Consider the following 144,179-nt stretch of genomic DNA (forward strand, 5'->3'; position numbering starts at 1 on the left):
TCTCTTCATGCCATGGTTTGGCCAATAAATGATCATAGTTACTTTTGACCCATGGGTATACTCTCTGACCTTTCACTAGGCTCTCTTTGCAGCAGATATAAATAGAAAATCAGGAATACTCTTGCCAAAGGCAGAGCAAAATTTTGAATCGCTATCATTTATCAATAGAGTGTCAATATTGAATTGGGGCAGTAGCAACACTTCCCAGGAAGGCTGCTGCATCCTTATTTGAACAGTACCAACCCTACTTAGCAGTGCTACCAATATTTCAATGGAACAGTTCAAGCATTTCTCAACTTGGCTCCCATGTTTACATGTGGCAATACCTGCACATCCTAGTATGGCTACCATCTTTTGATTATTATTGTTTCATTTAATTGTGCCACGGCTTGAAATTCAAACCATTCACAATATACAAATCTTAAAGAACAGTAAAAACCAATAGACAATAGACATGATAGACAAAATCCAAGAAGATAAAAAAAAGAGTTCCATATTTGATATCTGCATTACATCGTGTTAATTCAATATCTTCCAATTAAATTCATCCAGAAGTAAAAACATTTACTTAGGACAGGATAGAATAGGTAAGCATAACATTGTATCATAATAATAAAAATGGTAATTAAAATATGGTGACGATAGTGTATCTCATATGTAGCATTTCATACCCACAGTATTTTGAGATATACAAAGTACAAGCAATAAACTGTGCTCAGCCCAACCTACTGACGCTCAAAAGTACTAATAAAGTAGCAAAGGAAATAGCTTCATACCAGATGATCATATGTGGCATTCATAAAGGTCATTAGTGCCTCCCATACGTAAAACCCATACCATCTACAAGATAACCTTTACTAATCAATTTGTGGTACATTTAAAAAGTAGCATGGTTAGATAACAGATGGAAAAATAAAGATTAGAAACCTAAAAAGTCCAAGTATCCAAGGTACTTTTATTCCCCCTAATAGCCTGTGCCAAAATTCCATCGCAGTGATAGCTCTTATATCTTCTAAGAATTTGCCCAAATAAAGATTTCTGGGGGCTACAAGGCCACTACATTCCACTGCAAAATGTTCTAACATTTCCACTTGGGAAGAAACCTTGCAAAATCTGCAGGACCTGTTGTACCATTCATGATTAGATCGAATTCCCAAACTGTCATTAGTGGGAAAGAGGTTACACCAGGCTGTAAGAAATTGATGCCTCCAATAAGGGTTGGGGAATTTTTTTTCAGATATTTTTGGTCTGGTGTTATAGGGCTTCTCAGCAATAACTACATAAGAAAATTGTTTGCACCTTTGGCTGTATTTTATTTTTTTTTTCCAATATGCGTTTCAAAATGTGCCTTTAAGGGCAGAGGGGGCAGATGGCAACTTATCAACAGATGCATATACTGAGTTCAGGATGGAATAACAGGAATCCATCCAAGCATTAAGAAGCAGATCTTTCCTATTTTCACGTAGTGTTTTCAAAGGATCAAATAGTGAACTTCCATGGGCAAGAATGATTTTCTTTAAAAATGTAAGGATCTTCAAATAACTGATGTAGGCACTCCTACTGGCAAACATAAAAGTATTTTTCAAAAAAGAACCTCAATACAGGATTATTAAATGGTAGTATGGGATAATAAAATATCTACTCCGTAAGTTAATGAGGGGACCACTTCCGATTTAAACAATTTTAATACCGTTAGAAAAGATAACTACCAAAATATAGAGTTGATCTAAGTGGATTGAGAGTCCAACATCACCACTTTCTGCTTTAAAAAGGTAAGTATAGTCATCCTGTTATCACCTCCAAACATTTGGAACCCTATATAGACAAATGTAGACACAACCTCCAGATCAGAATAATTTAATTTCCACTTAAAATTGATCTTGATTCTTTTTTTGGGTGATCGCATGACCAGCACCTTAGTTTCCATGTTAAGCGTTAAATCATTTTCTTTTACATGTAACTCCAGAACATTAAGTTGCCTCTGGAGCCCAGCGGGTTTCTGACCTATGATCACAAGATTGTCTGCATACGCTAGCCAATTCATGTGGGAAGCTCCCAATTTAGGGTGGAATGATCTAGACCCTCCCAATATTAGATATAAATAAATTAAAAAGAATAGGGGCCAGCACAGAGCCTTGTTTTAGGCCACAATCAGTAGGTATGGAAGAAGGTAAAAGGTCCTCACTATTTAGTCTGACCTGGATAGATGTTTTTGCATGTAAAGATCTTAACATATCAGCAAGATAAGGAGGGCATCCTGTTTTAGAAATTTATACCAAAGTAGGGAGTGGTGAACACTATTGAACACTGTGAAAAAATCTACAAACTCTACGAAAAATGCTATAAATATCGTCCTGCTGCTAAAAATGGCGTTATCTTAAAACGTACAGTAGAAAACTATTCAGGGAGGTTTCTATAACTTTCATCATGCCAGAATGATGAGTGTTGAATATCCTACTTTCATCAGCCCATTTAGAAAGCTATCATAGTACAAGAGAGGCAAAGATGTTACTATGGACGTCGAGAAGACTGATAGGTTGATAATTCAGGGGGTTTGACCTATCACCCTTTTTATATATAGGAACAACAAAAGACGTTTTTCAAGATGTTGGCAAAATGCGAGTAACCAATATACGTTTAAAAACTGATGGATGGCCCTTCAAGGTGACGCTCAAGAGGCCATCCAGTCCGGGGGGATGAGAGATTTTACTCGTAATAATGATATTATAAATGACTTATGTATTATAACTGCCTAGGAAGGGAAACATCTAAACAGACATTCAAAAGCATTTTAAAACATGGCCAGTTTTATAGTGTTTTAAAGAAAGTGAAAGAAAACAAATGTTGCAAGTCTTGTACATTTTCCAGGCTTCTGATTTTCTCACATCATTCGCACTATGCGTGTTGCTATACATTTTCTAACTCTATTGGTTACAACTAATCACGTGTCTAAGTCAGTTTAGCAAAGGTATGACTCATTAGTATTTAGCTAATTTCCATTTATATTCATTTTCGTTGGTTAGCTCTCTTTTAAACATGTATCAGCTAAACACAAATTGCAGTTGGTTGCTTCACAAGAAGTATGAATGGAGTGAATTATTATGTATACTTTGACCAACCATTTTGTGAGATGTGACAGTGTGACATTAGTATTTTAACATACCATCCTTCCTTACTGACCTAAGCGGTTTGGGACCATCATACCGTTCCCATTATTCGTGAACTATTGGTCTCTGATACACTTTGCAACTCGTCGTTGGAAATATGGCTGGTCTGCCTTCTGTTTCTCATGTGATCATCTATCCTATCTGTGATCTCTCAAACTGGGTTTTAGTTGTTTGTGAACTTCATTCTATCATAATGACAAAGATATGTGTATGAATTTACATGCTCATGTGTATCTATATGATGCGTGACTTCATGAAGGTGTAGTGTTGCTATTTCTATTATATACTTATGGTGAGAGTTATGTATGAGCTGCTGGGCATCATATCAAGTATACCTGCTTCGTGTATTCAGGCTTTCTGCACTTCTTCCTTAATGATGGAGCCTTATTGGTGTGTTTTGTCCTACAGTGGGCAGTGTTGCACCTTGTTAATTTAGCCTCAATGAACCCACTAATTATTGCTTGGCTTCCTCAGGCTTTTGACCTTCATTGTGTTACTTTTTGTCATACTGCTCAGGAACACGATTTGTTATATATCCTTTGAATATCTCCCTAGGAAATCAACTTGACCACTGTATTTTGACCAATCACCATCTAGTGTTATGACCTTCTAGTACTGGGGCCTGCTTTCTTGGTGTTTCTCTTCCTATGACCTCACTACAGCACCTTGAGCTTGGGAACTGGTTTGCCTCCCTTGGTTTTAGCCAATCACGGTGCAGCATTTAGCTGGGCGCCCTGGAAAGTTACAACTGAGATATGCATGCTTCCTTGTTTTCATCCTTATGTGATGGTTAACAGGATTTTAAGGACTAAATGTACTATGTGGTCATCTTACTGTGAGAGGCTGCTGTCATTTAGTATAACTTAATACACTTATAGTTCCCTAATCAATGTTAAGGGCATGTGTACTCACTATAATATGAGATTATGCTTAGATATCAGGTGAATACACTATGGTTCACTTGAGTATGGCTACTCATGTTTTCAGGCTTTCATGAGAATATCCTTATTGGGTGTCTGTATGCTTGTGACTATGGGCTTCTATACTGTTTGCTCAGGGTTACAGGGACTTTTGCAGCTTGTATTTCTGTTCACTGGAAGGATTCGGCTTAGTCCCATACATATTCAGACTCTTATGACTTTTTCCTGTTTCACTGGAAAGAGAAGGTTGTGTGCTACACTTATTCACACACTACTGAATAATTATTGCTTCACTGGGACGAGTAGGCTCTGTACCATACTTTTAACATATTTCAGAATAGTTACTGTTTCACTCAGATGACTACGCTGAACCTGTCCCTTCCTCCTGTGTTCCTCTCCCGCTACCCTTTTACATATAGGCTACCATCACCGATTGGTTGGTCGGAACTGAATTATCCGTCTGTTTCAGAGCTTCCGGGCCTCTGTTCATCTCTAATGTGGCTCGGTATTGCCACTGTTGGAGCAGTCTCTGTGCCATTCACGGACCGCACAGTCCACCTTCCCCAAATCACACCACTGCTCTTCTGCTACTGCTTTTCTCAGGTTTGGCTTCCTTGATGCAGTCCTCTGTGTCTTCTTTCTCCAAGGCTGATCTCCCGATGCAGGATCTTCATTTTCGTGCTTGCGTCAGGCATGTCACAAGTTTGAACTTCCTGAGTCTCTCTCCATGATTCTTCAACTCCCCCTCATTTTATTACGCTACTCTGAGGCTTCCCCAGTAAGTAGCTGTAGTCCTTTCTTATTTATTTATTTATTCACATTTGTTGAGCACGCAGCAGCCCGGAGCTATTGTGGCGCTGGTTACAGACATTATATTAGTTACAGTTAACACTGACATTTGTATATTTTTGTTTTCAGTGCCGGCAGAAGGGGAGAAAGCGAAAGTAGTGGGTTAGGAGAAAAGAGTGTTTTTTAGTTTTTTTCGGAAGGCAAGTAGGGAGTTTTCGGCTCTGATGTCCACAGGTAATGAGTTCCATATCTTGGTGGCTATGCAGGGGAAGCCTAACCCTCCATCTCTGGCTTTGTTAATGTGGGGGGTGTATTTGGGTGGCGTAGCGAGTCCTGACTGGTCGTGTAGAGGCGGATTTAGTTATGGTCTCAGATAGATATGATGGTGCTATGAGAGAGAGACATTTGTGGGTGAAGGTGAGGATTTTGAATGTGATGCACTCTTTTACTGGGAGCCAGTGAGCTGCCTTTCTGGCATGGGTAATGTGGTCCCTTTTTGGGATGCTAGGTAATGCTCTTAGTGCATTGTTCTGTGTGATTTGGAGTTGGTTAATGTTTTCTGCAGACGTACCTGCTAAGAGGGCATTACAATAGTCCAGTTTGGCACCGATGGTACTTTGGCTATAGAAAGACAATTGGGTTTGGGAAGGTACGGCTTTATTGCATTTAAAAGTTTGGTGGTATGTGCTGAGGCAGATGAGATGGTGCTGACCTACTTTGTCATGGATAGAGTGGAGTCTATGCACTCCTAGAGTCTTCACAGAGGTGGACACCGGTATGATGGTTTTGTCTATGGTGAAGTTGGAGTACAGTTTGTCAAGTTTGCTAGGGTCGTTTTTTGACCTATTATGATGATTTCGGTCTTCTCCTGGGTGGTGGAATAGATTGTGTGGAGTGCTTCAACATCTGTGTGGTATTACCCAGAGTGGTAGGAGTACCTGGGTATCGTCAGCGTAGTTAGTATACACGATACCCGTGGCATCAAGCTTGTCAAAGAGAGGCTTCATAGACAAGTTTTATAGAGTGGGAGCCGTGCAGGAACCTTGTGGGACTCCACAGTGGATGGTAGTGGGGGCAGCATTGGCTATGTTAGAGAAGACATTCATGGCCCTACCCTCCAGGAAGGAGGTGACCCAAAGTGCTGCTTCTTTGGAGAGGTTAGCTGATTCAGTGAGGTGTGAAGTGAGAGCCTTGTGGTCCACCAGATTGAAAACAGCCAAGAGGTCTAAGAGTAATAAGAGGGCTGGCTTTCCTTTATCCATAATTTGGGTGATCTGGTTTTTTAGGTCTACTAGGGCAGTTTCAGCACCGTGCCCTTTGAGGAAACCAGATTGTCTAGTCCCAAGGATGGAATGGGCTTCAAGGAATTGTTGGATTTGGCAGTGGGCAGCTTTATCCAAGATCTTGAGGAGGAAAGGCATGATGGTTATCGGGCGGTAGTTGTTGGGTTGGGTGGGGTCTACAGTGGGCTTTTTTCAGAAGGGGACGTACCCACACGTCTTTGAGGATGGCGGGGATAATGCCGGTTCTGAAGGAGGCATTATCGAAGGCTGTCAGTAGAGGAGCAAGGCTGTCGGCACAGTCCTTGATGAGCTTCGGGGGACATATGTCCCTTTTACACATTGAGGGTTTTAGGTTTTTAAGGATGTTGGTGACTTCAAGTTCAGTGATGTCTCTAAAAGAGAAAAGTGGTTTAGTGGGTGAAGGAGTGGAGTGTGACTGATTGTCCCCTGTATGACGAGGTAGTGCATTGTGATGGTCCTCAATTTTCTTTTGTAGGAGATCAATTTTATTAAGCATGGCCACTTGAATGCTGGCACACCAGGCTTCATCTTTGATGATCTCATCTGGGGGTTAGAGGGTAGGTAAGTTCCTTAAATTTCCTTGGATTGTGAGTTTGCATTAGAGATTCGAGTGTTGAAAGCGTTATCTTTGGCATTGGTGATGGTATCTTTATATTGGTGGAAGATTAGGTTAAGGTAGCACTTGGTATTATCGCTAGGGTTGGATTGTCCGTTTTTTAATGCCTCCCTCTGCAGGAGAGCATGGATTGTAGTTCATCCGTGAACCAGGAGTTTGAGTGCAAGGTCTTTTTTCTTTTTTCTTTTCTAGTGGCGCTATGGCGTTGATAGCATTGGAGAGAGTATCTTTGTAGATGTCCGCTAGAGTGTGGGGATCATTCGAGAAGGGGTGAGCTAGTGCTGGGGTGAGCTAGTGCTGGTGTTATAAGGTAAGGGCGTAGATTGTCTGCAGTGAGTTTATTGGGGCTTCCCACTTGTGAAGGGGGTGCGGGTGAGAACTTTTTAGAAGTAGAGGTGCTGGGCAGGGTGAATTCAAGACATGTGTGGGGGTGGAGATTTTTTGAGAGAATCCTAGATCATTAAGTTCTTTGGCGAGGGTGGTGGCAGCTTTGTCCTTGGGATCGTTAAGTCCTAGGTTCAGGTCTCCAAGAAGTATAGACTTGGTAGAACCTTTTATATTGGTGCTAAGTAGGTGGGAGAGGTGTCCCTGGATGTCTGATGGGAGGCCTGGGGGACGATATAGCGTGTGTATGTTGATGGTGCTATTAGAGGACAGTGTCAGCTTTACAGAGAGCATGTCAGAGTTGCTCAGCCATGGGTGGCTGATGGATCTGATGGAGAGCGTTTCTTTGAAAATGAGAGCTACTCCTCCTAGGTGAGCTGTTCTGTCTTGTCTGAGAATGGTCTAGCCTGCTGTGAGTGCAAGGGCGATGGCAGGGCCGGATGCCTCATGCAGTCATGTTTCAGTGATGGCTGGTAGGTCAATGTTGTGATTGGTTAGAAGATCATGTATTTCTAGGGCATTGGCGGTGAGTGATCTAACGTTAAGGAGGGCACATTTAATGCGTGATGGAGGTATGTTTGTAGATTTGGTGGTAGTGTGGATGCTGGGTGTGTAGGGAATGGTGGGTGGCTTAGCAAAGCGGTGTGATTGGAGGGTGCTGGGTTGGTGATTCTGTGTGAGAGGGTGTTCGAGATGCGAGATGTATTTGTGTGTGAAGCAGGAGCCTAAGTAGAGATTTCGAGAGGTAGTGGATGAAGTAAGGCAAGTATGTTGTTGTGGATGAGTTTGTGCTCTAAGTCTGGTGCGTCTGCTAGTAGTAGCAGTGGGGCTCTGCATTAGATATGCGCTGGTTGACTGTGAAAAGAGGAGCTTTTGAGTGGTGGTGTGGGTGGGCAGAATGGTATATTGGGGTGGATTGTAGCTGGTATAGTGCTGTGATTCTGTGCTAGCGGAGATGGAAAGTGTTTAAGTATGATCCAGTATAGTGAGAGAGAGTGTGAAGGCCAACACTATGGTAGTGGTGGGATAGTAGCGGCTAAGGAACTTGTAAAAGACCTTGCTAGTGGTTGCGGGCTGCATGGTGTGTGCGAGGTCTAGTGGGAGGTGACTGTGCGCATAGGGTACACTGGTAGTGAGTGATATGCTGGTTAGGGGTGTATGTGGGCAGTAAGGGTTGTTGGCACATTGTGGTGTGTCGGCAGTTGGGGAGGAAGGTGGTATGGCACAATAAGGTATATGCTCAAATAGTTACATTGCAAGACCCTGTCCTCGGTATATAGCAGTCTTGTTGTCGCACTCACAAACCTTATGACTCCTTTGAACTTCCTTGTCGCAGTGTCAGGCAAGTTGATATCTTCACTGTTCCCTTACCTTCTTAACAGATGTTACAATAACAGACAGTGTTTGGTTCAAGATGGTTTTCCTGAAGCCCTGATGATATGTCGGACTCATATGACAGGGAGTTCCTTGACGGCAACGGAGTCCTTGTCCCCAAGTGGGGAGTCTCTCTCTGTGAGGTCCTGCTTACTGCCACCACCAGGGGAATATTACATAGCAGGCTCACCTCCCTATCTTCACAATGAAGGGCTCCCTTCTGGGTAGAAGTGACGAGATCCTGTGGTTTGCCAAACCTCATGATGACCCATGCACATGTGCCAAAGCCTGTAAATCTCTCAAATCTAAGAAATGAAATCTGAACAAAACTGCGCCGCAGACCCAATCCCTTATGCCGACAATAAATAGCATTTAGTTTAGAACACCAGCATACACTAGACAAATGCTTTCAAAAGCCTATGTGCGCAATAATTAAATCATGACAATTACACAAAACAAACAAAGCCATTTAGTTACTCAAACCTCATTATGTAAGACAAATTTGTTTTTGTACCTCGGTGCCATTGCATAATTAAATAATTGAGAGCTTCAAAGTAAATCCTGCAGTACATTTGGACCAGAGTAATCACTGGAGCTTTAACGTAACACCATGATTTAATAACATAGCAGGGTTCCTTTGGCTCGTAGCCTGCTGGTGCCACCATTACTCAGACAAACCTTATGAACCCAGTAGAGGTGGACTATATACATGGCTTCAGGGTGCCCAGTATGGCTTATCATAAATCACACTTGATTCTGCGTCCGCCTTGCGTGTCGACCATTTCTTACATATGTCAAAGCAGCCTCCTTTTTTCCCTGTTATAAGTCATAAAATGAACAAGAGGGTTAAAAGCAAAATCTGATTTATATTCATTTTCCATTAGGAAATGTAATTGGTAAGCAGAACTATACAGGTTTGCCTTTGTCAACAAACTCTTTAGACAACATTAATAATATTGGGTGAGTTGATTTAATTCTCCAATACTATGAGTACTGGAAGGGGGTTGTGGGGGTAGATAAGGGAGTGCATAAGTACAGTATTCTGTACAGATAGATGAATGATCGATACAAGGAAGGGGTGGATGAGTAGATTGACAGATTTGGAGATACAAAGAGTGTGGTTAGAAATCTGTACTTATCTGCATATTTACAGGCAGACAGACAGACAGACGGAGAGCTAGACCTATGAACAGGTGGAAACACAAATGGACACAGTGGGAAAACAGATCACCAAACAGTAGAGAAAATGGGATACCAGTCAATGTGTCATCAACTTTGTAACTGTAACAAATCTACACACAGTAGAGAACGTATGATGCCAGTCAATGAGTCATCAACCTTGTGACTGTAACAGAAATCCATAAACAGTAGAGAACATGGGATGCCAGTCAGTGAGCCAACTTTGTAACTGTAACAGATCAACAAACAGTAGAGAAAATGGGATGCCAGTCTGTGTGTCATCGACCTTGTAACTGTAACAGATTGATGGACAGTAGAGAACATGGGATGCCAGCCAGTGAGTCATCAACTTTGTAACTGTAACAAATCTACACACAGTAGAGCACGTGGGATGCCAGTCAATGAGTCATCAACCTTGTGACTGTAACAGAAATCCATAAACAGTAGAGAACATGGGGTGCCAGGTGAGCCATCAACTTTGTGACTGTAACAGATCTACAAACAGTAAAGAAAATGGGATGCCAGTCAGTGAATCATCAACTTTGTAACTGTAACAGATCAACAAACAGTAGAGAAAATGGGATGCCAGTCTGTGTGTCATTGACCTTGTAACTGTAACAGATTGATGAACAGTAGAGAACATGAGATGTCAGTCAGTGAGTCATCAACTTTGTAACTGTACCAGATCAACAAACAGTAGAGAAATGGGATGCCATTCAGTGAGTCATCAACCTTGTAACTGTAACAGATCTACAAACAGTAGAGAACATGGGATGCCAGTCAGTGAGTGATCAACTTTGTAACTGTAACAGATCCACAAACAGAAGAGAAAATGAGATGCCCGTCAGTGAGTCATCAACTTTGTAACTGTAACAGATTGACAAACAGTAGAGAACATGGGATGCCATTCAGTGAGTCATCAGCCTTGTAACTATAACAGGTCGACAAACAGTAGACAAAATGGGATGCCAGTCAGTGAGTCATCATCCTTGTAAATGTAACAGATTGACACAAGGTAGAGAACATGGGGTGCCAGTCTGTGAGCCATGAAACTTGAAACTAACAGATCGACGAACAGTAGACAAAATTAGATGCCATTCAGTGAGTCATCAACCTTGTAACTGTAACAGATCTATAAACAGTTGAGAAAATGTGATAGCAGTCAGTGTGTCATCAAACTTGTAACTGTAACTACAGTGAGAGTTTAGCTGCATCGCCCAGGCAGTGCCAGATCACTTTCGTTCTACCCCCAAGTTATAAAACAGTCTGACAATAGTGCCACCCAGCTTCTTGTATGCCCACACTTCTTTAGAAAAAAGCATTTTCAGGCTTCTCAAGTTAAGCACACAAATATTAGGCATGAGTGTGAACCAATATGTGTTTCGCACCAAACTTGTGCTTTTTCAAGGCTATAGTCATTCATGTGTTCCTATTGATCAGGACAGCCTATTGGTGATGACAATCACTCTGCATCCATTTGACCACAGAGAGGTTAACAGTCTCCTTCCAATAGAACATCACTTGAAGACATATTGAAGCACATCTCTCCCTGACCCCTTGTTGGACAGCCTGCGGTCATTTTGAAATGTTATAAGCACATGCGGGATATCCAGAAGACTATTTGGGCATCGACTGATTGTATCTGAAACTATGGGTCAATACATTTGGCAATATGATGGAGATTGATGACTCACAATTGGAGACTTTTTCCAGTCAATACTGACCCAATCCAGGGATGGGCTTTTTCATCCAGTGAATCCTAAAACATCTTTAAAATAGCCACAATGAATAAGTATAAGAAACATGTACAAAAAATATAGTTCAGTGAAAATGATTTGCTTATTTTCTGAGGCATTCAGAAAACCTAATTGTATTTTTCTGTTCATTGACTCTACGGTCACCGCTCCAACTCCAGATGGGCCTCAAAAAACCTAAAGTGATCGTATTAAGTGTGCCGCAAGTCGACAAGAGTCCAGTAAGATAAATAGCGACCTCTATCCTCCACAAAGTACCTTTAAAGTTTCGTAAACCCCACCACCTTTGCCGCTGCCCATTATTTTTGTCACATGCAAAAGTAGTGTACATTCAATATGCACAGTGCAGCACCCAGGAAGTCATTGCATCCCAACCTGACTTAACAGCAAGATGCATTGCTTTTAGCAGCCATTGCATCGCCACTCAAACTGAAAACATTGGGCAAGCATTTTTTTTTAAATTCCAAATAGTGGTGCAACAGTAAATTGTGTGTTTTTGGGGGGTGGGGTTAATAGCTAGAGTGGTTTATTTGTTTTTTTGTCTTTTTTTTGGAGATCATTGCAGATTTGTCAATCATATATTTTTATCAATCCGGCAGCAGTTGTGGAAAGAGAAGAAGGACAAAGTGTCCACAATGGAGGAAGTAGCAGAGCTGGAGAGGATTTTGTTCCTCCACATTCGGGTGTAGGGGTTGCGCCACACCAATGCTGTGCCTGAATGCTCGTGTCCCTGTTTAAGACTTGTGGCAGGGAAGAGACACTGAAGACGGCGTGCCATTTTTTCCAGTGTTGGCCTGTCAGAGGGTTGCCATTGTTTCAGAAGCATAACATCCTCGTTTCTTTCAAAATGACAATCAAAGCACTTTCCAAATTTAAATTGGTGGATGTAGATTGTTGAACTGGAGTGATATATCTTTAATCCAGATTTGCCAACAACACATTCGGGTGAAAAATGTGCTTTGCATTTCATGAATGAAAAATTGGTATATGCACATTGAAAATAATTAAAACAAATTGCCAATCTGCTTCCTTCTTTGGTTGTGATGCGGTCGCCATTCTCTTCAGTTCTGTATGAGAGGAAGGCCTTTCACTGCTGTGCTCGATTGGTTTTACTTAAAGATTCAATAGTTGTTTCCGAACTATGAATAACACACATCAGAATTATTAAGGAAGATATGGGCAGGTATTCCGGTGTTTGCGTTACTCATTTTTTACTAACTTTATATGTCGAGTGGTGCAATTTCGGGAGTAATAAACAACGCATTTATACTGTGCTTGTATATTTCACACCACGGTCTAAGAGATGTGGTTTTGATGGGTTTTTTTAGGTGTCAATGCTCTCCTGCTGTTTCAGAGAGGAGCTCACCATCCTGGATGCCGATGATACAGCCAATGGAAAGAGGCCCCTTTCGTCATTGGTACATACCTGAGCCTGAGTTCTTTTTGGTTTTGTCACATTTGGCGGTGCTTTATCACCACCATGTGGCCAAAACAATGCTACATAGAGGAGAGTAATGGGAAAGTGTGTGAAGAAGCATCAAAGATTGTAATTTTGTTTTGCAATTGTCTATGTATCTTGTTATTGTTTAAATTTTTGAAAATAAAAATGTAAAAAAAAAAAATATATATTGTAATTTTGTTGTGTCCTTCGGCTCACCCTTCTTTCTTCTGCCTGAATATCTCAGAGCAGGCACGAATAAACAAAAGAAAACTGCAGTGCCTTGTAATGTATGGAGTCTGAGTCACAGGTTCGAGTCCTAGTCCCTCATCCTAGTCTTCGTTCTTAGTCCCTCATTCTAGTACCACATCCCAGTTCCTCATACCCTACTCATGGTTTCTCATCCTAGTTCGAGTCCCTGTCTCGCACCCTAGTCCTAGTTTAACAATGAGAACACGGTGGGATACTTCAGGACTATAGGCAAACAGATTGTACCTCTCTGTTGTCTTTCATCATCGGTGAAATTAGATATATTAATTTTAGTTTTTCATTGAAGGTGTATCCCACCAATCCCTATCTGTGATATAATTGGCACAAAAAGTGGTCAGTCTTAGAAAAGCAGGGCACTAGACTTCCTTTCCATTTTTTCATTCACTTTTGGCCTCTCTGATAGTTTTTCAAAATATTGTTCAAGCTTGGCTGTTCTGGGTTGTAAAATTCTGCTGCTTAATTTTGATAATATATCACATTTTCTCTACATTTGCACAGGAGTAACACTTGTACATCACACACGGATTGTCATAACAGTGGTTTGTTGTAAGATGTACGATGTATTGTATTGTACTTGTCACTGATGTAGCGCCTTTCACCATTATAATAGTCTTAACGTGCTGTTAGTTGGAATGCCCTCGGAGGACTGAAGTTCAGTGTGCTGGAGGTCAAGGAATACAATTAGGATGTGTGTGTGAATTTGGCCAAAAAGGCCTAGTAGGGCTGCCCAGTCTCCGGTAAGAACAATCCATGAGGTCAGGCATGTGTGTGGTCCGGCCTGCTACAAAAGCTGCCGACGGCACCAGGCGCTGAGAGGTCGGGGTCTTTGCGAAAGCAGCCGGCACCACCTGGTGCTGAGTGTTTCTAAGTTCGGATTGGGAATTAGAAGTTTTAGGGAGGAGTTTCAGAATGATAGTCAGGTTTTGGGGACTTTTTTGAAGGAAAGGTAGTTTTCGGTGCGGCGGATATGCAAAGTAAGAGTGTTCCAGATGGTGGGGGCAAGGATGGAGAAAGCTGAGCCACCAACTCTGGTGGAGTGGTGATGAGGAATAGCCAGGAGGAGAGCTGAGCCCAATATGAGGTTTCTGGGGGGTGAGGGTGCTAGTGGATGATTTTGTTATGAAGGAACTCAGGTCCTGTGTTATGGAGGACTTGGTGTGTCAAGCACATGTCTTTGAAAGTTGCTCTTAGGGTAAGTGGGAGCCAGTGCAATATTCTGAGTGTGGGCATGACGTGTTCTCTGGGCGGCAGGGCAAGGAGCAGTCTGAGTGCTGCATTTTGGATTTGTTAAGGTTTTCTGAGCTGCCGTTCCAGGATGCTTAGATAAAGGCAGTGGGCATAGTCGGGAGAGGATGATGGACAGTACTGCGGACACCCTTTTGGGAGAGCAAAGTGGAGTGGCAGGTTCTGGATACAGAGTTTATGTGTTTGGAGAGAGATAGGTATGTATCCATGGTGCATCCAAGATTTGTAACGGAGGTGGAGGTGGCAGGTGGGGGTACAAGGGCAATTGGCCATGGTGGAGATTGGGGGATAAGAGCAGTTTTGCTGCATATTGGGATTCCGGATTTGACGGGTTGAGGTAAGCAGTAAGGTCGGGGAGTGGGGAGGCAAGAGTCTTGGGGATTTTGAAAATGATCTGGGTGTCGTCTGCGTATTTGTAGCAGGTACGGTTGTGTGAGCGCATGAGAGCTGGCAGTTGGCTTAGGTAGAGGTTGAAGAGGAGAGATGTAAGGGTGGTTCTTTGTGGCATCCCTTTTATGATGGGCCAAGGAGAAAGGCGGGAGGAGAATGATTTTCAAGCCTTTGGAAATGAAGGAGGTGATCCAATTAAGGGCAGCGGCTTTGATGCCTAGGGTAGGGAGCCTGTTCCTCAATATTGAGTGGTTGATGTTATTCAAGGCTGCTAATAGATCCAGGAGGATGACAGTAGCACACCCTTCAGAATCAGCAGTTCTATTGAGGTCTTCCCAGATAGAGACCAGTGAGGATTCGGTTCAACAGAGCAGTCAGAAACCTCAATTGGGCAGGGCTGAGGAATGAATGGGCTTCTGTGAAGAGGCCATGTTGCTCATGTCAGCTCACTCCCTGCGCTGCTCTCCACCCGCCTTCTCTCCCCAAGTCAGCAGCATGCTTGGAAAACATGCCTGGCCCCCTACCTACCTCGCATTATAAGTACCCAATAAATAAATGCAACCTCAGTGACTTCTGCTGAATTCCACTGCAGCGCTGCACATATGTGACCAACCCAACCCAGTGGCTTAAGGTATCTAGAAATGTAATAGTCAATTACCGGCAATTTATCGATTTTTCAAATTGGAAAAATAGGATTTTCACCTTGGAGTTCTCAATATGCTAACCTTGCTACGTGCACTGGTGCTGTTCTATAAAACAGCATATGGCATAATGCATCCATTAGCTAGCCAAGGCCAGCCCATTGTTTCAAAGCACTGGGGCAACCTTCCTACATTACTCATGATGTTATTAGCCATGATTTATATTAGCTGAAGAGGGATAGTTGGAAAGTGCTAAGTGGGAAGTCGCCAAGCACTTGTACATAATGAAGTGCTCATGCTTTTCTAGCAGGGCTGGGAAGGGATGTGTAGATGGAGAAATTAGAAAGGTAAAGAACCTATACAGGGCCCACTTAATAGATTTATTTTTAGCATATGTTTGCCGGAAACAACAAACCTCTATAGGAATAGTCAATTAAACGATAACGTTAGACATAATAGAAAGTGCTCCACGGTTTAGATTGGATTTGTAAAAACCATTATGGTGCACAAGCCATCTATGTATTAATGTTATGAAATTGGGATTTATGCAGCTCATAGCTGCCATTTACCGTTACACTGTGTTTTGGTGCAGCCGATTTGGCGTGGACAGTCCCGGCACGGCGCATTCACGCACACGCTCAGTAGGGTGGGACTCAATGGGAGCTGCGCTGAAGGCACCACGTCCAAACAGACGGTGCCAAATCGGCTGTTCTGGAATGTCTGGCTTCGGCCATTTGAAGCTGTCCAGGAGCTCTGGTGCACCTGAAAGAGAGGAGGATGGGTTAGGTTAGTGGGTGAGGGTGGGGCTGGGCTCGGGGGAGGCAATGCATGATAGCTTTGCTGCTGTGTTGATGTGTGCAGGTCAGAAGGACCCGGATTCTGTGTGCAGGGCTGTTTCTACGTGGTATGCGTGAAGGGCATAGAGGCATTTGTGTCCAGATGGAACCCTTATCTGGCCTCGGGTGCATTAGTCGGGGTAGTGGTATGTACATTGGTCTTAGGAGTCGAGAGTTTTGCTGTATGATGTTTGTTGGGAAGGATTTTAAACTGTTTTTCAGGATTGACGTAGTTGCTCTGCGTACAGTGTGTTTGGCCATGAAGAGAAAGACTTTGAATGTGGGCAGACGATTCCTAGCATGGGGCAAACAATCTAGGGTGTTAAGGAAGAAAATACAGTGTTAAATGTTAAATGTTATAGGTATTTGTATTGCGCACCGTCACCAACGGAGTTGGTCCCCAGGCGCTCTGGCGGATCTGCAAGAGAGAAGGTGGGATGGGTTAGTAGGTGAAGCGGGAGGAGGATAGTGAGAGGAGTGGTGTTCTGTTGGCAGCTTCAACTCGGTATACACCGGGTGATGAGCTTTGGTGCGAGTATCGGATCGATATAACAGTTCTCGTGTGCTGTTGGTGTGGCTTATGTTTTTTGCTGTGTTGTGAAGTGCGTGCAGGTTGTTGTGCGAGAGATGGTTGTGTGAGATTTATGAGTGAGATAAGTCTGCAGAAATGCTGAGTTTTTTGTTAGTGGGTTATATGAAGTTTAATATGCTAACATTCAGAACTCTGTCCGAGTGAGGCGCTCGCTAATCCTCCCAATCTCATCAGGATGGGCGAACGGGCTATGCCTGGCATGGTTTTAGGTTTGTGGGAGGCGTTCCCTGTGCTGTTCTAACGTGCTCTGTAAGTATTCTGATGGAGTGAGTGTTGTGGGTTGACTTTTAGTTGGTGCGATGCGCTCGCCGTTCTATTCTAGCGCGCTCTGTAGGTGTTCTAATTGTGATGGATTGGTTAATGTGGGTTGGGTGTCTATTCTCCTGCTTGGGTGTTTGAGCAGGTGTTGTGGTCTCCTTTTACATACTTTCTGTTCAAATCTGTCTACCTGGGGTTCGGATATGGTACGGCCGCGAGGCTGTGGATGAGTCATTTAAGGGCTTTCGTCTCGGTCTGAGTAAGTGATCAGTCTATAGTAACCACCTGTTGTGACTATTTCCCATAATATCTTATGGTCTGTCGTAGGGTCCATTCTTTGGGTTCTGTGTATGTCCATTTTGGGAGTGACCGAGGTTGGTGTTTTATTCATCATTGTTTAATGGGGTAGGCAATCTTATGTTCCGCTGTTGTAGTTACGCTGTGAAGAGCCATGATTTGAGGAGTTTCCTGAATGCTAGATGGTTTGTTGTGTTCAGTAAATTCTTAGGTAGGTCATTCCAGGTTTTCAGTGCCTGGTGAGAGAAAGAGGATCCTCCAAGTTTTCTTCTGTTATAGGGTTTTGGTTCCAGGAGGATGTCGGTGCTTGATCTCAGTATTCTTGTCGGTTGATCTAGGCGTTGTTTATCGCTTAGGAATTCTGCACCTTTTTTGTGTATTGCTCTGTGCGTGATGCACATGGATTTGAACTTTATTCGCTGTTTTAAAGGCAGCCAGTCCAGTATTTTTAGGGTGGGTGTGATGTGTTCTCTTCTGGGTAGCTTGAGGAGGAGTCTGGCTGCCGCGTTTTGTATGCGTTGTAGTTTTCTAGAAGTCGATTCGGGCATGCCCAGGTATAGGCTATTGTCGTAATCTACTCTGGTCATGATCAGAGCGATGATGGTAAGTGTTTTGTTGGCAAACGACAGGAACGGAAGGATCCTTTTTGCCGCTCGCAGGAGGAAGAAACATTTCTTGAGTAGAGCGTTTACTTGGGGCTCTAGAGTGAGGGTGTTATCCATCAGGACCCCTAGGTTTTTTACAATTGATGATGGTGCTGGTGTGGTGCCGAGCTCTCTTGGCCAGGGCATGTAGCTGATGTCTCCTGCCTTTTTTGAAACAATTATCTCTGTTTTGCCTGGGTTGATTTTGAGGTGGTTGAGGTTCATCCAGTTGAATATATCACAAAGGCAATTCTCTAGTGTGGTGTTTTCTTCTTGGGTGTCTTGTATGTGGAAGATTATTTGAGTATCATCGGTGTAGTTGTAGCATGTGAGGCCATGTTTTTTTATGAGTTTGATTAATAGGTACATGTAGATGTTGAATAGAAGCGGGGAGAAAGATGATCCTTGTGGTTATGCACGTGGAATATCTAGGTTTGAACTTAAAAGGTTTCATCCATACGGTTTCGGTTCTGTTTGTTAGGAAGGATTTGATCCATAGTAGGATGGTGTCTGTTATTCCTAGTCCTTCTAATCTCTTCATAAGGATGCTGTGGTTGACAGTGTCGAAAGCTGTGGATAGATCAAGGAGAATCACAGCGGTACTGTTGTCTGAGTCTGCATTTGGTTTTTGGTCGTCCCATATTGAGAGGAGAGCCGATTCTGTTCCTCTCATTGGTCTGAAACCAACTTGTGCCTGGTCTAGTAGGCAGTGTTCTTCTATGAATTCTTGGGTTATTTTGTAGATGTACGTTTCTAGCAATTTGGCTATGTAAGGTATGTTGGAAATGGGTCTGTAGTTGGATAGGTCCTCTATGTTTCCTGTTGTGTCTTTAAGTAGCGGCTTGATGTAAGCCAATTTGTAGGCCTGTGGTACTTTACCTGTTGAGATTGAGAGGTTGAGAAGTATCCTGTGGTATTCCATAGGGGTCCTTTGTTTGAGAATTGTTTTGTATATGTCGGGGGCAGGGCTCTTCAGGAGAGCCTGATTTGTTGCTTTGGTTTACCAGTTTGACAAAAGTCTCCACTGATATTTCTGGGAAGCTACGTAGCTTGTTTCGATGTTCCTCATGGGTGTTGGTGGGGTTTGAGGTGTGATTGCCTGGTCTGTTTTGTATAGTGTGTTGGATGGAAGTTATTTTGTTTTTAAAGTGGTCTCCTAGGTCATCGCATAGTTTCATCGATGGACTTGGCGTGTTGTTGCAACCCGATGGGTTTTTTATTTTGTTTATGATTTTGAAGAGTTCTTTTTGGGTGTTCGGTGCTTTGAAGATTCAGTTGTCGTAGTGTTTCCTCTTCACTTTTTGTATTTCCTTTTTATATGAGCGGATCTGTTGCAGGAATTTCAATTTGTTAGCAGTGGTGTTGTTGGTCCTCCATTCAGATTCTAGTTTTCGGTTTTCTCTTTTCATGGCGCTGAGTAGTGGGGTGAACCATTTTGCTGTGGTTTTCTTACATGATGGGGTGAAGGGCTTTTCTTTGGCGATGTCATCTAGGGTTGTTGCGATCCATGTGTGGAGCAGGGCAACTTTTTTGTCTAGGTCAGCTTCTTCCATGGTTGTCGCTTGTGGTTTTCTGAGTTACAGGAACTTGGATAGGTTGGAGTTTTTTATGGTTCTCAAATTTCTTTTCATCATGATCAGTATTTTTTCTTGTTGCTTCTTTGTTGGAGCGGCCGTTGTGATTATGAATGGAATGATGAGGTGGTCGTTCCAGAGTATTTGAATTGGGGGTGCTCTGGTGATGAGATCCTTGTTGGCGAAGATTGCATCAAGTGTGTGCCCTGCTGAGTGCGTTACTCCTTTGACTAATTGTTGTAGGTTCATGGCTGCTAGTTGGGGGGGGTAAGGATTTTTGTGTGGTTGTGGTTTCTTCGTCGAACCAGATGTTGAAATCTCCGAGGATGATCAGATGGTTGTACTTGATGGCTCGGATGGTGATTGCTTCCATGAAGGTGTCTATGACAGTCGCATCGTAGGTTGGCGGTCTGTAAATCAGTATGAATTTCAGGTTTGTTTTGGGGTTTACTGATAGCCGTATTATTAATGATTCGCATTTATCAATGTTTAGTGGATCTTCCATATTGATGGCCAGTTGCTCCTAGTGGATGATCGCTACCACCCCCCCTTTGGATTTCCTGTTTGTTTGGATGCATTTGAAGTTTGCAGGTAGGCAGTTGTTGAGGGTGATCTTGTAGTTTTTGTCCAGCCATGTTTCAGTTACAAATAGGATGTCTATGCTTCCTTCTGATAGGAGGTCGTATATTTCGGTTGAATCTTTGGACATTGATCTTGCGTTTATTAAGTTACAGTGGATTCTCCGGGTGTGATTTTGTTTTGTGGTTATTTGTTGTTCAAGTTTGTAGTTGTCTGGTCGTGGTATTTCTGTATTGATGTTGGTAGGATGAAGAAGGGCGACAGCTGCTTCTTCATTGAAGCGGTCCAATAGGTTGATACCAGGGCTGATCAATCGTGGTGCTTCTGCTGTGATGATGCTTGGTTGAAGATCAGCGATGGCTTCTTCTTCATTGAGTCCGATTGTTAGGTTGAAGGTAGCATTGTTGGTTGTCGGGGCTTTGTCGTGTTGTATGGGATGTTGTGGAAATCGATGGTGCCCCTCTGTTCTTGAGATGTAAGGGGTAATGGGGTTGGAGTCATCCCATTCTCTTGTTGAGTGCTCCCGTCTTTTTTCTGGGTGTTTCGGGAAATTCTTTGCATGTCTTGAGGTTTCCGTGTTGAGGTATTGGTGTTCCATGGTTGTCGGAAGGTAAGGTATGAGATATAAGGATTTTTCTGTTACATGGTTTGTTCCGGTTATGGCCGCGTTAGGCGTGTTTCCTGCCAATGAGGCTGCTTCTTCTCGGTTCTGTGGGTGTTGTGTGTTCGCGTCCCTTGTTGCACGATCTTGCTCTCTTTCTCAGCGTCCTTTCTGGGTCGGGCCATTTTTCAGTTCAAGGTGCAGATGTAGTAGGGTAGTTGGTCCTCTATGTTGTGTTGTGCAGGCGCAGTAATCTTGTTTTTTCCTTCTCTGGATATGCTAGGGTGCTCTCTGTCTCAGTCTGTCATTTCTGTCAGTGGGTATGGTGTGTTTCATAAGGGTGCACTGTCGGGGAGGGTTATGAGTGTTAAATGATCTGGTGGTATAGGACCTAAATTAAGTTAGGTAGTGATGCATTTCCTAAGGGTGCACTGTCGGGGAGGGTTAGTGATGGGTTTTGGGGATTTATAGAGTACCAAACTAAACACAGTGGCCCTCATTACGACCCTGGCGGAGAACCATGGTGCAATTTGCACCATGGTCCATGGCGCTAAGCTGCCAACTCCGCCATGGTGGTTGGCGGACTTACCGCCCCATTCCGACCTTGGCGGGGCGGTAAGTCCCCAATCCCCATTTACCCTTCCCCATTCCCATTTTTGCCCCATAGGGTATAATGGGAGTGGGGAAGGCGTTAATTACGCCACCGTAAATTACGGTGGCGTAATTAACAACAAGTCCAGTAGCGCCATGGATTTTTCCGCCTGCAAAAAGCAGGCGTAAAAATCACCATGGCGCTACGGGAACTCGTAGTCAGGCGGAAAGGTACGCCATGCTTTACGCCGGCCTAAACCCCTTTCCGCCAGGGTCGTAATGAGGGCCAGTTAGATAGGGCCATGTATAGTGGGAGAAAGTCCTACGCCTAGGAAGGCGTTAGAGTACTGGATCAAACGCAGCTAGATTTGAGGGTCAGCGGAAAAGTAGAGCACAACACCAGGCACAGCTAGACTTGAGGGTCCTGCACAGTGGGAGAGAATCCCACGCCCAATAGAGCAATAAGGTATCAGACCTAACACAGCTAGATTTGAGGGACAGTTGAAACATTACTGTATGATACCCAACTCAGCTAGATTTGAGGGTCAGCTGAAACAGTGGAGCACGATACTGAGCACAGATGGACTTGAGAGTCCTGCACCGTGGGAGAGAGGCCCACGCCTAGGAGAGCAACAGGGTATCAAACTAATCAACTATGTTTGAGGGTCAGTTGAAACGGTACTGTATGATACCAAACACAGCTAGATCTGGGAGTCCTAGGTCAGTTGAAGCTGTGGAGCACGATACCAAACACAGCTAGATCTGGGAGCCATGTACAGTGGCCGTCTCTCTGAACGCAGTTCACTGCGGTGGGTTATCCATGTAGGTTTAGGGAGGACATGTACTGGTTGAGGAGTGAGTTTGTGGGGCGCAGTTAGGACTTACTCCCTTAATCCGATCCGGACACAGAAGTCCTGCTAGATTTGAGAGGCAGGCCTCCCAATGCAATCTGAGTATCACACAATTCAATCTGGACATACAACCCAACTAGATTTGAGAGATCTGTATAGTGGGAGAGAGGCTTATCAATGCAATCTGAATATCATAAAAGGCAATTTGGAGACAGAACCCCTGCTAAATTTGAGAGACCTGTCTATTTGGAGAGAGGCCTATCAATGCAATCTGAATATCATACAATGCAATTTGGAGACAGAACCCCTGCTAAATTTGAGAGAACCTGTATAGTGGGAGAGAGGCCTATTGATGCATTCTAGATATCACTTAATGCAATCTGGACATAGAAGCCTTGCTAGGTTTGAGAGACAGGCCTATCAATGCAATCCAAATGTCATGCAATGCAATCCCGGACATAAAACCCAATTAGATTTGAGAGACCTGTGTAGTTGGAGAGAGACCCATCAATGCAATCTAATTTTCACACAATGCAATTTGAGAGACGCAGAATAATTAAACTACCATGGACAAACCCATGTCCCAGTAAGTCACTGCGGCCACCATTGAGGTCCGGTTTAATCTATCAGTGTAAGGTTGTGGTGGGACTGAAGGGTAGAATATGGACATCTTGGGTTTCTAAATTCAGGAACTGTGTGAAGTGCAGTCATTTGCTAGTTTTCCTCTTCAATCCGTGAGAGAATTATGGGAAAAGCTCCTAGGCCCTATCTAGAGGGACATTGGATCATTCAGTGCAATCCATTTGGAAGGGAGATTCTTTGGTTTAGGTTTGTTGGATGGAGCAAGGGCTTTTCTCAATGGTTGTCGCTGGATAGACCTGTGCCTGGGGTAACATGTGCCAGAATGTTAGCGAAGGAACCCTTAGGGTGTACTGTTGCAAGCACGCTGATCCATGCGTCACAGGCAGGCTTCAGCCGATGGAGATGCACAGTCCATTAGCGTTTGGTCCCTACAGCAAGGTCTCAAAAACTGCTGAGGCTCTAAAAACCTACTCACTGTGCACTGCTGCATGATTGGGTGCAGTGCAGCATCCGATTGAGTAACTCAAGATCTACTCTGGGGGAACTCTGGGGGAACTATGAAACAATATTGCTACATAAATAACAGATTTCTATTCAAAAGAATATAAATGACACACTCATATGCATAACATGGAAGCTGCTGGTGATCTTGGAGTTATAAATTCACTTGGCCTGCAATCTCGGGTCTCTATGGTCAGGGAACGAGTCATTGGCCCTCATTACGATACTGGCGCTAAACCATGGCGCTATTAGCACCATGGTTGGTGCCGGTATCGTAACAAGTCCGCCAATGTTCAATGGGGAATCACCACCCCATTCCAAGGTTGGCGGGGCGGTAATTCCCCATTGAACATTGGCCCTTCCCCATTCCCATTTTTGCCCCATAGGGCTCAGTGGGAATGGGGAATGCGCTAATTGCGGTACCGCACTTAGCACCAAGGTCCCTTTGGGGGTCCCTACTTTAACGGCTGGTCTAGACCAGCTGTTCAGGTCCGGTCCTGCAAAGGGCAAAGGGACCTCGTAGTAAGGCGCTAATGGGTTAACGGCCCCGCAGCCTTTTACGGCGCCGTTAACCACTTAGTGCCAGGGTCGTAATGATGCCCATTGATTGGAAGTATCATTGAAGGGCTGTATCTAATTTCATGTGTTTGCCTAGACCGAATCCCCTGAAAATGTCAGAAAACAATGAGGGTATGGAATAATTGTTCGAATTTCGCTGTTCTAAAATTCCGTACAGCTGAAAATGTCGAACAATTATACTATACTATCCCTTTATAGCAAACAGGGGAAGCAAGGTTGCGGGGGTGTCCCCCGCTCCCTTGTTCGCTGTAATGGGATCGGGGGTTGTCCCCCGCTTTCAGTACATTGAAAGCGGGCGGGGAGAAAAATAAAGATATCCCCCAAAAAAACAAAAACAAAAACAGACCCTGCGGCACCAGCTCCCTTCACGTGGCTGGGAGCTGGTGCCGCAGGCAGCCAAGGGACGTTAGCACTCAACGAAGTGTGCCGCCAAAAGGTAAGTAGAGGGTGGAGCGGGTAAGGCGATGCAGGGAGACTCATGCGTAATTATACTGCGCCGCGCATTTCGAATGTGACATTTTTCAATTCGTAATTTCGCTGCAGTGTAATCACGTACATCCGCCTGGACAACCACGTGCGTCCATTTCTTAACGGACATGCTCCAATCAAAGCTTTTTAGCAGTTTTACCTTTGGGTCCCTGCATGAACTTTCACACGGCTTCATCATACCTTGCGCCACCTCTGTGGAAGGTCCTGGTGGCAGATCTGACATGTCCACATTGAAGAATACCACATGTGGTCAGAGTCATTCTTCTGCATTTAAGCCAACCACTGACGCCCGCCCTTTCCCATTCAGCAAAGTCCCCGATTGTGAATGTCACCTGATGAGAATGCAGGGGGGGGGCGGTGTCTAAGCAGGAGTTAGGGGTGATCGCCACCCTCATTAATCCCAATAAAAGGAAAGTGGCAGGAACCTACAGCAGAAACGAATGCGATCGAGCCGAGATATGGGGGCGCAGGCTGAAGATAAATGGGAAGCAGTGTCCTGCCAATAGCCGAAGACACGGAAGTGAGATAGGCAATAGCTGTGATGACCGCGCTAATAGATGACTAATGTGTGTCACTGGAGACAAATGTAGAAAAATGGGCCTGGCGGCAAAGCATGGGAAGGGAAAGGGGGCGGCAGTGAGCCCGCTAGACACAGACTGTGGCAAATAATTAGGGGAGGAGGTAGGGTCTCCAGTCTGAGCAGCAGCTAGTGTGTGTACAATAGGAAAGACCTGGCCAGGGGAGGGTGAAACAGAGGGAGTGATCGTATCCAGCTGGGGTATGTGTGTTAGCATTTGAATGGTGGTGTGTGCGCCGTTCACACATTTTTGGATATGTATTGCCATCTAGGTCAATGTCACCTATTTGTTTGTTTATTTATTTATTTATTTATTTATGTATTTATTTATTTTTTATTTATGTATTTCATTTAAATAGAATCCAGCCCTGCAGGCATCGCCTAGGCCACATCCCACCTCACTCCTGTTAATCTCTATGGGCCTCATTACGAACCAGGCGTTAACCATGGCGCTATTAGCACCATGGTTGACGCCGGTATTTTACCGATTGCGCCATGGTGGATGGCGGAATTACCGCCCCATTCCAAGGTTTTGCCCCCATAGGGCTCAATGGGAATGAGGAAGGCGGTAATTACGGTACCGCAAATTGCGGTACCGTAATTACCTCGAAAGTCCCTTTGTGGGTTCCTTCCTTAATGGCTGGTAAAACCAGCCGTTAAGGTAGGGACCCGCAAAGGGACCTCGTAATTAGGCGGTAAGGGGTTAACGGCGCTGCCACCTTTTACGGCGCCGTTAACCCCTTACCGCCTGGGTCGTAATGAGGTCCTATGTATTGAAGGGATGTTTTTACATCTGGTAAAAACTCTCACCCTGAGAAGCACAGACATGGATAAACATTCCTTCACCCTAACAGGGGAGGAAGAAAAATATACAAGCACTTAGAAAAAGCAATAATGCTGGCCACTAAGGACTTAAGGATGCTTCTTATGGCAGAAACAGTAAAGAAATATGGATATAGATCAAAAGGAAGACTGGTGGAGATTTCTGATAGCAGGAGAGCGAGTTTCAGTTACCTTGGCTTTTGTCAAACTGATAAGTGCAATTTTTAAGATGCTGGAACTTCAGCAAGCTGATTTATAGACCACGAGGATGATTCTTAAAAAACAGCGGAACTTGCTATGGACTCGAGGCTGTATACGTAAAATGAACTTGATTTTACAAGACTGGATTAATTGGCTTAAAGTTTATCTACTGTATAACCATAACATTGCCAACAAATAAATAAATAAATAAAACAATGCTGGCTTGTATGTAGGCATTAGAGAGGCATATGCCAGTCCACCCACTGGTTGTCAGCTGTTGCCTTCATATGCTGACATCAGTGGTAAGGAACTGTGAAGGTGGGAGGTGAAAAGATGGTGTCACAGCTATGGCGCATCTCTTTCCATTATGTAACGGCACAATCTGCCCTGTCCACGCCTCCGCAGCCCACAGCTGTGCCATTCCTTTAGCCATGCACGACTTCGCATGTGGGAGGATACATATACATTTGACTGCTTGGTGGAACTCAATTCCAGTATGGACTCGAAATGCCCTCACAATTCGCAAATCTCTCAAAACGTGGCATTTTAAACAGCACCTGGCTATTGACTAATCCCAAAGGACACACAGAGAGCAACTCACCAGCCCTGCTCTACTGTTAAAAGATGCCAGCCCGAACACCGGCTACCCACACCTCGTGCGGTGCCAGCTTCTCTGGAGCTAGGCCCAAAGATGCCAGCCCGAACACCGGCTACCCACACCTCGTGCGGTGCTCTGCTTCTCTGGAGCTAGGCCCAAAGATGCCAGCCCGAACACCGGCTACCCAGACCTCGTGCAGCGCTCTGCTTCTCGGGAGCTAGGCCCAAAGATGCCAGCCCAAAGATACCAGCCTGAACACCGGCTACCCACACCTTGTGCGGCGCTCTGCTTCTCTGGAGCTAGGCCCAAAGACGCCAGCCCAAACACCGGCTACCCACACCTCGTGCAGCGCTCTGCTTCTCTGGAGCTAGACCCAAAGATGCCAGCCCAAACACTGGCTGCCCACACCTTGCGCAGCGCTCTGATTCTCTGGAGCTAGGCCCATAGATGGCAGCCCAAACCCCGGCTACCCACACCTCGTGCAGCACTCTGCTTCTCTGGAACTGGGCCCAAAGATGCCAGCCCAAACACTGGCTACCCACACCTCGCACAGCGCTCTGCTTCTCTGGAGCTAGGCCCATAGATGCCAGCCCAAACACCAGCTACCCACACCTGGTACAGCGCTCTGCTTCTCTGGAGCTAGGCCCAAAGATGCCAACCCAAACACTAGCTACCCACACCTCGTGCAGTGCTCTGCTTCTCTGGAGCTAGGCCCAAAGATGACAGCCCAAACACCGGCTGCCCACACCTCATACAGTGCTCTGCTTCTGTCAAGCTAGGCCCAAAGATGCCAGCCCAAACACTGGCTACCCACACCTTGTACAGCGCTCTGCTTTTCTGGAGCTAGGCCCAAAGATGCCAGCCCAAACACCGGCTACCCACACCTCGTGCAGCGCTCTGCTTCTCTGGGCCTAGGCCTATAGATGCCAAACACCGGCTACCAACACCTCGTGCAGCACTCTGCTTCTCTCGAGCTAGGCCCAAAGATGCCAGCCCAAACACCGGCTACCCACACCTCGTGCGGCGCTATGCTTCTCTGGAGCTAGGCCCAAAGATGCCAGCCCAAACGCCGGCTACCCACACCTCGTGCAGCGCTCTGCTTCTCTGGAACTAGGCCCAAAGATGTCAGCCCAAACGCCGGGTACCCACACCTCATACAGCGCTCTGCTTCATTGGAGCTAGGCCCAAAGAAGCCAGCACAAACACCAGCTACCCACACCTGGTATGTTCTATCTCCTGGACCCTACACCATGTGCATAAGGATGGTTGCCAATTTCTGGCTGTGCAACTGATCAGCCACAACAAATGATGACTGTTTCAAGAGCACATAATGCAGCTCTACTGTCTGACTGCACTGATACCAGGTGTAGTATGATATAACCATTGTTTCTAGAACATTAACATCCTTACATTCCTGAAGTTGAAACATCGCAGATGGACGACTGAATTATGTTGCAATATTTGTGTCATCAGTGCACACCGACTTCAGGCGAGTTCATGGCAGCCCTTGAAACACCATCTCCTATTCCGAGATCATTTCCCCAAATGCATTAACTTCAGATCCTCAGAATGTGACATTGTTGATTTCGTATTATGCAAAATGATGTATCACACTAAAGCCAGTGCAGGGAGGAGGGAACCAGAAGACGGGCCTTCTCTGTCTATGCCCCGAGAGACTGGAACCTCCTCCCCATCAACAGCGGAATCTCCCCTTCTCTTCTGCATTTCAGGAAGGAGCCAAGACCTTCCTCTTCAGAAATGACGCCTCCTTGGCATGATAAGAGTACGGGAGGAAAAGAGACCCCTGACCGGCCCTTAGAATCAGAGCTCGCCCTTGAGTACCTTTAAGACAAGATAGATGCACCTTGAGGTGGAAGTGGTGAAGGATTCCTTGCTCCGACACCAATCAATAAGGACAACTCAATGGTTTGGCAAAGGGGAATCCGTTTAATGACAAGTACAAAAAATGGGGAAACATTGGAAATCACCAGTGGTGCGATCGCCCGTCTCGCTTCAACTCCCAACAATCTTAATTCAAACACTAACAGTTATACCCTAAATTAGTCATCATTGAAGTGTAACATTCATAAATTTGTCATGCAATTCTATTGGTTGGAAAAGGTTACTTATGTATAGGTGCTATATCTGTATATGGTAACGGAGTGTAAGGATTGGTTAACTCTTATCAGGAGGGTGTCTACGCCCTTTCCTCTAACATTACTCATGTAGACGTCACTAAAAGTACGACGTCCCATTGGTTCTACTATCTCTAGGACCCTAGGTTATTTGGTCAATTGTGATTGGTTCGGCTTCACCCCCAAGCATAAATCTCTACTTTAATTAGCAGCATGCAGAATGGTCAATCAGGTGCAGGATGCCCCAAGATTCACCAGCCTCCCTTCCATCAATCAGTACTCGAATGGCTGTGTATCAATTAGTTGGCTGTGGTCGGCCTCGAAAATGTATCTTCTCGCCAGGAAAGTTATGGTATATTCTGTTTTGGGTGACATCAGATGTTGGTGCCTCTTCGTGCTTGGCTGGTCACATGTTAGCACACCGTGAATCTGCTTCTTCTTCCTTCTATTTGTGCATTTATTTCTCCTTTTGGTCTGCCACCTGCCTGGGCCTCTTTATCTCGACCTTCATGGGGCAGGCTGCTCTGCTCCTAAGTTTCGATTCTCCAGAGCTGCTATCCGCCTCCCTTTCTTGGTTTGACCTCGATTTCCCAGGCGTGAGCTGCTCTTGTTGAGTTTCGATTTCGCCGTCTCTTCTGGTTTAGCTGGAATATGAATCCTGTCCTGTATGACCCTTGTAACCTGGGTTAATTCTGCTTTTTGTATAAAGTGGACTCACACTTATATAGTGTGCTTTGTTGAGGTAGATATACATATATACGTGGCGCTTGCTGCTCTATTCTTCTACTAAGCATAGCAAGCCTTGCTGTTTTCTTAGCTTCTCGCGTTAAAAGCATATGTACAGGTGTTAGCTGGTTGAATATCTTCATCCTGCTTACGGTTTAAGTTTCTTTATATTTCAACATCGTCTCTCCTTCTAAGTTCCTGATGTCCTTATTCATGACGTTTTGTCTCTGTGTGCCATTCATTGATTGTCGTTTCTTTCATTTGTGAGTCTGTCTGGACCTTCATGACGTCACCATACGTCTTCAATTAAGGCCTTTTGAGTTTCCTCTGGAACAGTATTTAAGCAATCTTCATTTCATGTAATTTGCTGGTAGGGCTGCCTTAATGGATACCTTATTGTCCATGGTTGCTGGGTTATTGGCATTTCAATTGGTGTTGCTCTTCTGATGGCAGCTCTCTGTTGGTTTATTTGTTCATCATACATCACATATCTTGGTGTGAACGTTCCTGGTACTTCAAAATGGGTGGCTGGAGTGCAGGCCATATTTGGGACCTCCTCTACATAAGCATTCTCGGCATTGCCACACCCTCTCTCTATAGGCTCCCGTAGTAGGTGCTTGTTCCACAGCATCCTGACCATTGCACTTTTTGGCAGGTGGGAATGTTGTGGGTGGGGTATTTGGGAGGGGCGACAAGCGTATGGTATTATCCCTATATCTATGATGTGTTCCTCTCGATCGATTGGATAGTTTTGGTGCACTGTGCTCTGATTGGTCTGTACATTGCCTGTACTTGATGACGCTTGAGATGTACCAATTCATGCCTAAAATGGCTACCTCTAGATTGGTTTCAATAAAAAGATTAAAAACAAAAACAAAATGACTCCTCCTTAACACAGAAGTCCACATCCCCTCTACTTCCTAAATAACTGTATGGGGCTATCCGTTCACCCCTGTTTCATCTTCTTATTGCTTGTAGATCCCTTGCTGGAAAATTACCCGCACTGCCCCTCCCCCAAGTACTAATTCCAATGAACACACATTCCAATGCACAGACCCCAACTCACAGTACTCTGCTACTGTCAAAAGATGCCAGCCCAAATGCTGGCTACCCGCACTCTGTACAGCGCTCCGCTGCTCTCGAACTTTGAACAATAAAATAAATGCGATTGAATATCTTCCCGTACATACGCCAGCTCGATAGGCCACGGTATAGCAATCCGAAAGGCAGGGAGAGATATTAGTGTTGTGTTGAGTCAGGAGGACTAGAGTAATGGAATTACCACAGCATATCATCCTCCCTCCTCATCCCAACACTAACTAAATGAGGACATAGAAAGTGGTATCAGACATCGGCCCATACCATTGACAGCTGTACAGATACCACACACTGCCCCCCCTCCACCCTCCCTTGGTGGGTAGAGCTTTACACAAAGAGACCACAACAAGTAGCATATTCAGACAGGCCCACTGTGATTCAGGACAAACACAAGCCGTGACACAGTACATGATATGATATGATATGATATGATATGATAGGTTATTTATAACGCGCTTCATACCCAAAGGTTTCTAAGCGCGGACCCGGGGATCGAACCTGTGTTGCTCCGTGTCGTCTTGCTTCCAGTACAAGCACATTGCCCCTGAGCTATCCTCCCATGAACCCATCACACAATGGTGAAGTTGTCCATGACCCTGGAAGTAGACGGAAACCACTGAGTAACAACTGCTATATTCAACACTGGAATCCAGTAGCAAAGAGGACCAGGATTCTACCAAAAAACAGTAACATATACAGCGCTGATCACAAACACCAACTTCAAGAGGTCCCAAGCAAATGCAGCACCAGAGTGAACTTTGGAGCAAAACTGACCTTTGCCAGGGAACAGCTTGAAGGATTCCTCCAGCAACTGCAACAGCAGAACAGGTAAGGACCAGGCACGCCAGACCATGGTGACTAGATCCAGGTGGCAGCAAAGGATTATGTAGCTTGGCCACCACTGCAAGCTCCACAGGAGGTAGAACATGTATGTTGGAGTCCACACTGTAGAGCGACAGCCATGTGCCTGGCAAGTGACTCAGCCCATGAGCACTCAGGACTGTTGTAAGAACCACCTCACTCCTTTACATGAATGAGTATACACTGAGCAATCACTGCTGCCCAACCCTAGAGAAGGGACCACCAAGCATACACCAGAGGACCGGTCAACATTATTCTGTATACCATAGAAATACCCATAAGTGTAAGAGGTACTTGAACCACAATCCAGGAATGTTTGCCAATGAACAAGGAATGAACTGTTGCCCAAATGGGAGGCCTTAGTGTTTTCCTATCACCACCGTAAGGGGTGAAGAAAAACAGATACACAACGTGAAAGAATACATCTTGCCAATCACTTTCGATGGCAAGGCCAGACCCATGACTTGAAGGTAGGTCATGGATATTTCCATGAACATGAAAGAGAATCCTTGGACCAGAAGTCTTTCTAGCCGGCTAGAAAGAGGAGACAAATACAGGGACTGTTTAAACCGCAGACTACAAGAGGAGTACCCAGGCCTGGCTGCTCAATGTACGGTGTACTATGTTTATTTATTTACTTATTTTTTTAGGCATCAAGGCGCTAGTTAAAGGCCAACGAAATGAGGTGGTGAAGGTTAGAGTTAGACAGAGGGTACTCTAGGTAAATAGCCATGTTCTCAGGTGTTTTCTGAAAGCCCGAAACGATTGTTCGGAGCGGAGGGTGAGATGCATGGAATTCCGTAGATTGGAGGCAATGACTGGGAAGTTGGCACCACCGGCGCTGGCGCATCAAAATCTAGGATTGATTAGTCGGTGAGCATAGGCCGATCATGTTGGTCTTGCTGAATGGGCTTTTTCAAATTTAGGTAAGGCAAGGCAGTGTCAGTGAGGCATCGGTGGGTGATGGATAGGGTTTTGAAGGTGATGCGTTCACGAATGGGGAGCCAATGAGTATGAATATGAATATGCTGCCAAATGACCCGGACTGACCAGAAGTTACCCAGTAATCTCCTCGATTAAATGAGACAACTAGTACACATTGTATCCTCTGCAACACTAGAAGGCAATGAAGAATCGCAAGCGAGAAAGAAAGTAAAGAATCAGAAACTCTCTAGAAACTTAAACAGAAGGAACATAGAAGAATCCTTGTGCTAGACGCAATCCCCCTATTCACCCATAGGGCAAAGGACCATAGAGCAGCACGAGGCCCTTACCACTTCCCTAGTTGCAAGGGACTGGGAATGGGGATAGTGACATTAAGTCCAACAAGAGAATAAGCATGCAGCATTGAATCATGCAGGACAAGGCCAGATAAATAACTGAAGCCATGGGGTGCTCTATCCATGCCCAACTGCAGCAAGGTGCCACCATGTTTCAAACGGGACCTTCTCCTCTAGGTCTCTCAAAGGCTAGTTTGGATCTGCCATGACATCCCAGCACCTGAGGTTCATTATCCAGCACCAAAGACAACCACCATGGGTGCTCCCACAGCTGAACTCACTGTTCAGTGCATTGATTCAACCTCTACTTGGGATTTGACCACCACACCTGTGTTTCGGAAGGCCTTTCCCTGTAATTAGGGCCTTGTGTCTAGTAGGCGGAACTTTGCTGAAGCGGTTCAGAATGAATCCGCAGCAATTTTGATTGTGACCCGTCAGTAAGGCTCTGGAGGATTGTGGAAACAGACTGAGGAAGTAGTGATAACTAGTAAGACAATTGCAAATCTGAAAACACATAGAGGGTATCCCAAAGAAGAAGGAGGCCCCGGGGGCAGTCTACAAGATTACACCTAACTGGGCTAGGCATGCACCGCAGGGCCTTGCTGTCCCACAATGTCAGGTCTATGAATATCAGAAACAAAACCTGACATGCTACGCCTGTTGGATTTGCTATCCTGTAGCTCTTCATGAAACCATATCTTACTGGACACTTTGGGCCATTATGCAGAACTCTGGAGACATGCACCAGTAGGCATAGAGTCACATGTCATAATTTATGTGGTTTCCTTAAGCCTACCTCACCCATCTCTCAACCTTCAAACGCGAACAGGTCTTAGTTCCCTAATAGAGGAGGGATCACATCAGTGAAGCGACATAACCATGTGAGGCATGTGTAAAGAGTACAGCTATCTGTTTGTTTTATTTATGTATGTATTTATTTATTTTACTGTTCATTATATAACACGCTTAATACCAGCAAGTGGTCTCTAAGCACGGGATCGGGATTCAAACCATTGTTGCGCCGCGTTGTTTTGCTTCCAAGACAAAAACACGTTGCTCCAATATCACAGGCGTCCCAAGACGCGATGAGATGTAGAGGTGAAGCCAGCATCTTCAAGGTGTCCACAGAAGCACCAGTCACTCCACATGTATGGGAAACGCAGATCTCCATCATGTACAGTTTCAGAAGAGCCGCCATGTTGAATCAGTACAGGCACAGGTGTGATTAGTCTTTAGGTATTGATCACTAGTGTGGCACATCTATCTTGAGATATACTGTCAATCCTGCTGCTCCTGTGAACTCACCATGAAGGTGCCTGATATAATTCCATCCAAGTGTCTCCAGGGTTGTTTGCTTACATTGTACTGCCTGCATTCCTGCTGTGTTCATCCTTTACTTCTAGGTTCCTTTGGTGATTGTTCTGTTCCTTGTTGTTTTTCTTTCTCGATGGCTGTTTTGCTTCTGCCCCTTATTGTTTTTGTTTCTCCAGGGTTGTTTGCTTTCCTTCTAGGTTTGTTGGTGATTGTTCTGTTCCTTGTTGTTTTTGATTCTCTGGGTTTCTTTTGGTTACATTGTTCTTCCTGCATTCCTGTGTGTTCATTCCTTACTTCTAGGTTGCAACATGCCTTGCTTCCCTTTGGAGGTCCATGCTGAAATCAGCTTGTGGAACTAGATATTCCTCACAGAAAGGACTTTAATGCAAAAGCACTGTCCCTTTCTGTGCACTCTCCTGTGGGGGAGGGTGGGTGGTCTGCAATAGTGTCACCTTCCCACTATGATTTATACAATGGCCCATGATCTGAAACAGCACGGCTTTTAGACTGCACACTGGATAGGACCACAACTGCACCTCCTTACCCCGCAGTGCGCTCCACGTTCCACTGCCCAAGTTCGGAACAGCGCAATCAACCAGGGTGCATGGAGAGATGATGGCGCAACTCAGTGGTCGAAGTGTACGAAAAGAAGTAGTGGAACTATGTTCCCTGCTGGCCTGTCCCCACTCACCTCATCACTACACCCCCAAACAAACACACTTGCTGTTTAAGGGAGTGTTCAGTGCAGTGCACTGAAGTGCAGGTTTCAACTTCTTCCTACACTTTTATTTTAAAACAAAACTATTCCGGAACAATTTATTTTTAAAATAAAAATATAGGAACAGTGGAACAGTAAAACCTTTTTTTTATTTTTTAATGTAGACATGCACCGCTCCCAACTGCCCCGCCCACTTCCACCACTGGCGCTACTCACTGGAACCCTCAGCGGCACTGCTCCGGTTCATCCCGCCTGCCGGCGCCGGCAACAGTCCTGCATCAGCATCAGTAACACTGTGTCACCAGAGACAGAAAAAACCAGGAAGTTACTTGGCAGAGGTGATGCTTTATGCCATGGGGATGGTAAGGGGCCGAGGTAAAAATAAAAAAAAATGTGTCTAGCTGCACAGGGAATGTCTGTTTCTCAGAGGCAAGGAAGCCACGTTTGATGATAATGATTTATGTTTTATATAGTGCTTTCACCAAAGTACCGTACATAGCACATACAATTATCACCCAACCGAAGATGGTACTCGTTTATCAACCTCGGAAGGTTGAAAGGCTGAGTTATCCTTGCTGGGATACAAACCTGTGACCTGCAGATCACACACATATCACACCAGCCAGCACTCAACCTGCTGAGCTATGCTACAAGCTTAGTACTGTGGCGAGCACTCAACCTGCTGAGCTATCTCACCAGCTAAGTTAGTACTGTGATGAGGAGGTAGGACGAAAGGTAATGTTGGCAGTATTATCTATGCAACCCCATGTGTTCATTCTGTATGACTACAATGGATTGCAATTGGAAACTCAAAATGGTGGTTAACTATTGAGTTCACATGATGCTAAATCATGTGGAGCATTACCGTAAGACATTGGTACTGCATGCGGTGATGGCAATTCAGTTCGGCCACACTACCAGGGGCAATACCGCCAAACTTGTAACGAGGCTCAGGGTTGAAAAAATCAGCATGTGAATGAATGGGCATTAAAACCAAAACATTTTTCCCTTCTCATTTAAAATTGGTAATGCCACAAATCTTAGGGGGAAAAACAAACACAAATGTACCCCCTTCTTTTGCCTTTATGTGTTGATGATTAAGGAAGCATGTGGCAGCTGGCTCCACGTATTGGCGTGCAGTTGTTATACATTTGTTTACCTTGTTTTCATCAACATGTCTTTTTGATAGCATATTTTTGTTATTGCAGAAACCTAACACCATTAAAATTGATGACTACTAATGTATTTTTTCGTATTTTCTGAAACAGACACACAGAAAGTGGTTTAACACCTTATCATTCTCAGAACTCACTCAATTTTCGGAAAATGAGTCCACAGGATTTCGTGGGAGCTCCCTTGTTTAAGACTGTCCTTCTGTCTCATTTCTTTGCCATCAGATCTGGATCTTCCTGTTTGCCGCCTTGCACCCAATGGCCTGAACGACACGATTGCAGTAGAATGACATGGAATGGTTTGCCATGGCATTTGGTCACAGTCCTGCAAGAGCTTGAAATCCATCGGGTCCAATGTCACACTGCCTATGGAGCTACACATACTTGTTAAAACATCTGAGAACATCGAACAGATAACGGATGTCGCTCTGTGCATCGCCCTCAGCAACAACACATCTGCTTCATCCGTTTGCTTCTGCATTGGACACGGTAAGTCCCAAAAGGCCCCTGTTTCCCTTATTTGCCGCAATATTTGCTGCTCCTCAATTTTTTCGAAGCGGTGGCTTGTATTGCCCGCTTCACGGTTTAATTGGTTTTATCGCTACAGCCTTATCACTAATGTCTTGCGGACACTGCGCGACCTAATCTGTCATAGTCTCTCCCAGGATGAACAGCACAAACACTGCATTGCGCTCTTCGCTAAGCTACCCTTGGCGCTTCATCAAGATGATGGAAGCTGTCACCTTAGGCGAACTGACTGTCCTCAAGCTCAGTGCTGGCGGATGGAAACAATCAACTAACATCGCCAAAGAGTTCTCTAATTCCTTATTTCAACAAATCCACTGCTGCAGTGTTGCGCAGGTGGTGAGAGGCACTAAAAGCTGTACATTTTCTAATGTGCACTGAGAGGTTCTCTTTGTGAAAGGACTTGGGGGCAAGGACGTCATTTCACCAAAATGCCAGGGGTAGCGGAAGTGACATCACACGACGCTTGACACCCGATGAAATCACAGGAAGTGATGTAATTTGACCCCGCCCTGAGTGACATCACCGGAAATGATGGCATGCGACCTTCAGATTTTGTAGATGCACCCCGTGTTTCCAGTGCTCTCATTTCAGCCAGATATAACAACCGAGGTACAGAGGGAGGCATTTTTTTCCCACAATTGCACATTTAGGGAATGGCATTTTCCAGATTCGACGTGGGGTCGATATGTAAAACATACATAATGCTGTATTTCTAACAGGGTAACCGAAATCCGTAACGTAGGCTATAGCTAGTGTATGAAAACATCTAGAGATCAAAGTACGTGTTATCGGAGGCGTTGCTGTGTTAAACAAGCCAAAAAAGCACTGACCTGGGGAGGCGTGCGCTGCCGTTTAACCAGGAGAAAAACGCTGCACAAACAAGTTCTGAAAATTAAATCATTGACCAGGATTTAGTATCAACAAAATACCCTGGTTATAAATGTATATATGATTCAGCTACCACTACGATAGAAGAAACCTATTAGACTGCTCTGCGTGCACAGAGGGGAGTGCACCTGATAATGTTATCTTTGCTGCAGTACAATACCTGGGAAAGGTTATTTCAATATACCCAAGAACCCCCCCCCCCACCATAGATCTTATTATATAAGCATAATACTGGGTGCTAGAGGACTTTAAAAAAACACCATTTAATGTAATATTGTTGCTGCACACATACATTCATAGCACCACACAGTTATTTCAAATTAGAAACACCCACAAGTTGCTTCTCACCCGGGGATTCCCTGACAGACTTCAAGGCGCTTTGCACACTGCCCCTTTGTCAGACCCAGTGGTGCCCAATGCGTAGCACAAAATTGGCGAGCTGCCCTACAAGCCATGCTGTGGGCCCCCCTAAACCACCATAACAAAGAACAGGGCATGCCACACCCCGGGCTGCTCCGGACAACCAGGTGTGCACAATGTACATGATGATTATGCTGCTGCAGGGGCATGCACTACTGCAAGTGAAAGAAGTCATTATGTTTTTCAATCAAAGCTTAACTCTTTAACGCAACATAGAGAGAAGAGGGCATTACCTGGTCCACATATATACCAGCCACCAGTGGGGGCTGGTGAGTTGTTTTTTTGGAGGGTGTAAATATTTGCCACAAGTATGTGATTGTGACTGAGCAAAACTAACGAAAATGGGTTGGAGGGAGGGGGCAGGGGGATTCCTCTGCCTCTCCAGAGTAAATGTTCAGAATAATGGGTTAAAATGGTGCATTACACAGCACACTTTCTGGGAAATATTTGGGTAAAAGCCAACATTGTGGGTAAAAGGCCAACAATTGGTTTTGTAGGGTGTATGGTCAATCATGAAAAAAAATACAATAGATGCAAGTCACCAAAAGTGCACAGGGTATTTCCCAGTGCATTATTATGCCGGTCCCTGCAATATGAGCCAGTATAAAAAACATGTGTATGCTGGCTGTGCCCATACATTTCCATGCTGGCTCCACCAACATATGCTAGTATTGCCATATACGACCTTACCTATGGATGTTTTTCTGTAGTATCATTACTGGCACTGGACACAGAACTATATGCCAGTACTCCTATGTAAGTACATACTCCTGTTGATTTGGCCATTTAAAGTGACATGTCACAATAGGAAAACCTGTCCAAACTGTGTAAGTCAGTCTAGACCCATAATAAAACTAAACTCGTTTGATTCATCCTAGATGCTCAGTTAATAAAAACTCATGCTACAGTGAAAAATATACAGGCCGCTACACCAATACATCAGTCTAGCGAGATAACACTACCTATTATGCTTGTCTTATTAAAGATGCTGAGTAATAAATGTCATGCCACAGCAAGAAATGGCTAGACTGACTGCACCAAAATGTCAGTCTAGCCGGGGAATGGCACACATTAACTTGCCTTTGCCTCAAAATACCAGTAAAACTTGCAACGTCAATAAAGGATGTGGCAAAAATGCTCCAGGGCCCCCAGACTCCCAGAGCCTTACACACACATGCATCCCCTTTCACCCACCGGTCACTCACCCATACATCTCCTCTTGCACTTGCTCACACTGAATTCACCACACAGGAACACACCCACCCACCCAAAACACTCAAAAACACACATCACATCACATCACTTCTCATTCACCCACCATTCACATACATACATGTGACACAAACTTCCCACATGCAGACCACAAATCATAAAACAAACAAAACGCCTTCTTACCTTTTTCTTGCAGCTTCAGTGCGTCCTTCCAGGCCCCCTCAGCTCCTCCGTGCTGCTCACAAACAGGAACCAGGAAGCTGCCAGAGCTTCCTGGTTCCTGTATGTGAGCTGCAAGGAATCCGAGGGAGAAGGGGTGGAGCTGAACATGGCATGTGAAATGTGTCACTTGTCACGGTCAGCTCGAACCCCTACTGAGTGCCTCCCTGGACCAGCCTTCAACCTGATGGGTGAGAATTGGGCCGGGGACCCACCAGACCTGGCGTGGTGGGTCCCCCCTGTGCTGGGGGATGGTCCGCTACACCAGGAGCACCCGTTTTATTGGGGGCAAATCATCTGTTTAAATTACATTTTTAAGTTAGGGCCGCAAGGTAGTCCCTGGGGTTGCAACTGTGGCCCCCAGGGATCGCAGTTGTGACCCCTGGTAACCCCAAAATGACGTCCCTGCTTGGGGGAGTGGCCAGTGTGACACTCTCTCCTGCCACTCTTCCAACACAAGAGTGGCACACTGGTGTATGTCAAAATTTTCCAGAGCATGAGACCATCTTTGGTATCTTTTTGGCCTGTCATATCACCAAACAAAATGTCCACAGAAACAACAGGGCCTATGTTGCACATTAATCTCCTGTGCACTCACAATATTTCCTGTGCATTGCAGGAACATCAGTCTGGCCAGTCTCTTGCAATCCTAGTGAACGTAGCCAAATTAATTGGATTGTCTTCTCATAATTTTTCCCCTGCAAGTTATGCAGAAGACTGAAAGGAATTCAGGTCCACATTTTACAGTTGCCCTAATTGTTGGGGTGTCCCTAGTGAGGATGAGAAGAGCATAAATAGCGTTTTATGTGGGAAGGAACCCACTAAGATAGGTCTGCAATAAACTTTTAGCTCACTGTTCCTTACCAGAGAAAGACTGTCCATTTGCATATCAGCCTGGTCCCAGCGCAGAGACAGTCCAGCACCGATTATACTAGACAATTTGCTTCCGAACACGAGCATCATCTGCTTTTGGCAAATCAAGTTTTACAGTTTTTCAACATAATTGTTGCTCAACTATCCGTATCGGAAGTCCCTTTGATCAAGGTTGACATGTGAAACCTATAATACAATGATAATTTGTTCACCCGCGCCTCCAAGATTCTGCCTGTGTTTCATTTTGGGGCCTTTTCACATTCCTTGCATTTTTGGTTTTCAATGTTTTTCAAGCCAATGGGAAATCTGAAGGAACACATCCCCCCAACCATGTGCAAATTACACTGGCTCTCCATCCACGCTTGTGTAGAGAAGCAGATGTACGTGTCATCCACAGAGCCCCCCCCTCCCCTGCGTCATACTGAATGAACAGCAAGAAAGCACTGTGCATGACATCAGGCATCATCCCAATACTGCATCGAAGATAGGAGAGATGTTATGCGCACAGACAACCGTATCGAATGTCCCCTCGAACAGCAGTGGTAGAAAGAAGTCTGCAGACACCAATGAAAATAGAAGAGCTGTAAGTGAAATCTGATAGGTTTAAAGTGATGTCATAAAGAGAAGAGACTAAGACGCACTGAAACGTTATACGAACACTTAAAGAATGAAGATGCGACTAAATTGACAAAGTGAGCACATATATGCGAATAAAAAGAATTTATATACACTAAGAACATAAGTAATAAGAGATGTAGTAGACGTATATAGGCAGAAACGCAGGGTAGATGAGACATATTGAAGCTTGCTGAAGTAGGAAATATAACGCGAATAAAGCAGCCATGTTGAGAAGATGGACTTTGGCATTGTGTGATAGTAAACGAGAAACCTTGAGGAGAAAAATCAAAGCTGCTAGGCTGGCAGGCACTGGAATACAGAATCATGCAGAACAAAGGATTGTCGTTTGGCTCATGATCAAGGATGCCACAGCTCGAAGCAACTACAAGGCACGAAAGGAGTCGAAGAGGATAAGCCATGTATGGAGGACACATTTCTCTTAGATTAACAAACAAGTGAGCATTTGTGAGTGCCAAGTATTGTACAATAAAAGATGCAGAAAGCACATGAAAGACGGATCAATCAAGTCTCCAGAGGCCAAGAGGAGTAATAGCACCCAGCATAATTGAATCGGATCTGCGTGATTTTTCTGTCGCGGAAAAGTCAGCGACGGAAAAGCTTGCATGAGAAATGTGCGAACCTTGAAAGGTTCGCACATTTCCCATGCGAACACGTATTGAAACCCCAACGTACCCACACCCCCACCCACACCCACAACGCACCCACCAAACACCCGCACCCACACCCTTAACACACCCTCACCCACACCTCCAACATACCCAAACCCTACTTACCTTTTCAGACGCTGTGTTCCTGCGGCGCCAGTTCCCTTTCACTTCCGTGATTGGGAACCGGTGCTGCGGGCTCCTTTTTTTTCAGGAGCTGCAGGGCTTTCCCCCACAACCCCCGCTCACTATACTCTAAAGTATAGTGAGCGGGGTGTTGCGGGGGACACCCCGCTGTCCCTGTTTTATTTTTATTTATTTTTTTCGGTGTTGCCCCGCAACACCCCGCTCACTATACCAAACAGTATAGTGAGCGGGGTGTTGCGGGGGACACACCCGCCCCCCCCCGCCAGTCTTTTCTTTTTTTTTATACTTACCTGAAATGCTACCACCAAAGGTTTGAACTATTGGTGTTCGAACTTTGGTGGTAGCATTTTTCGGGTTTTTTGTACGGTCGGACCATCGGGAATGCAGGGCAGCCACATGAAGGGGATTCTCGTTCCAGGACCACAGGTTTAACATGTCCAAAAAATAGTTAAAATAAGGCAACTGTACTGTGATGTTAAACTCTACTGCACACTTTTTGCCTTTATAAAAATAGCATTTCTTAAACTGCAGCACCACTTTTCTAGTTTAATGAAAGTTTAAGAAAATGTTCTTTAAGTGGCAGTCTTTCAAGAACTGCTCCCAATGCCACTGAAGCACATGTTTCCCCACAATGAGCGAGTTTAGCAGCTGTTGCTGCTGGAAAGCATGACATCTCCCCTCCAACACTTCCACCCACTTCAGAATGGTGGTGCTGGAAGATTGTTGCATTTCCACACTCTTTTAATCATGAGCTCAGAATTGGGCCCTCAAAGGATACATAGTTGGCAGCTATGCTCTTGCATGGCTTACCATGTTTGTACCACATCACAAACTCCATTTGGCACTGCCATTCATTGCCTTTACATTTAAGGATCCCTTGTAAGGGGACCCACAGTGGAGTCCTAAAAACCGTCTTAGTGTTTATTTTAACAGCTGACACCATGTTGTGAAGGGAGGATGGGATTCCTCAGGTGTACCCTCAAGGTTTAGCTTGAGGCAAAGCGAAGGACTATAAACTGGGAAAGGGCAATTCTACAATACAATACTGATGGCTTGGCTTTGGCGATCTAAATGTCTATCAACAATTTGCACAGAAAACAAGCCCATTTTTTTCTTTAATGAAAGTACAAAAAATATGAAAATAACATACACTTTAAAGAAACATGTTTATGATTGCTGATTGGGTGCACATGAGTGTACATAAGCAATCAACATAAAGCAGAGCTATACTTTTGCACAGTGCTTTGCAATACTTGATAGTAGTAAGCAAGTAAAAGTCGACTAGGTGGTGGAGGGGGAAGAGCAAACATGGACTGGGGACATAACATTCTCACCATTCAGTTAATCCAGTATTTGAAGTTATATACAATTCATACAATGTGGGCAGATTTACTTATTTTTTCATTGATTGACCACGGAAGGCGAGGACATCATACAATATATATAATAAAAGGCCAGATATCGGTTTGTCCGATGCAGTCATGCACAGTAGAGGCTGCCCGCTTCGCCTGTTGTCTCCGCTTGAGGAAGCTGTTGCCTTAGGAATAACATAATAACACTCTGAAAATGTCTCTCCTCTTGCACAGTCGGACAATAAGGGGGCGTGGTGAGGGGACGCCCTTGCAATGTAAGAATTTACCACTTTAGAAGAGATAGGTTTTGAGCACCCAGAGGAAAGGAAGATACTCCTCATTGACTCACAAAGAACGAGGAAGCCCATTCCATAAAGTAGGATCAAGTACTGAGAAAGAGCGACCACCTAGCCATGCTGGCTGATACCTCGGTACTCTGAGGAGCGCAAGTGAAGATGAACAAAGACACCACACCTAGTGGGATTGTAGTGCTCTACCTTACTTTTGAAATAACTAGCACCACATCATGAAGAGCCGAATGAGTAACACAAAGAGTCTTGAACTCAACTCGGGCCTTCACCGGTAACCAGTGAAGTTGGCGCAGTAGCCTGTCAGAAGGGGTCAGTCTACGGGCCTTCAAGGACAGCCTGGCTGCTGAATTTTGAAGTACTTGCAGTCACTGAATCTGATGTTTTGGCTGTCCTAGATAGACCCCATTGAAATAGTCCAGCAATCCCATTATCGCTGAAGTGACTATATTGGTCCGGCTGTCAAGTGGGAGCAGCAGTGAAATCTTTCTCTAGACTTTAAGTTTGCCAAAAACCAGCATTACAGACCAATGAAATCTGGGCTTCACCAGTGCCATTAGACAGAAGCCTCACCCCTAAACCTTTCAAAGACGTACTAGGATTCGGGCAGGGTCCGAGAGAGACAGGCCAAAACTGACAGCTTCAAGAACTAATAGATGACTGCGTGCCACACACCAGCACTTTTTTTTTTCAACATTAAGTTTGAGACAATAGGCAGAGATCCACCTGCCTATAGTAGAGAGACCATTGTTTTATTTAGCAGGCTGCTCAGTCATAGGGGAGTCCAGCCGAAACACCAATTGTGTGTCATCGGCGTAGGTGTAAAATAGGACTCCCGACTCTGAAATAAGGTCTTCCAATGGGCCTAGGTACACGTTAAACAAAAGGGGGAGGGAGCTGACCCTTGAAGGACACCACAAGGAAGAGTTGAGGGGGCAGAGCGACAAGCCTGAAAAGAAACAGTTTGTGTGCGCTCTGCAAGAAATTACTTTTTTTTATTTTTCATTTGTAGGAGCACACTTAGCCCACAGGCATCTTGGCACTAGTTACAGTAAGGCAGAGAAAGACAGTGAGGAAAAGTGGGGGAAGGAGTAGGGACAGAGAGCAAAATGTCAGTTGAAGCAATGAGTTTTGAGCTTTTTTCTGAAGATGTGATGTGATGGTTCACTTCGCAGATGAATGGGTAGCTTGTCCAAAAGGGTAGAGGCCCATAATGGGAAGCTTGCACCCCCTGCCCCCTTGATGGATGAACTGGTGGATGACGAATCAGTGTTTGTAGGCGGATCTCAGGGGTCTCGTCGTTGAATGTCTTTTGAGCTTGTTTGAGAGATAGGCTGGGGCGTTGTTGCAGAGGCAACGGTGTGTGAAGGAAAGGACTTCGAAGTTGATAGGGTCCTTTACAAGTAGCCAGCGGGCAGTGTTACTCGCTTCAGTGATGTGGTCGCTTTTCCCAATGCCAAGTGATGCATGAAGTGCATTGCTTTGGATTTTGTGAAGTTGGCTCAGGTTTTTGCTGGATGTTCTACAGAGCAGTGCTACTTCTAATCGGTCTTCTTTGGAGAGGAAGGGTCAGCTGGTGGTGATCAGTTTGGTGTCGTATGTCAATGTGGAGGCAATATGGTTGATGCGGCGGGTCATGGTGAGGGAGGCATCCAGATGGACTCAGAGGGTCTTTACTGTGGTGGCGACTGGAATAATGTGGCCATCAATGCTGAATGCTTCATACTCCTTGGGAAGTTTAGCTAAACGTGAGTGGGGGCATGAGGAGTAGCTCTGTCTTATCATTATTCAGACAGATGCTGTGTGTGGCAATCCATGTTTGAATGGATTTCGTAAATAGAGATTATTCTGCGCGAGTCTTGATTGTGATTGCTTGTGACAAGGATCTGCGTGTCATCCACGTAATTTGTGTATGATATGCCAGACGCATCCAGGTGGTTCAAAAGGGCCTTTGTATATATGTTGTATAGTGTTGGGGAGATGCAGGAGCTTTGTGGTACACCGCCAGGGGAGGGGGTGGGGTGTGCCAAGGCTTTGCTGGCAAAGACACAAGAGGTTCTTTCAGCTAGCAATGAGGCAATACAGTTTCCTGCATCATTGGAGAAATGGGCTGCTGATGTGAGGTGGGATCAGAGTGTCTGGTAGTCCACCAAATCAAATGAAATGGAAAGATCTAGGAGTAGGAGAATGGAGAAGTTACCCTGGTCATTGGCATCATCTAGCTGGTTCTTGAGATCCAGCAAGGTGGTCTTGGTTCCATGCTTAGGGCGGAAACCGGATTGACAAGTGCCCAGGATATATGGCATTCTAGGAATTCCTGTATTGGAGCCTCTGTAATCCCCAAATGAGCCAACAGAATGCCACGATCCACTGTATCAATGGCCACTGTGAGGTCAAATAGAATAAACACTCCAACCCCTCCACGGTCCTGGAGAATGGATCCATTGTACACACTGCCTGCCATGCTTGCAAATGCATTGTGTATAGTTACAATTAAATGCTGTCCGACATGCTCTCATGTCAGGAAGCCTTTAATTGTAACTGTGAACACTGCTTAACATGGGCGCATCATAGGCAGCGTTTACAAGTAAGCATTTAATTGTAATTGTGCAAGTGGCCTGGATTGTCTGTATGCCAGGTAGCGTTTACTCTCTTTGGAGGGCAAAAGGTGGCATACGACTATGGCTGATTGGAAACATACCCGGTGCCTGCCGTCAAAATACAAATTTATAAAAAGTGAGCTCCTTTGTGTTTTAGTTGTTGTTTGGGATTTTTTTAGGGAAAGAAGCGAGGAGAGAGGTTAGCAGGGCAGAGGGAGAGAGAAAGAGGAAGAGAAAGGGAAAATCTTGACGAGTTTCCAGAACTTAAAAATGTCCGGTTCAAGACAGAGAGAGGCAGCGAGGCTGTTCCAGAGGGAGGCAACTGCAGAGGATAAGTATCTACCCCCAAATCTCTGTTTGGAAAAAAACGTCTCACCCCCAGAGAGTTGGAGGAGGCTGAGCAGAGGGCTCTAGAATCAGAGTATTTGGGAAGAGAGCATTGTAGTGCCTGCTTTTCCACACCCAGTCTTACCAAATAGTACCCCAAAAATTAAACTTCATGTTCAGTGGACTAACACATTTCAGTATGTAAACGCTAGGTTAATTGGCTTTGTCAATGCTTGCTACTATCAACTGCAGGTGGTGTGCCTGCCAATATCATGCAGGTTTACCTATTGATTCTGAAATAATAATGACAATTAAGTATGCAAACTCATCAGCCACACATTTTGCACATTTTGATGATAATAAGGATGTAAAAGTACTATGGGTGGCCATGTCTGATGATAATTCATAATTTCCACCAGATTCAACATCATTAGAAGAGGACTATGATGAAAGTTGATGAGAACAGCACATCTAGTATCTGTGTTTTTAAAACTAAAGAATCTCCTGACTTAGTGGGGTTTCAAAAAGTAAAATTAATTGGCCACTTGAGGTTAAGAATTTGCCATTTTATTTTGGCCAAATTGGCAACACTTGATAATATTAAAGTGGAGACCTCCCCTTCATCTTTTCAAAACCTACTGTAAACTTGGTCGTAATCAATTTCAAATGTTATGCTTGGTCTTTATTAGAAGCCAAAAGCATTGGTTTACAAATGGTGTTAAATATTCTGGGTGAATATGGAAAGGGTATTAGAATAATAGTATATGATATGACATTGAACGTAATGAGCCTCATTCCGAGTGTGGTGGTCTGGAAATAAGGGTGCTGGTCGCACCGTACCAGAACCCTTTCCGAACCGCCACACTCCAACTCGGCCTTCCTGGGCCGTTGCGCCCGACAGGTCTCCAAGACAAGGTGAGTCCTTCTGTACTTGGAAGTAAGGGAGCTTGGTCTTCACTACAAAGGATCTTTGTACTATAGTGAGCAGGAGCCTGGGTCCTGTGCACCTAGTATGGCAGCCTCTGTCCAGGAGCGTTCACCCCCGCTGATCCCTGGAGATGGTTAGGGAACAGACCTTTCCTCAGAGGATCAGATGAATTCTTATTGCTTAATACCAGACTCTTTAAGTAGAGGCTTCTCCCAATTATTCCTTGACATAGCGTAAAGAGGACGTAGCGAACAGAAAGTGGATCATTGCCTTAATTGAAAACCCACAAGTGCAACGAAAATCTCACAAATCAGGTCCTTTCCTACTCGCCACTGCCTCTGCTAAAAACAAGCTGCCAACACGAAATATTTTATGAAAAGGGCTCTGATCATGGTTTTAAATCCTATCAGAGAACAAGTCATGACCCAAACAGTATTTAAGTTCCAGGCATTGGAAAAGTCTTGTGTGTTGAAGAGGGATGGGGAAGCCTACACCATCCTCCCCCTCCTACTAAATTAATGACGCAGAAGAAGGCCAGGAAATACAGCAATCACCCATTCTATTTCGGACCGATTCCCAGTGGGCCAATGATTGACAAATATGTTGAGAGATTCCCTGAGCGGTACAAATTTCCCCCAGTGTTGATGAGGAGCCCCATGTCATAACCAAAGACACCTCAATTGACAGTCTCACTTAAAGCACCAAGAAGCCATGTTGTTGACGTTGTTAGGGACACCACGACATAGCTGCATTAGACAAGAAGCACATGTGCCATCTGCCCTTCGGGACACAAACATGCACTCGAATATATGAAGAACCCGAGCATACTGTTCTATAGGTAGAGGACAGACACATACACATACTGTCATTGCTTTTCATTATTTTCGTCACTAGCCAAATGCAGCAACGCAGAAACAGTAGGAAGCAAGAGATCCTGAGCACAGCTTGCAGATGCTTACATGCGAATAACCCTTTGGAACTGCAGGGGCAACTATGGGATCTGACAGAACCAAGTGTGACTAACCTATGGAGAATGTAGTTGTAGAAACAACATTATAAGGGTTTAGGAAAATTACAGCAGGACACAGGCCTCTCAGCAAGAGCTGAGCTGAGCTGAATTCAGTCTGGACAGAGAGCAAGACATGTGAGACAGGATCCACAGCCAAGGCCACAAGATACGGATGACATTCCACTCCCTAGACGACAAAGGCACCAGCTGCAAAAAATACGAATATTTGCTCATAATTCAGAGCTGCACAGCTCAGATTCGTTGTCTCCGAACACGGGACACGGCCGAAGCAGAAAATGGACAGCAACCAGCACTGGGAAAGAGAGCCAAACTCAGGATACCCGACAGAAGACTGCAACAAATATGCTACAATATGAAACAAGTGTTGCACCGAGCAAAGGAGCACACTCATAGACTAAGGTGGTACACACAAGTTACAATGCAGACACATAGTCATTCTCATTACATTGAAGAGGTACACCGAGAGCTGAGAATGTTTGCAGATGCAATGGGATGGGGATGTCAGCTCTAGCCACCCACAGTTTAGTATCCTAGGTGCGGGTAGACACGAGTAAGAACCAATGGTAAGTCCACCACACTGCAACATTGTTATAGATAGTGACTTGGCGATGGACCAGGCCAGCCGCTTGGCATGCGAGAATAACATTTATAGTGTCCACTATAGGTGGTAAAGTACTCAGTACCCAATTAGAAGGGCCCAAGGTGTGATGTGGTGCTGATGCCACACTAGGGTAAAACCGGCCTGTGAGCCGAGAATGAACGAGACGTGCATGGCTTTCTCCTGTTCCTGCGCTGATCTCTGTGTTTTTTTTTGTAATAAACCACTGTTCGAAGTTGCTGTTGACTGAGTCCTCTGTTTATCCTTGGGAGGGTGGTGGGCCTTCCAAGAGTCTGCAGACTTCCAGTGTCCCTCTGGTATTCCTGGGAGTTCTTCCCAACAAGTTGGTAGCAGATGTGATGGTTGTCTGCACCAGCCCGGCACCGGGTCGTCTCCTTCGCTGCCGAACCTGAGAGGCTCCAGGATCCTTGCACATTAAGAGAAGATGGGAAAATGCATGCCTGTGTAAAGGTTGTCAGGAGCCCCTTGTGAATAATCCTGCCCGAAGTCAGCGAGTTGTCCAGGCAGACCAAGACGGGGAGGTGAGCGCCTTGAGGAGGAGCTGGCAGCCAAGCAGCGCCAGAAAACAATGGAGTGTAAGTATTGACCCAGTCTACCGGCAACTGTGGACATGAGGGAGGGTATTGAGTATTGTGGGGTATTATCTAGTATCGTCAAGTATTGTCAAAGTAGTGTCTAGTATTGCCAAAGTGAGTAGTGACAGGAGCGAAGGTAGAAGTCCCTTTTTTATGTTTAGGGTACATTCCATTTAAGAGGTAAAAGGTTCTGGTGAATAACCTAGACTATTGAATCGAGGACACGGATGACAGAAGATAGGGATATATTGGTATTCCTGTGGGTTGGGCGTTTTAGCTCGGGTCATAGATGGCGGTATCCCCATAAGGGTTAGCAATGGAGCTGGCCTAGATTGCGGAAGGTGAGTCTACTGGCTAAGTCTCCTGGAGTTAGATGTTTCGCATGCTAGGTGACGCAGCGGGTGCAGTTCGATCACAAGAGAATATTGGTAAACTCTGCCTGGAGTGCAGGAAGACAGCTGTGGAGTTTGTGTGGGTTGGGAGTAACAGGCTATTGCAGTGTGCGTGCAGTGTTTCATATTCCTTTATTACTCTGTTAGCTTGGTGACGTCACCCTTAGGTTTGCAGATAGGACACAGAGCGCTTGAGACGGTGAGGAGGTAGCATTGGAAACTTGGAATTGGCAGACTCGGTGAATCAGCGGCAGTGTGTGGCAGGCGGATGCACATGATTGTGGGTGTGCCTTAGGAGGCAACAAGTGTGAAGGAGGGGCAGTGCACAGAGCATGCCTGTCAAGTTGCGGAGCTTGAGAGGCTCGTAGAAATTGAAAAGTATTGTTATTATATTATGCCTTTCTCCCTTAACAGTGGACTGTCAGAATCCTCGACTTTAGGTCAGGTAAAGGTATTGAAAGATGTATCAGGGCAAGTGCAGGGGGGTCATGCCCCTTCAGAACGTGTGTAAAGAATTACCCCCTTACAGAGAAATATAACATAGAGTGGTCCAAAGGTACAGAGGGGAAGTTAACTAAACCATGGCCCCTTGTGGAAGTTTCTCCAAAGATGTGCAGCAATCACTTCTGACAAATATACGGGGCGCCTATAAGGGAAAGAAACTGACCAAATGCATGGCTATATTTGAGCTATGGCACATGTTTCAGGAGGGTGTGGGGGATGCCACGAGGTGTCAGTGCATGCTAAACTAGCAGGAGGTGAAGGACCCAGGGACCCATCCCTATGCACCTCTGCCTGCCCCTCCGAGGGTGTCATCCGATGATACAGACAATGACCAGGGAATGTACCCAATGCGGGAACTTAGGGCAGCAGAGGGGTACTCAAATCCCACATATACACTGCCAACATATACGAAGGAAGAGATCCTGAAAGGTGTAGGGCAGCCAGCTGTTGACACAGAGGCAAGCAGTGAGGCACAGCAATGCACGAAGGAAGGGCTCGATGGCATAACCGCAAACGAATGGATAGCACCACAGGTACTCTTGAAACTTCAAGGGAAGACAAACGGAGAGGCAGAAGGGGTGAAAGAGGTGATAGAAGGGCTGAAGAGGCGCATCGAGGTAACAGATTGGGCAGAAATAATGGACGAGGAAGATAGGAGGGAGAAGGATAGGAAGGTGAGATTAGAGCGCGAGGACAGGCAGAGAAGGAGAGAAGAGAAGTAGAACAGGTAGGACAGGGAAGGGAGAAGGGAGGAAGAGAGGGAACGCATGGACAGGGAATGGTAAGAAAGGATCGAGAGAGATCTCAAGGAACAGAAAAGAGCGGAAAGAGAGATGAGGGAGAAAGGGGAGAAAGGGAGAGGGAGCTGAGAAGGCAGAAAGATGGAGAGAGATAGCAGAGCAAGAAAAACGCGAGCTAGCTGAGAGGGAACAGAGGGAGTTACAGTTGGACAGACTGGCAAGGGAACAAGCCTGCAGGGAGGAGGACGAGGGAGCAATACGGGTGGTAAAGACACAAGTATCACTAGATAGGGAAAAGATAGACCTGAGGAGGACAGGCGGACAGAGCCTGACAGCACCAACTCTCATCACTGGAGAGCAACTGAGGGAGGAGGAGCAGGCCTGGGGGTCTGTGCGGGAGGTAGTAGGTATGACTTGAGAGACATCGATCTCAGCATGAAGCCCAGCACAGACTTGACATTGTGGGGACTGAATTTTGCAGACGATTTTTGTAGCGACATGGACATGGGATCTGGTAAATGAGGACACGTACAGTGGGGATGAGAGGGGGGAGCAGTTTCAGTCCCAGTCAGTGTGGGCTGGACAGAAGAACAAGGTTTCATGGGAGTTTAGGATGCATACACAGGGGGAAGGGGTGACCTGCTTGGACGAGCAGGTACAGCAGGTGAGTGACTTTTGCACCTCACACAGGACCTGTATCAACAGACTAAGGGATCTCCCAGGATGAAGGGGAGAGGAGACAGCTATAGCCTGTTCAAGCGGACGATTAACTAGAGTATATGACAACCATAGGAGAGTGCCCATATTAGAGCCAATAGATGTATGCACAGGCATTGAGAGCGAGAAGGGTGACCGCCAAGTGAGACTGACCAGGAGGACACACAAGGAGTAGGCAGCATTCACACTGATGCCCTTATTAGAGAGAGGAGGGGTGCAACCTCAGTATGTGCCATGGAAACACACAGACAAGGAGAATAAGAAGTGTCGGTTACCATTGTTGAGTGCAGGAGCAGGGAAGTAGATTTATGAGATGGAGAAAATAACAGCTGGCCATAGGCTAGCAGTGGGTGACGTAAAGGGACTATTAGTATCAATCTTAGGAGACACAGCTGATGATGTATGGAAGAGGATGGTGTTCCCAGGGGTGACGACACAAAACACCCCATGATGGAGCACCATTTGCAAACTGCAGCGTGGCAGTATGGCAAGCATATAGGACACAATACCCAGACATATCAGACATTGGGGCCATTACAGCACGCAAAATGAGGGAAGATGAAGACCATGTGCAGTATATTCAGGAGATTCAAGAGCTTTGGCACGTCGAAACTCGAGAGCCTTGGGATAAGACAGTAGCAATATTCTATCATATACTAGTACAAGGGTTACCAGAAGCAGTGCAGAAGAGTTTAGGAAGTTAGTAGGGATGGAAGATAAAGGGTGGCCAGAGATACAGCTCACGATAGTTCACCATTATAGGTTGTGGCAGGAGAAGGTTAAGAAAAAGGAAGAGGACAGGAAGGCAGATGAAGCGAAGCTATTACAGAAAAAACAATCGAAGTATGCGATCAAAGGGGCGTTCATAACCAGCCCCACCACACAAGCGCAGCAGCAATAGCCACAACCATAGCAGTTCCCACCGCCCATCTGAGGAAGGTGTACATGGTGTGGGGTGGGCCACAACAGGGGTTCCAAGGAAGGGGAGGCCAGCAGAGAGGACATGGCTTCGGGCCACAGATGAATAACAATCAAGAGGGGTTTCCAGGGGGGTTCCGGCGATATGGGCAAAAGATGCAGCAGAACCCAGGTACTTTCTGGGGGGTTTCCAAGGGCAATGGAGGGAGCCACCACAGTGTTGGACCTGTGGGCAGATAGGACATATCTCAAGGGTATGTCAGTACAGGGGATGTAACAATTGGGGAGGGCAGGGCCAACAGCCATATCAAGGGGATCAGGATGATTATTATGCACAGGACCATCAACAGCAAGGACAGATGCAATGCATGTACCAACAAGTGCCACAAGCACAGACGAAAGCACCACAAACACAAATGCAGGTACCACAGATGTCAGCACGGGTACTGCAGTATTTACAAGCACCACAAATTCGAGGTAACACACAGCAATTAGCACAGATACAGAATGATGATGCACCAGTACACGTGGACACAGTGGTGACAGTACCTATCAAACAACTTGGGGGAGTTACCATGGTAGGGAATAACCCCTTTATAGGACACTGATTGCCCATGTACCCTCAATAGGACAGCCCACAGACAAACTTGATGTGTCCCATCCTGTCGATCACACCCAACCTCGAATAGTGGTGGCGATAGGTGACAAACCGTTTCCTTTCTTGTTGACACAGGGGCGACAAGGTCATGCATTAGGGAAGGAGCATTTACATTGTCAGGCGAGGCCATGAACACTCAAGGATTCTCTGGGGCTCGGGAAGTGGTTCCTTTTACAGACAATATCTCGCTTTCTATAGGAGATTACAATCTATTACTGTCTTTACTTTACTCTCGACAGACACCTGTTAACATACAGGGGTGAGAAATTATGAGCAGACTAAACATAACCATCTAATTCACAGTCAAGGGCATAGTGTGGTCAACACCAGGAATACACATGCTAAATGTAAAACAGATTGTTCAAGCATATTGCGGATGCGCGGTACAGAGGGGGGTGACAGTGGACCCACAGATGTTCCCATCTGGAACAGATATTGGCATTAGTTCCAAACGAGTACTTATTCAGGCCAGAAAAGGAACAATAGTTTCCATAGAAATAGAGGTAGTGGTGGCAAGAGAGGATTGGTTTGCAGTACACGGGATGGATGACACAAGGTGGGAATGGAGAGAAATAGTCACAGTTGCAGAGGGGTGCAGGCTGACCACGGTGACAGATGATTAATTATTTAAGGAGGAGAGGCAGGAACTAGAGATGGTGTTCGAGATGAGTGTAACGTACTGGTTACAGATACATTACAGCGAAGTGCCACAGAGAATGGCAATAGCACTGCCCTCATTCTGGGAGGAGGACATGGCCAAGGTACCCAGCAGTTTATGGACAACAAGTCCTTATGATGTGGGTTGCATAAAGAACATAGGGGTATTGAAGATCTGAAGCCAGGAGTGATTTTGCCAAGGGTGAAACAGTACCCCCTAACAAAGGAAGCAGATGAAGGCATTTATGAGACAATCACAGCACTTATTAAGATAGGCATCCTGGTACCATCAGAATCCCCATGTAACACATCAGTGTACCCTGTGCACAAGGCAAATGGGGGTTGTGGCTTTTTTCCAGGATTTAAGGCCTCTTAACCATATTGTAGAAGCAGAGTATCCTTTAGTTGCAAATCCAGTGACAATTTTGTGCAGCATTCTGGCAGAAGCTGGATGTTTCACGGTCGTTGACTTGAAGAACGCGTTCTTCTCAATACCACTGCACCCAGACTCACAAGACCTGACCAGATGTATGTATAGAAACCAGAAGTTGAAACATACTTGTCTCCCACAGGGGTACTGCAAGTCACCATCTATCTTTAACAGAGTGATACCTATGGACCTGAGCAACATACAGAGGGAAAGCACAGTTTTACAGTATGTAGACGACAGCTTGATTTGCAGTGAGACAGAAGATCAGTGTAGTAAGGACTCAGTGCACATGCTGACTATGCTAGCTGACAAGGGGTACAAGGTGGACAAGGCCAAGTTACAGTACTGTCAGAAGGAGGTGCTATACATTGGAAAGACGATATCCCACAATGGCTGAGAAATTACCCCACAGAGAGCAGAGACAATATGCAAAACACCTAAGCACACGACAGTGAAGGAAATGCAACAGTTCTTGGGGTTATGCAACTATTGCAGGGTATGGGTCTTTGATTACAGCACATATGCAAGGCCACTATTGTGCGCTCTGAAGGAAGCACAGAAGGGAAACAAGACACTGTTGTGGATCACTGAGATGACTGACGCATTCAAGGAACTGAAGGAAACAAAATGCACATCCCCAGTGTTAGGGATCCCAGACTACAAAAGGGAATTCTTCTTGTTCTCACACACTGATGGTACAGTGATGAAGGGAGTACTGACACAAAGAACAAGCATGGGCCATAAACCAATAGCTTACTTCAATTTCAATGTATTAATATACTTACAGCTTATATGCTTGTATACACAATATAAAAACAATGTTAAAATATATATAATACATACATAAGATACATAAAAATACATAATTATACACATAAAACATAAAACATGAACAGTAAAATTTCAAATCCAATTCCATAGAGTTATACCATGGCCAATGAGCCCGTTTGATTCAGATATTAATTAGAGAAACAATTCCTTCATGAGTGCAACTATCTAAACACATTTCAGGTCAAATTTGACCATAAAATAGATACAATTCTGATCGTTCCCATCCATGAACATTTGCCATAAAAGTGTTAGTTCCCAACCATTAAAACAGTTTTAATAAGATTTCAATATTTGATCTTTAATATGAATCAGACTTTCACATCTTGTCAATATGTGCTATAATCATTCAATTGTTTTTTCACTGCACAACCTGCAATTCCGCTCATTACGTTTTAAGCCTTTTCTCTCACCTACTGCCTCCAATACCTTACTTTTATTGAATTTTAGAAGAATGTACTGTCTTATCACCCATGACTCAGGAATGGCTGTGATGTAGTTTGGACTTACTCAATAGTTGTACCATGTCAGTGTCTCGATCAAATTATCTGGTTTTCATTTTAAACCAATATTGTATCTGCTTTGTGTTGATCGCAGACATAACTATATCGCAACCACCATTCCATTTGTTAAAGTCAGTAAATATCTTTCCCCACACACCAACCCGAGTATAAGTTTCTAGGCTCAGAAAGGCCTTGATGTAATCCACCATTATTGTTCTGTTGTTCAATGTCATATTAAATCAACTGAGCACATAAAGGGTCTATTAACAAAAATGGATAGAATACATGTTAATTCATACTCAAGATAAAATAATTCCACAGTTACAGATTGCGGCATGCGGAACAGCCTTCGTAGCCTTTCATTTTAGTCTCCCATCTACTAAGAGTCCTAAATAAGTATGGGAATTGACACGCTCAAGTTTCTTCTCATCCAGAGACCAGCTCATATTCACCAGTTTTTTAGTTTCTGGTGAATATCATTATTTTACACTTTTCGATGTTATCTCCAAGGCCGTTCTGTTTAGCAAAATCACCCAGGCCATCAATTAAACATTGTAGGCCCTTTGGTGTGAAGTCCTGTAGCAAAAAATCATCTGCATAACACAACCATATTCATTCTGTGCCACTTTAACAGGACATAACATACCTTGGTTGAAGAACATCGTGAGGTCAGCCAACTACAGATTAAAAAATGTGGCAGTGACAATACATCCCTGCTTAACCCCTCTGCCAGTAGGAATAGATACAGAAAGTTGGCCAATAGCATTAAGACGTACTTTCACACTTGTCTCAGAATGTAATAACATTAATATCCTCAGGAGACTCCGAGGGATTTTCCATGCCTGTAATTTGTGCCAAAGGTTGCTTCTTACGACAGTATCAAAGGAGGTGCTAAAATCTATGAAAGCACTGCATACTTTGTTTTTCTACATAGCCAGGCATACTCAACTAAGGATACTGGTGTGAGTATGTTATGAGATGTTCTGGATTTTGCTCTAAAGCCAGTTTGATACTTGCTTAAGATGTCGTTTTCATTTATCCAAGCATTTTAGTCGGCTAGGAGTATCCGTGCAAAAACTTTTGCAGGAATATCCAGCATGGGCAAAAATCGGTAATTTCGGGGATCTCTACGCTGGCCCTTCTTGAATACAGGCAGAATTTGGCCCTCCCTCCATGTTGCCGGGGGTGTGCCAGTCTTCCCAATTTCCATGTAGAGCAGCCACAAAGCTTCTGCCCATATTGCAGCTGACATTTTCAAAAGGCCTTTGTTTATCCCATCAGGGCCACATGCTTGTGAGCTATTTCATTTTTCAATTATTTCTCTTATGTCTGAGCGGGTTGCTTTGCATATCCTAGGTGTGCCAGGGATTTCTCTTCCTGTTTTGTTTTCATCACCAACACCCAGAGTGTTCATTATATATTTAACCCATACTTCTTCGGGACACAGTTTATCGGCAGCTTGCTCTTTTTGCTTGATCTTATTTTTTGCCATGTGGCTACCGTGTTGTTGTGTTGTTGGTTGTTGCTAAATGGGCAAAGGTTAACCATCGCTCATTTTCACAACTTTTTTTATGTTGTCGCTGCCATCGTCTATTTAGCATTTTAGCTTTTTTGACTTTATTGTTTACACTAGCTGCATCATGACTCCATATAGTGGAGGCTAGTAAGGTGGCAATGGTAGTACGTAGCTGATTTTTTGTCTGATTAATCTTGGGATCAAAATCATTCTATTTGATCAGTAATATATTTTTGCGTTCCTGTGATGATTTGTAGTCTCGAGTGGAGGCCACTAAGTTATTCATCTGTTCTATCATTGACACAAACGCCTCACTTATCTTTTTTACATCATTTCCTTCATCTTGACAGAGTTCAACAAACAACTTTTCCCTTAGCTAGATTCGCAGGATGCCATTTAATACGGTTACCGGCATTATCCGGAAATATGTCACCAGACTTAGCATAGGTTTTCTCATTAGTTGTTTTGAATAAAGTCTTAAACAGCACGCACAGATGTAGGTCGTCACTCTCGTCGCACGCCACTATCCGCATGTCCAACACCCATTGCAATCCGATGGCATTTGCAAACACGTAGTCAAGGGTAGAAGCACTCTTCCCGCTAACTCGCGTAAATGCTCTTTGCTCATTGCGCGGACAGAGCCCATTCAGATGAGTCAGTTCATGTGTAGCAATCATATTGATCCATGGACTTGTACTTCTCTTTTGTTTACCTTGTGTATCAGGACTCGATCGAGAGTATGCTTGCATTTCCACCTATGGTAAAACAATGTTTGCGTTAAAATCTCCCATAACATATAATGGGAATTTATTTTGATATTTTGCCTTTACATTTCCTACAGCCGGCATGTTAATTTTTGAGGCAACTCTAGACGGGGGATCATACACATCTTTGATAGTGAAAGTCAAACCTGGTCTTGATATTCTCCCGACCAGCACGGAAGGAGAATCACAAGGGATTTTTACTACAGACCAGGGTGGACTAACTGTAATCAGCAGGCCACCTTTAGGGTGGCTGAGTCGGCCTTTTGGTGCTGCTTTTTGAACTGTTACTCTTCCTTCTAACAGCAAATTCTCTACTAACCAGGTTTCAACAATAATACTAAATAGTTCCATATTGGACCATAGACCATTTACACCAAATAAATGTGCAAACTCTTGAGTATTCAACGAATACAATATGTCGATGTCATTGACGCAGTTGAGACAGATGTGATTTAAAAGCTAAGGTAGTAATTGCCACTATTTCTTCACTGTTTTCTGCATTTCTTTGGGAACTACAGACACAAGCTTCAATTAAACATTTCATATCATGTGAGGTGCACTATTTTTTGTTAATGGACTGTGAGTTGATTTTCCTATTAGTTTCCTGGTTGGGGGTGGCTACAATGGGCCATATTACGGCTGTTATATTATCGTTATTTCTCCCATTATCAGGTACTTTATTTCCAATTCTGTTATTAACATTTATAGTTGTTTTGGACATTCTGATTTTTTTGGGATAAATGTCCACTATGCTACTTGTGAATCCCAGATGAAATAATTCGGTCTCATATTTTAAGGTGTATTCCAATGTAGCAACAGATTTGAACCAGATGTTGGCGATGTTTGTGTTACTATGTTTCATGTGATCTACAATTCTAATATCATCAGATCATATTACACACAGTCCAATAATAGAGTGGAATATTTGTAGGACTGCCGCTGTATTTAATGGCAGGAAATTTACATCTGCGGAAATTGGTTTTAGTTACAGGGCTTTTTTGGTGGCCACTATATTGGAAACAGAGACAGTTGTGGGCTTGTTTTTGGACCAACGGTCAGTCAATTTTGTTTGCCCTGTTGTAAATATAGGGACGTTTTGGTTAAGCTGTGGAGTGCTCTTAGTGAGTTAGAGCGGGCAGGATACTGAATCATTTAATATTCCAACACTTGCCGGAAGAGAGTCCGGAATTAAAGGTACATTACAAGATATTCTAGGTACCTGTTTGTCTCTCAACGGTGCTACTGCCATTCCCTGTACATTGCCCGTTTTGTGTGTGTGTTTATGTCATTGGACACAGATTCAAGCGGAACTATTATATTCCATGGTACATTCTTCATATTTATGCTACAGGCATTATTTTAAATGTTTGCCCGTCGTGCGTTCATGAAGGCCTGTGAACAGTTTTATTTTCTATTAGATACATTTTTTAAGATATTAGGTAATTTAGCTGTCGTAGAGCTTCTAGATGGTAGACTTGGGTCTATCTGTAAGAGTTTATCGGCCTGAAATTAAAAATTTGTGCTCATTACATTGCCAATAATATCATTCTTGGTACTCTGATCACGCATATTTTTCTGGATTTTATAAATGCATTTGTGGAGCAGCACAGACTAGATGTCTAATTTGTTTTCAAGTTTGCTGCAGATATTCACAAGCTTTGTTTGTAGGCATTCAAATGCAAGAAACATTTTGTTTGAAGACATAGTAGATTTACTGCTTTCTGATAGCACAGAAGCTGATATATCTTCACTAGATTTTATTGTCATGGATTCAAGACGAGTACAATGTACGGGAGGCAACTCAGAGTCTTCTTCAGGCCACCCTTTATCACGGGTCAGAGAGCACTCAAGTGGTACATTAGAGGGATTTCAAAAAAGGTATCTGGGTCGATCAACATCACACACAGTGTTGATGCAGTGTCAATAGCTCACTACAGTGGACAGTTGGTCCCAGTGATAAGAACATATTATCCGTGCAAACAAGCCTTGGCAGACACCACATTTGTGGTGGAAAGATCAGCAACAGTAACAATGGGCTGCACCACCACTCTTTACGTGGAGCACACCTTCTTGCGATACTGCAGAAGCCAAAGAGCACACTGACCACACAGAGAGCATCAGGGTGCGAGGTGATACTATTGAATGTAGGATTGAAGATAGTGAGATGCAAGACTGTAAACCAGCAACATTTTTGGCTGATGTCCGACAAGTAGAAGACTACACTGAAAACATAGAAATGTTCAATGAGACACACAAGGTAGAGGAGGATGCTTTTGAGGGGGAGGCATGCTCTACATTGACGGTTCTTCGACAATTGATCAAACTGATGGGGTCAGACATACTGGAACTACAGTGTTAAGAGTGAAGGAGAACGGGACAAGTGAGTTGGTCGCAAGTGCGGGACTACATTTATTATTCAGCCCAAGCAGCAGACCTAGTGGCTCTTATACTTGCGATAGCAAACAGGGTAGAGAGAGAAGTGACAATCTATTCTGACTCTGCCTACATGATGTCAACAGTACACTCAAGACTGTCATGATGGCTCAGGAGAGTGTTCAGGAGAGCAGGCGGGACCCCAGTGCAACATGCACTATTATTGGACAGAATGATCGAGGTGCTTGCTTATCCAAAAAAGGTAGCAATAGTGAAGTGCCAAGCCCACACAAAAGGAGAAGACCCTATCTCAAGAGGAAATGAAACAGCAGATTTTTAGGCAAAATGCACAGCATATTTTGGGGAATTGTGGGAACTGAGAGAGAGACAAAATGCACAAGGAGGAGCGAGAACCATGGTACTAAAGGAGGATTACAATATATTACCAGGCATACAGATTATGGAGCTGCAGGTAGCTGCGCCCAAGGAGGAGAAAGAGCTATGGGTGAGGAGAGGGTACTCAATGTCTCCATCCGACGCCTTATGGTGACAAAACAACACAGGAAAAGTGGTCATGCCACTAGAATTATAAGAAAGCACAATTGCACTATCCGACACACACAGGAAAGGAGGTCATTGCGACAAGAATTGAAGAAACGTGGTTCTGTCCCAATTTAAATTAACATGTGGGAGAATTTGTAAGTAATTGCTTTTATTGCCAACAGTTTATTGCAGGGCACACTTTGAGAGTTGTGAGAGGAGCCATACTAAAACTAGTAGGCCTGTTTCTGCATTATCACGTGGATTGTGTGGATATGATCCAAGTCTACCAAGGATACCGCTACATGATAGTGGTTGTCTGCCTGTTCTCATGGTGGGTCAAGGCAGATCCCTGTTTACATGCTGACGCCCTTAAAGCGGCCAAGTTCTTCTTTTAGGGATGTTTTCCCAAGATGGGGCGTGTCAAGGTCCTATGGTCTGACATTGGCCCACACTTCACAAACTATATGTTTCAGCACAGCACAACCCTGCTTGCCATTCAGCATAAGTTTGCCTGAGTGTACCACCCGCATGCAAATGGAATGTGTGAATATCTGAATGGACTCCTGAAGGAGTGCATAGCCAAGACACAGCAAAGCATCAAGAAATACTGGTTGAACTGTTAGCCCCTTGCAATGTTTGCACTGCGCAATAAGCCTTGGTCCGACCACCATTTAACATCCCATGAGGTGGTGCAGGACGGTGTATTCATCTTCCCGTGGATCCTCCCACAAGGGCACTGAAAGGCTGTGAGAATATAGATGTGTTAGGACATCATTTCTCTGGTGGCTACTGCTTTATTTATCTCTCGCCAGATATAGCGAATACAGGGGGGGCCCAGAAGACGGCGAAGAGACAGACTGCAAGAACATAAAACATGACTGTGAACTGAAAAACATTGTGAAAGTGGATAACATCATTCTCTTACATAATTCCATAAGGAGCTGGATCATGCCCCGGTTTACTGGCCCTCATGTGGTTGAATAGGTGGCGCTGTCAAGTTAGTAGGGAAGGCAGTATGGAACCACCTGTAAGACGTCAAGCCCTACAAAGCAGTGGCCTCACCTGGAAACAGAGTCTCCATGACAGACAGGGCCAGCGTTCAGCACCTAGAAAAGCTACAAGTGTGTTTGGAACTTACACGACTAGGGAGACAAGGACACCCGATGGTCACACGCTCCAAAGCAGCAGAAGTGGTGACTGGAACACTTGTAGAAATCGATTAAGGATACACTGTCTGTTTGTTATTTTTCCTTTCTGCACACACAGGGCCTATGTGAAAGCTGTGGGGATTGTACTATTTATCATCACCCATGTTACCTTCCACCCATCACCCAGACACTTTCTCTAGCCAGTTTGTCCGCACTATAAGGAGACCCAACTGATTCAGAGCGCGATCCCTCGGAGTATATTATCTCGTCTTCATAGAGTACTTGGCCCAAACATACCCATAACTTGAGTACAGTGAACCCCCAGTACTGGTCACGTTAAGAGACCCACCAGTAAGAAAGATGTGTGAGGCGGTGTTTGCCTTTGCAATTAGTGATTATTTGCTCCACAGGGCTTAAGTTCATTGACAGTACTAACACAGTATGCACTCCTTTGCGCATATCAGGTAGGCAACCATATCTTCAAACGGCAAGGATCAAGCAGCGTAAGTGGACATGAGGGAAACAATAAAGAACATTATCATTAGGTTGTGTCTATTACTTCCCAGTGGATTGATGGGATTCGTATTATGGCAATTATATGGTGTTGTTAGCACTACCGCTGTACCTTCTACTAACATTCCCCCGACCCAAGCAGGTGGAACAACCATGTCAGGTGGATGAGAAATCACTGCTGATAAGTAGAGATAAGGTCAGTGTTGAAACATACATGAAGGGAGTTGACATGTATCTCCCCGACACTGCTCGAGTGTCTAACAACATGTGGTACAAACACATGACAAAATTAGGTAAGGGAACCTCCAGAAGAGCTGTTATTTCTGCTCTTTAATCCCCTACACAATGAGTGCCTCCAGATTGTTCATAGCAACTGAAATACCCACAGCAAGAGCACAATGACTGATGTATCTTGCGATGGTACAAACACAAGGAAGATTTCAAGGGAAGTTGAGATGGATGTCCAAAGGAACATTCCAATACGAAGATAACTACATAAAGACATTAGACATGATTAACAATTATTGGCAACTAAATGAAAGGCTACAGTACATAACTAACTGAACAGAGAAGGGAGAAACAAAGACTATCTCCTTGAAGGAACTGCTTTGTCCCTGGACGAGAGTAAGGGAGACAGGAGGAGAGCCAGGATGTTGGGAAAGGCCACAGATACTAGTGTTTGGCCAAGTCTACACAAATGATGGATGGCAAGATGGTAAGGTGGGACGCAAAGCACTGACGCTAGCCCAGTCATCAGTGAACAAAGTATAGGAAGAAAAAGACAAGTCCCTGAACGAATGGGAGGTGAGTGCAAAGTTACTGACATGGGTGGAAAATGAAGCGGGCCCAATGCCGATAATCCCTCTGAAGACACCAGCCCTGTGCTATCAGAACAATGGTGGAGTTGAAGTCGGTGAGAACATTGGGTGCAAAACCATTGAACAACTCGCAGCTATGACGACGGGAACAGTAGTGATGATGGACCACTATTGGGATTGCGGATCAAAAGCATATAAGAAACTATCACCTGACTGGGGAGGAGTGTTCTTGTTGGTGCACATCAACATGCCTTCGTTGGCCATGCCTAGAAAGGATGTGAAGCTCGATGACTTCCTAAACATGGACAATAACAAACAGATGAAGAGATCAATTAAGGTGACACCTTCTGCCAAGACAGAGAGGGTAGAGGAGCAAGCGGGATTGAGCAGAGTGAAGAGAGGATGGAATTACTTCCCAGGAGCATCAGAGAAGGCACTAGATGAGGTTCCAGCAGAATACAGGCTGTTCAGCAGGACACAAATGTTCTTTGCATCGATAATACCCTCTGTGCAGATGTACACCAGTGCACTGTGAATGGGTTCAACGCGATAAATGAAGAGCTCAGAGCAATAAGGTTGGTGGCGCTCCAGAATATGTATGTTCTGAATCTCCTCACGGCTATGGAAGGTTTGCACAAAAATAGGGAGTTCCTGTTGCACATTCATACCTGCCAATGACAAAGACAATGGGACCCTATTAGACACAGTGGCACAACTGGCACAGATGCATGCTAAGATTCAAGATGAAGCACGAGCAACAGGGAAAGACAAGAGCTGGATAGCGTACATGTGATCATGGATGCCGTCGTGGCTGGCAGACTGACTGAAGGTGATAACGGGAGCTCTTGTGTTGGCAGCGGCATCCATGTGTGAGATCAATATCTGCATGGCCAAATGCAAGAAAATAGCAGAAGGGGCTATCAGAATGCAGATCCTGATGGATGGTAACATAAGAGGAGCAAAAGACAAGATTGTTGCAGAAAGGGATAAGCTCACAGAGAAAATTGAACAATATCAACTATTCCCAACTGAATCCATGAAGCTGGGCAATCTGCGCGAGCCAAAGTACTATGGAGGGATGTGGGTTTGGTGTAACCCCGAAGGAGTGTGCTGTTATATGCACTGGTCATTTGACGACCACGCCAACTACTATGGGCAGCTCAGAGGAATAACGAAGATATGACAGCCCAGAGCCAAAGGACTGTAATATAAGGATGTGGTTGACAGGTCGACCACATGGGGGACTGAAGAGGGATAGGGAAGCCTACCTCCTCCTCCCACTCTTACACAATTCATGACATGGAAGAACGCAAGGAAATACCACAATCACCCATTCTATTTTGGACCGATTTCCAGTGGGCCAATGATTGACAAGTATGTCAAGAGATACCCTCTCAGCCAGCTGTATGCCCTCAATCAGCCCTACAGACAAGGTGCAGTATGAATGTACCCCAGCGTGGATGAGAAACCACAAGCCATAACCAAAGACACCTCAATTGACAGTGTTGATTAAAGCACCAAGAAGCCATGTTGCTGTCGTCGTTAGAGACCCCATGACATAGCTGCCTTAGACATGAAGCACACGTGCCATCTGCACTTTGGTACACAAACATGCACTTGAATAGATAAAGAACACAAGCAATCAGTTCTATAGGTAGAGGAAAGACACATACATATACTATTATTGCTTTTTATTATTTTCGTCACTGGCCAAATGCAGCAATGCAAAAACCACCAGAAGCAAGACATCCTGCGCAAAGCTTGCAGATGATTACATGCAAATAACCCTAAGGAACTGCAGGGGCACCTATGGGACCTGACAGAACTAAGTGTAACTAACATATGGAGAATGTAGTTTAACATGGACACTGTGAAACTGCATTATAAGGGTTCAGGTAAATTACAGCAGGCCACAGGCCTCTCAACAAGAGCCGAGCTGAGCTTAATTTAGGCTGGACAGAGAGCAAGACGTGTGAGACAGGACCCGCAGCCAAGGCAAGATGATGCAGATGACATTCCACTCCGTAGACGACAAAGCAACCAGCAGCTGTAAATACAAATAATTCCTCTTAAAGCTCAAATTCATGGTCTCCAAACACGTGACCCTGCCGAAGCAGACAATGGACAGCGACCAGTGCTGGGAAACAGAGCCGATCTCAGGCTACCAGACAGAAGACTGCAACAAATATGCTACAATATGAGACAAGTGTTGCACCGAGCAAAAGAGCACTCTCATAGACTAAAGTGGTACTCACAAGTTACAATGCAGACACATAGGGCCTCATTACAAGTCCGTGGTAACGGAGCTGGAAAATCTGGCAGGTTGGCACCGGACTTGGAATGAATTACCAGCTCCGGAATTGCCAGAATTATTGGGGCATTACAGCCCCAGTGGTCCGGTAATTCCGGAGCCGGCATTCCGTTACTCCCCATTTTTGTGGAGTCCCATAGGACTCCACGGGAATGGGGGCCGTGGAAACACCGGCACCATGCGGTAATGGTGCCAGTGTTTCCATGTTCATCTGCGGCCGGTGGCGTTACGCCTGCCAGGTCAGACCTGGTGGGTGTAACACCACCGGCCGCAGAACTCATAGTTAGCCGGTCTGGAAATGGTGCTGGTACGGTTTTACGGGCACCATTAAATCCGGAACGGCTAACTTGTAATGAGGCCCGTCATTCTCATTACCTTGAAGAGGTATACTGAGAGCTAAGAATCTTTGCAGACACAATGCAATAGGGACATCAGCTCTAGCCAACCAAAGTTTAGCATCCTAGGGGTGGGTAGCAATGGGTAAGAACCAGTGGTAAGTCCACAACACTGTAACATTGTTATAGATAGTGACTTGGGGTGGACTAGGCCAGCCACCTGACATGCTAGGGCCAGTAGAATAACATTTGTGGTGTTCACTATAGGTGGTACGTTGCTGAGTACCCAATTAGAAGGGCCCAAGGTGTGACGTGGTGCTGAGGCCACCCTAGAGTAAAAGTAGCCTGTGAGCCGAGAACAAACGAGACGTGCATGGATTTCTCCTGTTCCTGTGCGGATACCTGTGGGTTTTTAGTAATAAATCGTAGTGGGAACTTGCCGTTGACTGAGTCCTCCATTTATCCTGGAGAGGGTGTTGGGCCTTCGAAGAGTCTACAGACTTCCAGTGTCCCTCTGGTATACCTGGGAGTTCTTCCCAACAATGTTCATGTTTTATTCTCCATGCTATCTCAATACTTTAACTTCAGCTCTCTTATATCTATTTCTGTTATAAGAACAGGATGATCCCACAAAAGACCCGGACCTAAATCAACTGGGCCTGTCCAAGCCATTCTAAACCAGTTAAGATCTTCATATCCTGGTTGGCCACAAAGCTTTGAAAGGTGAACTCTGAAAATTATAGGACTGGGACAAGCACAGGCCCTAAAACACAGCATCATGTTTTAACATCCTCTCTTCATTTAAAGGTCTACCGCCCAGTTATCTGTGTGGTGAGGTCATGGAAGTGGCATAGGGAATACTCATTAAAGATTTCAAAAGCTTGTTCTCAGCTTGTTGGAGAGCTAGACACTCAGCGTACCCACAGAGCTTGCCGGCATAGAAGGGTCCAGGTACACCTTTTGCCCTATATGCCTCTAACAGTATGGCCACCAAAGCAACGACAAAAACGTAGCATGTTTGCAGAAATTGGAATGACTTTGAGGTAACTAGTGGCTAATCCCTGTAAAACCAAGCTTGCATTATATCAACTGGACTGGAGTTGCACCACGGATAAGATCGATAGTTATGAGTCCTTGTCCCATTTGCACTTTGAACATAAAAAACTGAGAACGGTAGCGCCTTACTTAAGCAATATAGCCCCATGTTAATGCCCACCTCTGAGGGCTATATTGCTATTATTACCCCAGTCACGTTTCACCAGTTTAATAGTAGTTTATTTTTCTTGAGTTGAGAAACGACATGCTACTGGTTTCTCAACTTGAGAAAAAACTACAAAAAAACGATGGCCGCCATGGATTGGGGAGAAGGGAACTACACGTTATACCCATCTCCCTTTCCATGGTGGTTATTCGCACAACGGGAACACGCCGGGAACACTTCTGTTCCCAGAGCCCGGGAGGCACAGCAGCGCAAGGGAAGTGAAGTGGGGGTGGGAGGAGTGACTGAATATGTGGAATAGGGGGGTGGGAGCTGGGCATGGGGACGCAGGGTCACAGGGGGGCACTTACATGATTATCTGGCAGGGGAAGATGGTGGCCTCCAGCTCTGAGGAGGCTTTGAACGGGGGCTTTACCATTTGATAAAGTCCCCATCTGAGACTCCTCGTTGGCTCAGAGGCTGAGACCACGCCCCTGCCGGTTACTAATTAAGTATATTTCCTAATCAGCAGGTTTGTAATGAATGTTTAAGATTCAGGAGGAATCTACATCCAACTAGGGAAGTTTTAAAGAGGCGTAATTTGGTAGTCGCAGACGCCTCATTTTATCTTACTGTGCAGACACGAAGGAGGGAGAAAACTTGAAATATTTATTGATTTGCTGCACTGCATTGAACACACTCCTTACTTTATATTTTAAAGAACATGTACCTATTATTCATTTTTGCTGTTTGCGGCAGTTGATGCTCTAGGTGCCTAGGTGGATTTTTGAGGCAACTGACGTTTGGCGATTGGCAGGATTGATTGCTAGGATTGATTGAGCTGCTTAGTTGTCTTTATCTTGATTCTATACTTTTTATAGTAAGTAGGGAATGGCATACATTAATTTTATTTATTTATTTATTTATTACATTTAATTGCACGCCCAAACCCTCAGGTATCACGGCGTAGATTACGTAAAACTTAGTTTTCGTATTCAAGTACAGGTATGAATATATCTTTTTTTTAATTTTATTTATTACATTTAATTACACACCCAAAGCCTCAGGGGGATTAATGTTAACTTACTGGGAGACTGATGAAATAAGATGTGTGATTCTATTTCATATGCTGGATTGAAATTGTGAAGTATTTTCTCTTTAATCTCTTTTTTAACTTTATATTATGTGGAATTTGATGTCTATGTGAAATTGTTAAAGGTTGAAATACGTTTTAACAACAAACGATGATTATACAATAATAATGGTATCCCTCCAGGGATCAGCTTTGCGATCATGGTGCGTTCCTCCACCAGGCACTTCCATGATCCATTACACGAAAATCTAATCTCCAAGTAGTCAAATGTTTTAATTTGCTCCAAAGCAACTCTTCCAAGAGCTATTTGATTTCGTTTCCCATGGGTCATTACTTGAGTTTTTGCCCCGGTAATGGCAAGGTACTTTAGAGGACAATACTCTTCAAAGCCCTGGAGAAGTTGCCTGTGGCAGTTCTCAGTTTGAGAAAGAATTACTGAGACATCAGCAAGAAGTAAACTCCGAACTGGATCACTGCCCATCGTTGGAGGGTCCCCGCCCCAACACTGAAGCCAACTGTTAACGCTGTTAATAAAAAGATCAACTAGAGTAGGGGCGAGGACACAGCATTGCCTCGCGCTCTTCTAAAACCAGACCCCCACGGATCCAGAAGGACCCTGTCCCTTGAACTTGGTGCAGAGCCCTAATGAAATCATCAAGTGCTGGTTCCACGTTTCTGTCCTCAGGGCGTCCCATAATGAGGGCCTGTGGATCAGATCGAACAAAACCTTAAGGTTGACCAACCCTATTCATAAGGCAACCTTCCAAAGCGTCACGGATTTCACAATTAGCAGCGTTAGGCGTAAACCCTGTTCAAGAGCACGAGCGCCACCACCCAAAGAAATCCCCTCATAGCAGGGGTCCTAATGTTACCCATTTCAAACCTCATTCATTAACTTTCTTGCCACTGATATGTATTATGCAAGCCTGCGCCCGATACCGACTGCTGCCGCAGCACAGGTTTCTTGGCACCAACAGACGCCTTCCTTTACCAATGGCCTTGTGTGGGGAGGTGGGGGTGCATGAGGGCATTGGGGTGGAGGAAACTAATATTCAGCTCCGGCCGCACGGCATGGACGGCGGAGGCTGACGCCTGTCCCTAGGCCTCCGGGAAGCATCACTCTTCCTGACATTGATCCATGTGCTCTGCTGTGGACTGTGCATCAACATGCGGTGTGGTGCGCGCACGCGCCCCGTCTCACATTCAGCCTTTCTGGTCCACTGACTTATGTCTCTGGGCTTCATCACTTGACCATAATAAAACTGTAAATATGTATAAAAAAAAAAACAACAGCCCCACAATATGCCAGCTGGTGGTACCATCCCAATTAGATGTCCTCGACCTGACCCCAGCAATTCATGGTCTCTGTAATCCAGTCTCAACCAGTCTCCACACACTATATTATTGTAGGCGCAGCACTTTATGGCCACAAGCACCTGATGCACAATATATTCTCTGCAAAGCATTTGGCTGCTGCATGGTGATATTGACCTGCTACATCAATTACCTCAAAGGAAACTGTCAGTTGTGATTATAGCCTAGAAATTGACTGACACTCCTACAGTCCTAAAAGCCTTTCTGAGTCAGATGCACTGACAATTCCACAGGCCTTCCGCGTCTACCTGAGAAAGCTACAATGTAGCACCAGTTTTTTACAATAGTTCTGTGCAGCACAGAATCCTATTCCTTCCAACATCCATTGTTTATTCAACACCCTCTTTTGGGCCTTGGACATAAATACAACCTCCGGATCAATAAATAAGAGAATCCCATTGCTAGCTGAAGTGCCGGGAGAGTGCACTTTTACACCATAGCACTTATAGCCGGAGGGAATTCTTAAATCATCTGCCTTTCTATATGCCATGTGGGGTATGTCAAGTAATTTTGAAGGCAAATACTTGATTTGGCAGATAAGTGTGTGGGTGGCAAGAATGGTATTTTTTCATGTGTACATTTTTAGATAGCTCAGCGAGTTAAGAGCTTGCTTCAGAGATCTGAGGGCAAACCACAGTTACGGAAATTGAATCCCAGCAGGTCTGAGTCAGCCCTGCATCTTTCTGGAATCAATGCATTTAATAACAACAAACTCGCTACTTATAACTCCAGTTATTACAGTGCTTAGAAACTGCAGAGATCTGACAGGGAGAGTTATGTAAAATAATCATACAATTTCTCATTCGATCTGTAATTCCCTTCGCCAGATCTGTACCAAATTCCCCTCTCCAGAGTTGAGACTCCTGATACCTAAACCGAACCTTGATTAGCACAGCCATTTTTGCTCAGTAACAGCAGGACCCCAGACAAACACTGCGTGATTGCCAGAGACTGCCTTCATTTTGATATAGTGAAAATAAACAATACCCAGTGCTCAATTTTTAAGAAATGAAGTGCAAGGGCCCAAATATGATCTAGCACACTTGTGACACTGCGTGCACGCAGTTCTCCGCCATTGCTGCCACAACCCTCAGCTGCTCCCCACAGGGTCGACACATTTGGGGTTACACGACAGCTTGCACCTGCTCATTGGGGTTAATGGATGCACTGGCTATCATTACTTCATTAATCAGCCTGAGTCTGAGACAATAAGTGCCGTGGCTCACAAATAGGTGCCAGGGCTGAGCCCTGGCAAACACCCCCACACATTAAGCACTAACAATAACCTGGGATCAGCCTCCTGGTATACCCAGTTGTGCACCATGCGGCTCTTATTGGAAATGTATTGTGATTGCTTTTCTTTATTATCTGGTGAATGATCGATGTTTTCTTTGAATCGTGCAGACCACCAGCAAAGCCACCCTCTATGCCCCCCACCCACACCTGGTCTCCTCTAGCCCACCTGTCTTCTTCTTTCTCTTTAAGCACCTCTTACCTGCCATGGAGGGTCTCCACTGCATAATTTTTTCCCACTAATCTGGTACCCTTGGTCTTCGTCCCTTCGTTCACGCGCCCCATCCCTGATCTCCCGATTACCTTTGCCATTGTGCATGCAGGAGGGTCCCCTAGAGTGTGCTCCATTTTCCCTCTGGCAAAGCCCCTTCCTTTGAAAATATGTAAAGACCCCCCTGCGGCCGGGAATGAGAGCCGTTTGTTCTGGGGCTCTTATAATTAACTCACTCTTTTTTGTCCTGTCCCGAAAAGTCCCTCCATTATTAAACAGGAGTCTAGTACTCTTTTTTTTAAATTTCATGCCAATGTTTTTGTTTTTTCTTTGTTTGTATTAAAAGTAATTTGTCAAACTGATTTTTTGAAAGGACAAAATTGATCACCTGTAATTTCTCTGTAAAATAATTTGTGGGCTTTAATTTTAACACCTTACCCTAATTAGGTGAGTTCACCTTTTGGGGTTCTGTAATCTGTGGCCCTACAGATGTTTTGGACACAGTGGTTCTATGGTTAATGCAAGGATCAGTGGGGACAGTGGGCAGCCCTGTCTTGCTCTCAGAGTAGAGATCAGTGAAAATTATTCTTACTGTTCATGCATGAATGCACTTTTACATTATTGGCCCAGAACCGAACTTGGAAAGCACTAATTAGGGATGCCTTGAACTGAAGGTAATTGGTCAATGGTGATAATGGTTGTCATATCAGAGGCACCTCAGTGTAATATTTATTTCACCAAGCCAATTGACACACATCTACTAGTGAATGCGGTCTGCCTTTTAGTTTCTTCAGTTCTTGTTTTTTCCTCAAGTCCTAAAAAAACCCTAGCATCTCCCCTGTTCTAAAGAAATACTGCTGATCTAGCCCTTCTTGCTTCCACAATCACCCATTTGGGATCCGGCTGCCCAGATGGTCTACATCCACTCTTTTGTTCAAGAGATGAACTGTTAAAATCGATGAATAATAATACCCCATCCATCAGTGGCATGGACAGGGGGTGGCCTGGGGGACACAAACCTCTATGTTTTGCCCAGTGCCCAACCGGCTCCACTAGCCACAGACACAACTAGGCTATGTTCAAACCTGCTGCTGAAAGGTATGAGGGATGCAGTAAAGCATCCAACCTCCAGGGGGAGTCTTTTGCAGGTTTGTATATTCAGCTAAACAGGAGAAGCCACTCTACAAGCTTGCACTAGTGCTACCTCGTTTGTGAGGGTGAGAGGGAGATCTACTGGCAGAAATTCCACCTCCAAAGTGCATGTTCAGACCACTGTCATGGGTGTAAACTTGGGGTTGCCAGTGAAAAAACAGCCCAGAAATCCTGCTGCAGTGCACACTGTGGGAGTGAGTCTGAAATGTGTGCAGTCACTTCTTGATTCTGAATATAGCTGTACTGCCTAAAGCATGATTACAGACACATAATGTTGCTGTGAATTCGGAAAAAGGAGCCAGGCGCTTGTGTGCCTTGTTGCCCTGGCTTTTTAGAAATACCTCTATCACATCACTGTCAGCAATAACATGTAGCAGAATACAACTTGAGAGGGGTCAGTACGTGGCATGTATAAGAACATGAGTTGATCTGGATCAGCCTGCCCTCCACAGTTTAGTTTGAGGCCCCTGCTGCATGAGTGAGAAGGCCATCCAGTCCTGTTTTGCTTGGAATTCTGAGGCTCCCTTGGGGTGAAGGAAAGGGTCTGGAGTAGGGGTGATACAAATAATGTCACTTTGTCTCCCCAGATGGGAGCATCCATAATTCCCCAGCAGGAGCTGTGGTAGGGGTAGTGGAAAGCATGTACCTGTCACTGTGTAACAGTAAAGAAAGCAGGGAACAACCCCTGCAGTAGGCAGCTGCTCTTAATTGCCAACACAGGAGAGGTTTACCAATGTCACATTGGGCCTCATTAGGACCCAGGCGGTAAGGGGTTTACGGCGGCGTAAACAGCGCCGACCCTTACCGCCTGATTCCGAGGTCCCTTAGCGCCATGGAGGATTTAACACCTGATTTTAGCAGGTGTTAAAATCCATGGCGCTAAGGGACCTTGTTGTTAATTACGCCACCGTAATTTACGATGGCTTAATTAACGCCTTCCCCACTCCCATTATGCCCTATGGGGCAAAAATGGGAATGGGGAAGGGTAAAAGGGTTAATGGGGACTTACCGCCCCGCCAACCTCGGAATGGGGCGGTAAGTCCGCCAACCACCATGGCGTAAACGCAGTTTACGCCATGGTGGTAAAGGTACGACCCAGGCGGTAACTTACCGCCTGGGTCGTAATGAGGCCCATTATGTTTATATTGATAGTCCACTGCTCACACCATCCATTAACCCTTGGTGTGTATTAAACAACAAGTACCTTGCATAACACATCAATGCACAATAGTTCACATAGATGCCCCACACTTAATATTCATGTTCAAAGTAATTGGATAACACTCAGTAAGGAACACTCAATGAATGTGACTTACACCCTGATGTAAAAAGTAAATATTTCAATCACGAGAAATATGTAATAAAGAAGCAGTGCTATCATTAATGTCACTATAGACAACACACTAAAAATGCAAAAAGGCTGAGATTATTGCTGTTGCCTCTACCTCTGATCAAGACTAGGACTGATTAACCTTCTCCAAGAAACCATAGTCACCTAATAAACCAGCGACCTGCCTCACACGGCCTTGCTTGGCAACCTCAGAATTAATGCTAAGCAATCTTCACAGAAACATCTGCCCAACCAAATCATGATAGGCAATCACATAAAAAACACTGTTCTCAATGTGATATCAAATGAAGGGTAAAAGGCCTCCTCGTAACCACTAACCGTAGAAGGTAGGGAGTTGAAGTGGTGTGGACAAGACTGGATGCCTGAGATTATCCCCAATTCAAGAAAGACAAACAATTGAAAAAATCGAAAAATATTAAAAAGGCACCATGATCTTTTTATCAAAAAAGTATAAAAATAGGATAAAAAGCATTAAAAAAGAATTAAATGCCTATTGGGATCAGTGGTGCCAGCATATAGCCAATCCAAAATAAGGTGTTTGCTCTTTAGGTGGTGAGCTAATTTGCCTTGAGGGCAAAAACAGAACTGTCCCCCAAGCAGCTCAAACCGATTCCAAATTCTGGTCAAGACTCAATAGGCAGGGTACATTAGGAACTGAAAATGTTTTAAATCAGCCAGAAGCCATCTGGGAGCAAGCTTCGACCATCAAATGAAAAATAAGGCAGTCCTTGTGGCATCTTGTCAAAGTAAAAGGCCTATATTAAAATACACTATTGCCAAATCCTTACAACTAATTACAGAAAGAGTGTTGGACAGGGTTTTCAATAAAGAAAGAAGTGTTGACAAATACTAAGTCAGGATGCGATTGCTAGGGGTCTTCCTTCTCCACGTTTTGAGCATGGGACAAGGCAGTTCTCCTGAGCACAGAACACACTCGAGCTTTCCCAGCACGAGCCAACAGTTCTGTACCAGCTATCAGGTTCTTCGATGGTTAAGTCTGTTTTCAATAAAAGTCTCTTGCCTTCGAGGGCCTGATGTATTCAACAACAAAACAAACAAAAAGTTCCTTTCCAAATGAACATTGGAGTGATGACTTTCCATTCCCTGGATCTCCCTCTCTTGGGCTCGGTCCTCTAGGCTTCCCTCAATCGGGCCCAGACCTTTCTTTCAGGATCTCCCTCTCCCTGGTGCAGATCCCAATGCCAAGGGGGACAATCCACTTCCCCTGGTCTTACAATACTTCTTGCATTCACAAATCTTAATGTCTTTTCAAACAATTCACTGTGGACATCCTTCGGTCGGGTTCACTCCTGTCAACACAATGTTAATGGGCCTTCATGCTTCGCGCCTTCTTGTTAGCATCCTTCCGCCGGGTTCACTCTTGCCAACCTTTGCAACACAATGTTCATGCGCTAATTTCACCAAGCAGGATATATTTCCCTTTTCTTCTCAATCATCTGTCGGTCAAAGATTTTTAACTGTACACAGGACTTTACAAGACCCATGTATAACTACTTTAACCGCTTTTGACCTTATCCCAAGCCCTTCTGGTTATGGTTAATAACTCAGCGTTTCCTGCTTGAGCACCCACGTGGTGCCAGACTCCTCTGTTGCTGGTTTTCCCCTTTTTCACCAATAGCTCTTTAAGCCTTTGACAGTTCAAATTAGCTGTTTGCTACTTTTCGTTCAACACAGTTTGGTTTCTTAAAGAGAGACAAAAAGGATATGGTTATTTGAAGAAGAAAGTTTATGTTTGAAAGGAAATAATAAACAAAGATGTGCATAACTATCCAAAGATGTATTTTTGTATGATTTAAAAGTTCAGATACGGAATACCGGAAGCGCACTCCAAGGAAGTGTGCAGTTAAAAAGAATTGTTTGTTCAATATTGCAGCAGCCGCAATATACACTCCAACAGGTGCAGCATCCAGGTAACAAAGAAATTATTCACTACTGCACAGTAAGAAATCGCCAATTATAGGAAACCAAAGCCGCAAAGGACTGCAAAATTTATACAAAAATCTTGTTCATAGGCTTTCCAATAGGCTGACTTCGTGCATAGAATCAATTAAAGAGAGACAAAAAGGATATGGTTATTTGAAGAAGAAAGTTTATGTTTGAAAGGAAATAATAAACAAAGATGTGCATAACTATCCAAAGATGTATTTTTGTATGATTTAAAAGTTCAGATAAGGAATACAGGAAGCGCACTCCAAGGAAGTGTGCAGTTAAAAAGAACAGTTTGGTTTCTTATTGACTCTTCCCATGGCTCACCAGCTCTAATGAACTGCTTGACTCTCTTCCTCTTTGGAGTCAATGTTGGCACCACGGAGACCAGCATCTCTCCTCGGCTTGGTTATCAGCGAAGAAGGGTCTTGTGCACCGTTGACACCTGCTGCAACACACGCTAGCTATTGTTTGTGGTCTTATGATTCTTTCTGCAGAAGTTTCACCTGCCATGGTAGGAAAGTGCCAGGTTGCTTCTCTCTTTTTCACCCTCTCGGTAAGTGCCATCTTTCTCCTCCTGTTGAACTGCCGTGCTGAGGTAGCTCTCACGTCGTGCCCTCTGCCTTGCTCATCCTGTCCTCTCGTGCTCCACCTTTTCTCCTTGTGGGGAAGGGAAAGGGCCGTCAGGTGTGTGTGATTCTTGTCAATTGCCTGACTTTGCCTACCCTTATACGGGGGGCATGTTAGGTAAACGGCTCTGGTGTTAGCACAGTGTCTTTCGTGTTGTGCGAAAGTGTTCATGTCGGAAAAGGGGGGTTTTGGAATATGCTACATGGTAGGATGGGGAAAAGGTGTTGAAAGAATGGGGAAACCAAATCTCACCCATCAGTGTCCAATCCCCCTCCCTAAGGACCTCCCATCCAGGTGATCCTCCCTCACTGGTCCACCCCCCAGGAACTGGATCCAATAGGGATGGCTGTGTCCTGACCACCTGGATGACAGATCCCCGGGGACTAGCTAGGGAGACATCTTCAGGTTTCTCACATACCCTTCCTCCATGCAATGTAGACACATGTGTTTCACAGGGGATCCAGGAAAGAAAATCTACATTTCCCTGGTCTTTTCCTTTTCGGTGCTCTACTGTAAAACAATAGGTTTGTAGGTCTAGAAACCATTGCATGACTCGAGGGTTGGAATCTTTGCGTTGGCCAATCCAAACTAGGGGTGAGTGGTCTGTAGCAAGTATGAACTTTCATCCCAATAGGTAGTACCTAAGATGGATAATGGCTCACTTGATGGCCAGGGTCCCCAGTTCCAACACAGAGTAATTATTTTCACGTGGGAACAGTTTGCGGCTGGTGAATAATATGGGTTGTTACAATCCATTACAAACCTGGGACAGGACCACTCCTAACACCGTAAGGGAGGTATCTGTCTGTAAGACAAACTCATTAGAGAAGTCAACTACCTTTAGGATTGGGTTCTGACGCACCATCTGCTTCAAGGTGTTATAGCATATCTCATCCTCGTCAGTCCAATGAAGTTTCTGAGGTTCGGCATTGTTAAGTTTATCTGCCAGCTGAGCTGTATTGTCCGAAAAAAAATTAGGTATAAATCATCGGTATTATCCCATTAACCAGAGAAAAGCTCTAAAATCTCTTTTGGTCTTGGGAGGTGGCTTTTTCCTTCTCATGTTGGGGTTGTACATTCCCATCCCCTACGAAGAAGCCAAGATATTTCACAGCTGATTGGGTCAATCTGCACTTAGCTGGATTTGCAGGTTATGCGAGCGTTTCTGAGGTCTTTCATGTTTCATGACTTTCATGATGGCATAAAGATGGTCCTTCCAAATCTTACTATAAATGACGATATCATCAATATAAGCTCCACAGAAATCAGAATAGGGTTGTAAGATTTGATCCGTGAGGTGCTGGAAAGTGTCTGGCGCCCCATATAGACATAAAGGGAGAACTTTAAATTGGAATAATCTTAGCGACATTGAAAACGCTGTCTTTTCCTTATCTGGTCCATACACGGGAAATTACCCCTTGGTTAAATCTAGGGTAGATAGAAAGGTGGCTGCTCCAGGTTTATGAATTAGGTCGTCGATGCGTGGCATGGGATAGGCATCGAAGTCCGATATGGCATTAACTTGACGGAAGTCTATACAGAATATGCAGGACCGATCAGGTTTAGTGACCAACCCGATACGAGAGAACCAAGGGCTTGAGAAGGGTTCAATAATGTTGGCTTGCAACATTTTGTTGACTTCCTCGATCGCTATCTGTTTAAGTGCTTCTGGGAGTCAATATGGTTTTAAATGTACAACTTTACCTTTAGGTGTTCCAATATAGTGATATGTACCGTTTACTCTTCCTGATGTTTCTGAGAATACATTGGGAAATGAAATGGCTATATCTTTTAGATCTTGTTGGTGTTCAGTAGATTGCTCAGAAGGAATTAAATCAAAGCTAACTATGTCTTCAGGAACCAGAAAGGCTAGTACTTTGGCATGGCTGGCTGCCGGGTTCTCTTTCCACTTTTTCAAGAGATTTATGTGATGTTACTGGAATTTCTGTTTTCTATCAGGTTGGGCTACTCTCTAGGTCAATGTTCTTGTTTGTTCTACTATCTCATAAGGTATGTGCCATTTGGAGACAAGCTTATTCTCTGGGGTAGGTAAGAGGACTGGTACTTTCTGACGTATGGAGAATGGGCTTTAATTCATTTTCTTGTCATAAGTGGCCGTTTGTTGGCTCTGGGCTTTTTTCATATGGGTACAAACCAAGTCTCGGACCAACTTCATATATTCTCGCATTCAGGTGGCGGTTTGCGAGATGGGAATTGTCACAGGTTTTCCCCTTTCTCACTTGTGTTTGATGCTTGCTGGATTTCTTGGAAGGAGTCTTCTTGCGTACGGTTCGGGTTTTGTACAACCCCATACGCGCGTCTTTGGGTTCCAGTGTTTCGTTCAGTGTTCTTCGCCCAGGGCCGATAGGAAACTCCAGGAAGACCAGGAACGAAGGAGGAGTACTCGGAGGCGGGTACACGGATTCCGGGATACAGGATAAGGAGGAAGGGAAGATAAGAGGAGGAAGCAAGGGTCTGGGAACCAGGAAGCAACAGAGTTCAGCAAAGGCGAACTACGGAGCACACGTCTAGCCACAGCAATTTGTAGCATTGAGACGCGCGGGGTCGTGGCCTCTTTATAGAACGTGCTACATCTGACGTAAAGCTTGTAGACTGCATTCTGTGTTTAAAGGCCATGTTGGAAGTATAGCAGAGTGTAAGCCCCGATGTGTCAGCGACCAGGAAGTCCAATAGGGGCGCATCCGATGGTTCATGACAGCATGCCTCCTCCGAAAACCTGTCCCATCGGGTTTGCCCGGGTGAATGAGATGGTACCTTCTGAGTAATCTGGGGGTGTTTAGGTTTGAGATTGATTCCCAAGTGCGTTCACTGGGAGGGTATCCTTTCCATTCAACCAGGTACTGATGCTGACCACGTTTGTATCTGGAGTCACATATTCTGTAAACTTCATATTCCAGTTGGTCATTGACAAGTACAGGTTTGGGCCGGAGGGTAGTCCAGGAGGACTGGATGTATGGTTTCATTAGAAACGTAAGAAAAATGGGGTGAATTTTCTTCCAGGAGTCTGGTAATTTGAGTCGGTAGGCCACTGGGTTAATGATTTCTTTTATGGAAAAAGGCCCATAGTACCGGGGAGCCAGTTTATTCAGTCATAGATGTCGGGGCAGTAGTTTCGAGGACAGCCAGATCTTATCTCCTACTGCGTAGGAGCGACCTGGTCCTCTTTTGGAATCCGCATAATGCTTGGCATGAGTTTGGGCGCTTTCTAAGTGCTCTTTGGCTTCCTTCTGTATATTGATGAGAGATTCGATCCAGGAATCAACTGTAGGAACAGGTGTAGGATGTGGGAGGATGGAAGGTAGCACCGAAGGGTGAAATCCTTGGCTGCAAAAAAAGGGGCTGGTCTTGACAGCCGAGTGATCCGAATTGTTGTAGGCGAATTCCGCCACAGGTATTAGAAGTGACCAATCGTCCTGGACCTTAGTAGTGAAGCAACAAAGATATTATTCCAGAGTTTGATTGACATGTTCAGTAGCCCCATTAGTCTGTGGATGATACCCTGAAGAGAGGGCACGTTGGATTCCCAGTATCCGGCAAAGGTGTTTCCAAAATTGAGAGATGTATTGAGGCCCTCTGTCTGATATGATCTTGGAAGGGAGTCCATGAAGTCGGAATATGTGTTCCAGGAAGATTCCAGCAAGTTCTGAGGAAGATGGTAGTTTACATAATGGTGTAAAATGAGCCATATGAGTGAATAAAACTATGGTGACCATGATAGTTGTGTACCCCCTGGAAGGTGGTAATTCCACAATGAAGTCTGTGGCAATAGTCTCCCAGGGCCTTGTTGGTAGTGTGGGCTGAATTAGGAGACCCGCCGGTCTTTGGTTATCATGCTTGTTTTGACTGCAGACTGCACAAGCTTGGATGTACAATCGTACGTCAGTCTTCATTCTCGGCCACCAAAATTGTCTTTGTATTAGACGGAGGGTGTTTGTGATGCCACGATGTCCAGAGTGAAGGGTATTGTGGCTGAGGGTTATTATCCTTTGCTGTAGTTTCTGTGTGGGGATGACTAGACTCTTGTCCTTGAAGAGATATCTGTCCTTTGTTCTCAGATTTCATCGATTCTTTCCTGAATATTCCTTCCATAGCTCAGAGGACTGGGTTTGTATCTGAACATCATCCAGGAGGCTGATTGCTTGAGCTACAAATATCGTATGGGGAAACATCTTAGGGAATGACCAGTCTTCAAGAGTTTCGTAGTCGGGACGTCGGGATAAGGCGTCAGCAATTATATTCTGTGTTCCAGGGACATGATGGATCTGGAACTGGTACTGGGCAAAGAAGAAGGCCCAACAGGCTTGACGGCTATTTCTACATTCCAGAGCCTGTAAAACTTGAAGATTCCGATGGTCCGTGCGGACCTGGACAGGATGTTTTGCTCCTAGAAGTAGATGACGCCACTCTGTGAAGGCTTGACAGATGGCTAACAGTTCCTTTTCCAAAACAGAATAATGGGTTTCACTGGGAGGCAGTGTCCGTGAAAGATACGCAATGGGATGTCCCAGGCTGTCCTCGAACTCCTATTTTAGAACTGCTCCAATGGCGTAGTTAGAGGCATCGGTTTCCACTAGGAAAGGTCGATTGGTGTCAGGTTGAGCCAGGATGGGAGCTTGTGTAAACTCTGTCTTCAACCGTTGGAATGCCTCCTCTTGGGCTGTTGTCCAAAGAAAGGGAGTATCTTTTTTCAACAAGGCAATGATCGGTTGCACTATCTCGGAAAAAGGAAGGTTTGAATTTCCGGTAAAAGTTAGCAAGCCCAAGGAAGATTTGGATTTGTTTCATGGTAGTCGGAACAAGCCAGGATAGTATGGCTCTTACCTTGGAGTGATCCATTCCAATACCTTCTGGGCTAAGGACAAATCCTAGATAGTGAACAGTAGAGACATGGAAATGACACTTCTCGGGTTTAGCCAGGAGCTTGTGTTCACGTAGCCGTTGTAACACTGCCTTAACATGCTCCTCATGCTTAAGATGGTCCTTAGAGAATATTAAGATATCGGCCAGATACACTATAATGAAGAGGAACAACATATTTGCAAACACCCGATCCATGAAGCGTTGGAAGACCGCTGGGGCATTTGCAAGTCCGAAGGGCATGACCAAGTACTTAAAGTGACCAAAGGGTGTTCTAAAGGTTGTCTTCCATTCGTCTCCTTCTCTAATACGGATCAGATGGTAGGCACCTCTGAGATCCAATTTAGTGAAGATTACGGCTCCTCTTACTGCTTCCAGGATGTCTGAGATCAAGGGCAATGGATAGCGATCTTTCAGGGTGCACTGATTTAAGCCACGATAATCAAGACAAGGTCTGAGCTCATTGGTATCCTTTTTTGGAACAAAAAACAGTGAGGCTCCAGCTGGGGATTTGGATGGTCGTATGGTGCCATTTTCAAGGTTAGTATCTAAGTATTCATGGAGGGCACTTTTCTCAGGTTCAGATAAGATGAACATCCTTCCAAAGGGAATCACAGCTGAAGGTTCAGTATCAATAGCACAGCCTTCCGGTCTATGAGGAGGTAAGGCTTGAACTATGGCAAAAGAGAACACATCAGCATATTCCTGATAGACTTTAGGAACCTAGATGATATTTGAGACTGTGAGCGGGCCTTGATGGTCTGCCGAGGTTCCTTCCGAAGGTGTCGGGGTGGAATCTAGGAGTAAGCAATGAGACATGCAATGTTCGGAACCCAGGAACAAGTAACCTGCTGCCCAATCAATGTATGGGTTGTGTTTTTGTAGCCAGGACATACCCAAAACCATTGGGTAATGGGCGGACTTTATGATGTCAAACTTTATCTTCTCTCGATGGTGGTTTATTGCGAGCACAATTTCCTTGGTTTGAAGGGTTATGGGTCCTGAAGAAAGGGGTCATCCATCGATTGCTTCTACGGGTTACATGATATCTCGGGTTTCATATGGAATGTGGTGTTTAAAGACCCAATCTTGATCTATGAATATCCCCATAGCTCCACAATCCACCAATGCCGAAATGGGGTAGGTTTCCTTCTTGGATGGCGATAGAAAGGCCAGTAATATTACCAGATTGTTTTGTCCAGGAGAGTTCAAGGATGGAATAGATGTGGAGCAAACATCTCTCTCCCGAAACTGTGCTCCATCTAGGATCGGGAGCTGGCGTTTCCCGAATGCCGTGAAGGGCTAAGGGACACTCTCTCACTAAATGTTTGTCCGAGGCACAATACTTACATAACCCCGTATGGATCCTTCGCATCCTTTCTTGGGGAGATATGGGTCCACGAAAAGCCCCTAATTGCATGGGTTCGGGTTTGTTACTAGGGGCAGGAATAGAATCAGGCTTTGAGGAGGGCTCTACGGGGATTTTCTGGATGGGCATCTTGGTCTTCCTTTTCTCTGCCTTCCTTTCCTGAATGCGGAAGTCGATCTGCAGAGCGAGAGCCATAAGGGCTTGGAATGAACTTGGTCGAGCCACTCTGGCTAGTTCATCCTTGATGTCTTCATTTAGCCCTCTTCGAAAAAGAGTGAAGCAGGCTTCTGAGGACCAGTCCGCTTCTTTAGCCAATTGTTTAAAGCAAATTACATACGTAAGCATGTCCTCAGAGCCTTGTTGAAAATCGAGGAGACGTTCCTGAGGACTATAGACCTGTTCTAGGCAGTCAAACATGGTTTTAAGAGCCTGAATGAATCCGTCATAGTCATCCAGGAGGGCATCTCCGGCATTAACTAAAGGTGTGGCCCAGGTTAATGCATTCCCGGAGAGGTGCGAAATAATAAAGCCCACCTTAGCCCTGGAAGTAGAGAAATAATAGGGCTTGAAAGTAAAGTGGACTAAACAGGAGTCAAGGAATCCACAAAGGTCTTTTGCAGACCCATCGTATTTGCCAACAATGCCACCCAATAGTACGCTCTCTTTCAGAGCGGAGTCACGGGACAAGACTAATTGTTTTAATGCAGCATTCTCTGCCTTTAGATTTTGTACTTCGGTCGTTAGTTCTTGCATGCCGCGCATAAGATCTTGAACGGCCGCCTCCATATCCGTGTTGACTTCAGTTAGGGTGCGTCTCAATCTGTCACAGGTTTCCCCCTTTCTCACCTGTGTTTGATGCTTGTTGGATTTCTTGGAAGGAGTCTTCTTGCATACGGTTTGGGTTTTGTACAACCCTGTACGCGCGTCTTCGGGTTCCAGCCTTCATTCAGCGTTCTTCGTCCAGGGCCTATAGGAAACTCCCGGAAGTCCAGGAATGAAGGAGGAGTACTTGGAGGCGGGTACACGGATTCCGGGGTACAGGATAAGGAGGAAGGGAAGATAGGAGGAGGAAGCGAGGGTCCGGGAACCAGGAAGCAACAGAGTTCAGCGAAGGCGAACTACGGAGCATACGTCTAGCCAAATCAGTAGCGTTGAGACGCGCGGGGCCGCAGGGGCGTGGCCTCTATATAGAATGTGCTACGTCTGACGTAAAGCTGGTAGACAGCGTTCTGTGTTTAAAGGCCATGTTGGAAGTACAGCAGAGTGTAAACCCCGATGTGTCAGGGACCAGGAAGTCCAAAAGGGGCGTCTCAATCTGTGGATGTAGAATAGCACTTAACGTAGACCTTTCGTGGAATAGACCCGAAGCGCAATATACATCTGCCAAAGTTGCCCTCAGCTTAATTGTTTGCACGCTTATTCAACGGTCACTTGTGTTTGTGCCAAGGTTGTATCCCAAGGGCGTCCAATGGTTCATGACAGGAATAGGGGCATCCTCTCATTCTTACCAGGTTTCCCGGAGCATGTCCAGGACCTCTTGGAAGCTTGGGGGGTTTTCCTCAATGCAAATAGTGCCCATTGGATCATTCGGTCACAGTCTATCCCGTCCTTGTCTACCAGTTTCCGTAGAATGAGGTTTAGGGTTTTATTGATTCTTTCTACCAAGTCATCGGTTTGAGGATGGTACGCAGAAGTTCGCAAGGTGGTAATATGGAGTAGCCTTTCAGAGTTCAAATTAGCCATTTGGGCTAAGGACAAATACTAGATAGTGAACAGTAGAGACATGGAAAAGACACTAGGCTGTGAGTAACCACGTGGCTTTCTTCCTCTTTGAAGTCAAGATTGTACCATGGAGAACAGCATCTCTCCCCGGCTTGGTTATTAGCAGAGGAGGGTCTTGTGTACCATTGGCACCTGCTGCAACACATGCTGGCTATTGTTTGTGGTCTTATGATTCTTTCTGTGGATGTTTCACAGGCCTTAGTCAGAAAGGGCAAGGTCACTTCTCTCCTTGTCACCCTCTCGATATGTACCGTCTTTCTCCTCCTCTTGAACTGCCATGCTGTGTTAGCACTCACGTAGGCCGGTCTGCCTTGCTCGTCTTGTGCTCCACCTTTTATCCCTGTGGGGAAGGGAAAGGGCTGTCAGGTGTGTGTGATTCTGGTCAATTGCCTAACTTTGCCTGACCCTTGTATTGGCACAGGTCAGGTAAACGGCTCTAGTGTTAGTACGGTGTCTTTCGTGGTGTGCGAAAGTGTTCATGTCAAAAAGGGGGGGGTTTGGAATATCCTACGTGGTAGGATGGGGAAAAGGGGTTGAAAGAATGGGGATACCAAATCTCACCCATTGGTGTCCCACCCCCACTCCCCAAGGACCTCCCATCCAGGTGATCCTCCCTCACTGGTCCACCCCCCAGTAACTGGATCCAATAGCGATGGCTGTGTCCTGGCCACCTGGATGATAGATCCCGAGGGACTAGCTGGGGAGACACCTTCAGGTTCCTCACACCTCTCCAACCAGCTGTGTGCAACTGCCCCCATCTTCCTGCCAGCTCTGCCACCTCGAACAGCTGTGTGCAAGGGCTGAGCTGACTTTGCTATATACTTTTCCGGCATCCATATTCCACGCCTAGAATCCCCAAACTTTTTCCAGCATTGAAAATGTTTCAAAGCAAAATATTGAGGACACAAGCGTCATCAGCAACTAGGAATTGTGCCAACAAATACATTTTAGCTGACAGCACCATTCTTGTGTAAATCTTGGCCAAGGATATGTCATCATTCAACACTAGGAATTGTTCCAACAAATGTGTCAACAAACTACATAATCCTATTTAACACTACAGAATAAAACTACATAAAGGACTGCATTTTGTAGTTCACAATGTTTGCCGTTATCTATGTTTTGCATTTTGTGAACAAAACAAAAGAGGTGATGGCTGGAAGGTTTAGAACATTGCGAAAACATTTGCCTCCATCCTAGAAAAAGCCTGCATAGCAGTGAATGGCATTGTTTGCACAGTAAGAGTGGAATGTTCCTGGCTCAAGGCTGTTTGGCGCGCAGCCCGGGCTATTGGAAAAAAACTGTACTGTACCTCATCGCAACATCCAAAAGCAAATCTCACGGCTTGCACTTCACTAATTATTTAACTGTTTTCATTGCACTGTTCATTGAGTAAGAAGACCTGGTTGGCGGTTCAGAACACATGCCATCCTAAGCATGACTAATACGGGCAGACATGGGGAATACATGTCAGGAAGCCTGCAATCTGGATGCAGGGCACATTTAATGCCCCAAATTAAAGGAGAATGTTTCTGTGTCATAAGTCTGTCAACATGGGACAGCTGAAAGGCCCTGAGGCCGTCCCTGCACACAGAGGACCATCAAACTGAACAATAATATATACAATCATATGTGAGTGACAAGGTAGCTCAATTGGTTACTAGCTTGCCTCAAGCGTCTATGTTTTGAATGCAGTACACTAGTGTGAACCCCAGCAGGGATTAAATCAAAGCTTGATCCTTCTGAGCTCTGTAAATTCAGTGCAATGAAACATTTGGTTAAAGGTTTTTACAGAACTATGGTGCAGAGCATAATATTATGAATAGATCTAGGGGAACCAGGGAATTCATGAGGAGGGCCAAGCTAGGTCCGACACCTGGGTTCCCAGCTTGGATCTAAAGGCCAAACAAGGCCCGAAGCCAGACAAAATGGCAGCTGAAAACCAAAACAATATTTTGCCAATCACAAACACACATATGTGCAAACTAGACCTGGTGCTGAAAAGACACACGAACAAGTGTCAAAATAGCAGCCAGATTTAACATTCTGGGTTCACCTTTCAACCAAGGTGTGCGATTCTGAGCAAATCATTCAATATCACTGTTGAAACAAAGTTATTAGAAAATCCTGTGCATGAGTGTGCATGGTAAGGATGGCAGACATCCAAGTCCAAATGATAGTGATGTGTTATCATATAGCACTTACACTTAAGCGCTTTATGTACAACAAATATTCATACAATATCACCGAACCTGTGTTGGCACTCATTTATCAACCTCAGAAGGTTGAAAGGTAGAGTTGGCCTTGCCGGGATTCTAACCTGCAAATCACACACACATTGTAGCTACGAGTGCTCAACCCACTGAGCTATCTTACCGGCTATAGATATCTTACCAGCTACCGTAAAATGAGAAATTACATGTCTGAATGTTCTCAAAGTCAGAAAGCAAATTACACTACTTTGTGGATACCATTAAACTGGTAACTGAGATTTAACAGCAGGCCAGGTTGGCAAAATACATACCATTCGGAGGGTTCCTAACTGTGGGCCTCATTACGACCCAGGCGGTAAGTTACCGCCTGGGCCGTGACTTTACCACCATGGCGTAAACTACGTTTACGCCATGGTGGTTGGCGGATTTACCGCCCCATTCCAACCTTGGCGGGGCGGTAAATCCCCATTTTCCCATTTACCCTTCCCCATTCCCATTTTGCCCCATAGGGCATAATGGGAGTGGGGAAGGCGTTAATTACGCCACCGTAAATTACGGTGGCGTAATTAACTCCATGGTCCCTTAGCGCCATGGATTTTAACACCTGCTGAAAGCAGGTGTTAAGTCCGCCATGGCGCTAAGGGACCTCGTACTCAGGCGGTAAGGGTCGGCGCTGTTTACGCCGCCGTAAAACCCTTACCGCCTGAGTTGTAATGAGGCCCTGTGTATTAAAACATTTAGTGTAGTGCAGGGAAAGCAGCACACTCACACAGCATCCCGTACTCTGGTAATTCGTTGCCTCCTTCATGCAAAGAAACATCCTGAACAGCATGCCAGGGAGATAGGAAAGATAGACGCATTACAACAAAACATCAATTGTGGCAGAATGAAATCAAGGGCCACTTAATGTGCTATGGTCAAACATTTCTACACTGTACACAAGCTTTTAGGGCCAAGGATTTTATCAAGTGACCGAAGACACCAAGATGGAATGTCTTATGATGATCGTAACAGAGAGAAGGGCAGAAAAAACATGCTATAATTGAAACTTGTGAAAAGCGAAAGAGGGCCTGATTCACAGAAGCATTTTATAATGGTGCATTCCCATAGGAAAACGCTTTGTGAATCAGGCCCATAGTCCGAAATTGATGCTTATTCTACTCTAAATGCTTTTGGAAGTTTTGTCTGAATTGTGAATTTGAGGTGTTTAAGAACAGATTAAATCAGTGACTCATCCCCTGAAGTGTGAAATAAACCTGTAACGAGTCTAGCAATAATTGTATAGAATTCCAGAAAGACAAATTATTTGTTATTACTATTCTTTCTTATTTAGGTTCACAGCTCAAAGTGTTACACTTGCAGAACACCCTGTTTTTTTTAAGAGGCCTGAACAAGAAAGCCAACCACTCCAGAAACAAAGGGCTACATGGTGCTGGCCACAGCCCAGGAGCTTCAATTTTCCCATATTTTTTAGGGGTTCCAAGGGAGACCACAGGGGTCGAGGTGCGACCCCAGACGATCCCCAAATGATGTCCCTGTTCATTGTGCACTTACTCCCAACTAAAATAGTACAATCTAACATTTCAATGATGGAGTGTCATGTAAAGTCTTCATTTAAATTTAGTTACAATCCATGAAAGCGTTGGCTCTCAAAATATAAATACTCATACCATTGGCAATATTTATATTTAATCTAGTGTTTTAAAATATTGATAGCTGTGGTTTAAAAGATTGAAATGTGCACTACATTGACTTTGAATGTGCTTAAAATTCACCCTCCACCGCAAACAGTTCCTGCTTTGTAATGTTAATCTCCGCAACAAAAGCAAAATCCACAAGGTGCTCAAGGCCCCTCCAGGCCCATTTTTATGCAGAAGATGATAAGGTAAGTGGAGATGCTAAGCACTGGATTTCAAGAGGAGCGTTGCCTGCTTTCTCCAGGCAGGAGTATGTGGGGCCAATGGGAGGGCAGGTGGGGAGGAAGGGCGTGAGAGTGAGTCACTGGCAGAATACTGCTTTTGTTTTTTTGTTTTTTTTAAAAAGAGGCTGGTACTAGGCTGCTCTCAGCTCTGTTCTGAGGACCCATTGGCTTGAACCTCTATTTATTAGAACTTCTCTCCTTTGATGCACTTTCTTAGAAGGTGCCGTCTGATCGGCACTCCCTGTTTTAGGCGAGCCTTTCGGCGCAGCCACAGTGGCACGACAGCCAACGCAGCACTGCTCATTCAGCATGAGGGTGATTAAGTGCAGCAGTTGACATTTAGCAGCTCTGCCAAATTCTCCCTTGTGCCAAACAGGCATATAAACAAATTAAAAACATACCTGCATATTAGCGGATTTGATCACGGATCTCCGGTCCCCAAGGCTTGGCACTCAGCCTCAAGACCAAACAGGATTATGCTTTAAAAGGCACATCTCTGGTCTCTTGGCTAAGTGCCAAGCTTTGAAGAATGGAGACCACGGATTGGAAACCAGTAAGTGCAGTTCCATTTAAACTGAGAGTAGCGGCCCTGTAGTTATGATTAAGTTGCTCAAGCCATAGGAAACCAGTTTTTGGGCAGCTTATAACATTATTGCTGTTAGTCGAAGTTGTACGAAACTTTACCAAATAAGAATATGGCCACGTCTAAATTATTATGCAAAGTTTTGTGCGGTTTAGTCAAGGTAGGGGCAAAGTTGCAGGAGGGGTTCCACAACTTTTGAAACCCGATTGACATGAATTGAAACTTTTTTTGCTCACAGCTATAGCTCAAACTGCTGGACAGATTTGGACCAAACTTGTAGAAGGAGCGGCAGCTTGGACCCGTAAGCGTGCATTTGCAAATTTGGAGTTAATCCGTCCAGTAGATTTTTTTAAAGTGCCCAAAATGTGAGTAAACAAAATTATTGATATCTCCTTCCGGTCCGCATACTCATCTTCTTGGTTTGGTGGCACCTCTGGGTCAATCAGGGAGCCATGCAACATTCACATACATTGTATGTGCAGCTGATTGGTCATGAGGTTGTCAAAACTTGAGGTTGTCAAAACTTTTGAACCGGATGCCATGTTGGATTTGCAAACTGTGCCCGCGGTCTGCGGTCATCACGATAAAAACATATTAAGAAACACAACATTACACTTGTCAAACTAATGAAACAATCTCTGCGGAGGTGAGGGCTGATGAGGATGGGATGGATAAGAACAGAAAAAGCAAATAATCAGGTGTTTTTTCATCCGCAAAGTCTCTGAATATCTCAGACGTTCAGGGACATTTGTGAGATGTTCACAAACTTGACAAAAGTGTGAGGACATCCATGTATATTTCTGCATTTTAGGGCTGATGAAGAGCAGTTTTTGGATGGCTTATAACTTTGGCCACATTCAATGAAACTTCATGAAATTTTGCAGTATAATTGTAGACCCAACTCTGAACAATTTGGTACCATTTCACTGACCATGGCCACCAGGGTACCGGCAATGGGGTTAAAATGGACATGGCCACCAGAGACCCGCTATGTGGTATAGTTTTTTTAAATCGGGATAGGTTTGAATGGGAGAAAACAAATCTGCTTGTGGCTCCCACCCCTAAGTGCTGGACGGGATTGCAGCAAACATGCACGAGGAGCATCAGCAAGGACCTGAAAGCATGCTTTTGCAAATCTGTCCAGTGTTTTATTTTTTTCAAAGTATCAAAATGTAAGTACAAAAATAGTGATATAACTTTGGTGCCTGGGCAGTGGGCCGGGCCCTCGGCAAGGACACATGTCTACTGTGTTTTGCTTATTGGGGCATGCAGCATGTCCAAAGGCCATGCACCATGGATTGTGAAGACTGGCCCTGGCAGCAATCCATGAGCACTGGCGATTGGTCACATTATGGAGGTATAGCGGACACTAGACTAGATGCAGGGTAAGTGCAGTGGATAACAGGGGTGGTTTGGTGGGGCTGGGGTCATGGTCGAGCCTCATGTCCTGGACAATTCAACCATGACTTGCATCCCCAGCATGCACTGCTCGATGCGCTGAAAAAAATATGTTCGTTGATGGAGGTTTATTGTTCTTTTATATATGTTAAAAGATGAATTATTAATCACTTATGTACAGTGCTGTAACATCATGAAACATTTTTGCTTTTAAAAACCTATGAAATTGACTACAAAAACTTTGTTAAAGGGACATTATAGTTGAATTGCACTAATAAAAATGTATGGAATTCACAGAAAAAATGTTGCTAAATGGACATTATGTTTAAGTTGCACTAGTAAAAACCTATGAAATTCATTGAAAAAACGTTGTTAAAGGGACGTTGTGGTTGCAAGGTAAAATGGAAAAACCAAAGAAATTCCCCATTTATGGTAAGCTATGCAATCATAACTCATGCCATCAACATAACACCCAGGACATCAATGATGATATCACAAATGGCATCATTGATGACATCACTGATGACATTGCATATGAAAAGTCCATAGAAGAGGTGTTGTTTAGAATGTTGCTAGCAACATATGAAGGGTGATGGAGAGACCTCTCATGAACTACTCGATGTATCACAAAATGTACTTATTGAAACAGAAACGTTCTATTGAAGTGTTGTTAATACAGCAATCTAATAATGCAGACACATACGCAATATCTGGCCACTTTGAATATCTGGTGATGCCCTTTGGTCTCGCCAGTGCCCCTGCAGTATTTCAACATTTCATGGATCGGGTCTTTTCTGACATGCTGTTACTTTTTGTCATAGTCTATCTGGACGATATTCTAATTTACTCCAAAGAACCTCAGGCCCGTCAAGAACATGTACAAGCAGTTTTACAATGCCTACGTGAACACAAGCTCCTGGCCAAGCCTGAAAAATGCCTTTTCCATGTATCAACCGTTCATTATCTTGGCTTTGTGCTTAGTTCCAAAGGTATTGGAATGGATCCATCCAAGGTTGAATCTATCCTGTCTTGGCCCGCTCCCACTTCAGTAAAACAGACCCAATCCTTCCTGGGACTTGCTAATTTTTACAGGAAATTCATACCCACGTTTTCGGACATAGTTCATCCTATTGTAACGCTCTTATAGAAAGACACTTCATTCCATTGGTCTGCGACTCAAGAGAAGGCCTTTCAACAACTGAAACTGGAATTCACTTGTGCTCCAATCCTAGCTCAACCTGATATAGATCGACCCTTTTTGGTAGAGGCAGATGCATCCGACTATGCCATTGGAGCAGTGTTAAAACAAGAACTGGAGGACAAGATGGAGCATCAGTGGTCGAAGTGAGCGGGAGCGGTTGGGAGCGGTGCTCCTCTACTTTTTTAAATTAAGTTTTACAGCTCCTATACTTTTATTTTGAAAAGAAACTGTTCCGGAACAGTTTCGTTTTAAAATAACAGTGTAGGAAGAAGTTGAAACGTGCACTTTCAGTGCACAGCACTGAACATTCCCTGAAACAGCAGGCACATGTGTTTGGGGTTTGTATTGTGTGTCAGAGGGGGCAGGGCAATTGGGTTTGTGAGGAGCAGGGCAGGCCAGCAGGGAACATAGTTCCACTACTTCTTTTCTTACACTTCGACCACTGTGGAGCATCCTATTGCATACCTATCCCGTACCTTGACTCCTAGTGAGACTCATTATTCCGTCCTGGAGAAGGAACTATTAGCTATCCGGCAAGCCTTCACTGACTGGCGTCATCTCCTTTTGGGTGCCAGAACAAGTTTGCATGGATCACCGAAACATACAAATCCTACAGTCCTTGGAATGCAGAAATAGCCGTCAGGCCCGTTGGACCTTCTTTTTTGCCCAATATCAATTTCAAATCCACCACTTTCCTGGAACACATAACCTCATAGCTGATGCCTTGTCCAGACATCCTGATTATGAACCCCTTGAAGCCCGGACCTTCCCCAAGATGTTTCCTAACACAGTGTACGTAGCCCAAGCCAATACTTTGCTGGAGGATATTCGCGCTAAGACACCTTCTTCCAAACTCTGGAAGGAATATAAAGGAGATAATCTAAGGAATTTCATGATGAAGGACGGATATCTTTTCAAGGAAAAACGGCTGGCTATTCCCACCCAAGAGCTGAGACATAAGATCATGAAGCTATGCCATGATACCCTCCATTCAGGACACTGAGGAATCACCGACACCTTCCGTCTTATACAGAAACAGTTTTGGTGGCCAAGGATGAAAGACGACGTAAGAACCTATGTCCAATCCTGTGCAGTGTGCAATCAGAATAAATATGATAACAGAAGACCAGCGGGTCTCTTACACCAACCGGCAATACCGACACGACCTTGGGAAATCATCGCCACAGATTTTATCGCGGAATTACCCCCATCCAGAGGATACACGACCATAATGGTTACCTTCGATTTGTTTACACGTATGGCTCACTTTACACCTTTGTTCAAGCTACCATCCTCATCTGAATTGGCTGGGATTTTCCAGGAACATATATTCAGGCTTCATGGACTACCTTCCAAAATCATTTCCGACAGAGGGCCCCAGTACATATCCCAGTTTTGGAAACAGCTATGTCAAATATTGGGAATCCAGCGTGCATTGTCCTCGGGGTATCATCCACAGACCAATGGAGCAACTGAACGAGTCAACCAGACCCTAGAACAGTACCTTTGTTGCTTCGCCACCAAAGTCCAGGATGATTGGTCGCTCTTGATTCCTGTGGCTGAATTCGCTTACAACAATTCAGATCATTCAGCTATCAAGACCAGTCCATTCTTTTGCAGTCAAGGATTTCACCCTTCAGTTCTACAATCCGTTCTTCCACATCCTGCCTCAGTTCCTGCGGTCGATTCCTGGATTGAAACACTGCTCAACGTACACATGGACGCCAAGGAACATCTGGAAAAGGCCAGAAAAGATGTCAAACAATATGCAGACACCAAAAGGAGGCCTAGTCCTTCTTATGCAGTGGGAGATAGGGTTTGGCTGTCTTCGAAACTCCTTCCTTGACATCTACGACCAAATAAACTGGCTCCCAGGTATTATGGACCTTTCTCCATAAAGGAAATTATTAATCCAGTGGACTTTCGACTCCAACTTCCAGAGTCGTGGAAAAGGATTCATCCAGTCTTCCACACTTCTTTGTTAAAACCATTTGTACAATCCACTCGAACTGCTCCAAGACATACTCCAGTACTTGTCAATAACCAACTTGAATTCGAGGTCTCCAGGATATGTGACTCCAGGTACAGGCGAGGTCAACTCCAGTATCTGGTTGAATGGAAAGGATATCCTCCCAGTGAGCGCACCTGGGAACCCGTCCCAAACATGAATGCCCACTGATTGATACAAAGATATCATCATATACACCCAGGCAAACCCGGAGGTGCGGGGCTTAGGAGGAGGCACACTGTCATGAACCGCCGATTACGTCCATTCTGGACTTCGTGGTCCATGATGCATCATGGTCTGAACTCTGTGATCCTTCCAACATGGCCGCCAGTTTCAAAACGCCGCTTACCAGCCCTTGTGCGTTACGTTCAACTTCCTACTAAACAGCCACGCCCCCGCGGCTCTGCGCATCTCAACGCTACTGCTTGGAGTAGTTAGACATGTTTTGCCGGAGTCCGCTCGGTGCTCTCTTCCGAGTCCTTGTTCACATCTTCCTAATTCTAGTACCCGTTCGTTCCCTTTCCTTTCCTTACCTGCTTCCGTGAATCATTCCTGGATCCTTTCTGTGCTCGGTCCTACAACGCTTCCGTACCTAGGAGCCTGGACACTGTTTCCTTCCTGGTTCCCAGTCCTGGATGTTTGAACGCTACCCAGCGAAGGACACTCGTAACCCTCACGCTGGAATCCGAAGACCTGCGCAGGGGCCTGTATATATCTCGGACAGTACGAAAGAAGGAAGCCCGTTCCAAGAAGGTCGCAAGTAAAGAGAAACAGGTGAGAAGGGGAGAGACTTGTGACATCAAGAACCTGTTATCTCTAAAACAGGAAGTGGGTTAAATCTCACCAAGGACCTGTAATTTCCAACACAGGAAGTAGGTTAAATCTCGCCAAGAACCTGTAATCTCCAAAACAGGAAGTAGGTTAAATTTTACCAAACACCTGTAATTTCCAACACAGGAAGTAGGTTAAATTCCACCAAGAACCTGTAATCTCCAAAACAGGAAGTGGGTTAAAACTCACCAAGAACCTGTCATCTCCAAAACCAGAAGTGGATTAAATCTCACCAAGCACCTGTAAATTTCAACACAGGTTAAATATCATTCTCATATGAACTGTTCTTTCATTTGGACAAGGGAAGTTTGTGATATATTTCAACCTTCTGCCTGCTGTGGTTCAGTACAAAAGATAATCACATGAATGAACCTTTTTCGCCAAAGACATGTAATTTTGTTGCCAATTCATCACTTTTAATTGCTTCTTGATGGTCAGCTTTAAATTATCAAGTGTATTTCCGTCAATATCATTTAAATTCACAGCAAAAAGTAGTCTTTCACACGTCCACGTAGTGCTCCTGTTATACTAGCATTCTATAATTTTGGCACTCCACACAATAATTTCACATATACATTTAGAGCCATCATTTCATCCAGTGTTCCAATTGAGACCAGACCCACATCTAGCTGAATACATTCCATCAGGTTATCCTGGGTAGGAAGCCCAGTAGCACTCTGCAATGTTTAGCATACATTTTATCCAAAAATGTACAGCACTCAAAGACCCAAAATGTCCATGCCATAAGAAATAGTCGCTAGAATGTTCTGTTTATTAAGCCTTACAAATGGACATAAACTAAAGCCACCATAAGCAAACAGAAACTTCTTCACGACTAAGATTTGTTGGTCAAGTTTCAGTCAGTCATTAATACTCTATTCGGCAAAATAAACAAACATACAAACATAAAGGATAAAACATGCAAACATTGTCAGTCATTAATACTTAAAATTGCACTGTTAAACCTAGGCCTTTTTCCCAATATTCAGGACTCTCAAACTTAGGCGGGTTTTTCCTGTTTTGAATTGCATTGTGAAAGTAGCTAAAATTGCACTGTTAAACCTAGGCCTTTTTCCCACTATTCTGAACTCTCAAACTTAGATGGGTCTTTTCTCCTATCTTAAAATTGCATTGTGATAGTCTTTTAAATCTGAGAGTCCTTAGTCCTGTCCAATTGTTCAACTTGTGTCACCTCTCCACCCCGTCGTCTTGCACCCTGCCTTGTGTCCTTCCCCTGTGTTCTCCTCTTCCCTCACTTTCCTTTCCTCTGCCCTCCCTACCTACTCTATGGTGCTCTCTGTCTCTCCTATTTTCTCTAACTGCTTCTCTATCGACTATCCTGTTATCCTCACTAAATCTGGTAGGAAGAAGTTTAAAAAGGACATCCTGGTCTCCAACCCAGGCCTCCCTATCGCCAACACCTATACCAGTGCCTCCTCCAGGCAAACTTTCCCGACATCCTCTTTGTCGTTCCCTCTCCAGACCCAAGGACTCTACGTATGATCTCTGTGCTCTCCCCTTTCCCTTCTTCTCCCATTAATGGTGGCACCCGGTGGGAGACCCTCCTGAGTTCCTTCCACCCATCTAAGTTCATCTTTAATGTTTATGTGAATGGCACCATCTTGGTCCAAGGCCCCCAGGCCAGCCTGCTCCTATTCGATAGACACTTCCCGCGTCTCATCAATTTCCTCCCTTCTCCTGCTGTCCCCTCTCTCCCCTCCATGGCCTCCTCAGCTCCCCCTGCTGCCTCCTCCTTGGCTACCTTGCCCGCTCCTCCTTCCCTTTATGCCACCCCTCTGGCTTCTTCTACACCTCCGCAGGGAGTACCTCTGATGTGTACCTCTCCCCGGAAGTCTTTCAAGGATGGCAACCTCCTCCATATTGCCACTCTTAACTCTCGCTCAGCTGTCAAACACTCCTCTGACATCTGCCGCCTTCTTGAGGAACATGACCTTGATGTCCTCGGTCTCACCGAGACATGGTTCACGGCCAGCTCTGTCACGAGCTTTGACACTCTCCTCCCTGATGGCTACAAGATCCTCTCCGCGCCCAGGTACAACCGCTCTGGAGAGGGTGTAGCCCTGATCTTCCCTGAGTGGATTCCTGACTCTGTCATTCCTACGCAGGCCTACTCCTCCTTGAATGCCTTGTCTGCAGGCTCTCTCTCTCTCCTAGCCACTCCCTTATTGTGGCTACTATCTATCGGCCACCTGGTCAGATCTGCTCCTTCCTCTCTGAGTGGGCGGACATCTCCTCTTCCCACCTGGTCTCGACCACTCTGCTCCACCTTCTGGGAGACTTCAATATCCACCTGAATGCTTCCTGCCCTTCCTTAGGACTCTTTCGCGACCTCTGCGACTCTCTCTCACTCTCTTTTCTCCCCTCTGGCCCGACTCACTCTGCAGTGCATACTCTGGATTTCTGATCTCCTCAGACCTTCCCCTCTCTATCCGTCTCACCACTCCTCTCTCCTGTAGTGATCACTTTCTCCTTTCCTCCCAGCTCACCCTCTCTACCCCTCAGGCCAAGCTGACTCCATCGATGCCACCCACCTTCTCGGTCATTCGACACATGAAGCGCGTGTCAGTTGAGGCGTTTGCCACAACACCCCTGTCCCAATTTTGGCTGACTCACACCCTGAAACAGCCCTTTCCATGCTCTATTCTGCTATATCTGACACTCTCGATGTTCTCCCCCCTGTCATGAGGATCCGTCTGAAGCCCAAAGCCAAGTGCAACTCCTGGTATGACTCAGACCTCGTCACCCTTAAACGCAAGTGCAGGGTGGCTGAGAGGAAATGGCGTGCTTCATTTTCATCTTCTGACAAACTGGCCTGCCGCCTGCTCCAAAGGCAATACCGTCTCTCTGTCCGCACTAAGAAGAGAGCCCATATCCAAGCCTGCATCTCTGTGGCATCCAAAAACCCGTCTGAACTCTTTAAAATCTGCAAGGAACTGGCCAATCCTGCCGCAGTCTCTACCTCTCCTGTCCCTTCCCAGGACCTCTGCACAGCATTCGCTTCTCACTTCATCTCTAAAACGCAGGACATCCTGTCCTCTCTCTCCTCCTCTCCCCTTCCTTCTTCTACTCCCTGCTCTTCCTCTGGCCTTTATTCGGCCTCCTCTCCTCCCCCTTCTCAGCCTTTCCCCTGTTCTCCTCAGACAAGGATTCTAGACAAGTCCGATCTATGAAAGTCTCGTCAAAACAGGTGCATCCCTGTTCCTCCAAAACTATGAATGACCACATTGACTCTGTGGCCACTGCCCTGGCTGACTTCTGCGACCACTCTTTTGCCACTAGAGTCTTCCCTTCCCCTCTGAAGCACTCCTTTGTGCACCTCCTTCTTAATAAACCCTCTGCCGACCCATCCTGCCTGGATAACTATCGCCCAATCTCCAGTACTCCTTTCCTGGTCAAACTCTTGGAAAAACTAGCCATTTCCCAGCTCAATCTTCACACTGAATCACTTGGTTGTCTCCAGGATCATTGGTCTGGTTTCAGAGCTGCCAGGAGCATGGAAACTGCTCTCTGAACATCTGTGAAGTCCTGCTCTCCAATATTGATTCCAACACCCCTTGTGTCCTCATCTTACTTGATCTCTCTTCTGCCTTCTGCACGGTCAACCAAGCCATCCTGCTCATCCGTCTCCATGATAACCTGGGGATCACTGGTCAGGCCCTGGCATGGCTGAATTATTTTCTCTCTGATCGACCCTCCCAGGTTCAACTTGAGTCCTTCCTCTCCTCTATCTCTATCTCTACCTGTGGTGTCCCCAAGGGGTCTAGCCACTTTATCTGGCTTTTCAACTAATACCTGGCAGTTCTTGCCTACCACATTGCCTTGCTCTGCCCCAACTTCCAGTGCTATGCGGATGACACTCATCTCATTTTCAGGCTACCCTCAGCCACCTCCTCTCCCTCTCTCATTTCTGACAGTCTGTCCGCCATCCGGGAGTGGTGTGCCACCAATGATCTCTGCCTTAATGCCAGTAAGACCAAGATTCTCCTCATCGGCACACCCACACCCTCAGCCTTCTTCTAAATCTGCCTGATTCCATCCCATTGCCCTCTGCAACTCATCCAGAATAGGACTGAAAGACTTGGCCTTGACCTCAAGCCCAGGGATCGTACCTCTCCAGGACTGAAATCTTTGCACTGCCTCTCAGTGGCTGCAAGGATTAATTTCAAAACCCTCTGCATTGTCCACAAGGCCTTCTGTGGCCTGGGGCCTAAATACCTTCAACTCTCTCTCCCTAAATATCTTCCTTCTCGAGCTCTTCGCTCTTCTGCCTCCAACTCCCTCAGTGTCAGTCGCTGCTCCAAGCAATGAGTTGGTGGTAGATCTCTTTCTTTGGCTGGGGCCTCCCTCTGGAACAGCCTTCCTGCCCTCATGAAAGTTGAGGAGAACCATCTCCGGTTCTGGAAGCACCTCAAAACCTTTCTCTTTGCTTCGCTTTCTCTCCTCCTCTCCCCTGCTGATTTCCTGGCTGTAACTGACACTGCACCGGCTACCTGGCCACCCTCGGATCTCGGGCCCAGGTCCCCTCCCCCGCCAGTTGCACACCTGCACTGCCTTCCTTGCAACCCCACATTTGAGGACTGTTTTTCTGTATCCCTACATTCTCTTACCAGTACTTGACACTTGATGCCTGCACTTACCCTTTACCCTTGCACTTACCAGCTGCTGGCCGTTCTTTACTTATTGTTACTTATTCTATTATCCCTTGTACTGCACTTTCCCCTCGCACTTTCCCCTTCCTATGCACTTGCGCGATCTCAATGTCACCTGGCATAGTAGGATCATTTGGCCTCATTACACGGTAGGCGGTAAACCATGGCGCTAATTCATGCCGGTAATTTACCGGTACCGCCTTGGAGGAAAGGTGAATTACCGCCCTATTCCAAGGTTCGGAAGGCGGTAATTCCTCCTTCCTCCATTGCCCTTCCCCATTCCCATTTTTGCCCCATAGGGCATAATGGGAATGGGGAAGGCGCTAATTACGGTACCGCAAATTGCCGTACCGTAATTAGCACCACGGTCCCTTTGCGGGTTCGTTTTTTAACGCCTGCTAAAAGCAGGCGTTAATGTACCAACCCGCAAAGGGACCTCATAGTAAGGCGGTAAGGGTTTACCGGTACCGGTAAAATACCGGTACCGGTAAACCCTTACCACCTACCGTGTAATGAGGCCCATTTTCTGTCTTCCCTCTGTTCCCCCTCCCATGCCTCATCGTGCCTTGAAACACTTGTATATAGGCGCGTTATAAATGCCATATCATATCATATCATTCGGCATAATAAACAAACATAGAAACATAAAAGATAAAACATGCAAACATTCTTTCAGATTAATAATATATCCAATAAGCCTATCCCTAAAAAGATAAAAAGGAAGTGTTTCTTGTTCCTTCTCTTTTTCTTTTCCTTAAAAAAACAGGAGAGTATACTCACAACCTCTTTAAAACCCCAACTTTAAATCAATCACTGCATCTCAAAATATAGAAAAGCGTTTCAGCTCCCATCAGTCTTACCCTTATTCAGTAACTTCAACCTGAGTAACCAGTCCATATGAAGAGAACGAGCTACTGCAAATACAATGGGCCTCATTACACGGTAGGCGGTGGACCAAGGTGCTATTAGCACCTTGGTCCATGCCGGGAAAATTCCGGCACCGCCTTGGAGGAACGGGGAATTACCGCCCTATTCCAAGGTTGGCGGGGCGGTAATTCCCCCTTCCCCCATTGCCCTTCCCCATTCCCATTTTTGCCCCATAGGGCATAATAGGAATGGGGAAGGTGCTAATTACGGTACCGCAAATTGCGGTACCGTAATTAGCACACTGGTCCCTTTGCGGGTTGGTTTTTAACGCCTGCTAAAAAGCAGGCGTTAAAGTACCAACCCACAAAGGGACCTCGTAATCAGGCGGTAAGGGTTAACGGTCACCGGTACCATTACCAGTGAACGTTAACCCTTAGTGCCTTCCGTGTAATGAGGCCCAATGTGGTGCTCTATATAAAGTCAACATAAATGTATCGCTTCAATGATCGATCCTAAACTGGCTGCCCTCAGAAGTGGTCTTAAATATCGGATTCTCAGGGCTTTCAATTTGATACAGAAGAAAAAAACGTGACTAAGGGCCTCATTACACGGTAGGCGGTGAGCCATGGCGCTATTAGCGCCATGGCTCATGCCGGTAAAATACCGGCACCGCCTTGGCGGAAAGGGGATTTACCGCCCCATCCCAAGGTTGGAGGGGCGGTAAATCCCCCTTCCGCCATTGCCCTTCCCCATTCCCATTTCTGCCCCATAGGGCTCTATGGGAATGGGGAAGGCGCTAATTACGGCACCGCAATTTTGCGGTGCCGTAATTAGCTCCGAGGTCCCTTAGCGGGTTGGTATTTAACGCTTGCAAAAAGCAGGCGTTAAAACTCCAACCCGCTAAGGGACCTCGTAGTAAGGCGGCAGGGATTTACCGGTACCGGTATTTTACCGGTGCCGGTAAATCCCTACCGCCTACCGTGTAATGAGGCCCTAACACTTTCCATACCTGAGCCACATAAAGGGCATATGCCTGAACCACCTTGTTCCTAAGTTTTATTAAAGGATGCTAAATGGAGTGCACCCATCCTAAAAGGGGTATACAAAGATTTCTCCTATGGCGGTGGTATTAATCAAGATAACATTCAATGCGAAAATCTAGTTTTCCCTCAATGTAGGCTGGTCCCAGCTTGATGCATCTTGCCATTTCCATCATCAGCTCTTTATCTCTTATTTTTATTGTTCTCTTAATCCTGGGCAAAACGGATTTATCTATTTTATCATGGAATTCCCATAGTACGGCTTCATTCAGCCCTATTAATTGCTTCTTGACATGTACTACCCATGGGATGCACCCCCCCCTAAACTCAAAAGAAATTGTAATGTTTTGTGGTATTTCCATGGGTTATTCTGGTTTTACGGCAAGTAAATCTCCTAACAGCCTTTTTTGGGGGGGGGACTTTGTGCAATAGAAGAAGTTTAAAAAAGAAAGTATTTTCCATTGCTTCAAGTGCTCGCATGTTACCCTAGCCGCAGATTTCTGAACCAAAGTTTGAAGCTGGTATTGCCTGCTTTTGATATAGCTCACGAGCAGGCAAAATAGCCCCTCTCCCAATTTTACATAATAGGAATTGGTAGCCCTGCTCTAGTTTCCCTGGTTAGAACAGGCTTTGCCAAGTTGTAAGACCATCCACAGTTCTCATGGAATCTAATTCCCAAGTAATCACAGAACATTGCCTGTTCCAGTTCACATTCTCTCCCATAGATATCCAATTTATTACACTTTGAGAACTGTGGTTTGAACACCATTATCTTTGTTTTGTCAGTATTCAGATGTAATTCGAGGTTCTCACATTCATTTGAAAATATGTCCAGTGTCGTCCTTAATCCTTGTGCTGAGGTAGACAGTATCATTGCATCATCGGTGTAAAATAAAGCCGGATAGCGGTCCTGACCCTTCTTAGGACAGTCCATACAACTCTGGGTTTGTGCCTTAAGTATCTCTTCAATATATCTATTGAAGAGGAGTGGGGCAAGGACACAGCCTTGTCTCACCCCTTCACATCTTTACCCACAATCAATTTCCAATAGAAAATATAGTCCGCTTCTTCATAAGCCTGTGCCAATGTCGCTCATCGTTGTGTAAAAAAAAAAAATCTTTTTCTTTGCTGCTATAGTTTTGTAATCAAATCTATACAAACAGATTAGTGGCTTATCTACAACCCCAGGACCCTTTAAACATTCAATTATGTTACTCTTTCCATCTCTACATGCTCTATCATCCCAGCCTGATTTAATTGTTGCACATTTTCTAACTCTCTGGGCTGTACAGGTCGAAATAGACACAAAGTTCTCCTCTGCTGTTCTATTAAACTCAGTCAATATCTCCCAATCAGAAAAACTATCTGTACAAATATTTACAAGATTTTCCAGAATTACGTTATATTAAGGTGAATTTAAGTCTTATTAATGATCCATTTCACTGATTTCCATGCATGACCAGTGAGGGCTATGGCTTCTACCTCCCCAGGTTATCCTTGTGATAGTTTAATGAAATTGCCAAGTTGGATTGAGGCACTCGCTTTTGGCTCTTTCAAATATTCTAAAGTTACTGGCCCTGACCTAGACCTTAGCCGAAATCAAGATGCAATCTATAGTAAAAGCACCATTGTGTCTACCAAAAGATGGTTTTGCAGGTTGATATTCTGGGAACCAGCCATTACAGGACCTAAGCTCCATGTTGTTAAAGGAGCGAGCCGTGTCCATAGCAAGTTGGTGGACCCACTTTGGGCGATCAACCAGCAGCGTGGGGATATTCAAGGCAACATCATGTTCTTCCCACAGGCCCGCCAGCTCCATTATGGTTTCTATTTGCATATTCAGATCACCTGCATCTATTATGCAGGGCTTCAGATGTTTCAGACCTTTCCAAGAATTAATCAATTATTGAGTCCTTTCTACCACCTCCAGCCAACTTGCTTCAGATGGTCTGTGGTACAAATTGAATACAATGATCCTATTATCGTCACCAGTGCAAACAGTCAGATATTGGAGTTCCCCTATACCTGTTGTACAAGCTATCAATTCCCAATGTAATATGTTCTCTATCCAAATAAGGAGCCCCCCACTTGGTCTGCCTTTAGGGCCTTTTCTAGCACACACATAAAAGGTGTGATACCCCTGCAAGTCTACCTGATCTATAGCCCATGTTTCTTGTAGGATAAGAACATGGAACCTCCTCAGGAATTCCATCCAGCATGTGTCTTTAAGATTCCTTTTTAGTCCCAATATATTCCATGAGAGGAAGTGACAACACATATCTGGGTCATGGGGAATAGAACCCTGAGCCAGTCAATCTACTGCTTCCAAGTCTCCATCAACTCTCTCCTTCAATGGGTTCTCATACCTCTGTACTGAGCTGGGACTGGGGGCCCCCTAACCAATGGGGGAAGTTGGTATGTGTGGTCTACCTTTCCTTGAATATTATATGCATGGGCATGGTGGCTGATCAAAATTGAAGTCCCCTCAGGCGAAAGTGTCCAAAATTCTATTGCCAGAAAACCATCAGCCAGGTTCTAAGTCCACAAAAACTCCTGAATATAATCAGCGTGTTGATGAGGCATTGGAACCCGGCAGCATCTTACTATATCCGATCTTAAAATAGACAAGCATCCTTTGGCATGCCTTATCCAAAAGATGCACTTATTTTTCAAAGCATCCTCATCAATGTTCTGTGAAAGTTGTGGACATTAATCATGGTCACAAAGGGTGGATTCCCAGAACGATCTCTAGGCTTTTCTTCATAGTAGGTACCATCAGTAGTAAGGTGATTCCCAACTCTACATTGCACATTAACTAACTCCGGGGGCCACAAACGGGCTGAGGGTTGCTGAGGATTGTGTTTTTGTACCGGGCTTATCTTGGGCAATGCTACTCGCTCCGGGGACACTTGGCCTAGGGTCCAATTACCCCTAAAATGTTCCCGATTACATTCTGGAGTATCAAGGGTAATCAATACAGAGTTAACTTTTTCTTGTGGAACTTTAGACCGTTCCCTGCCAAAAGCAGGGCCTGCTGTACTTTTAAGTTCTCCATGTTATATGCGGGATACCAGAGTAACAATGTTTTCCTTGAATGCCTTAATTTCACCCACCAAATCTCTCAAACAGTTGCCCAGTTTCTCAGCTACTAATGACTTAATGTCTACTTACAAATCCCTGATATCCAGCTCTGAAGAATAGATGTGATCAGACAGTGACACAGTCACCCAAGACTCATCCTTTTCTATAGGAACCCCCATTTCAAATAATGGGGGACTTTCCAAAAGCCCTCGCTTTTACATTTTTATTTTTTACATCAGCACTCTTGTTATATACTCTCTTGGGGCCCTTAGATGGAGTAATAGCTACATTCTCTTTATCTTCCAAAGCAGAGAACATATTACTCAGGGGAATCACTGGATTAATCATAACTACATCACCAAGGTCCACTTCGGTTCTCACATTTCTAGTATCTCCAGTTTTAATCACAGTGTGAGTTTCAATTTCAGATAGTTCAATCAATGGACTCACATTTTCCCCATGAGAGTGGCATTCAATTATATCAGTTACTATACTTTGGGGGCTGTCTCCACCCATACCAACAATTGACAGTACATCATTTTTCCCACATTCCTGCACTGGCCTTTTTTCAACCTCAAAAGGGTCGAGCAAGTCCTTACTTGACCGACGTGCTTGCATATTGCAAGTACTTGTCTTTGATAGTACAGGTTCATCAAATGATATCAATGAGTGATCACAATTCCCATCAGGGGCCACACAATTGATACCTGCCACTCCTGTTGAAGTACCCTGCTTTACCACAGAACTTCATTTGCCATTTGGACACTCATTATCATTGAGTAGCCCCTTAATCTCAAATATCAGATGATTGACTTCCTTAATTAGCTTAAACATTCTGGATATTTTCTTTTGTCTGGCTTCCAGAGAAACAGAAGTAGTAGTAGTCTTCCTCTTGGACATTTTATGGGAGCCAATAATTATCGGAAGCTCAAAATACTCAAAATACTGAAGGTACTCACAATGCTCAATAGAAACAATATACACAATGGACACAGAAGCACATACTCAGTTGTATTCTTCCTTCTATGGCCATTTACAACATACTCCGATCCAGTTTACAAGAACACTGTTAGTACTTTACTTAGTAACTGTGACAATATAGTATCAGCGCCACCAACTTGAGTAAAAAGATAAAATTGCTATCAAACGCTTGCATATAAAATATACAGTGCTACTGATAAAAACAATGTCCGAAGCAATGTCCACAGCAGATAATTCAACCATATGAAAATATAAAAGAGAAATCAAACTTCCCAATGAAAAAGAGCAAATATGTGCAGATATGTGCAAGTCTGCAAGCTGTAATAATGCCAGAATTGAGGGGAACTGCCAACCGACTTGAGGGGCATCCCGAGTCCGACTCCCCCCTCACTATCCTTCAATCAAAGTAGTCAGTGAACTTCCCAACTGAGAGATACTCAGGGCCAATAGAGGACGATTTCTCAGATTTGTTCTGCTTAAGTCAGTAGGCAACGAGCAGTTTCATCTGCCTAACATCTAGGACCGCCTCCAAGACCACCTCCGATCTACTTTCATTCCCAAATAACCTGAAGCATCCAACTGAAGCATCCAATGATAATATCCAAAAATGAATACCTCAGAGAGATTCACATTTTAATTAGATTTCAATGAGCAAACAGAGGGGGGGTCGGTAATCGAATCCTCCACTTAACAATTACAGGTGGACTCACCAACTGCCAGCTACCACCTGCCGACTCTCTGACTCCCCTCAATGGCGGCTCTTAGATGTGGCTCCAGGGACTTCAGAGAGGAGCGGTCTTCAATCCTGCTGCGGTCCCACTTGGCGTCGCTATACAAGTCACAGCACCAAGACTGCTGCAAAGCACTTTTACCGCCACTATCCAGATCGCATATCTCACCTGAATCAAAGCCACGCGAGCGTCCAAGGTGGCACGGCACAGACAAACCGACACACCAAACACAGCACTGACACTCCGAAACACTGCAGTTTCAGCCGTTAGAGCTGGCTCCCCGTCAGACAGCGTGAGGGCGGGCTAGAGGAAAGGGTACATTTCAGCACTTATTGCTCAAAGTTATTTTCCCAGTTGAGTCGCTTTTGAACATGACACCAAGTTATTTCTAGGTGTCTACCGTTTCAATTAGATTGTCATGCAACTTCCACATGTATTTAATCTTCTATGGCTTATTTGTTAAAAGGCACAATTTTCTTTTTTTTTTCTTTTTTTATGAAGTTTTTTTTATCAACATTTGATCTTTATACTATAAAAAAGGATAAAAACACAAATTCAACTTTTGATCTTTACACTTATAAAAGAATAAAACACATTGCATAAATTCATCATACATTAAAACATTATTTGAGATAAAAGTTTGTATACATCCCCATTCATCAGCACTGTAATTGAATCAGGATGTTTAAATATTAGGATCAGGGTGTTTCTAGGTAGGAAGGTCTCAAGTAATTATATATCTCCTTATACATAGATTTCAAAAGTTGTACCTGAACTTACATGATTTAGGGGTATCCTCGAGATTTTACATTAGGCCTCTTAAAGAGATCCGATTTTTTTCCACATGAAGCCAAATGTGATGCACTGCAGCCGCCACTACCAAGGATTTTCGCCCCATGCAATAAGATCCAGAACTCTTCTGACGTTGGGTCAATACATTTATGATATCCCGTCTTATAAAGGGTAGACAGCACAGTGCATTGTGTGAGTAAATGCCTCCAGGATTCAATAGCATTGTTACATAGGTGGCATAGGTGATCTTCCCTTTACTTTGGTTTTATTAGAATTTTCTTAGAATAACAACAGGGCACAATGTAGATCCTAGGGTTATACAATCGAGTGGCCCTGAAACCCTTACCCTCCCTCCCTCTTCCACCCCCCCAAAACAGTCCTCCCCCCGAATAACATGACTCAACATGAACTTTGAACTCGGGAGTATTCATGGAACCTCTTTGTGTTCGGAGTTTAGGAAATTATGTAATTGCTGACTTCATCAATGACTATGTAGCGTTCACCGTCCCCCGGGCCGTGGGCGCCCGGATTGCATTCAGCTCATCCATGTCCCTGTCTCCCCCCCTCCCTGCCCGAGCCCCGCTCCAGCTTCAATGAACGTCCCATCCCCAGGACTGCTGCACCCCATACCAATTTGCTTGGAACGAGCCAGAGTTATTATTTATCATAGCGGTCGGTTTGTCCATTAGGAACATGTTTTTTACTTTTTTCAGCCAATCCTCTTTTGAGGGGGTCTCCGGGCTCTTCCACTTCTGCGCCAGGGCCACCCTGCCCACCCTCAACATTGTTTCCCACATTCTTGGGTACCTGTGTATTTCCGTTTCCTGCGGGGGAGTCCCAGCAACATCGTCAATGGGTTCTGGGGGAGTAGTTCCTCGGAGACCTCAGCAATGCAACCCCTTACCTTCCTCCAATAATCTTGGGCTTTTGGGCAGTGCCACAACATGTGGCCCCTCATTCCCACCTGGCCGCATCCCCTTGAACATTCGGGAGACACCCCTGAGAACATCTTTGACAGTTTAACTGGGTCCTTGTGCCACCTTGCAGGATCTTAAAATTGTGTTTCATGTCCGAGGTCAATAAGTTCCTGTGGAATGCAATTTTAAATATCCGTGACCAGGCATCCTCCGAGATGACCTAACCTGCTAGATCGTTCCAAAATGAGCGGAATCCCCTCCTTTCCACTAAGTTGTTAGTATTTAGGATTTTGTACATCTTGGACACTGCCCCCTTCCTCGAGGTTGCTGTGTCGAGTAGTTTCTCGAAGGGGGTCAGCTGTCTCTTCAAGTTTTGGCCCCATGACTGGTCGCAGAGGATGCCCTTCAAGCGAAGGTATTCAAATATGGATAGAGACCCCTGCCCAAGAGCTTCTCTCAAGTCCTCATATGCTAGGAATTCTCCCTCTCTGAACATCTGCCCCGCCCACTCCATTCCCAAGTCCGACCAAGCCTGGGCATTCCGGAACCCCTTATTACCCAATTTGAGGGGGTGACCCCAGAGAGAGGTCATCGGGGACGGCCATGACGTGAGGTATGCAGTCTGGGGGCCTTCTTTCCAAATTGCCCAGAGAACACTCAATGTTGGGTGGGTTTTTAACCTGTTTGGGATGAACTTGCGTGGGTCCCACAAGAGGTCCTGGACTTTAAGAGGGTGGGCGTCCATGTCTTCTAAGTAGGACCAGTAGGTCCCCATCCCCCCTTTAATGTGTTCCAAGAGGATGCGCAGCTGGGCGGCACGGAAATAGAGTTGAAAATCCGGCAACCCAAATCCCCCCTCCTCCCTCGGTAAGGTTAGGACAGCCCTCCCGGTTCTCGGGGTTTTAGCCTCCCATATAAACTCACTCACCGAATTCTGTAGAACCCTGAAGGTCTGGTCGGGGACACTGGTTGGGAGCGCCATGAAGAGGTACAGCAGACGCGGCAGTATATTCATCTTCACTGCCGTCATGCAGCCATACCATGACAGTATCATTGTGCCCCATCACCTTAGATCTGAGGTAATCCCTGCCATTACGGGGTCATAATTGGTTGGGGCTAGTTTCGTTACGTCCCTGGTGAGGAGGATGCCCAGATATCGGATTCAGTCCTTCTTCACCCTAAGCCCATCGTACCTGTCCAGGGGATCCAATCCCGGGTCCTGAATTCTCATGGGGAGCAATACTGACTTTGTTGTGTTGATCTTTAACCCTGAGAACCGCCAAAACGTGGCCACCAGGGACAGTAGGGGGGGAGCAAGGAGCTAGGCTCCACCAGGTAGGATGTCATCCGCGAACAGGGAAATCTTGAATTCCACTTCACCCCTCCTAATCCCCTTGATGTCTGGGTGTGCTCTCACTGCTATGGCCAGGGGCTCCATCGTGAGGACATAAATCAAAGGAGAAAGGGGGCATCCCTGCCTCATCCCCCGTGAAAGAGGGAATGATTCCGATAGCTTCCCATTCACCTGAACCCTCGCCGTTGGGGCTCTGTATAAAGCGGCTACCCAGTCCCTGATGTGTACCCCAAAACCCATTTTTTGGAGGAGGAGTTCCATGTATCTCCATTCGACCCTGTCGAATGCTTTCTCCGAGTCTAAGGAGAGCACACTTGCATCGAGCTCGGATTCCTGGGCATAGTGGAACAAATCTATGGTTTTGCTGATGTTGTCCGAGCCCTGCCTGCCCCTAATGAAACCCACCTGATCCCTATGAACCAGCTTCGGCATAATCTCTTCCATCCGCCACCTCACCACCTTGCCCAAGATCTTCACATCAATGTTTAACAGTGATATCGGGCGGTAGGAGGAACATTCCGTAGGGTCCTTACCTTCCTTGGGCAACACTACAATTATGGCCCCCATCATGGATTCTGGGAGGGAGCCCCCTCCAGCACACAGCATTAAAGATCTTCACTAGGTGTGGGGCTGGGGTGGAGCAAAACCTTTTGTAAAAGTACACCGTGAAGCCGTCCTCCCCAGGGGAAGTTCCCACTTTCATCCCGCTGTTCACGTGATCTACCTCATCCTCAGACACCGGACCCTCTAACCTCTCCACCATCTCTTTCGTCAGGGCCAGGATTTGTATGGAGTTCAGAAAGCCTTAAATCTCAGCCTCATCCCGTCGTATTCTGAAGAATATAATTTTTCATAGTATCGGCGGAAGGCCTCTCCTATGTGGGGGATATCGTGACCTATCAACCCTCGCTCATTTTTCACCACTTTCACCATTCTGCTTCTTTGGACCTCCCTCAGTTTCCAGGCTAGAATCCTATCCGCCCTGTCCCCTTTTTCATAATATTTTTGTTTAACCAGCTGGAGACTCTTCTCTGTTTTGTGTAGGAGGGAGGTCTTTTAACTGGAGCCTATAGTCTTCCAGGGAGGCTACCCGCTTGGGATCGAGGGGTTGATCTGGGGGGGCCCCCGGTTGGAGTTGGGCTATTTTTCCTCTCAGAGACTTCTCCTTGGCTTCCCTTTCTCTTTTGTCCCGGGCTCTTATTTTGATGAGGACTCCCCGTAGGGTTGCCTTGAAGGCATCCCACAACGTATGTTTGCCTACCTCCCCGTTGTCATTAAATTCAAAGAATTTGGTTATGGCATCTAACACCTCCTGTGCATGGACCTCGTCTTTCAGCAAGGAGTCATTACATTTCCAGAGCCCTCTGTGGTCGCTTTGCCAGCCCCTCGCTATGGTGATCCCGACCATGTCATGGTCGGACAGGGGACCGGGTTGACCGTGTGGCCAGAGACATAGGGGCACAGAAGCTCATCCGCCAGAACGTAGTCTATTCTGAAGAATGAGGTGTGGATTGCGGAGTAGTATGTGAAGGGGGGAGCACCCGTCCTAGGGGTCGCAATTGTGTCCACCAGGCCCAGTTCCGAGTTGACCCTCTGGAAGGTTCGTGCCATGATTTCATTTGCAGTCCTGGAGATTTGGGGACCTATGCGTTTCCTGTCGGTGGATGGGTCCAGAACCATGTTAAAGTCCCCCCCCACTACCCCTGTGCCTTGCACAAATAGCTTTAGCCTGTCCCTCACATCCTCCCAGAATTGGGTTTGGCCTTCGTTTGGGGCATATACCACTGCGAGAGTAAGTGGGGCTCCCTGTAGGGAGCCCCGTACCAACAAGTAGCGGCCCTTGGGGTCATCAGTGTGGCCTCTGTGTCAAAGCCTACGTTGTTCGCTAATAGAATTGCTACCCCTCTTTTCTTGGCCTTGTGGGATAAAGAACTGCTCCAATTCCTCCCCCTGCATTTTGGGTTCCTTCCCCCGTGCCCAGTGTGTCTCCTGGATGAAAAGTAGGTCAAGTCTCGCCCTTCTAAATTCCCTACAGACCAGGGACCTCTTAGTAGGGGTGTTCAGGCCCTGCACATTCAGGGAACCCACTCCCAGGGCCGGCAGACTATCAGCCATAATCTAGGTTTCCTTCTTTCTCGGTCAGCATGGTCACATCGTTTTTCCCTGCTCGCTCCCTTAGTCTTGGATTTAGCTCCCCCTCGCCCCACATCCCTGCCCCCTGGATGGGCCTCAAACACTTCCCCAACTGCCCCCTGTCCCCAACCCCTAAATAAACAATCCCAACATTCGCGTGTCCCCCCCTCCCCGGCGTCCAGCCAATTAGTTCCACCATCGCTGGTCTTTGGCCGCAGCACCAGCCTGCCCTCCTCTGCCAGGCGATCAATAAATTGCTCATTGTTTTGAGCCCCCCCTCCACCTCGTCACCCCGTCCCCTCTGTAGACCACCTTATACTTGCTGTTCAAGGGGACAATGCTTGTGGGGAACCTCTGAAACACCAACTCTCGCTCCTTAGCTGGTTGGGTCCCCCAGGTCCTCAGCCCTCAGAGTCGTTCCGCTCTCCTTCCTTCGTCAGTGAAGGTGTGTTCTTTTTGATAAATTTCCTTGCGCCAGTTTTCCTTCTCCTGTCGCCCAATGGGCCTGGGCCGCTCCCTTTGCCCACCACCGGCCCAGTAGGTCCCCTCCGGGGAGTCGGTTCCGTCACGTAGTCCTGGATGGCTCCCTTAATGTCCTCCTGTTTTCGAAATCGTCCATCTGCCTTGCCCTTTCCTTGTCCCTCTTCTCCAGGGCTGCTAGCCTCATACTTGTCTGTACCTCTTGGGTTGCTGATGTCGATTGGTTGGTTTCCACCTGTAGAAGTCTATCTTCGACCTTGTCCACCCTTGGGTCCATTTTTTTCGAATTTCTGGGCTATGTCGGAACGCATGTCCCTGATTTCTTGCAGGATTGAGGCGAAGCCCCTCTCCATTGCCACCGCTGAGGGTGCCGAGGCCTCCGGCTGGGCCATTTCTCTATCATGGGGCGGACCGTTGTTGTTGCTTCCTGCCTCTTGGTAGCGGTATTTCTGTAGGTTCTTCTGCCAGTTCATCTGGTTGCCCCCAGGGCCCTGCCGTTGGGTCTTCCATGGCCCTGGGGGGGTCGAGAGTTCCCCTCCCAGGCCGGCCGGTGCTTTCTTGATGGGGGGTGCCCCGCGGGAGGGGGGGGCAGGCCGGGGCCACCCCCCTCTTGTCTTAGTGTTCCTTTGCCGCTGCTGGGGAGTCGCTTCCGGGCAGGCAATTCTGTCTTCCCGGGGCTGTCAGCGTCTTCTATGCACTCCGGGGGGGGGGGGGTGGTTTGGTCGGCAGGGTCTGCTTGGGGAGGTCTGGGGGGTCTCATCCTCGGGGGTGGGGTGGCTGACCGCAGTGTCCCCCGACCCCCACCCGATGCGACTTATCCCCTCTTTAGCTGTTTTTGGGGGGGCCGGCACACGCCCTGTGAGGACCTCCACGGGCCACCACCTTCCCAAGGTCCAGGTTGCGGGTTTATGTTCCTCGGGGGGAGGCAGGCTATACTCCTGTCCCGGTTGAAGATTTGGTGGTGGCCCGTCTGTTCACGGTCGCCTCTCAGCGGTCTGTGCGTCCTCTGTTGGGGGAGCCGAGACCGAGTGATGGGGAGAGAGGGAGGAGCTCCTCCCCGAAGCCCAGGCCCTTAGGCCTGCCGTCCCAGGAGGACCGGCGGAAACAGGGGGAACCCGGGCCCTGGCGCTGCCGCCCCTTTCTTTGCGTGGGGTCCGGTCCGGGGCTGTGTGCTCTCACCTTGTGTAGCCCCGGGCTGCCAGAGTGGCTTTCACACGCACGGGGTGAGGGGGCGCCGCCTCTCTCCGGGGCTGCGAACCTGTCCTGTGGGGGCTCGATGTCCCAGCTCCCCGCTCCCCTCTAGCGAGTGTGGGGTGCCGGTCGGTAAGTGGGGGCGGCCCCTCTAGCGCGGTCCTTCGATTCCGGCGGGCCGCAGCTCCTCCTCTGGTCCCGCGGTCGATCCAGCCTCCTGTTGCTTTTTCTCCCCTGAGACCGCGGACCCCGTTCTCTGTCTCCCGGGGGTCCCCGGACACCGTGGGATACCCGGGGGGGTCACCCTCTGCCCTGGCGCCTTTAATCCGCTTGGGGGTTTTCGGGGGGGGCTCAATCCCTGTCTCGACCTGGCTTCGGCGGGAGCTTGGGAGTCAGGCAGCCATTGCCTGTGCGCCCCCTGGTGGCCTCCTTCGATCTTCCCTTTTAAGCCCAATCCTAGCCCCTGTATTTCCGTATACCGGGAGAATTTCTAAGCGTAAGGCTAGGATGAATCGTACCAATTGCAGAGAATATGATTTGGTTAGGTAGTCACATGGGGAATTTTTTATTCAGTCCCTGGGTTGAATATAAGGCGTATTTGTGATTTTTTGCTAGGTAGTCTACAGACCATGACCGATCATAGTCTGTAAACTTCCTCTCAAAGTCCAGCTTGTATACTACCTCCAATGAATCAGAGAGACCATTCATGCCGATGTTTAGGCAGTATTTTCTGACCAGGTCTTGCATAGTCATAAACCAAACAAGTTTGGTTTTATCGCAATTCATTTTTAGCTCATGTTTGTCAGTATATGTTCCAAGTTCTGTAAACTTTCGCCACAAACCAGTAGGCGTATGGTCCATGAAAACAACATCATTGGCATATCCCAACCTCACCCAACCCTGGGGATGTCAATTTGATGTTTCTGATGATTTCATCCAAATCAGCTATGTAGAGGTTAAACAGAAGAGGCACCCACATACAAAATTGTTTGAGACCATTAGATTTAATAATCCTATAGTATATTGATATTAATATTAATTATAATAATACCTGTTCAACCTGTACATAGCCGATCTGCCTACAGTATTACAAACAGTCAACAACTTTCTTCTAAAATTGGGTAACAGGCACATCCCCTGGATGGCTCACGTGGATGATGTGGGAATGGGAGTATTTGCTGCAGTACATTTTGTTGAACAAAAACTTGTCGAGTGTTTTACAATGTATTTTGACGCATATGTATGTGGGTTGTGGGTTTAGGGAAATAATGAATGTAGGTGGAGTTAATGGGGGGCTAAGGTGAGTCTCCCCCTGGATATATGCAGCAAAATCAATCTGTCAAAATAAAAATTGGGTGAATTCTCTTTCGACAAAATGTTTTCGATCGGATCAATTAAAAGCAGATTATGTGATCCTATTGGCACACAATCCAGTGGGACAGCCCGGAAGTCTTATGGTGCTCTATTCCCAACAAAATCATTTAAATTTTAACATTCATAAAACAAAAAATATGTATTTTTGGGAGCAAGACACCTAGACAAAAGTATGGAACAGGAAATTGAGAAAGTGTCTTTGTATACTTACCTCGGTGCTATCATCCCTAATAAGGGAACAAACGTTAGCATACGACGAGCGAGCAAGACAAAAAAAGCAGTGCTGTTTATCACCTCTATTAGGAAGCGTGTGATTAACACCACTGTTTATAGATTGAAAAGCATTACATTGGCCTATAAATAAAGTGTGATCCCCAATATTAAATGTGATGGAGGCAAGCTTTGGAAATTTTATGCAATGACTAAACATTTTTTAAGGCTATATTTGGAGTTCTGCATTATTTAACACCCATATACTCCATTTCAAGCCACATGCTTAGGCGTGCAAGGAGAGCAAAGTAGATGCTGAAGTGCCAGGGGAGAGTATAGAGCCCTGGGGGCCGCCACAGGTGGAGAGAGAAGGAAGAGAGGAGAAGGAGCCCAGGATGACTTGGGAAGAGTGGTCAGTGAGGAAAAGAGGTCAGCCAGTCCAGTGCCCGTTCCGAGATACCAAGGGTATTGTGGAGCCTTTGAATGAGGATGGAATGGTTGACTGTGTCAAAAGCAGAGCAGAGATTGAGAAGGATAAGGACAGCTGGGGAGTTGGAGTCCAGAGATGCAAGCAGTTCTTCAGAGGTGTTCGGACAGGCAGTTTCCAAGCCTCTGGCTGCTCGGAATCCAGATTGATGGTCGTGGAGACCACCAACAAGTTCAGTGTGAGAGTTGAGTTGGGACAAGACCAACTTCCCAATCAGCTTCCCCAGGAAGGGGGTGATGAAAATAGGGTGGTAGCTGGCAGGGCAATTAGGGTCTGAGGTTGTTTTTTTCAGGAGTGGGAGCACAACGGAGTGCTTAAGGGGGAGGGGAAAGATCCAGTGGCAAAAGAGAGATTGCAGAAATCAGCGAGAGCAGGGGTGAGAGAGCTGATGTTACCTTTTATGGTCCTGGAAGAGCAAGGGGAGACCTGGATGAGCTAGAAGAGACCTTCATGGAGCGGACAACTCTGGTAACTTCTTCAGGTGTGACAGGGGAGAAGGAGGAGAAGGAGGAAGGAGGAGGGAGGGGGGTGGAGTAGAGGGGGTGTGGGATGGGTTGTGAGGGAGAGTTGAAAGGGTGGTCAGGGTGTCCTGAGTTTTGATGGCAAAGTGTGAGGCCAGTGCATTGCAGAGGGCCTGGGAAGGAGAAGCAAAGGAGGAGACTGCGGAAGGGCTGGCCAGTTCCCTGCAGATCTTGAAAATGTGTTAGATGTACCGGAGACCCATGCCTGTATGTAGCCTGTTTTCTTTGCACGGATGGAGAGTCTGTATTGCCTTTGGAGCGGGCGGCAGGTCAGTTTGTCAGATGATGAGTCTGAGGTTAGCCACTTCCATTCTGCCACCCTGCACTTTCATTTCAGGGCCGTAGGTTTGGTGTCATACCAGGTGTTACGCTTAGAGGCAGGTTTCAGGTGGATCTTCATGACTGGGGCAAGAATGTCAAGAGTGTTGGTGATTTGGTGATGGACAGGTGGAGGTTGCTAAGGGCGGAGTCAGAAGTAGAGTCAGAGGTGGTGGGGTTAGGGGGGATGAAGGCAGAGGCGAAGGCAGCCACAGTCACTTGTTTCATTGGGCGGAGGTTAGCAAACGGGCCTGGTGGGACTTTAGAGGGGGTGATCAGGGGACCAAAGGGACCCAGGTGGGTGGAGAGGAGAGAGGAGTGACTAGTGGGGGGAGAGAGACAGGTCAGAGTGTATGAAGGCATACAGATTGTGTCCGGTTGAGTGGGTTGGTCCAGAAGGGAGAATGGAGAGGGAAAGCAAGGTGCAGAGGTCAGTGAAAAGGAAAGATGCAGAGCCAAGGGAGTCCAGTTTAATGTTGAAATCATGCAGGCGGAGGAGGTTGCAGGTGGATGAAAGTAAGGAAGAGCAGAAGTCAGCCCATTCAGAGAGGAACAGGGTGTTGGTGCATGGAGGCCGGTAAATGGTAGCAATGGTCACGGTGGAGATGGGAGAGATGACCAACTTGCAAACCAGACTTTCAAAGGAAGAATGGGACTGGGTAGGTAAGATGGAAGCAGGAACCCACTCAGGGAAGATTAAGGAAACCCCCCGGCAGTGCGGTGAGGTCAAGACTTGGAGATGATCTTGAAGCCTTCAGGGAGGAGGGAGTCAAAAGCAGTTACTGAACTGGCATTGGAAAAGTCTTGGTAAGAGCAAGAATGTCAAGGTTAATGTCTTCAAGAAGGAAACAGATGTCAGCAGAATGTGTGTTGGCTGAGCGGGCGTTAAGAGTTGACAGGTGGAGGATATCTGTGCCTTTGAAGGTTTTCTGAGGTGGAGTACAGGGGCGTGGTACACCAATCAGAGAAGGGAGAGAGAGAGTAGATGGGGGAGATGAAGGAAAAGGAAGGAAGTTAATGAGAGAAGGCAGGATGCAGTCAAAGAGAAGGAGATTGGGTTGTGGACCCTGAACCAGGACGGTGCCAGTGTGATAAACATTAACGAAGCAACGAGAGGATGAGAAACTGTCCAAGAGGACTTCCCACTTGGTGCCACTGTTAATAGAAGAGCATGTGGAAGGAGAGAGAGTAGAGGGGAGATAGGGGGCCATAGATCTGGAGATGGTACAGAGAAGAGGATATCCTTGAAAACCTCTCTAGAGGAAGCACTGACATAGGTGTCCGCAATGTGAAGTCCAGGGCTTGAACTCAAGATGTCTTTTTTGTGCTTTTTCCTATGGGACTTTGAGAGAGAGGGGGGATAGGATGATAGTGTAGCAGTTAGAGAATATACGAGAAATGGAGAGAGACATGGGGCGGCAGAGTTTTAGACAAAGAATGAAGGAGGGGTGGCTGGAAAGCACAGTTCTAGCTAAACTCACCAGGAGGCTAGTACATGAAGTCGGAAATGAATAAGTGCAAACCAGGAGGAATAGAATTACATCAGATAAGTGGTACATGACTAAACACACCTAAATTCGATTTTGATAACAGACGCAACAATAACAATGCAATGTTACTGATGTAAGACTAAAGAGGCAAATCAGATGTTGCACAGATCTAATGTTAAACACAGCTAAATTCGATTTTAAAATGGAGGCTGCAAAACAATGGAATCAGATGATGCACAGATCTAATGTTAAACACAAATGGGAGTAGCAAGTGCAGTGAGAGAAATTAATTTATTTAAGGTGGGAATCGAAGAGGTGTAAGGCACAGTAGACGCTTGAGGACAGTTCGTTTTGGAGATCAACCAAACTCACTTTCATGTATGCAGGCATTGTGGATAGACTAGGATCCAGTGACATAGAAATCAGTCCAGTGAAATGTCAGGGAGATGGATTATAGTTTGAGCAGGGAATCGGAGACCCTCCATGCCCTCCTCAGCCTGGACAGGCACAGAGAGGGACCTTGAGTGAGGTCCTTCGGTGGTGGGCCAGCTTCGCCTGCCAGTCTGCTGTTGGTTGGAAAGTACTGGCAGACAGCTAATCAGGTGGCCTGGTGCTGCCTCCTGGGAAACAAAGGGGTGCACACTACCAGGGCAGCCATCTTTGTAGGGGTTGAGGTGGCAATTCAGGCAAATGAATATTGAAAAGAATTTTGCCAAACAAACAAAAGCCCATGCAGCAATGTTGCACAAAAGAGGAGAGTCCTTTGCAGGGATTGCAGCATGCTAATTCTGGATGGTTGAATGCGCGCCACTTGGGCCTAGCTGCTGAAGTGGGCCAGCGTGCTGCAAGGCTGCAAATGTACAAGGTGCCAGCCCCAACTCACTGTGGCATCAAGGTGGTGAAGGCGGGGATCTCGAGCCTGCAGATGGGCCAGCTTGTACTTCCTCGGTCCTGGTAGATGGTAGGTCGGACAATCTGGCCATGGCCAACAGGGACCGGCAATGAGGTTAAGGTGGACATGGCCTCCAGAGAGGCTATGTGGTAATGTTTTTGAAAATCAGGATAGGTTTGAATGAGAAAAAAAAAGTGCTTAAAACTTTTGAAATGGATGCCATGATAGATTCTCAAACTGTACCCGTAGTCCATGGACATCACAGTAAAAACATATTAAAAAACAGAACGTTACACTTGTCAAACTAATCAAACAATGTCTGGAGAGGTGAGGTGTGATGAGGATTGGATGTGATTTGTTAAGAAAAAGCCTAAAATCAGGTGTTTTTTCATCCGTGAAGTCTCTGAATATCTCAGATGTTCAGGGATGTTCAGGGACATTTGTGAGATGTTCACAAACTTGACAAAAGTTTGAGGACATCCATGCATATTTTTGCATTTTTGGGTTGATGAAGAGCAGTTTTTGGATGGCTTATAACGTTGGTGCTTTTCAATAAAACTGCATGAAAATTTGCAGCATAATTTTAGACCCATCTCTGAATGGTTTCGCAAAGGTTGGTACCATTTCACTGGCCATGCCCACTAGGGCCCAGCAATGGGGTTAAAGTGGACATGGCCCCCACAGACCTATGTGGTATAGTTTTTTGAAATCAGGATAGATTTGAATGGGAAAAGAAAATGTGCTTGCGGCTATAGCCCAAAGTGCGGGACGAGATTGTAGCAAACATGCACGAGGAGCATCAGCAAGGACCTGAATGCCTGCTTTTGCAAATCTGTCCTGTGTTTTATTGTTTCCAAAGTGTCAAAATGCAAGTACAAAAATAGTGATATAACTTTGGTGCCTGGGCAGTGTGCCTGGCCCTCGGCAAAGACACATGTCTACTCTCTTTTGCTTATTGGGGCATGCAGCATGTCCAAAGGCCATGCACCATGGATTGTGGAGACTGGCCAAGGCAGCAAGCCATTAGCACTGGCAATTGGTCACATTACAGAGGTATAGTGGACACTGGACTAGGATGCATCGTAGGTGCAGTGGATAACCGGGGTGGTTTGGTGGGGCTGGGGTCATGGTCGAGCCTCATGTCAGACAATTCAACCATGACTTGCATCCTCAGCATGCTGGATGTGCTGCAAAAAATATGTTTGTTGGTGGAGGTTTATTGTTCTTTAACATATGTTAAAAGATTAATTATTAATAACTTTTATACAGTGCTGTAACATCATGAAACATTTTCACTAATAAAAACGTAGGAAACTGACTGAAAAAAACGTTGCTAATTGGACATTATGGTTAAGTTGCACTAATAAAAACCTATGAAATTCATTGAAAACAACTTTGTCATTCATGTTGCTCCCTATCCGTGCACAAGACCCACTCCTAGACCTTCTAAAAGAGTTCACGGGGATTAGCGTGATGAAAGGCTTTATCTGTTACTTGGGCATCCTCCTTACCAGGGACCTCTTGAGTTTGGCCGCAGCCAACTACGACCTTATAATGGCCGAGATTAAGATGGATATGAGGTGGTGGGGCAATATGATTCTGTCATGGTACGGACGCATGACAGCGGTGGTGAAAATGAACATCTTGCCAAGACTACTCTATCTCTTCACGGCCCTTCCTACGAGTGCCCCGGAATAGACCTTTAGGGATCTCCAGAAGTCAGTGCAAGCATTCATCTGGCAGGGCAAGACCCTGAGGATTAAGAGGACTACTCTCACCCTACCTTGAGAGGAAGGGGGCTTTGGGCTCCCTGATTTCCGCCTTTGCTTTATCACAGCTCTTTTTAGGGTACTCCGTGAACACATGAAAGAGGACAAGGGCACTTATCGGACCTATCTGGAGGACATGGACGATCACCTGCTCAAGGTGAGAGATCTCCTTTGGGCTCCACGAAAGGCCATTCCGAAGAGGTTGAGGAATCACCCAACATTGGGGGTACTCTGGTCAATCTGGAGGGAGGGGTCTCAAACCAGTCACCTGACAACATGCCCCTCCCCATTGACCTCGCTGTTGGGCCCCATATTCAGGATGTGTAGCAGGGGGTTCAAGAATGCACAGGTCTGGTCGGACAATGGTATGGAAAGGGCAGGCCAATTGTTCAGGGAAGGAGACTTCTTAGCTTATGAAGAAATGGGAGAGGAGCTGGGCCAGGGGACGATTTCTATTTTCGAAAATCTCAGACTGAAGGGTATCCAATGTGAGCAAATCTGGGATCAAAAACTCAGAAGACCTCTGACTCCCTTTGAGAAAATGTTAGACTCAGCAGTCTCAAGGAAGGGGATGGTGTCTACATTTTACAAGTTATTAAATACCAACAATCTCACAGAAAGGAGAGGGTTCCCTACTTACTCGAATGGCCTGCCAGGGGTGGCCCTCTCAGATGAGGAATGGAACAAGGTTTTAAAAATAGCCTTGCATGGGAACCTGTTTACAGCAGATATGGAACACAATTTAAAAGTCCCTCAGGGATAGCACAGGGACCCGCAAAAGCTATCAAGGATGTTCCCAGGGGTTTCACCGAATTGTCCAAGGGGTTGTGGGCAGGTGGGAATGAGGGCACACATGTGGTGACACTGCCCGCAGATTCAAAAATACTGGGAGGACGTAAGGGGTTGGATCGGGAGGTCACCGGGGTCTCACTACCTCAAGAACCACTGATGCTATTACTAGGCCTGCTCCCGAGGGACTGTGACATATACAGATATGCCAGAATGTGGGAAATAATGCTGCGGGCGTGGAGGGTAGCACTGGTGCAGAAGTGGAAGAGCCTAGTGGCTCCTTCGAAAAAAGACTGGCAAATTAACCTGAAGAACATGTTCCTCATGGATAAACTGACTGCACTGGTTAATGATAATTCGGGTACCTTTTGTTGAAACTGGGACGGGGTGGGACATTCATGGGGTTGGGAGGTACACTGAGCCACTAATGACTGGAGGGTCCTGTAACGGGGAAGGGGGACACTGAGAGTGGGAAGTGGAAGCCGATTAAGCTGGGGAGGTTTAAGGAGGGGAGAAGCACTATCCAACACAAAGCCGACAAACCATGTGACAACATGTAAGTTAATACCAAGTAAGCTCTCGAGCACCAGCGAACAAAGTCTCTTGGAAAGCCCTACCTCCACAGCACAATGCCTACTGTCAAGTTCCTAAGGTTCAATTTCTAGGAAACCCTAGTTGATGGGATTTTGTGTTAGATGGGGGAAGGGGGGAAAGAGGGTCATGACAGACTGTGAGATGGAAATGAATAAAGTGTTCGGACCTGGTCCTGAGGCTACTTTTATTGTCTTGCATAAATGCCAATAAAACTTAAAGTTAAAAAAATATATATACTTTGTTAAAGGGACGTTGTGGTTGCAAGGGAAAATGGAAAAACCAAGACATTCACCAGTAATGGTAAGCTATGCAACCATAACTCATGCCACCACCATACACTGCTAAATCTAACACCCAGGACATCAATGATGACATCACAAATGGTATCATTGATGACATCACTGATGACATCGCATATGAAAAGTCCCTAGAAGTGTTTCTGTTTAGAATGTTGCTAGGAACATATAAAGGGTGATCGAGAGACCTCTCATGAACTACTCGATTTATCACAAAATGTACTTATTGAAACAGAAACGTTCTATTGAAGTGTTGTTGTTAATACAGCAATCTAATAATACAGATGCATAGGCAATATCTGCAGCCAGTCTGATAATATTTGCCGATAGAATCCAAGCCTATCAGAATCTTGACTAATGTTAAACTTGGAATTAACAGCTAGCAATTACTACACACATGTGTTAGTACAAAAAATAAATATGTCTTGAGAGCATCAATGCATACACATCTGAGGCACATACAGGGAAACTCTAGTAAGGAGGAAAGAAACACCATGACCAGAAAATGACATTAAGATTAGAGTTTATAATAATTAAGGCTTCCGGTTTTATGGTATTTATTGTTCTGCCATTTCCATCTGTATTTATCCATATTTATTTTTGGCCTTTTTTCTGTATGTATCCACATGTATTTGTTGTCATATGAAAAGATAACTCGCAACCAGTATTTTTCTGCATTTATTCTAATAAAAAGGCATGTATTAATGCACACTTGCAGCCATGTAGGAAAGAAATGCTAGCTGTGTTTTTTCCATAACAACAAATGGTTGCTCCTGTGACTGCTGCTGCCTTAAGATATATGCTGTCAGCAATTTGAAGAACTTTAATGCTATTTGTATACAACCTTTACACTATCCATGCTGCCAATATGCAATGTAATTGGCCTGCGATGTATAAGTGACATCATAGCGATCAGCCAGAAAGACCTACTTTTCTTTTTTTTCTCCATTTTTATAAATAAATACAGACAGAAAGCAAACTGATTTCTGTCTGTATTTAAGTGTAAAAATCAGTAAAAACGGAAACCTAGAAGCCTTAATCATAATGTGCACACGTTGTATTGTCTGTCTGGGGCCTGCTTATTGTCCCATGTATGTTAGCCATGAGCTCATGACAAACCCTAGGGAAAGTACCTTCAGAACATAGCCCAAGGTTAAGGTCTACATATACATCCTTTGAGTATGTGTATCATGTTTTCCATGCAATATGAGCAGATTAAGTCATCTGCTTAAAATTCTCATTGTCGCTGAATAAAAACAACTGTACCGGATATGTGCTGTCATCAGTGATGTCATCTTTGATGTCCTGGCTCTTAGTCTTAGCGGTGCATGGTGCTGGCACGAGTAATGGTTGCATATAAGGGTGTGTTTAAAATGCAGCGCCCCATCCGCCCATGAACCTATTTCCTTGGCTTTTTAGCCTCAATTGCCCAGCAGGTCCATCCAAAAGTGACGCCACATCCAAACTTGGTGAGCCCTAATGGTCGTTACCCCTTAGGCGCAGTGTTGCCTCCATAATCTACAGACAGTCAGGTAGTTTGGTGGGCTAATGCACCCTTCAGCTGGTTACACATCTAGTGCTGTGAAGGCTGAGCCACAGGGTTTCAGTGATTGGAGGAAGGGGCTGTTTGGATTCTGCACCCACTCATGCAGTGGTAGTGGTCTCTTAAACACTGCAGGCCTTCCTTCTCTGAACCACCAAATGCAACTGTGGTGCAAGCTTTACCTGCAGAGAATACTCATTTTCATGATATATTCTTTTTTGATTACTTTTTATTTAGTATAATAAAGTTGCATAGTACCTTTTTGTGCACAATTTCTTAAATATAATTGCCCATTCATGCACATATGATAACTGCTTCCTCCCCTGTCATGATGTTTGACCATAGAGTTTACCATAGAGTTTTAGCATTATTGTTATTTTTGCTATATATATTTAATAGTTTACATCTTTCATCTTAAAAATATGGACAGTACAGTATTACAAGTTTACCAAATGCAATACCAGTGTTTACAACATGTAATCTACGTCAACGTGTATCCCATGGAATGTCCTTCTGAGAAACTATAATCTCCAACGCAGGAAGTAGGTTCAATCTCATCAAGAACCTGTAATCTCCAAAACAAGAAGTGGGTTAAATCTCAGCAAGCAACTGTCATTTTCAACACAGGAAGTAGGTTAAATCCCACCAAGAACCTGTAATCTCCAAAACAGGAAGTGGGTTAACTCTCACCAAGCACCTATAATCTCCAACACATGAAGTAAATTAAATTTTATCAAGAACCTGTCATCTCCAAAACAGGAAGTGGGTTAAATCTCACCAAGCACCTGTAATTTCCAACACAGGAAGTAGGTTAAATCTCGCCAAGAACCTGTAATCTGCAAAAAAGGAAGTGGGTTAACTCTCACCAAGCACCTATAATCTCCAACAGATGAAGTAGGTTAAATCTCACAAAGAACCTGTCATCTCCAAAACAGGAAGTGGGTTAAATCTCACCAAGCACCTGTAATTTCCAACACAGGTTAAATCTCATTCTCATATGAACTCTTCTTTCATTTGGACAAGGGAAGTTTGTGATATATTTCAACCTTCTACCCACTGTGGTTCAGTACAAAACAATAATCAGTTGAACAAAACTTCTTCGCCAAAGACATGTAATTTTGTTGCCAATCCATCATGTTTAATTGCTTCTTGATGGTCAGCTTTAAATTATCAAGTGTATTTCCGTCAATATCATTTAAATTCACAGCAAAAAGTAGTCTTTCACACGTTCACGTTGTGCTCCTGTTATACTAGCATTCTATAATTTTGGCACTCCACACAATAATTTCACATATACATTTAGAGCCATTATTTCATCCAGTGTTCCAATTGAGACCAGACCCACATCTAGCTGAATACATTCCATCAGGTTACCCTGGGTAGGAAGCCCAGTAGCACTCTGCAATGTTTAGCATACATTTTATCCAAAAATGTACAGCACTCAAAGACCCAAAATGTCCATTCCATAAGAAATAGTCGCTAGAATGTTCTGTTTATTAAGCCCTACAAATGGACATAAACTAAAGCCACCATAAGCAAACAGAAACTTCTTCACAGCTAAGATTTGTTGGTCAAGTTTCAGTCAGTCATTAATACTCTATTGGGCAAAATAAACAAACATACAAACATAAAGGATAAAACATGCAAACATTTTTTCAGATTAATAATATATCCAATAAGCCTATCCCTAAAAAGATAAAAAGGAAGTGTTTCTTGTTCCTTCTCTTTTTCTTTTCCTTAAAAAAACAGGAGAGTATACTCACAACTTCTTTAAAACCCCAGCTTTAAATCAATCACTGCATCCCAAAATATAGAAAAGCGTTTCAGCTCCCATCAGTTTTACCCTTATTCAGTAACTTCAACCTGAGTAACCAGTCCATATGAATAGAACGAGCTACTGGAAATACGATATGGTGCTCTATAGAAAGTCAACATAATTTCATCGCTTCAATGGAAGATCGTAAACTGGCTGCCCTCGGAAGTGGTCTTAAATATCGGATTCTCAGGGCTTTCAATTTGATACCGATTAACAAAACGTGACTAACGCTTTCCATATTTGAGCCACATAAAGGGCATATGCCTGAACCACCTTGTTCCCAAGTTTTAGTAAAGGATGCTAAATGGAGCGCGCCCATCCTAAAAGGGGTATACAAAGATTTCTCATATGGCAGTGGTAAGTAATCAAGATAACATTCAAGGTGAAAATCTAACATTTTCATCAATATAGGCTGGTCCCAGCTTAATGCATCTTGCCGTTTCCAGCATCAGCTTTTTATCTCTCATTTTTATTGTTCTCTTAATCCTGTGCAAAACGGATTAATCTATTTTATCATGGAATTCCCATAGTACGGCTTCATTCCGCCCTATTAATTGCTTCTTGACATGTACTACCCATGGGATACACCCCCCCTAAACTCAAAAGAAATTGTAATGTTTTGTGATATTTCCATGGGTTATTCTGGTTTTACAGCAAGTAAATCTCCTGTACAGAAGGTCCCAACATCTTCTCTACATCTTGGCACCCTGGGATCATGAAAGGGAGGCTTAAGCACATAAAGGCACTCAAACGGGATTCTCAAAGACATCTGTGTATTCTTTTCAGCAGAGCAGGACATACAGCATAGTGAAGAAAAATCTGGAACTCCCAACTCTCCCTGGTCTCTCAGCCCCTTTCATACATATATCTAGAAAGGTGAGGTAATGCATGATCAAAGTACAGCCCCTTTTCGTGCCTGTGATTAGTCCCCCTACCTGCCACTCAGATCCAGTCTGAACAGGTTTCATCTAACTCATTCTACACCAGTGGACCTTCCATGAACTTCTATGAAATAAGTTGTCCACTAAGTTGTCATCATGACTAGCAAAAATTCACCATTTTGTTTATGCTCAAGCATCCATCTTAGAGTTGACTGACTCGTCTTAACAAAAATGGCTGACTATATTACGAAATGCCTGACCTAGCTATTTTTACTCAAAACTTGATACCTTCTCAGTTTATAATCTAGATTTTTAGTAATTTATAATAAACATGTACTACTTAACATATTCCCTACTGTGCACAACATTCTGAACCCACAAAATAGACCGCCATTAAAGAACTTTTCTGAAAGGCACTATATTTCTGATTTTCGCAGTTTTAAAGTCATTGATCAACCCGATAAGTTATCTACATTTGGTTTGATGGGGTGGGACCTATCTTTTATACATTCAGTTTGAGGCTGAGGGGGGACTCAGCCCTGCACACTCCTAACAGGCTAATGTCCAGTTATATATGTAATAGGGGGGATGGTGGACTCTGTGCCAATAGAAGTAGTTTTAAAAAAAGTATTTTCCATTGCTTCAAGTGCTTGTATATTACCATAGCCCCAGATTTCTGAACCAAAGGTTGAAGCTGGTATTGCCTGCTTTTGATATAGCTCACGAGCAGGCAAAATTGCCCCACTCCCAATTTTACATAAAAGGAATTGGTAGCCCTGCTGTAGTTTCCCTGGTTAGAACAGGCTTTGACAAGTTGTGAAGACCATCCACAGTTCTCATGGAATCTAATTCCCAAGTAATCATAGAACATTGTCTGTTCCAGTTCACATTCTCTCACATAGATATCCAATTTATTACGCTTTTAAAAATGCAGGTTGTACACCATTATCTTTGTTTTGACAGTATTCAGATGTAATCTGGGGTGCTCACATTTATTTGAAAATATGTCCAGTGTCGTCCTTCGTCCTTGTGGTGAAGTAGACAGTATCATTGCATCATCTGTGTAAAATAAAGCCGGATAGCAGTCTTGACCCTTCATAGGACAGTCCATACAACTGTGGGTATGTGCCTTAAGTATCTCTTCAACATATATATTGAAGAGTAGGGGGGCAAGGACACAGCCTTGTCTCACCCCCTTTGCCTCTAAACCCACAATCAATTTCCAATAGGAAATATAGTCCCCTCTTCATAAACCTGTGTCAATGTCTCCCATCTTTGTGTAACACAATCTTTCTTTGTCTTTGCTGCTACAGTTTTGTAATCAAATCTATACAAACATAGTTGTGGCTTATCTAAAACCCTAGGACCCTTTAAACATTCAATTGTCTTACTCTTTCCATCTCTACATGCGCTATCATTCCAGCCGGATTTCGTTGTTGCACATTTGTTAACTCTCTGGGCCGTACAGGTCAAAAAAGACACAAAGTTATCTACTGTTCTACTAAACTCAGTCAATATCTCCCAATCAGAAAAACTTACTGTCCAAATATTTACAAGATTTTCCAGAATTGCTTTATATAAAGGGGATTTTAAGTCTTGCTCAATGATCCATTTCACTGGTTTCCATGCATGACCAGTGAGGGATTTGGTTTCTACTTCCCCAGGTTGTTCTTGTGAAACGTTAATGGACTTGCCAAGTTGGATTGAGGCACTCAAAGGTTTATGATCACTTTCAGCTCTTTCATATATCCTAAAGTTACTGGCCCTTGCCTAGTCCTTAGCTGAAATCAAGATGCAATCTATAGTAGAAACCATTGTGTCTGACAAAAGATGGTTTTTCAGGTTGATCTTCTGGGAACCGGCCATTACAGGCCCTAAGCTCCATGATGTTAAAGGAGCGAGACGTGTCCATAGCAAGTTGGTGGGCCCACTTTGGGCGATCAACCAGCAGCGTGGGGATATCCAAGGCAACATGCTGTTCTTCCCACAGCCCCTCCAGCTCCATTATCGTTTCTATTTGCATATTCAGATCGCCTGCAAGTATTATGAAGGGTTTCAGATGTTTCAGCCCTTTCCAAGAATTTATCAATTCTTGAATCCTTTCTACCACCTCCAGACCACTTGCTTAAGATGGTCTGTTGTACAAATTGAATATAAGGATCCTATTATCATCACCAGTGCAAATAGTCAAATATTGGAGTTCTCCTATGCCTGTTGTACAGGCCGTCAATTTCCAATTTAATATGTTCTCTATCCAGATAAGGAGCCCCCCACTTGCTCTGTCTTTAGGGCCTTTTCTAGCAGGTACATAAAAAGTGTGATACCCCTGCAGGTCTACCTGATCTATAGCCCATGTTTCTTGTAGAAGAATCACCTGGCACCTCCTCATGAATTCCGTCCAGCATGTGTCTTTAAGATCCTTCTTTAGTCCCAATATATTCGATGAGAGGAAGTGACAACACATATCTGGGCCATGGGGAATAGGACCTGAGCCAGTCAATCTACTGCTTCCAAGCCTCCATCAACTCTCTCTTTCAATGGGTTCTCATACCTCTGTACTGTAGATGGGACTGGTGACCCCCTAAAAATGAAGGAAGCTGGTATATGTGGTCTACCTTTCCTTGAATATTATACAAAATGTCTAGTATCTTCAGTTTCAATCACAGTGTCAGGTTCAATTTCAGATAGTTAAATCAATGTGCCCACATTTTCCCCATGAGATTAGCACTCAATTATTTCAGTTACTATAGTCTGGGGGTTGTCTCCATCCCTACCAACAATTGGCAGTGCACCATTTTTCCCACATTCCTGCACTGGCCTTTTTCTACCTCAAAAGGGTCGAGCAAGTCATTACTTGACCTACGTACTCGCATATTGCTAGTACTTGTCTTTGGTAGTACAGGTTCATCAAATGATGGCCTCAGCGCATTGGCCACTGGTTTGGCCATCACAACGGGATTCTACATGTAAGGGCGTGTAGGTCTACTGGTTGCCCTTTGCACTCTATATTCAGTTAAGCCATCAAACAAGGTAATCTTAGAACAGTAAAGTAGTTTGAAATGATGAAGGTGAAATATATTCACTGGAAGATGGGATGGAGATTTAGATTGTGAACATTTCATAGAAAAATTCATGAAGAATGCCAAAGAATAGGACAGGATTGGTCATTATGGGCAAGCAAGAAATCTTCAATCATTTAAGGAGACTGTTTTCCTCATGTATGAGTATTTGACACCGCACGCATATGCAGTATTGTTTCCGGCAGTCAACTACAGTAGAACTTTCATGCTAACTGATGAATCTGGTATCGACTCTTGTCGTGACTGGGCCCAGAAGCGGCATCGAAAGTAGTATGGGAGATTGTAGGTTGTCCAATTTAGTGGAAGAATTGGAAGATGAATGACGTTTACCCAAGATATGCATGGAAATTAGTGCTTTTTGTGTATGGTTCTTGGGAAACTTTGGAAATGACTTAAATACGATCAAAATGTAACAATTCTGGCTTCAGTGTTTATCTGGTAACCAACTGCCATTGACCTTGGCATTGATAAAGTTATGAACTTAAATTTTTGAGTAAAATGGAGCTCAAGGATTTGGTTTCAATGTTTGCTTCTTAGCAGTTACGCTAAATAAAATTGTATTATGGATATTACTTTTATTATAACATTTTAAATTATGTATTTAATGTTTATTGATTGTGTGAAAAGTTTTATAACTGTAACACACTATATATTAAATAAAATGTAAAAATATTGGGCCTCATTACACGGATGGCGGTGAACCATGGCGCTATTAGCGCCATGGTTCATGCCGGTAAAATACCGGCACCGCCTTGGTGGAAAGGGGAATTACCGCCCTATTCCAAGGTTGGCGGGGCGGTAATTCCCCCTTCCACCATTGCCCTTCCCCATTCCCATTTTTGGCCCATAGGGCTCTATGGGAATGGGGAAGGTGCTAATTACGGTACCGCAAATTGCGGTACGGTAATTGGCTCCCTGGTCCCTTTGCGGGTTGGATTTTTAACGCCTGCTAAAAGCAGGCGTTAAATTCCCCAACCCGCAAATGGACCTCGTAGTAAGGCGGTAAGGATTTACCGGTATCAGTAAACCCTTACCGCCAACCGTGTAATGAGGCTCATTGATTTTTTTCATAGTGAATGTACCACCACGTATGTGGGATCTAAGGGAACTTCAGCTCCTAAAAAGTCCAACATGCTCAAGCAGGTGCTTGAGCCTCCAAGATTTGACATTCTACAACCATGTAATTGTGAGAAGGCGAATCAACGAATCTCATCATTCTTAATGGAAGTAGCCACAGTGTTGTGTCTTGTCTTTTGTGGTTATGTATCATGTCCCCCTGGGGTTATAATAATAATAATTTAGCGCTACGAACCCTCAGATATCTGAGCTGTTGCTTATTATTACCCATGTTGTGTGGTGCTCATTTATCGACCTCGGAAGGATGAAAGGCTGAGTTTGCCCCTACCGGGATTCGAACCTGCCTCAGTAGGCTCTGCACAGATGTCAAAGCAAGCACTCTACTCGCTGTGCTATCGGACCGGCTAACAATAAAATCTGTGCGTGTAGGTGAATGTGGGCGATTGGCAGCTCAGTGAATGTTGGATGAATAATGAGGTGTGAGTGCTCTGAATGTGTCAGTTGATGCCTGGGGATGGCCGGTCGGTGTGCCCTAGAACCCCTGAGCTAGTAGAGTAACTCTTAGCCTGTAACTATGTAAAGATGTGTTTTATACATCCGAGTCCGGTGCCACCTGCCTTGATGACGTACTGAGAGATCAACTATGCACGAGACCCTGTAGCATCTGGTAAATTATATTTTCTCTTCGGACGCCCCTCTTTCTATTTCTATTTTTGCAGGGGAAAGCAATCAATGGTCTAGCCAATGCGTGGGGGACACCACAGAGACACCCATTTTAAAAACACTTATTTTAATAACTCTCATCTGTGTTTCTAGTGGCCATCCTCTTCATGCCACACCTGCCACCCTCAGCGGCTAGCAGCACGGATCTGTACTGCCCTGCTAAAATGCCCATTTGGCTGCAGGTAAATCAGGCCCCCCCCCACCGGCGTTGGTTGGAGTTGCTCAGGACCCTAAAGGAAATTTTTTCAATTGGACTGAACGACTCAAGAATATTGCACTACTCTTCAGATGGTGTTGATGACTTATTAAAAAAAGTGACCTTTTAAAACTAAATCAATATGTTTAATGCTTCATCGTAGATGTATTTTTCAATGTTTTAACATCCCTAGATAGGTAACATCACTTTTGCCGAAGGATGGATTTTTGTTTAATAGGCCATAAGGTATATCTTTTAGACGAGTCCGTATTTATCTGACCTACACTTAAATCAACACTATTCAAGCACTCAACCATTTTCTGAGAGGAAAACTCCAAGTTTTAATGAGGCTATAACAGCTAATGCCGATGTAATAAACTGGAATTAATAGCCCAGATCAGATGAGGATGTCAGGAATATTTTCCATCTCTGAGTAATAGTTCACACGTCTAAACATGTGTGGGGATTTAGTATTAAAATTGTCATGACATTCTGATGATTGGTCAGTCATGACTGAAACTCCCCTTCCCCCAACGCACCTCCCATTCCCCACTCGCTAACCTCTCATCCCATTAAAAAAAAAACAAAACACAACCAGCCATTTTCCCAGCCATTCACCTCTCTTAAACTACTCTGGCACCATGGAAACAGAAAGGGGCTTTGTTCTCCTTTGAAGGTGCTCCTTTTTCTTGTGTCTGTGGCATCCATTTAAATATGTGGTTTGCAGGCGTGCAACGTCATTGAGATAATCGCGCTCCAGCCACACCCGAAATATGAGCTGATGGGTGGGTCTTCTGTGCATGGACTTTGATCGCTCGTTGGTGTACAGTTTTGTCCAGCTGCAGGTCTCTGTAGGTCAGCCAGGGGGTAGGTGGAGGAGGGCTAGAGCCCGATCTGCTCAATGGTGATGCAGCCACAAGCTGCCAAGAGAATACAAAGTAATACAGAACTGCGCTGATTCCAGCCATAGGGCTGTGTCCGACGCCCATCTTAGTGCAGCAGCACTGTCCGCTTCCAACCCCCTGTGACTCTCCTCTGCCACCTTACCAGCAGCACATCAGATCCGGGGTAGGTGGACATTCACAGGATTTATCACGCTCTTTGTTTTAGCAAAACGTTTAAAGTGGAAACTCTTTACAATTAATGGTCCATTTAAGAGCCATTGTTTTGGACAAGGCACTCAAAAGGGGGATTTCATTCTGAAAGACATTACAAAAAAAAAAAGTTTCTCGCCCAAATCTGACGACATTGAAGACAGTTAAAATATGTTAGCAAAACAGAATTCTGAACTCTTTGTTTACTTTTCATGTGTTTGCTTTTTGTGTGTCAAATATGTGTATTTTTATGTCAAATGATACAGAACTACTGGTTACCGTTTTACGTTATTTTTTGTTATGGGTGTAAGGACCTGATTCATGGAATATTCTGCACAGTAAATAGGGACTTTGCGTGGCAAACCGCACACAAAATTCTGTTTGTCGAATCATACTCTGTGGAGACTTCGTGCAGGCTCGGCACATCTCTGCGAGCAGCCGAGTGCTTTGCTGAGACACCCCGCGTTGGAATAGCCTGCACATAAACCAGAGTAGGGGACTGAACTCGCAAAATGGGGAAGAACAAGGGAAAATGTGGAGATTACGAGTGACATCCTGCAGGCAGTCCATTGCACGCCCACGAATGTGCATAACCAAGAGAATTCATGGATCTCTCTGTGCAAAGGAAATGACCACGCAAAGTACTCAATCCATCCTCCACCCGAAGGCAGGCGTACAGGCACTTGCGCTTAGGAACCACTGAGCAGAGGTAAGATTGAGTGTAGGATTTAGTGGTGTGTGCGCACAGTCAGGGTTCCAATTGTACCTGAGGGTGCACGCATGCAGTGTAGCAGGGTGCAGGAACAGTTTACCGGGGTTTGCATGCATGTTTACCAGTAAATTCCGACATTTAAGATACATGGTGCGCATGTTGAAGGGGAGATGGGAAGTTACGGGGGACCCCACGCACCCCCGTCGGGGTGTGGGCCTGGTCCTGGGGGTTCGCAGGCAGATTCCAGGGTGCATTGCGTGCAAGGATTGTGCAAAGGTCTGTTTCCATGACTGGAATGGCTCTGTGTGTGGGGATGGCAGGCGTACAGGCACTTGCGCTTAGGAACCACTGAGCAGAGGTAAGATTGAGTGTAGGATTTAGTGGTGTGTGCGCACAGTCAGGGTTCCAATTGTACCTGAGGGTGCACGCATGCAGTGTAGCAGGGTGCAGGAACAGTTTACCGGGGTTTGCATGCATGTTTACCAGTAAATTCCGACATTTAAGATACATGGTGCGCATGTTGAAGGGGAGATGGGAAGTTACGGGGGACCCCACGCACCCCCGTCGGGGTGTGGGCCTGGTCCTGGGGGTTCGCAGGCAGATTCCAGGGTGCATTGCGTGCAAGGATTGTGCAAAGGTCTGTTTCCATGACTGGAATGGCTCTGTGTGTGGGGATGTGTCGTGGGCGATCCGAACCGTGACTTGCGTATAGGATTACTTTGCGTGAGCAAATGCATGGATACGCACCCAGATTTCCTTGTGCGGGACGGGCCATGCAGAGTTGTTCTCGGCACACAGTATCTGTGGGATTGATGCGCCCTTTTCCATGAATCGGTCCCTAAGTCTTGACAGACAGGCTACAAGTGATTTTTTATCATTTTTTGAAATTGCATTCTGGGCCTCTTCAAGAGAGGGTGAAAATAATGCAACAATTGTACTATTTTTGTTTAACATATTTGTATAAGGATTTGTATATTGCAGGAGCACATTTTTATAAAGTCCTCTTTATAAAACAGAGTCTTGTTGGAAGCCTAATGTTGGGCTAAGGGGGGGAAAGGATCAGAGGGCAAAATGCGGAAAGCCAAACCTTGCTCACACCTAAATACATGGTTCACCCCGCACCTCAGAACTCTGCGCAAAAACAAAAGAACTGCTGAAGCACTATGGAAAAACCTTCCCTCAACACTTAACAAGACAAATTTACAGAAGCCTCTCTGACCTATAAAGCTGCCATCCACCAATCCAAAAGGGACTCTTACAATAATAGATTCATTAGTGCACAATCCAGCACCACAGAACTATTCAACATCCTTAGAGAGCTGGAATCTCCCATACCTCCACCTGAGACCTGCACCAAAGACATGGAATGGTGCACCAATATACAGAAAGCGCTACTAGATAAAATTGAGCTTCTTCAAGCCAAAATCAAATCAAAGAAACATAGCCTTACTGCTGACTCCAACCGTCCACATCGCCACCTGATCCTCACAATCTGTTCAAGTTTTCACCTCTCTCTGATAAAGACGTAGAGGACACAATAATAAACTTGAAACCATCAAGATGCCAGCGGGACATCTGCCCAGCAAAGATCCTTAAAGAGGCAGTGACGGACCTCACACCCTTTATTACCTCAATAATCAACGCTTCATTTGAAAATAGCATAGTCCCTACTAATCTTAATTACGCCTGAGTCCTTCCCTTATTAAAGAAACCTACCCTTAATCCAAACATCCCTACAAATTATAGACACAGTACTACTGTTCCGTTCTTCCTAAAAATTCTTTAGATCCAGGAACATCTTGAAAGAAATAACCTCGTGGGCCTCTGACAATCAGGCTGTAGACCTAGACACGACACTGAGACAGCCTTGATAGATCTAAAAACACAAACGGACATCATAAAAGACAATGGCAATTTAGCACTCCTACTGTTACTAGACCTTTCTGCTGCCTTTGACTTAGTAAATCATGAAATCCTATGCAACCACCTCTCATCTGCAGCCCATTTCTCAGATAAAGTGACTGCTTGGATCCAGTCATTCCAGAATAACAGAATCACAAGAGTGTTCGCACCCACAGCATCCTCCAAGCCAGCACTGGTCACATGCGGTAAACACCAGGGTTCCTGTGTCTCTCCGACGCTTTATAATATTTTCACAAAGCCCCTCTTTGACAACCTAGACCATTTGGTTGTCTCATATACCAATTATACGGATCACACCCAAATTCTCATCCCCATCACTGGTGACTATCACATTGACTCTAAACTATTAAATGACATACATCTAAGCATACAAGCTTGGATAGCTAAACACGGACTGTGTCTCAATGATGATAAGACAGAACTACTCCTGCTAGGCTCCCAAACAAGACTCAACAGATTAGACAAACATTTTAACTGGTTGAATATTGACGGCCACAACATAAAGGCATCTAAGGAAGTGAAAAAGTTAGGCATCTACCTTGACTCATCACTAACACTGACAAGACAGGTCAATGCGATAGCCTCGGCCTCAGCCTACACCTGCAAATTAATTCCAGGGGTGAGTGGTTGCGGCCTGGTTAGCTATGTTTATAGGCTTATTGTGTCAAAATATAGGACGAATGATGCTTTGAGATTGAATTGGAACCGGGGAATTGGTGAAGATATTACGGAAGATCATTGGTCACGTATTTGCGAAAATGTGAAGTTGTGTTCTTTAAGTCTTGCTGAGAGATAGCGTCAAATTAAGATTTTGCATAGCACGTATTGGACACCTGAGCGATTGATGAAAAGAGGAATGAATGACAACTCTGAATGCTGGTCATTTGTACATGAGATGGGCACCTTTGAACATATGTTGTGGGAATGTTCAAGAGTGAGAGGTTAATCGGATTTGTGAGAAGGTTCTGGCTGGAAAGGTTTGAATGGATTTTAAGACTGTTGTACTGGGAAGTGATGAGGATTTGGATGAACTAAGTACTTCCCAGAAAAAATGGTTCTTTCTTTCGGGGTGCAATGGTGGGGAAGAGGTTGATTTTGAGAAATTGGAAAACGTCGGCTCCTGTTACAATTGAGTTGTGGATTACAGAGATGCATATTTTAGCAGATATGGAAAGAGTTCTATATCAAAGGGAAAAGAAAATTGCACCTTTCAGCAAGTTCTGTGGTAAATTTCTTTTATTGTATTAGATATGATTTTTATTAGATGTGACTCTTTGGGATGGGGTGTTTTTTGTATACAGTTTAATGTTTTTTTTATTTTGTTTTGGTATTGCTTATTATATGTTGCTCTGTTTTTAGTCATGTATCACAATAATGAAAAATTTGAAAAAAAAAACAAAAAAAAAATGCTTGCAGACCTTTCTTGTCTACATCCAACTGCATTAGTATAGCCAGAGCTTTGCTCCTATCAAAACTTGACTATTGCAATGCCTTATACCTAGGATCCAACCAACACAACCTAAATAAGCTACAAGCACTCAAAAATAATGCTCTTAGACTGGCCATGAACATCCCCAGATCTCACCATATATCGGAGGTGAGACACAATGCTGGCTATCAATCCATCAAGGAATCACATTTAAAACACTGTCACACACCCACAAATGTCTCTCTAACCTAGCACCAAAATGCCTAAGTGACACGTTTTCACGTAACCTCTCTGACCGACCAACAAGATCCGCACAACTACACTGTCTTAGGTTCAAGCTTCAGAAGGGTGGGGGCAGCAGTTTCCCGGTTTTAGCAGCTCAAATGTGGAACTCAATGCCAGTAGCCCTTAGATCAGAACCGTCTTGTACCAAATTCAGAAAAAATGCAAAATTGTGGCTGCCCATGCAAGAAACACAATAACCTGTACGTCTTATGACCATGCCCATCTCTGTCTTTCTCTACGATGCACTTTAGTATATTCAACTCCTGTTCAATACCTGTATTTAATTCCTGCTTTGTCTCAACTGCATGTAAACATGTGACATATGTAACTAAGAAATGCGCCTAGATACCTAAGGGTTCGGTGCATTATATGAATAAACAAAATACAAATACAAAAATACAAATTGGTTGTGACACTTTCCCAGGTCCATGGATGTGGGACACGGTTGCTGGATGGAAGATGTTCTCCCTGCTCCTGTGCTGATTTTCAGGGTACAAGTTGAATGTGCATGTGAGTTGACAGCATCCGCCCACTTTTTACACAGTGCTGAAACTATCCCCCCTGGTTGTTTTTGAGGTTGTCATGAAAAAAATAGCTTGTTTGCTCAAGTGTTCAGCCACCCAGATTAGAGCTCAGGTCCTCAAGCACTCATGACACTCACCTATAAAACCACATTTAAGTGTCTTCAAAGCACATGTCTTGTATTGGTATTTTCCTTTCCATGGAATATATCGGATCTATGTGATATTACCGCAGCTGCATTTCCCGCAACCAAAATGTTTGCACTGGGGAAATGCACGAACACAAAATGTTCGTACATTTCCCATGCGAACATACGGGGGTTTCCCCCGCAACCCCCGCTCCCTATACTGTGTAGTATAGTGAACGGGATGTTGCGGGGTACACCCCCGCAGCCCCCGTTTTTGAATTTGTTTTGTTTTTTTTTTAAAAAAATGTTTTAATGTTCTGTTGGGAGAGCTCAGGGGTGTCCCCCACAACCCCGCTCACTGCAGTGAGAGGGTTGTTGCAGGGGACACCCCCCACCCCCGCAGCCTTTTTAAAAAAAAACATTTTCATACCGACCCCACCAAAATACCTAAACACATACCATAAAAAGTTAGAACTTTTGGTAGTTCGAACTTTTCGTGGTGTGTGTTTTAGATCTTTTGGTGGGGTCGGTAATTTTTATACTGACATTTCGTCCTATTCCAATATATCAATATAGATTTTTGTGTTTAAAAGGTGCGCACCTTTTATACTTTTTTTGCGGTGTTATAGGAGACTCTCCTCTAGCTGGGTGTTTTTCAGGTATTGATTACGTTTTTGAAAGTCAAGGCTCATTTGTGTTTTGCATTTTCTTCTTTTAGGAAAGGCCAGTTGAATAAAATGGGTGTATTACACTTAAATATACGTTCAGTCTCTGTGTGTATTTCAATGAGGCCCCCAATTTTGTTTGGACTTGAGCCCCATTATTAACATTTGAAGACCTGCTGAATTGCTTACTCTGATTGCCTCAATACCGTCCTGGTAAATAGGCTTTGCTTCAAGTGCACTTTAAAGGAACACTGCAGCAAAGGCACTTTGCCCAGTTTGGTCCAGGGCACATCCCTGCTCTTACACCCTTGGAACGTGCAGTCACATTGGGTATGCTTACTGGAGATCTTCATTACTCTGTGTCCTGCTCTTCCTCGTCACAGTACTTTCTTTGGAGGTACCCATCTCTACAAATGTTTCAGCTCACTCTATTGGCTACTCCAAAACATTCTCCTGATATTGCTACATATATATTAACAGTTTAAATTCAAATCATGAAGGTCAGTTTATTTGATCCCACGGATATTAATGACTAATTTTGTGACATCAGTTTCTGCGATGCAAATAAAGGGGCCCCACACATCTTTTGCCGCCCAGGGCACTGCAAATTCTAGGGCCTGCCCTGGTTAGGAGTGCACAGGTTCTGCTAACTGACAACCCAGACAAAGCTGAAGGCAACACTCCCTTGAAAACAAGAATATTTGCGTTACCCATGAGCTGCAGTTATCGGTGTGTCCTGCTTCCCTTCAGTGGAAAAGAGTCCTTCTGAATACAACTCTTTTAACATGAATAAACAACTTTCTTGTCACAGGACTGTCCTTGAAATGGCCTCATCACTTGCAAACTGTTTTTATTCTAAGAAGGTGTGATTTGCAATCTAATGTAAGCTTTTTGTGGAATTCAAAGGCATTGTGACGTGCATCAGGAGATACGGCGCTGACGGGCGGGTGCAGGTCAGAAGCACCCGAGCCTGGAGTGATGATCTTCTCAATGGGTTTGGGGATATGTTATGAAATGCGGAGAACCCAGGTCTGATCCCTTGAAGTGCTTTGTGGAAACCTTGGTTACTTAAAGCATTTCATTGTTAGCACCTGCATTCAGATTCAGATGAATACATGTTTAGGCAATTGATGTTTGGTTAGTACTTGCATGCCCGTGGAGGGATTGGAAGGTTAGAAGTGGGACAGTAGACCGCTCATTCTCAGTCCTTATGTGGGTGCTTTCAGGCTTAAAGGCAGGGCTCAAGTCGAGGGTACATGCGGGGGAAGGTTCCCACCCACTTCATTCAGAGGGTTGACTCAGCCACCGCCAGCTGAAATGATAAAAATGGAATGTCCTCTTTGAATTTATGAAGTAAAGCCGACTTCGGGGATCAAACTGCAGTCGTTAGGTTTGCAGGCCGGACACTTTGCCACTGCTATATAACCTCATGAAAATGAACAAACAACTCAAAGTGAAATGTCCCATTTCGCTACTGCAAGTCACAGGGAAAACATTTGTATTGATTCTTGGAGTTTAAATCATGCACACCTTTTAAAGTTTTCAAAAACACTTTTAGAAGAAAATATTCTCTCTTGGTTTTGTGTGTGTGTTGATTTTATGAAAGGCAAATGCTATTCGTCCTGTGCAATTTGGGTGGTTATGCAAAGCCACTTTAATTTTTAGGACTTGACCCCTGCTTAAACGAGAGAGTTAACAGCTTGTAACATTGAAACTGCACTAACATAGTCTCATAAGAGTGCGTAAAGAAGTCAAATTCTCCACACACAAGTAAGTTTGCCCCTTCCCCACAGCCCCCGAAATTAGCGCCAACGTTTGAAGGGTAGCCCACACCTACATTTTTGCCTAGGAGGATCCCTGGATGTGCGAACTTGCATTTTGTTAAGCAGAGTGGTGAGGGAAGCCGTTTCCAAAACTGCCGCTGTGAACGTTTTACTGTGCTTGTGCAGAAAAATGTACTTGAACAAACGCAGTAAAACTTCAAAGCTGCTAGTTTCAAGAAAGGCTTCTGTCGCCTCTCCGAATATTGCGCTGTAAAATGTTCTGTTTGATAGTTGGTCCCCACACCAGACCTTAAGGGGTAGAACAGTGGAGGTGGAGCGTCCATGTTTGCCACACCCATTTTCTGAAGTGGCCCTGCCCATCACCAGTTAGTCCCCCACAGCCCCCATGAAATGTAGGTTTAGTTGCACCTTATTTTATCATGAGTACCAAATACTGGTACCATTTGCTAACAGCGGCACTCTACCCTTCGTAGTTGGCTTTGCTGTGCTCATGTCCATGGCTTAGGCTGGGGGGGCATTACCACCTGAGAAGGCCTGTATGGGATGTACTTTTTCCACAGTCATATTGATGCCAATGTTAAAGGTCCACTCTAGACACTGCCCTGCTTTATGTTTCGGTGCTGGCAACCCAAGTAAACAGGTGAATGTTGCATTGGTGCTACAAGGCCCTGGACCCTGGTTTGTCACATTCTGTTGTGCACAGACAATAAAACTGCTCTGTAGTACGCTCCAAGGCAGTTACTGCAGTTACTTGAGAATGTGGGTAGATTACTGCTGTGCATGCCAGGCTACCTGAATATGAAACTTACAATAAGTAGAAAGGTGTCACCCAAACAGCATTTAGTAACAAGAAGCTCATGCAGTGAGATGTGCCGTTCTGTGGCTATCGGCTTCACACTCACCGGCATGTACAGGTGATGTGTGTAAGGAATTTCTTTTGGAATCAAAAAACCTGAGTCCTGGGATGTTAAGCTTTTCCATGAACCGTAATACACCCCACTCCCTTTGAAGCAGGAAAGTTCACCCCAAGGCAATCCATGTGCCATTTACTTTATGAAACCTATGTGCCCAACACAGGGTTCTATGTCTAATGGCCGGTTACAAAAGGCCGAAACTCTGGATTCCAGAATAAAAGGCTGCATTCCGCAGGTTTGGCCTTTTGTAACCGGCCCTCTCCCGGTCCTTTTCGGGGTTACCCTCCTCCAATAAATCCACTGCTGCTTGGTAAATCCTCCAGAATACCAGCAAATGGATTTACCATTACCGTTACTCAGTCCAGTGGAATGTCCACCAGATTACGAGTGGCAGTAGCCGGTGAAACTCCCCATTTCAAGGAGACTCATTGGACTCCATGGGGGATTTTGCTGGTATTGCTGGCACCTCTAATACCAGTGATTTTCACAGGTAAGGTGGTGGAATGACCTCCAGCTCTTAGCTGGAGGGCATTCTGCCACCTGACCGGCAAACGGTTAGTTGGCCGGAGCCGCAGTGTGCCGGTATACATTAATACCGGCATGTTATTACCGCACCGGTCAACTTGTAATGAGCCCCAATCAGAGGCGAAAATCATTGCTTTCAGATCTGAAAAGAAAAGAATAAGGGTGTTTTGAAAGTGGAGGCAGCTACTGGGGCTCGGATAAAAAAGGAAGAGATTAGATTTACGTAAGATTAGACAAGGTTGGTCATTTTACTAACTCAATTAATGTTGAACAAGGCGTGAGACAAGGATACCTGGGAGCGCCATTTTTCTTTAATTTGTATTTGTCAGATCTGGGTGCCTTTTTGCAATCCTGGACAATGGCGAGCCCAAAACTAAATTTAACCAAGGTTTTTTGGCTCGCCTATGCTGATGACATTGCCTTGATTGACAGGACAGCATTAAGGTTGCAACGTTTATTGAATGGCCTAAGTGCATACACTAAAATTAATGGACTCCAAGTAAATCCCAAAAAATCCAAAATTCTAGTGTTGAAACATTCTAAAAAGCACATTAATTATGGAGAATGTTTTTTTGAAGGTGTGGCAATCGAGAGAACAGAAGAGTTAGTTTACCTGGGTTACATGGTGCATTCTTTTCCATCAGCCAGTAAAGCGGAAGCAGAAATAAGGCTAAAGGTCGAGAAAACAGTGCCGCAGATGAAAAAAAATATTCGTGAACTGTGTACATTTTCAATCATGCCGCTACTAAAGTTCTACATTTCAAAAATAATTCCAGTGATACTATATGGACTGGAGGCCAAACCAAATCTCTGGGATATAGGGGGTCATTATGAGTTGGGCGGTAAGGGATTACCGGCACCGTTAAGGAGACCGGTGCCGGTAATCCCTTACCGCCCAATTCCGAGGTCCCTTAACGGGAACCGTAAGGAAAGTGTGATCTGACCACACGTCCCTTATGGGTCCCGCTAAGGGACCAGGGCGCTAATAACGGGCTTGCTAGTCGCGAGCCCGTTTTTAGCACCCTCCCCATTCCCATTGAGCCCTATTGGGGCTCAAATGGGAATGGGAATGGTTTGTTCAATGGAGACTTACCGGTCCTTCCAGGGTCGGAATGCACCGGTAAGTCCCCATTGAACAAGACCGGTGCCGGACCCGTTATTGGAGGCAGCCATGGCGCAAATAGCGCCATGGCTACCTCCAATCTTGGAATGAGGCCCATAGACTGGCAAAAAGTGGAAGTTCAATTATGGAAAAGAAGTCTAGGTCTACCTAACTGCCTTCCTATGTCCGTTTTAAGGTTTGAACTCGGATTAAAATCACTGCAGCACCAAGTGGGTTGGAGACTGCTCTCACTGTATAGGTTGATAGTAATCCCACAAAAAAACTCACTTTATGAGGATATAAAGAAGCAGCTTCGAATGGACAGGTCAAAGATACTTCATCAATTGGAAGTTAGAGTCATGAGAATCTTGACAGAGGCCGACTCTTCATTAGAAAATCCCCTGAAAGCGAAGAAAGAAACTGAAACAATGGATTGGATTAAGGCAGGAGTGGAAATGTGGCGATCAAAACCAAAGAATAGCTTCCTAACTCTGGATAAAAAACTGGGAGGGTTACCAAAGTATCTACACAAGCATCCAAATAGGGAATCACAAAACATATTCCTTAGGGCACGCCTAAACTTAATCCACACAGGAGAAATTTTAAACATCAGAGGACAAAATCACAACATTATCACTCTGTGCAATGTGTGCAGACTCCAACAAGCAAAATTTGCAGCATTTACTTCGAGACTGTGAAGGGACTTTGGATATTAGAACAATTTATTTCTCTAAGTTTGTAGATAAAATGGAATATCTGTTATCGGAAAGTTTCTGGAACCTCTTGATATCGGGATATAGCTCTGCCCTAACAATTGCGGTGGGACAGGTTTTAACAAAGATTAGCAGAACGAAGACACTAGCACTAAACAAATCCAGGCGTGGAGTGAGAGCAGGAAGGATTGTCTTGTTTTTTTTTTTCCCTCGTTTATTTTTTTTTCTATAACAGAAAGATAGAGTTTGAAGAGATAAGAAAATTGGGCAGGGCTTGATTGCCTAAATATACCTTTTAGCTTTCGAGGTTCCGTAAAACATTGTGTCTTCAGCAGAATTTTCTTTGCAAATGAGTGAAAAAGTGATTGTTTTGTATTTTATATGTTCTATTTTAATGATTGGTAAAACATTTTTTGTAAAGATCACATTTGATCAAAACAAATAAAAAAAATTTAAAAAAAGATTTACTTACTGCTGATCTAGAAAATATGTAGATACATGCATATACATTAAATTGTCATGGCAGTTTATAGGACACCTTACACAGGAAAATGAGAACACGTTTTACTCTGACACTTTTGACCTTAAACATGCAAGGTCACCAAATCCTGGAAAAAAAGCGGATTTCTCACATGTAAACACACATGCCACATCTGGTGAACTTAAGAGGGGGCTGCCAGGTCAAAAGACAATGGTAAAATAAGTCATTGCTTTCTTGTGCGAGTTTCTTAAAGCAGCGATTCAGAAGTTAGATAGGCCCCTTTAATTGTTTGTGGAGATTTTCTCTCCCGCTCTTTCCATTGGTTTCCACAGAAGTCATGCATATTTGACCTGCAAATAGCTCAGGCTTCAGAAATCTTGGAATTCAGACCAAGAGGTCTCATGGATTCACTTTTTAAAACCCCCAACTTGGAGCTGTTATACAAACATGCACAGGAGCTCCAGAGTGCATAGAACCAACCTGATCACTACAAACAATGTGCCCAGAATCAATGCAGGCAGACAAAATGCACTGAAAATCCAAGTCAGCACAATGCAGCCAGGCAATGCGCATGCGCAGTACGCGCAGAATGACTGCATATCCCCCACATAGCACACGCTAACAAACGCAGGCACACTCCCACACCCCTGCTTCGCAGACACACACACACACCATACATGCCCCACACACGGAGAACGTGCACACCACATTAAAGGTGTTTGCAATACACCTAAACGCAATATGCACACACATTAGGCACGCGATGTTAGTCATCAGGGACAATATACTCAAAAATATGCATGCACACAACTGATATACTCTGGCGGGATATACATAAACACCTTGGCACCCACACACCACCCAATCACAGGCACACACATTCACCAACAGCACAGTGCGTCTCTCTGCCCCTTTCTCTCCCCTCTCTCACACACAGTCCAAAAAAGACAAATACACCTGTCATGTTAATAGGCACATATTATGAGCACACAATGTAAGTAAGCACAAGGGAATACTCTTCGAATAAGCATGCACACATACAAGAAGCACGGACTACACGTATGTTTAATATGCACATACAATACAAGCCGGCACAGCCAATGTGTTTAGAAGTTGCATATGATCTGATATGTTATTATAACGCGTTTAATACCCAGAGGTTTCGAAGCGCGGACCCGAGGATCGAACAAGTTGCTCTGTGTCTTCTTGCTTCCAAGACTAGCACGTTGCACCTGAACCATCCTCGAGACCAC

This window comes from Ambystoma mexicanum, chromosome 14 (genome assembly GCF_040938575.1).
Source record: "Ambystoma mexicanum isolate Mex_15411 chromosome 14, UKY_AmexF1_1, whole genome shotgun sequence".
Classification (NCBI taxonomy): domain Eukaryota; kingdom Metazoa; phylum Chordata; class Amphibia; order Caudata; family Ambystomatidae; genus Ambystoma; species Ambystoma mexicanum.